The 144,179-nt window shown below is 39.7% G+C and overlaps 8 protein-coding genes, 1 long non-coding RNA gene and 1 pseudogene across 12 annotated transcripts; 5 read left to right on the top strand and 5 right to left on the bottom strand.

The window, feature by feature from the left end:
• Positions 1-13,939: 13,939 nt before the first annotated feature.
• Positions 13,940-15,282, bottom strand: LOC122672613 (annotated as a pseudogene).
• A 12,607-nt stretch (positions 15,283-27,889) lies between these two features.
• LOC122671758 (vacuolar protein sorting-associated protein 52 A-like) lies at positions 27,890-98,448 on the top strand. Of its 2 annotated transcripts, XM_043869170.1 has the most exons (20): positions 27,890-28,043; positions 30,382-30,476; positions 30,962-31,019; positions 39,309-39,404; positions 45,435-45,536; positions 46,685-46,768; positions 63,595-63,675; positions 65,817-65,960; positions 68,927-69,018; positions 76,451-76,532; positions 84,040-84,222; positions 85,510-85,625; positions 85,744-85,802; positions 85,897-85,997; positions 95,986-96,036; positions 96,537-96,716; positions 96,810-96,944; positions 97,511-97,585; positions 97,988-98,045; positions 98,130-98,448. In XM_043869170.1, exons 1-20 carry the CDS (start codon positions 28,017-28,019, stop codon positions 98,432-98,434), a joined length of 2,124 nt encoding a protein of 707 aa, XP_043725105.1. In that variant the 5' UTR covers positions 27,890-28,016; the 3' UTR covers positions 98,435-98,448. The 2 variants fall into 2 exon arrangements, with proteins under 2 accessions (XP_043725105.1, XP_043725106.1); XM_043869171.1 differs by lacking the exon at positions 84,040-84,222.
• A 3,317-nt stretch (positions 98,449-101,765) lies between these two features.
• On the bottom strand, positions 101,766-103,865 carry LOC122670996 (transcription factor MUTE-like). Its single transcript, XM_043868070.1, has 3 exons — positions 103,751-103,865; positions 103,308-103,664; positions 101,766-102,031 (listed from the first exon to the last, which is right to left on the bottom strand). The coding sequence occupies exons 1-3, from the start codon at positions 103,844-103,846 to the stop codon at positions 101,933-101,935; spliced, it is 552 nt and encodes a 183-aa protein (XP_043724005.1). The 5' UTR covers positions 103,847-103,865; the 3' UTR covers positions 101,766-101,932.
• A 4,040-nt stretch (positions 103,866-107,905) lies between these two features.
• Positions 107,906-109,360, bottom strand: LOC122670993 (probable aspartic proteinase GIP1). The gene has a single exon (XM_043868065.1). It carries the CDS (start codon positions 109,343-109,345, stop codon positions 107,987-107,989), a length of 1,359 nt encoding a protein of 452 aa, XP_043724000.1. The 5' UTR covers positions 109,346-109,360; the 3' UTR covers positions 107,906-107,986.
• Positions 109,361-111,159: 1,799 nt separating this feature from the next.
• LOC122672533 (probable aspartic proteinase GIP2) lies at positions 111,160-112,508 on the top strand. The gene has a single exon (XM_043869996.1). The coding sequence runs from the start codon at positions 111,160-111,162 to the stop codon at positions 112,486-112,488; it is 1,329 nt and encodes a 442-aa protein (XP_043725931.1). The 3' UTR covers positions 112,489-112,508.
• Positions 112,509-115,530: 3,022 nt separating this feature from the next.
• Positions 115,531-116,889, top strand: LOC122670994 (probable aspartic proteinase GIP2). The gene has a single exon (XM_043868066.1). It carries the CDS (start codon positions 115,531-115,533, stop codon positions 116,851-116,853), a length of 1,323 nt encoding a protein of 440 aa, XP_043724001.1. The 3' UTR covers positions 116,854-116,889.
• Positions 116,890-117,477: 588 nt separating this feature from the next.
• LOC122670995 (stem-specific protein TSJT1-like) lies at positions 117,478-133,715 on the top strand. 3 transcript variants are annotated; one of them, XM_043868068.1, is made up of 6 exons: positions 117,478-117,483; positions 132,505-132,719; positions 132,820-133,060; positions 133,153-133,273; positions 133,380-133,489; positions 133,586-133,715. In XM_043868068.1, exons 2-6 carry the CDS (start codon positions 132,517-132,519, stop codon positions 133,619-133,621), a joined length of 711 nt encoding a protein of 236 aa, XP_043724003.1. In that variant the 5' UTR covers positions 117,478-117,483; positions 132,505-132,516; the 3' UTR covers positions 133,622-133,715. The 3 variants fall into 3 exon arrangements, with proteins under 3 accessions (XP_043724003.1, XP_043724004.1, XP_043724002.1); XM_043868069.1 differs by lacking the exon at positions 117,478-117,483 and adding an exon at positions 121,744-121,748; XM_043868067.1 differs by lacking the exon at positions 117,478-117,483 and having other exon boundaries at positions 132,463-132,719; positions 133,586-133,714.
• Positions 118,216-123,635, top strand: LOC122670997 (signal peptidase complex subunit 3B-like). Its single transcript, XM_043868071.1, has 6 exons — positions 118,216-118,426; positions 118,573-118,620; positions 121,160-121,222; positions 122,374-122,427; positions 123,103-123,189; positions 123,291-123,635. Exons 1-6 carry the CDS (start codon positions 118,301-118,303, stop codon positions 123,414-123,416), a joined length of 504 nt encoding a protein of 167 aa, XP_043724006.1. The 5' UTR covers positions 118,216-118,300; the 3' UTR covers positions 123,417-123,635.
• Positions 133,716-134,162: 447 nt separating the features above from the next.
• Positions 134,163-135,863, bottom strand: LOC122672532 (putative pectate lyase 2). Its single transcript, XM_043869995.1, has 3 exons — positions 135,537-135,863; positions 134,649-135,442; positions 134,163-134,576 (listed from the first exon to the last, which is right to left on the bottom strand). Exons 1-3 carry the CDS (start codon positions 135,861-135,863, stop codon positions 134,207-134,209), a joined length of 1,491 nt encoding a protein of 496 aa, XP_043725930.1. The 3' UTR covers positions 134,163-134,206.
• Positions 135,864-138,991: 3,128 nt separating this feature from the next.
• Positions 138,992-139,310, bottom strand: LOC122672653. Its single transcript, XR_006334451.1, has 2 exons — positions 139,237-139,310; positions 138,992-139,091 (listed from the first exon to the last, which is right to left on the bottom strand). It is a non-coding gene; the product is annotated as an uncharacterized LOC122672653 (long non-coding RNA).
• Between the last annotated feature and the right edge of the window lie 4,869 nt (positions 139,311-144,179).

Here is a 144,179-nt window from a genome sequence, read left to right as displayed (position 1 = left end):
TCGGATGGATTTTTTCCTGGTTTCATTTACAAATTTTTTTTACCATTTTACCCTTGCTTGGTCCGAGAGTTTCATGGGGCTTGGGCTTTACTAGTCAATGTGGATTGCGGGGTCTTACATGGGCTTGGGTTTGCCTAATCTAATCATGGTGTTCTTCGTTACCCTATAAGGCACACACACACAAAAAAAAAAAAAAAAAAAGTTTCAGCTCAAATGAAGTGGACCCAACTACATGGATTTGGGCCTGGCTGACGTTAGCTAGCATGTAAGTGTTTTAGATTTGTTCATTTCTAGCCCACCCAATTTTGAAATGGATGGAAAAAAGCCATACACAACAAGCCCAAACCAATTATTTAATTTAGAGTGTGGTTTGGTGGCTAATCTTTGTAATAAATAAAAACTTATTTTAAATCTTATCCAAAAATAAGCTTATGAATTTCAGAATTACATGTTATTAACCTGTGCTTTGCCAATTTAAATCACAGGTCAAGAAGAGATGAGAATCTCTAATAAGAGGGGCTCTAAAAGCTCATTGGCTCTTGGGCCCATGCCCAGCCCAAATCCCACAAGTAAGCTAGGGTTATTGGGGGAGGGGTGTTCAGAACTACCATTTCTACACTTTTTAAGTCTCTTATACACTATGAGAGCATGAGACCTCACTTCATTTAACGTAATGTGGCCTTCCCCTTCCTTATTATTGCATTGTTATTTTGGTAATAAAAAGCTTCAAGCACTAATTAAGTGTTCATTGAAGAGTACTCAAATCTTTTGGACAATTTTGTTTTGCATATTATTGGTTAATTGTGTTTCTATATGGTATCAAAATGGTTTATCTTATCTAATCCTTGATCATGATTTTGTTTCTTCGAGGGAAAAAAAATCGCTCCTACTACTTCTTGGGACGACTTAAACCTTGTGTCTTACAAATATTTTCAGTTTTTCTTTTGACGACTTCAATCTTTTATTGAAGGTATTTTCTTATTGGCACTCCTCCTCTAAGGTGTCAAATCATTTGCAAATTTATTTTTTTGCCTTTTTTGTAGAACATTTTTTTTTCTTTCAAAAAGGGTAGTATCTTTCTTCCAAAAACAAAAAAAAAAAAGGGTAGTATCTTGATATTTCACCTTTGTACTTGAAATAACAATTGCATAAACAACAACCAAATCTTGAGAATGACATCAAGGTAGCTCACTTTGTTAAAGAAACCCTAATCCACAAATACACTTTGTACCAATTTTGATTACCTCTTTATGGTATGGAGCCTCAATATAAGAGGTAGAGACTTTTCTTTCTATCATCACAAAAAGCCCCTTAAAGCAAATTTTACACTTTCCTTTCAATTAGGAAGAAAATAAAAAAATGCACTTGGTTGTCACCAAAGTGGTGAAGTGAGATGTTGTAACCTTCTTTTGATTGCCCTTTATCTTATTCTCAAAAGTCATTTAAGTAGGAGTAAAAAAGAATTTTTCAAATAATTTAAAAATGATTTATCATTATGGCATTTCAAAAAACTATCATTATCCATATGAAATAACAACATCACTTTATCCCTTTATTGAAAACGAAGTGTGCAATATTAAAAAGGGAAAGAAAATAAGGTTACAACTTCTTTTTCACCAATTTTATTACAAGAAGATTTTTTTCAAAAGAAAAAAAGAATAAGAGAAGAAATCTGCATTTATTTTTTGGGTGCTTTACCATTCCTTGCACAAGGGCCACACTTTCTTTCTCTATCTTTATTGGATATCTTGGAAGAGTAGAAGAATTGTGTCACCACTTAGTATCTCAAGTATGCACATGAAATAAATTGTTCTAATTTGTATAGCTACAACATTCTCATTAGCAAATATGTTTGATAAATCTTACAAACCACTCTGATTCACACAAATAACATCTTGGCAGAAGCTCTGTTGAACTTCAACAGCTAGATCCTCCAAAGTAAGAGCGCATTCGAGCCCAATCTGCCCATATATAAGAAAACAAGGGGTTAGAGAGGTGAACCAAATTGATATTAGAGTTTAATGGATGCCATTTTATTGATAAAGGGTTACATTATCTAATGTAATTTCAATATATTCCAGGAGGTTTTAGCTAGTGAAGACAATTCTTTAGGGAGCACATGAGCAATTAAAGTTTTTTTTTAAAAAAAAGGATATATTTTTCATACCTGAGGAGTGCTATTTCTCATTTGAGTTTTATATTTGTTTCTATGACATTCAATATATTTGGAGAGAGGTGAATCAGCCAACAAATTATATTGCTTCTCTGTATTATGGAAACTCTGCAGTAGTGGGAGGCTCGTGCATTGGGTTGCTCTTTTTTTTAGTAATTGATTAATTTTTTTAGTGTTTTATTGTCAGATTTGGCTATTCTTGTATAAAATGATTTCAATCATTATATTTATCAAAGATTGTAAATTTTCTTATTTTTTAAAGAAATTTCAACATTACAATAACAACCACCATAACCTTATTCCAACTAAATGGGGTCGGCTACATGGATCCGAAGAGGTCATGACACTACAAGAAATATGATTTTTGCAGACGATAGAAATAGAGTTTCGTAGCCAAATATGATTTTCGATGGCGGTTAGTTTATTATCGTCGCCCTATATAATTTGGGCGGCGGTGTACAATTTTCCGTCGTGAAAAATATAATAGAACGACGGTTTATATTTATTCGTCGGTAAATATAAAATTAAGCGACGGTTTATAATTTTTTGTAGCAAAATATACTATTGGGCGACGGTTTACTTTTAACCGTCGACGAAAATGGAATTGGGGCGACGTTCACGGATTAACCGTCATCAAAAATATAATTGGGGCAACGTTTTATAACTATTCGTCGTTGAAATTGAATTTGGGCGACGCTTTATACCTATCCATCGTTGAAAATACCTTACCCAAAAAAAAAAAATCGTTGAAAATAAATTTTGGACGACGTTTTTTAGTTATCAGTCGTGGAAAATAGAATTTAGACGACGGTTGGATTCTTACCGTCGTCGAGGAGCAGCTTTTAACTTGGCAATTTTCCTCTTCCCGCTTTTCTTTCTCTTAAACCCAAACTACACCCATTATTCCCTCACAAAATCCCGCCATTCTCTCCTATCACTCTCCCCCCAAACTTATGCTCTCTCACTACTCAATCTCTCAAACCCTAATATCTCTATAGCCATAATCAGAAGTTTAGAACCCTATTTTCCCCCTCTATTGAAAATCCCTGCGCTCTATTATTCACTCAATATCTCTCAAATCTTTCTCAATCCCTCTAATCCTCTTTCAATCTCTATTCCATTACTCCACCGCTCCACCAGGATAAGGAGATAACGACGGAACCGACGGGCTTGAGGTTGAATGCATCGGTACCAGGTATTATTTTTAATCCCATTTTCATCGCCCGTGTAAAAGAGGAGAGTAGAAGAGTAGAAGACTTTGAATAGCTAATGTCTTGTTATTCATCATCAGGGGAGGAGACGAGGAACCGACGCTGTGAGAGTTGGAGATTTCAGCCTCACTCTGCGTTTTGCGATTTCATCATCTGAGAGATGGAGTTCTGGGGTAATCTTTTGCGCTATATTTGTTCTTTGATCATCTGAGATACTTTGGTGTCTATGTGTCTCCTTTAATCTTTTTCTCATATTCCAGATTTTAATGCATTTTATAGATTTCATAAAACTCTGTTCACAGAAAATCAAGTCCTATTTGAATGACAATTATGCTTGCCAATTTTCATTACCCTGGAGTGCTTTGAGTGACAAGCTTTGTCAAATTTTCTGTGCAGTTATGTAATATGCTGCTTTTTTCTTCTCTTTTATCCAAAAGAAATACAAGCCAGACATAAGTTGCAGCTCTTATAGGGGCACATTCAACCCTATATTTGTGAGATGGGAAATCAAAAGCTCTATTCAAGTTGTTTGTTGTTTCAAGTTGTATGAAACTATTTTAATTCTAATGTCTTTCAACTATTGCTACTAGAATTTTCAGTGTTTAAATTGATTGGATATTCAACTTGCATTTACACTTTGATTGTATCTGACTTGGCCATAGATGGTGCGTGGTGCTGCAAGTCTGCCACATGGTACTGGAAAGGTGACCTTCAATTTTCCTTTGTTCATTAAAAGGAAATATATTGCTTATTAGATTGTCCGAGTAGCTGTGTTTGTTGAAGGAACAGCTGCAGATGAAGCTAGAGCTGCAAGGGCTCATATAGTTGGAGCAGATGAGCTTATTGAGGGAATCAAAAATAGTAATTTGCATACTCCAATATATGAAATCTAAACCACTGAGAACTGAGAGGGAGAACTTTCCCTTTCAATTTATATATTATGACTGTCATAATACCTTGCCTTAATTTTTTAACACTATTATTTACATCCTTACGATAAACGATATCATACCAGTAGGATCTAGAATGAAAATTGAGACCATGTAGAGAGAAAACAAAATTTGTTGTTTTTTGGCTATCACCAAGTCACTGTTACTTATCATGTTATCTCACTATATAATATTTTCTCTAATTTGAACTATATCTTAACTTATAAAACTTCTCAACTTGGATTCTTGCAGGTGGTGGAAACTCAATTTTGATAAGTGTATTGGGATGCCCCTTTTCATGCCCCGTCTTGGAAAGGTATGGGATTTTTTATACTATTTATATTATGTATAACCGAATCAACTAGTACTTCTCTTCAAATAAAGGTTTTGATCTTCCTGTTACATATAGCAAGAATTCTTGGACCACGTGGTTTGATGCCAAACCCCAAAGTGAGTTATCCACTTGTTGATATTGAATGGATGTAAACATGTGGATCGATCGCAATGCCCTTAATTATTTTCTTCTTGCTGCATAGCTAGTTTCAATGACCAGTGATGTTACTGGGGCAGTGCAAGAGGCGAGACGTGGTCGTATTGATTTTAAAATTGACAAAAATGCCATTGTGCATGTGGGCCTTGGGAAGGTATGATTACTGATATACCATTTTTAATTGCATAGTTAAATTCAATTTTATTATCACAGTGGGTGAATGTACTGTGTGATTAGTAAGCTTGTTAGCCTGCAGTGAGTCACTTCTTTGGTATGGTTGAATGTCAGTTCTGGCAGGTCTTAATTCATTTAATGTGATTTATTATATAATAACATCAGCAAATATATAGAGGAAAAGAAAAATTAAAGTCTTACTATATTCTGTTTCCCAAACCTTGTTTTGTGTTGACCATATGTAGGACAATCACAGGATACCCAAATTTGATAGAAATTTGATCTAATAATAGGACGCCACAATGGTAGTATCTCCAATAGTTGCAACTAATGCAGCCTCCAACCAAACTAGGTAGTCGATTAGGTAAAAATATTCTAAAATTGCTGCTGTTTGCAGTAGGGGAAGACTAGTAGCTTGAGGGTTGTAGGATCAGTTTAGTGCTAGGGTTGGAATTAATGATGGGTGATGGGTAAGTTTGGATGGGAGAACTAGAGCTTTAGGTGAATAACAACAATGGTTTAGGGGACTTGAATAATTTCATGAACTGGGTTTTAGAAAATAAATAGGTGAAAAACACTCCAATTGGTGTCTAAGGTTGAAGTGAGCAGGTTAGGGGTTTTGTTGCATAGTGGTTTGATGGAGACAATATGGGGAATGATGGTTGATTATGTTATTGGGAACCTAGATTAGGCTGCCATAATGGTAAATAGAAACTAGAAGTGCAAGATAAGCAGAAAAGAGATAATGCCTAGGAAATAGGAATCCACCTACAGAGAGACCGACTCGACAACAATTTATTGATACTAATATTCTTGCTTAGGTTACCAACCTTTATATGGTTGCCTGCTGTGACTGAATAGTAAATAGTTGCTAAACTTCTTAACAGGCAGAGATGTTCATGACTCTTTCTGTACAAAGCAAACCATGCATATTTGCAGCTGTCGCTTTGGTTTTTATTTTAATAGTTGGTTATTTTGTTGATTACTTGTTCATCATATTTTTTCCTTTTGCCTACAGAGAGTAGACTTTTGGATGTGCATCAAAGGCGTCTGTCAAGCTATGTTGGACTTTAGCTTGGAGAGCACGTGAAGCAGATGGAGCAACTGATGCCAAACTACTTAAAGAGCTTTACCGCCGAAGTGATCCAGAAGGAGTGATAAGACTATTTGAAAGTCAACCTTCACTACATTCCAATCCCTCCGCACTTGCTGAATATGTTAAGGCATTAGTTAAAGTAGATAAGCTGGACGAAAGTGAATTACTCAAAACATGCAAAGAGGTGGGTTAGGAACTGTTCCATTCTTTTTGTTGTGAGAATTTTGATCTGCACTCTCATGTCTTATTGATGATTGTTGATGGTTTAATATGGTGACCTTTCTATTAACAAAATAGTGACATATGTAGCTTGTAGATATTTTATTTTAGTTTGTGGTTTGTTTATTACATGAGAGGATGGCTGCTTGAGTGCTTGTGTATCTGTACATCGTAGATTGTTGGTAAGTGTTTGTAGAGGATATCTGATGCAGGAACACTTCCTTGGACTGGCCCAAACTCGATGGGGAACCCAGATGGAGATGAATCGGGTCCAAATTTAGTTTTCGTTTAGTAGGATATCAAAGTTTATTTATTTATATAGATCTAGATTTATCATTTGGATTTCTTGTCATCTTTTGTTTTACTTTCGATAGGCTAGGTAGTGGTAGAGTTTGATTTAGTGTTTGTTTCATTTTTAGTCTAGATATGAGTCTTTATTTCCCTATTTAAATACAAGGTTGTAACCAATGAAAGTTGCAGTTTTTTGAAAGATAGAATTTTGGTGTGGTGCATCTATTGGCTGTGTGGCTGCCTTCTCCTTCTTCTCTAGCCATCTTAGCTCTTCTATTCTTCTTCTTTCTTCAACCCTACTCTGTTGTAGTGGGACTAACAGTACCCTTGTTTTAATTTTGATCTTTCTCCTCCTTTACTTTTTCCTTCTCAGATCTTAGGAATATGAAGCCCTTTCATAGGTGGATATGGTTTGCCACTTCTTAGTGTCAAGATGATGACTTGTCAAGATGATCCTTTTTTATTTCTTTTAGTCCTTCAAAGGATTTTAACTTATGTGTAATTTGTTCATCTATGTTTCCTTCAGGTGCAATGAAGTTAGAAGCTAGAAAGTTCCAACTATGAAATTCGGAAGGATGGAGATTGGAAGAAGGACTAGATTATGATGTTCTTGATCTGCAATTTGAAGAGCAACGGTGATGAAGTATTTTATTGGAAGGAGTACTAGATTATGATGTTTCTTTGGCTAGAAACTTTTTCTCTTTGGGTTTTTTTTGTTGGTGCTTTGGTTATAACAACATTGGTGGAGAGTTGATTGAAAGTGAATTTTAAAGGAATCCTTTTGAGTTTGTGTTAATGGAAAGCAATGCATTAATGCAATGTTTATATGGATTTTGTAGTTAATGGTTTTTCTTTTAGGGAATGAATATTATATATGGATGTAGATTACAGGTGAAAATTTCCCTTTCTGAATTACAAGCAATGAATACCCTATAATAAATAAGGAAAAAAAAAAAAAGGCTTTTTGGCGACAGTAAACATATGACCGTCGCTAAAGATTCATTTTTACCGACAGTTATTTAAATGTCCGTCATATAAATTAGATTTTTCCTGACGGTATACCAAAGACCGTCGCCTAATATTTACATTTATAGTGACGATTAAAACCGTCGTAAAACATAAATTTTTAGCGACAGAAACACTAAACGTCGCCAAAAATATATTTTTAGCGACGAAAACGTAAAGCGTCGCCAAAAATAATTTTGCTAGACAGGAGCAGTTTTACCGTCGTTATTTCCCCGACATCACATTAGCCGACGGACTGGCGACGGTTAAAATTACCGTCGCCAATATTTTTAGCGACAGAAAACTATTTTTGGCGACGGTTTATTACCGTCGCAAAAAATCATATTTCTTGTAATGTGACAATAATAGAAATAATAGTAGTAGAAGGAAGTAAAAAGGTAATAAGGGTTAAAAAAAATTTAAATTATATTAAACAAATAGGTAAATAAATAAAATAATATAAAATTACTAAAGGAAAAAGTCTAAGCAATAGTCAAAGCAACATCCCAGGAATATCCCTCAACGAGGGGTTAGTTACACAGGTCCTTGTCCTCCAAACAACTCTATTTACGGTCATACTAGGATCGAGCCCTACCATATGCATATCTTTTCTTACCACTTCTCCAACAGTCTTTTTAGGCCCGCCCCTACCTCTTTTGCTGCTTCAAATTGAATCTGATCACTCTTCCTTACTGGTGCATCCATGGGTCTCCTTTGGACATGACCATACCACCTCAAACGACTCTCACGGAGCTTATCCTGGATTGGTGCAAGTCCCAATTCGGTTCTAATACAAACATTCCTTACTCTATCTCTACTGGTCTTGCCGCACATCCTCCTCAGCATCCTCATCTCTGCTACACTCATCTTATCTATATTACTCTTCTTAACTGCCCAACATTCTGCTCCATATGTCATCGCTAGTCTTATTATTGTCCTGTAGAATTTTTCCTTAAACTTAATAGGCATGCGTTTGTCACATAAAACTCATGATGCTCCTCTCCACTTCATCCATCCTACTTTAATTCTGTGGGAAACATCATCCTCTATATCATCCTCTTTGTTAATGGTTGACCCTAGGTATCTAAAGCATTCACTTTATGGTAGCTCTCGCTCCTCAAGTTTCACCACTTCCTCACCTCTCCTTATTTGACTGAAGTTACATATCATATATTATGTCTTTGTTCTGCTTAGCTTAAAATCTCTTTATTCCAAGTTTGATCTCCATAACTCCAGCTTCGCATTAATCCCTTCCACTGTCTCATCTATCAAAACAATATCATCAACGAATATCATACACCAAGGAACCCCATCTTGAATATACCTAGTTAAATCATCCATGATGAGTGCAAACAAATAGGGGCTTAGAGCTAATCCTTGGTGTAACCCAATTGTAATTGGGAATTCACTGCTTTGTCCCTCAGCAGTTTTGACACTTGTCACCACGCCCTCATACATGTTCTTAGTTATATCCACATAATTACTTGAACTCCTCTTCCCTAGGACATGCCAAATGAGTTCTCTAGGAACTCTATCATAGGCCTTTTCTAGGTCAACAAAGACCACATAGAGATTCCTTTTATAAGCTCTAAAGATTTTCACAAGCCTCCTTAGAAGGTAAAATAGCTTCTATCGTGGATCTCCCTGACATAAAACCAAATTGGTTCTCTGATATATCAGTCTCTTCTTAGGTGAGCTTCAATGATTTTCTCCCAAAGTTTCATGGTATGACTCATTAGTTTAATGTCTCTATAGTTATTACAGTTCTGAATATCACCTTTGTTCTTATAAGTCGAAACTACAGTGCTTCTCCTCCAATCATCTGGCATTTTCCTTATACTCAAAACCTTGTTAAACAGCTTGGTTAGCCGAGATACCCCCTGTACTCCTAAGCTCCCGCACTTCAACTAGGATCTCATCTAATCCTGGTGTTTTGCCTACCTTCATCTTTCATAGAGCCTCTTTAACTTCGGCCTCGTCAGCTCGTTGTAATTGTCCATGACGTATGTTGGCTTCAAGACTATTCCTCTCCACTTCCGAATCTACTCCGTCAGTCAAGATAACTCCATTTGGGTGGTTAAGCTCTCTCGAGTATAACCTTACAAACCTTACATAACAGTCTGTCAGACCTTCTGGTTAGGAAGAAATCTATTTGGCTTGCATGTTGCTCTTGTAGGTAATTAAATGTTCATCTCTCTTTTTAAAAAAGGTATTTGCAATGCACAGGTCAAACGCTATCGCAAAGTCTAGCACTAATATCCCCTCTTCATTCCTCTCACCAACTCCATATCTTCCATGGACCTCTTGATAGCCTTTACGATCTTTGTCCACATGTTCGTTAAGGTCACCTCCAATAATAAACTTCTTTCCTGACCAAAACCTTGCACTAAACCATCCATGTGTTCCCAAAATTGTCATTTAACACTCTTATCCAATCCTGCCTGCGGCGCGTACGCGCTAACTATGTCGATAACCTCATTGTCTAGCACTAGCTTGATAGATAAGATCATATCTCCAAATCTTTTAATGTCCACTACTTCGTTCTTAAGGTCTTTGTCCACAACTATGCCCACTCCACCTCTCCCGCTTTCATCTCCCAAGTACAATAGTTTGAAGTCATCTAACGCCTTGGCTTTGTGACCCTTCCATCTTGTTTCTTGAATACATGCAACATTAATCCTTCTTCTTCGCATAACATCTATCAACTCCAAACTCTTGCCTGTCAAAGATCCGATGTTCCAAGATGCAAATATAATCTTATGCTTACAAACAAGATTAATAATAAAAGACATGATATATAGAAATGTAAGGGATAATCAAAAAACATAAAAATAAAAATAATTAACAAATAATAGGATCCATGTAAAAGGGGTTGGCTTGGTAGAATATAATGTCGGCTGCCTACCTGACGCACCAATAAAGATAGGAATATTCAAAGGGTATTTAATGCATTAATAGACACTCACACTCCCAAAGCTAAAAAAATGTGCATATTCACACAAAGCAAGATATCAGGATGTTACAATAGTACCTAGAACTAAACAAACAATGTTGGAAAGCTAAAAAAAGAGGTTCAAACACAAGAATAAAAATCTTAGAACCTCCCAAACCAAATGACAAGAGAATGCTACCAATACGGTGGTGCAACGTGACTAAGCAAATGACTAAATATTAAATAAGCTTGCAGTACAAATATAGGATTCAACTCAATAAAGAAATGAATAATAAATAAATGACATGAGATTGAGGTGTTATAAGATGAAGCTCATGAATTAACAAACTCAATGGCAAAAGTATAAGGAGCATACTGAGATATAGATAAATTGTCTAAATGAAAAGTGAAAAGTGGTCTAATGAAATTAGGGCAGGCCAGTACAGAGTCAATTTGGGCTTATATTCTCAGCTGCAGCTTCAGCTTCAAATTGTAAAACACAGAACAGAGATATTCGGCTCCGATGCAGAACAACCGTAGTGCTCGGTCTTTGTTTTTATTTATTTATTATTGGGAGAAGGCACTTACCTTGACAAATGGGAATTGGAGATTGTTTTCGTCCGGAAACCTCAATTGAACCTTGAGGAGGGTTCGAGATGGTTTAATCCACTTACGTCACCACCTATTGTATATTTCTTTTTTTTTAAAACCTTGTAACATCTTTCAATGGTGTAGGAAATTGGGAAGGGGAGTAGGAGTGGGGTTAGAGTGAAGTGGGTGAGTGGTACAGCGAGAGTAAGGAATGGATTTTGGAAAGGCTTTGGAAGGGTTTGGGGTTGAGAGAGTCGGGAATGGGTTTGGGAAGGGAGTCAAAGAGCGTAAAACCTTGAGATGCTCGTTGATTTGGGATCCACATCCTCTACTTCCAAAGTTCGTACTTCCATCCTACTTCCAGCAGCTTACAGCAGTACGCCACCTGGCCTGACCAGCATCCAACGGATGATATTGAATAAATTCAAAATATTTTGAAAACCTCATGAGATCCTGTTTGAACCACATTGAACCTCAAACCAAATCCACCCGATCGGTTCGATTCATCAACCCAAACCCATTTCAGTCAAACTAAACCTAAACCTCTCATCTGCCTGGGTTTGGATTCAGATCGTTTAGGAGAAATCCCAAATCCTCTCCATCTGCATCGCCAATGTTCTTCTCTGCTTTCACCAAACTGCCGACTCCCCCTCTTTTTCGGTAGGACTCAAATGAACGAGACTACAACATCACAATTCATTAGACATGTAATATTTATGTACAATTGGCTCTGTTGTCAGGTTCAAAAAATGCTACAATCAAGATCAGTGCCAACTAAAATATTACAAATCTAGGGATTTATAGTTTGTTCATTAAAACAAAAGATCTATACAATCAAAAAGATGCCAGCTTGCGCGGGGCAAAATTCCACAATGCCAAAAAGGTCTGCTGCAAAATCATGACATAACCTTGAGTCCTTTCTTTCGTTGGATCACAATGGCTCCATAGACAATGGCCAAAAAAGCATGTAATTGGGAAATATCACGATGTTGGCGCATTGAATCCTAAAGTAACACAAAACCCACAATGGATCACATATATCTTCCCTTTTCGTAGCTTAAAAAAACAGTTTGTATTGTAAAGGTAGTGATCGAACAGACCTTGATGAAAATCAAGGTTGTGATTGCAACATTAGCTTCTAGAATCTAGACAATGAAAGGCATAAATTAGACAACAGATCTCTAATTAAAATATTGACTCCAGTCTCCATGAATTGTGTTCCTATCGCCACACAACTTGGGGTCTCCATATATTTTGTTTTCACTTCTTGACACCATATAGGAACAAAAATAATGGAAACTAAACTTAAACAAACAACACACAACCCATCTCATACACCAATGAAAATAGGGATGAGAATGATATATAATAGAACATTTTTGGTATTTCCTATTTAGAAATGAACAACTGATATGCAGTTGCTGGTCTTGAGCAATAAGTAAGATAAATTATTTATATGCCAATGGAGATTCCTTTCAAAGGATCAAAGAAGAGAAGTTAGGCAACAGTACCAAATGAGCATCCAAAAGACCAATCCACGACAGTTGAGTGGTTGGTAGATCCCAAAAGCACTTGTGGCTTCATACCAGAGTGTAACAATCTGCAATAAGAAAAGCGTGAATGACATTAGACCAATTTAACCCAAAAAATGTTAAATTTATTGAAAAGAGGAGTTACAGCTAGTAGAATAAATATATTAAACAACATCATGTGTGTACCTCTTGAGAAGGACAACAAAGTACCTTCCCAGCCCAAGATCGACAATCTTCACTATTCCCTTGTCTTTGTACACCAAGAGATTTTACGATTTCGAAACCATGGTAAGTACCAGATAAGGAGAAGTGCTTAAAAGATTAACAAAAGTAAAGAGGGAAGAACACCATGGTTGTGAGAGTGAGCAACCCCTTTGGACATTTGATACAAAAACCTTTGAAATATGGTAAGAAAGAGAAAGTTGCAGGGATCAAATTATTTAGTACAAAGAGAATCAGCATCTGGATCTGAGCATAAACTTCACACGCTGTCCGTTGGGTGCAGGGAGAAAGATTAAGTAAAGGAAAAAGGAACAAAGTTTTTGCAGAAAGAGAGAGCAGGGTCCAAGCGGTTGGGGCGGTGCAGGTGTCTCGGCTACAGGGGAAGATACTTGATGTGCTTCAGAGGATCTCATCTTCAACTCGCTGGGTTGGGATTGCACAAAAGAGGGTTTTCAAGAGGGAGAGGAAGAACGAGAGGAGAGAGGTCAGATTTGCAGAGAATGGGGTTCGAGCGAAGATTCCACAGAGAAGGGAGATGGGGGTTCCACTGAATGGTGCGTTGGGTAGCTCAAAGGGGGGAGGTGGGACTTTCGAGAGGGAGAAGGAGAGCGAGAGAAGAGAGAGGATGGATTTGCAGAGAATGGGAGTTAGGGTTCAGAGAGATTTAGATGAGAGAGAGACAGAGTGACTGGAAAGTGGGGATGCATCGATGCATATGGGAAAAGGAAAGCGGGAAGAAGAAAAATTTATGCGCGAAGCAAAAGATATTTGATGATGATTATTTTTTAACCGTTTCTCAAAATTTGGTCCCGTTGCTGAAAATATTATTACGCGACGTTATATTGAGGGGAGAATATAGGCACACTCCCTTAATTATGGCCTATTTTCATGTACACCCCCTCGTCTGTAAAATTTTTCAAACACACCCCCCTCATTTATTGAAAGTAATTAAATTAGTCCAACAAACTAACTGCTGTTAAGTTTTAAATGTTATTACTCATCCAATTATTTTTTTAGGACCAAATTACCCAAATTAAAAATCTAAAGACGAAAATACCCTTTAGGTAAGATTGCCTATGTGTATGAATCCCTTCCCACAAGCGTCCATTTCCGGTAATCTCCTCTTTCTCCAACCACCGCTCTCGGTTGAACTCCGCCCAATCTTTGCCCCACAATGACTCCATTATCTCCATCGCATAGGGATGATATGACACTTGCATTCCTTTCTTCACTACAGACCCATCTGGCAACACATCGCCGCTTGCTGCCTGCTTACCACCAAAAGGGACTGGTGGATAGAGCCGCATGCCTCATGCTCTCGCAGAGAGCAGCGTGGGTGTATACCATGTCCTTCACCTCACCGAAATGATCAACCCCTTCAGGTTCCTCCTTTATTATCTCCTTCAAAATCTCCTTTTCTATACGAGGATTCCTGGAAGTTAACCAGACGAACCATGTCAATGCTGCCGATGTAGTATCACGACCAGCTAAGATAAAGCTCATCACCATGTCGGTAACGAAATTCTCATCTAAATGGCCGGAATTCAAGATTCTTGAGAGACGATCCTCTGTTTCAATTGAAGATCTCTTCTAACTCTCGTTTCTTTTCTCTTACAATACTTGTTGTGAATTCACGCACTTTTGAAATTGCTATTCGCAATTGCTTCTTCGACCCAATATCAAATGCCCTTTTCACCTTCCATATCCCTCGGAAAATTGAACCAAATCGCTTGCTGCTTAATAGTGTAGCTGCTTCAAATGCGACTGCAAATTCTGATTCTGGTTGTGGGAATGATGGGGAAAGATACATTGGGTCGAACCCAAAAGCAATTTTGCAGATATTATCAAATGCGAATCTTTGAAGGATGTCTTGCAGAACAAGAACGGATTTTTGAATGGTGGTGGTCAAGAGTAGAGGAAGAAAGTGGTCAGAGAGCTCGTCTTCGACCACCGTCTCGACAAATTTCCGGAGGGATTTGGTATTGAATGCACGACTGGAGATCTGTCTCTGAAACTTCCAACTTTCACCATCGATGTTGAAGATGCCAGAACCAAGAAAACTGGAGAGGCAATCTTGAGAGAAACTGCCTTTTGGGTAGAGGTAGAATTGGGTCATAAGGATGTGTTGGCTATTGAGGGGATTGGTAGTTATGAGATGACGATGACCGAGAGAACGTTGAAGGATGATGGTTCCATTCTCACTGTTTTGAGGATGCTGTGACCCATTGATTGAATCGATCTCTGTTGGCAGATATGGTGAGAGTTGAGCCTAGCAAAGGATAGGATCTGGGTAGCATAATTGCAGGAGATGAAGATGATTTCTTGTAATTGGTTGCATAAGTGCAGCAAGTTTTGACAATGAAGAAGAATGGAAGAATGAAGAGGAAGAACGAAGAGGAGAAGTTAAGGTAAAAGCTTAAGCTATAACATGACGGATTGTTAGAGATATGGGTAATGTTTTATCCTCATCAACCACTCTTGAAGAGATCAACGGATCAGATGATAAGAGAATCACAATGGTTATCCCTAAACCAACGCACAAGGCTGCTGCAGTCATAGAGTTGCAATCAAACTCTGCAAACTGTAAAACACTGTTCTTATCCTTATGACAATCATAATCCTTGTAACATCATCATACCCATCTCTAAGCCTTTATATAAAGAGAGGATGGATGAAGGTTAAGAGCGTGGAAAATAACAATATCTATGGACGTAGGTTTCCAGTGAAACCGAACCACATTAAAAACATCTTGCATTCTTCTTCTTCTTCTCTCAAACTCTCTCTGATTTCTGTAAGTTTCAACACAGATTGATGGTGTGTTTGATATGAGAAAAATGTCTTGGCTGTGTTTTCCTCTTAATCTTTTCTTCTGGTGTGTGGTAGTGAATTTATAACAAAGAAATCTTTGAAAAACTGAAGATGGAATGAAGTGGATTGGATTTTGATTGGGTTTGCATTTGACCCATGGAAGGGGAGTATCAAAGTCTTTGAATACTACTTCGGTTTGATTGTTTAACAAGTTTATTATAGAAGCTTCCTTTCAATCCAACTTAGGGTGTCAAGGTAGACGGCGAGAGAACTTACCTGAAGAGTAGCAATGGCGATCGGAGATGCAAGGTAGATGGCAATCGGCGATGAAGATAGGGGGTTGAGGAGATAGCAGTGGTGAGGAGGTTTCGTGAGAGATTTGGGAAATAGGGTTACTAGAAGGGTGGGAGGATTTAGGGTAGTTTCGTCTTTTTCATTTTTAATGTATTAAGGTATAGAGGGTATTTTTGTCTTCAAACTTTTAATTTGGGCAATTTGGTTCTAAAAAAATGGTTGGGTGAGTATTAACGTTTAAAACTAACGGCTGTTAGTTGGATGGACTAATTTACTTCCTTTCAATAGATGAGGGGGTGTACATGAAAACAGGCCATAGTTGAGGGGGTGTTCCTATATTTTCCCATATTAATTCTTGTTGGGGTAATCTATCTAATGCGTCAGCATTTTATATACGTCGTTGTAAATTATATTTGGCAACAATATTATTTTTACCGTTGTAATAATTAATTTATGGCAATGGTAAATATTTTATCGTTGTAATAAATTTATTATTGGCAACGGTAATATATTTAACTATTGCCATAAATCTCTTTTCTTGTAGTGAAAGGAAAGGCAATCTGGGTATTTAAAAAGATGAGGGTAGAAGGAGATGTAAAAGTTTAAAAGCAAGGTAGTATCAGAAAAGAAGTTTAAGATAGAATAGTTTTAATAAATATAGGCTAAATGTAGGATAGTGATAGAAGGGTTGAAAATATTTTAAATAAATTTTAATTTATTGGATGCAACTGTAGATAGATATTTAGGCAAATGGGTGGAACCATCAATACACCATTAATTCACAGATTCAGCGACAACAGACAATATTCCCCGGCCCCACATTTAGAAGAAGAACTATACTATCTATCTATATATAGCAATAGCACCCCTTCAAGTGCTCTACACTTTGTCTTAAAGAAAATTTCTGAATGTGTCTTTGACAGGCAAGCAGGCAAGCAGGCAAGCAGGCATGCAAGCAAGCACCTTTTCAAAAGTATGTTATCCATGAAAGGAAAAAAAATTTCCTGGAAAGGTAAGTGTACGTTGAGGTCTATTAAAGATGATATATATATATATATTTGGATTGGAAAGCTTTAATAGGGGGGATAGGGGATGGAGATAGGCCCCAAGGTAGTTTGAACATTAGAGATGATATTTCTCTCTAATATAAGGTCTAAGAGGAGATAGATGAGCTTGTGATAGAGCATTGTAGTTGTGTATGTTGTATATTTCCTTTCCTATGCTTTTTTCCTTTTGTTGTTATTGTTTGCAATAAATAGCTATCTATAAAAAAAATCACATATTTATCATCATTTTTATTATGGAGCAAACAAAGGGCTAAAGGGAAGAGCTCCATTCCTGTCCCTTCTCTTTTGATTAATCATGTACAAAGCCAGAAGAACTATTCACTGAACCAATTAAGAACCATTTGCATGTCTCAAGAATTATAGTAATGACCCATTAAAGCTTTCTTTTGATGAGATGATTTCTTTTCCTGAAATATTTCAATGGGTGTGAAATATTTTCAGAGTAAGATGTAACCATAACAACTCTAACTCTCCTGTCTTCTTTTTGTGTGGACCAGACTAGAGGGATGAATTGAAGGGGTCTGGTTTGTGGGGTTTCGCCAAGAAGATTGAAGAAAGCATCTTAATTAATTTTGTGTGTGTTTAAACATAGTATCCCAAGATGCATGCTTGTGAGCAGTTTTCCATTTTCATTGTTTTATTTTTTCCCATAACTATCTAGCTCATCTATTTGTTGATCACGCTTGTAAAGCTAAAATTACTATATTTGAGATTTGAAACAATTGATCCCATGACTCTCTCTTCAGCTCTCCAGGGGGAGGCATTAGCTGTCAGAGAAGGCTTGCTTCAAGGAATTTTAAAACCATTGATTGCATCCTGGTGGAATTGGATTGTAAAGATCTTATTTCCCTTCTCCACTTCGACAATCTTCTTCTTCTAGCTAAAGTGGTGAACCTCATCCTGGACATAAAGCATTTATCCACCTATTTAGTTTCCTTTTCTTTCCATCACATTCTTGAGGATATTAACAACTTAATTGACTCCCTCGCCTGGAGGACGATGTCTGTATCGTGTAGGACATCCTCCTCTCCTTGGATTTCTAAGGTTTGTAATCTTGATTCCAAATGCTGGACACGTTCTATTAAAGAGATATTCTTTTGTCCCCCCAAAAAAAAAGATTTGAAAAAGTCACCGAGACGTTTGTGAGGTTATGTATAATCTCTCTATTCAACCGTCAGAATTGCTTTTTGGAATGAAAAGTTTTTTTCGTTTTATGTTTTTTCTTCACATCCAAACAACATAGCCTAAACTTTGGGTCGACAAATCTTTTTCTGACGTGGAGAAGAAAGAATCTCATCATCACCATTCGGAGATATAACCCTGTGACTGAACTCTTGTGTAATCAAACTTTCACCCCCCCATTGTACTGATTAAAAATAAATACCTTTCACCGTGTCATCAAACAGAATTATTAAACGGCCGGTGCCGCCATAGCTGCTGCTCACCCCTCCGGGGAAGAAGAACCCCACCGAATTGTTTTCCCTGCCGTAGAAGAGGAACCCTGTTGCGAAGAACACTGCTGCGATTTGGGAAGGTAAGGGTTCTTCTGATCTGAACTGTGGTTAATTAACTTGAAGCTATTGGGTTCTCTCTCTCTCTCTCAGAATGAAATGTGGATTTCTCTTCAGGTCCATGCTGAGAAGGAACCTTGCTGCGAAGGACACTGTTGCGTAGAAGAGAAACCCTACTACGATTTTTCTCCACCTACCCTCTTTTTAGTTCGTCGGAACATAGGAGGCGTTCATCTTCGATTTCAGGTTAATTTCAAGGTTTCAAAATGACCCTCGTTGACGTACTTTTTAATTTTGAGTTTCTGTCAAGGGTTTCTACCTGAGACGTGGTTGCTTCCCGTTCCTTGATTTAAATTTATTTGTGTTGGAGCTCGATTTGTGGTTTTCTAGAGTCTCTCTTTTCTCTATATTCGTTTTTAGTGTTGAACCCAACAAGGGTCAAAGGGACTCGGTCCCCCCCCCCCCCCCCCCTCTCTCATTCATCCCCTCTTGGTTATAAATATTATTGTTCTCCTCCTCCATTTGATCTCCATTCAAAGCCCACAAACAAAGCGACACAGAGCAAACGGCGATCGATCTTTCTTGTTCGCTTAGTCTCCTTCTCACCCTCCTTTCTCTTTCTTTCTTTCTTTTTAAGAATTGTCTCAACTCTATCCAGTGATCTGACACATATATTGTATTGTATGATTCGTCGTGATGTTTGCGAATTTCTTCATGGGTTGAAGCCGGCGATGGTGATGGTAGTGATTCAGATCGTTTCCACCGGTGTCAATGTATTCTATAAACTGGCAACCAAGGATGGAATGAACCTCCATATTCTTATTGCCTATAGATACATGTTCGCTACCATTTTCTTGGCTCCCATTGCTTTCTTCCTGAAAAGGTTCGCTGCCACCATTTTTCCCATTTCTTTCCTGAAAATCCAAGCAAAGAATGAATTTAAGGCTCTGGTTCTAGTTCATAACCGTCTTTATATGTTGTTTGCTCAACCACTTCTTTAATCCCAACACATTGAGACCTCCACTATAAAAAAAAGAGTAAATTAATAATAAGAAAAAGATCTCAAATGTTTTGTTCTCCTGATCGAGACTCTTATTAAGTTTATAATTTCCTGATACGAATTCCCAGTACAGAACAGAACAGAGATTAAATTTTTAAGTCAACATTATTTCCTCCAAGATTTCTTACTTAATTGCTTATGATAGAATGATTAATCTCTTCTTCTACATGTTCTTGCTCGCAGAAAAAGCAGACCAAAGTTGACATGGATGATCACCTTCCAAGCGTTTCTTTGTGGGTTATTTGGGTAACTCATTCTTCTTAAAACTGGTCTTATAAACTTATATTTGATCTCATCTTCCCATCCTCTTCTGCTTTTTTATTTTTAAACTCTGAAACTAAGACTCTAGGATAATATTTTGCAATCAATCATAGTAGAAACTAGTCAGCAAAGCCAATTCGAAAGTTAGAAACAAGTAATCGCAGGATAAAGCAAAAGTTCAGATCTTACTTGTTTGATGAAGAAAGGAAAACAAGATGGAACAGAAGATATAAATCAGGAATCCACCTGATACTTAGGGTTAGGCCTAGAATCCTCCTGTAACCCATCTTTGAATTCACCAAGGTTGCTATTGAATCCACAACAGCAAAACAATTTTGAATCTACAAGAGTCAACACACCTGAATCCCAGAGATGCAAGCCTGAACCCACAAACCAAAACAAAGCAAAGCTTCTTCTTTATGTCTGAATCTGAAGATTCATGTCGAATGCAATTCCCCATTTTGGATTGTTTCTTCTTGTAATCTCATTTTCTTCTGTTCTTCTGTGTGTGTGGAATTTCTGGACAAATCCCAAATCCATTGACCCTATTCTCTACTCCATTTTCATTTATTTACTCACTGAAACAATCGCCCTTTTTCCCATTTTCTCTTTTTTTATTTTCCTCTGTCCCTCATCTGCCGAAGATTCTCAGCTCGAAAAACCATCGCTAGAATAGGGTTCGATTCCAAAGAAATCTGCAGGGGTCTCTCCCAATTGAAATAGAATTTCAGATAATGGATAGTGAGAGGGTTTTCGGTTAATGGAGGAAAAAATGAAAAGGAGAAGGAGGAGAAAAAAGTGGGTTCAGAAGATAAAAGAGAGGAAGAAGATGGGTTGCAGGTTTATGGGGTTTGGTTTCGGATTTCAGATGGAAGAGAAGTGAAGGGAAAGGAAAAGGGTAGAATTGGTTCGGTCGGAGTATTGGAATGGAGAGAGAATAACCTAACCTAGATGGTGGAAATCAGAGAGAGAGAGAGATGAGTTGCAGGTCTTGAATACATCGTCGGAACTTGCAGGTCTTGAGTATGAGCACGACCTGGTGGAAGAGGAAACATATGTTCAGGATGGTGGGGGAGGATTATAAGTTTAGTTTCATGTTTACAGGTAAAAAAGAAGTATTCGGGTCCAGGTGGAAGAGGAAACATATGTTATTTAGGTTTAGAAGTTTTAAGACCATTGTGGAATAATTACAAGATACTATCCTGCACATACAAATATTTCTGATGTACAATGCATTCTTAATTCTCCATGAATCTAAAAGTTATTGTTGAATGTTGAGGCTCTGCTTGACCAAGGAGTGACGTTTCTAGTTGTATCTCAATCATATTTCCTGAGATTGCCGTTGCTTTAGATTTGCAACACAAGGAAATGTGAAGGGATAAAGAACAGCTAGAGGTTCAGTTACATTCCTAGAAAAGAAACTGCAGTAACAACAAACCCAATTACATCGTTACCTTTTGAATAAATAGACACAAGAACCGTCAATGATGCATATCTATTCTCAAAAAAACCTGTCAATGAGACATGTCATTCAGCTCGGTTAGATCAGAGCTCAATTTCCCTACTGTGCAATCAGATATGATTCGCCAACCACAAAACTCTCCTTAAACAAACTGATACCACCAATCCCTAGCTGCGTAATAGGAATCAAAGAGAACTATCATAGCGAGGGAAGCGTATTGATAGCAGCAACTAAAAGTTTTAACTTAAAACCATTGATAGAAAAGAAGTTGTACCACGTTTGCGTTTATATGTTTCTCTCCTTCAACAACTAAAAGAGGATACCCGAGGCAAACAATAGATGAATCCTTAGAGAAAAGATAATCTCGCAACTATGCAATAGTTCCGCTTCAGGAAATAATGAGCATCGTAAGTAAGAGGTTCAATTCTTAGCTTCGTTGGAAAGAAATCAAGATAGAATCATTCGAAAAGGAGTGTAAAGGGAAATGGAGAGAACAACAGTAGCTGATCTGTAGTTACGAAAAGGAAACCTTTCAAAGGAGATCGATATGTTCGAAATGCAGATTTAGGGTTAACAACAGATCCGTCAGTTCTTTCGTTGCAACGGCCGTCGACGCCTGGCTCTCCGCTCAATTTTAGCTGGATCTGAATCATTGTCCGCCTTCTATAAATTTGGATCGAGTCGAGGACTCAGGGGACTATTGTTTTTGGGTGCGTCTGTTGTTTGGTTACATACAAACAGACTTTGTAACTGATTTTCTTTTGCCCCTCTACATTGATGTGGCATTATAATAGAGGACCTGATCATGTAATTTCACAACAAAGTTTGTGGGATCCAATGAGAAGGAGCCTCTGGGTCAACCCTGGAATTCACAAGGATTCCTACCTTCCCAAGTCATCATCTCCGATTCCAGCTCCACTGGTTCTTCCTTTTCCCAAATCCCCGAGGTTTTCTCCCTTTTCTTTAATTCTGTTTGCAAGGTTTATGGTCGGGATTTGGGGATGCCCCTTTAATGACAAATCTGGAGAATCCATATCCACCTAGACCATCTCTTTTTTGCTGCAATTTTGCGAACTCATCATCATTTTTGGATGTCACTTGTTAGATACTTGACCAATACGCTAAAAGCTCTAGAGCTGATGGAACACGTTAAATCAAGCCCTTTAACCTATCTCATACTAGGCTGGTCCAATCTAGAGCTCATGCACTAGATTGAGCCATAATAGGCACATAACAAACCACCACGCTTCTGCAAATGTCGTCCTTGGCAGCTCTCACTCTAGACAGTTCTTACTCTGATGGTAGGTTGCCCTTTCCAAGCAGTTTCACTCTGCTCCAGGGTTTTTGCCTAGCGGCAGGTAGCCATTTCTTGACGGCTTTCACCCTACTCCAGGTAGCTCTCTCGTAGCCTTTTCGAATCCGTGACGTGGTGGACGTCTCTGAATACCAAATGTTAGGTACTTGACCGATACGCCAAAAGCTCCAGAGATGATGGAACACGTTAAATCAAGCACTTTAACCTATCTCATACTAGGCTGGCCAAATTTAACGCTCATACACTAGATTGAGCCCCATTAGGCACATAACATCACTGCAGTAGAAGAGTTAGGACCCTTTAGAGATATCCTAGTATCTAACTCGGGAATTAATGATAAATGCTGTCAATCGCTCCTTCCTTTTGACCATGCAAGTGCATTTGGAAAATAATCCTCTCCAATTCCCTAAAACTGTGAAGTGCAGCAGTTCAGGGTGGAGATGTCGACACGTGGCAACTCAGACATCCAACGGTGCCGAGCTCAAGAGAAAAAACGGAAGTCAATGAGCTCGGACCGTTGGATGTCCGATCAGCCACATGTCAACATGTCCACCCCGAACTACCGCACTGTACAGTTTAGGGAATTGGAGAGGATTAAAATCCAATGCATTTCCAAGGAGCTATCCGTTAAGGAAACGCTCTTGGATGAGTCCACTGGACCAAACTTACGCATTCGTCTTCAATATCAGTCTTCAGTTTTGAATATGAATCGGGATTGGGCCTCGTTTCTGATCTGATCCGGATCTGTGCAGTGCGGTAGTTCGGGGTAGAGATGTTGACATGTGGCAGATCGGACATCCAACGGTGTCCACTTTCCCAATCTAAGACTAAAACTAAGTGTCCACTTTTTTGCTTGCTAGACTATTGCAAAATAGTGCTTTTACCCTGGCAACCAAGGATGGAACGAGGCCCGATCTCGATTTACTTTTAAGGGTAAAAGCACTTTTTTGTAACTTTCCCCCTCCTCCTCTCCTTCTCCCTTCCCCTCTCCCCTTCTCTGTATCCTGCTCCCCCACCCCCAAACACACAATCGCCCCTTGCCCCCCCCACACAAGGTTTTAAAATGCGGATTCGAACAATGATGATTACGATCGGATCGGAATTGGACAATGACGATTTCAATCGGATCCGAATCGGACAATGACGATTTCGATCTGGATCAGATCGGAATCGGCCTTCAAGAACCCTAGAATCGGTCCACAAAACCAAAAACAGGGAAATTTCTAGGATTTTGAGTGTGAATCGGCCGTGTTGGATTGGTCAAAATTGGGATCAATCATGGTCGATTCAATGGTCCAATTCACGACAGCTCCAACCATCGCCCCTGTAGACCACCTCCTGATGTAGTCCTAGATAGGAGTAATCCCACTAGGAACCAGGGTAATAGGATCACCAAACAAGGCTGCTGGTTTGGCTGGGCAGTTTGGGGCTGTTTAGGGCAAATTTAGGGTTTAGGCTAGGGTTAGGGATGAATGTGATACATGGTAATGATCAGCAGGTCTAGGGGATTATTTTGATATAAAAAAAATAGGATTTGGTTAGGTTTTATAATTCTGTAGATTTAGGGTTAGGGTTTCGAGTTTTAGGTTTTAGATTCTGGGCTGAAACTAGGGTTTTAAGATGGAAGTTTGGACTCAGGTTTCTGGTCGAGTTTTCCAATGAGGGGGGAGAACACTCGATCAGAATATGGAGGGGAATTGATGGGCAGAAGTGACTGATCTGGGAATCCTAGGTTTTGGGGTTTTAGAGGGATGAGGGGATTAGGGTTTAGAGTTGTAAGTTGGGGCTGGGATGGCAGTCGAGTAGAGGGTCTGCTGTGAGGGGGTTGTGGTCAGATTTTGGATGAAAATTAATGAAGGATGAAGGCTGGACTGGTTTAAGAATAATTAGGGTTTATGAGAATTGATTGGGAGAGTCTAGGTCTAGGTTAGAAGGTGAGAAACAGAAAGGTAGTTGCAGGAAAAATAAATAACTTACTTGTTTTGCAGGGGATCTGAAAACAGCAAGTAGAATCGGCTTGTAGAAGAAAAAGGACCTCCCGATCTACAAGATGCAAGGAGTCGCCGGAATCCACCAGCCCTCACCCTTGATATGACTCATAAGGGAACCTTGATATTACTCACAAGGCAATTCTCAGAAAAGAGAAGCAGCAGCAGTCATGGCCAGCAGCAAAATCGATTTTTTTTAAAACATAATTAGGTGGGGGAGCCTCTCCCACGATCTCTTATTAAATAAGAGGCCAAAGGCCTTATTCCTAAATCTATTACAAATCAAATCTCTCACTTAAATCGTGGAGAGGTGGACCAATTTAAAAATAACTTAAAAACTTAAAAGAAAAAGACTTATCTACCCCTAATGACTTGAGACAACTTAAAATAACTTAAATAAAAGAAGATTTCCTACTAGCCAATAGGATATAAGAACCTCTTAGCCAATAGGATCACTTCACTTAAATTAGACCAATTGAACCAATTGGATGTAACCAATTTAAGCCGGTTCAATTAAAAACACAAAATAAAAGCTAAGTATAGAGCTGAAATAAACTAAACTAAGGCTCCTACTAAAACCCTAGGCTTATGGTGGCTTCTTCAATTCGAGGAGGCTAGGATCTGCATCACCTCCCTTGCACCAACGAGTAGCTACAACCCCCTCACTGCCTCCTCCCTTAGCTCAGTGAATGATAACTTTGCCATAAATAGATCTCAATCGGCAGTTCAATCCATGATCGCCAATTGCAACAATCTAAGAAAACCTTAACTTTACCTTCAATCAGAAAATGAGATTTTCAATAGTTCAGTTGAAGAGAAGATGCTTGGTTGGAGTGGGCACAGTGATGCGAAGATGTCAATTCCAACTATTGTTGTTCTTTGTTATCTGATCATAGTTGCTGAAACGAGGCCTGATCTCGATTCATATTCAAAACTGAAGACTGATATTGAAGAAGAATGCGTAAGTTTGGTCCAGTAGACTCAACCAAGAGCGTTTCCTGAACGGATAGCTCCCTGGAAATGCACTGATTTTTAATCCTCTCCAATTGCCTAAACTGTGCAATGCAGTAGTTCGGGGTGGAGATGTTGACATGTGGTAGATCGGACATCCAACGGTCCGAGCTCATTGACTTCCGTTTTTTTTCTTGAGCTCGGCATCGTTGGATGTCTAGAGTGAAATTGCTTGGAAAGGGCTACCTACCGTCAGAGTAAGAATTATCTAGAGTGAGAGCTTCCAAGGATGACAGTTTCGGAAGCATGGTGGTTTGTTATGTGTCTATTGTGGCTCAATCTAGTGCATGAGCTCTAGATTGGGCCAGCCTAGTATGAGATAGGTTAAAGGGCTTGATTTAATGTGTTCCATTAGAGCTTTTGGCGTATCGGTCAAGTATCTAACAAGTGACATCCAAAAATGATGATGAGTTCGCAAAATTGTTGCAAAAAAAAGATGGTCTGGGTGGAGATGGATTCTCCAGATTTATCATTAAAGGGGCATCCCAGAGTCCCGACCATAAACCTTGCAAACAGAATTAAAGAAAAGGGAGAAAACCTCGGGGATTTGGGAAAAGGAAGAACCAGTGGGGCTGGAATCGGAGACGATGACTTGGGAAGATAGGAATCGCTGTGAATTCCGAGGTTGACCCAGAGGCTCCTTCTCATTGGATCCCACAAACTTTGTTGTGAAATTACATGATTAGGCCCTCTATTATAATGCCACATCAATGTAGAGGGGCAAAAGAAAATCAGTTACAAAGTCTGTTTGTATGTAACCAAGCAACAGACGCACCCAAAAACAATAGTCCCCTGAGTCCTCGACTCGATCCAAATTTATAGAAGGTGGACTGTGATTCAGATCCAGCTAAAATCGAGTGGAGAGCCAGACGTCGACGGTCGTTGCATTGGAAGAACTGATGGATCTGTTGTTAACCCTAAATCTGCATTTCAAACGTATTGATCTCCTTTGAAAGGTTTCTTTTTCGTAACTATTGATCAGCTCCTGTTGTTCTCTCCATTTCCCTTTACCCTCTTCTTCGAATGATTCTATCTTGATTTCATTCCAACGAAGCTAAGAATTGAACCTCTTACTTACAATGCTCATTATTACCTGACACGGAACTGTTGCATAGTTGCGAGATTATCTTTTCTCTGAGAATTTATATATTGTTTGCCTCGGGTATCCTCTTTTAGTTGTTGAAGGAGAGAATCATATAAACGCAAACGTTGTACAGTTTTTTTCTATCAATGGTTTTAAGTTAAAACTTTTAGTTGCTGCTATCAATACGCTTCCCTCGCTATGATAGTTCTCTTTGATTCCTATTACGCAACTAGGGATTGGTGGTATCAGTTTGTTTAAGGAGAGTTTTGTGCTTGACGAATCATATCTGAATGTACAATAGGAAAATTGAGCTCTGATCTAACCGAGCTGAATGACATGTATCATTGACAGGCCTTTTTGGGGATAGATATGCATCATTCACGGTTCTTGTGTCTATTTATTCAAAAGGTAACGATGTAATTGGGTTTGTTGTTACTGCAGTTTCTTTTCTAGGAATGTAACTGAACCTCCAACTGTTCTTTATCCCTGTTCTTTATCCCTTAACATTTCCTTGTGTTGCAAATATAAAGCAATGGCAATCTCAGGAAATATGATTGAGATACAACTAGAAACGTCACTTCTTGGTCAAGCAGAGCCTCAACATTCAACATTAACTTTTAGATTCATGGAGAATTAAGAATCCATTGTACATCAGAAATATCTGTATGTGCAGGATAGTATCTTGTAATAATTCCAAAATGGTCCTAAAACTTCTAAACTTAAATAACATATGTTTCCTCTTCCACCTGGACCAGAATACTTCTTCTTTACCTGTAAACATGAAACTAAACTTATAATCCTCCCCCACCATCCTTGAAAGAAAAAAAAAAGGGAAAATAAGAAATATCTTCTGTGGGTCAATTTGCAACATGTAAATTGGTTATAATTCAGATAGGCAATGCTATTTTTAATTTTGGCACTGTTGAGCTTGTTGGACTGTTAGTGTACTAGACTTGAAAATAATATTAAAAGAGAGAATCATTTAGGCTGTCTTGACTGGCAAATCAAAGGGCGCAACTAAAGTAATGATTTAATTACCCCATGTGTCATTTACTGTGATCTCAAACTTCTTGACCTATGTTGCTTCTTGTGTTCATGTATGTTATTGTCTTTATTTTCAAACTATATTCTTTGAAGGCTGCATCCATGTTGTATATTTATGTATGACAAACTTCTTTGCAATTCATGCAGTATTTGCGGTGATCATTCTTAAGCTTTCTTCCTGGCAATTTTCTTTGATTTGGAGAGAAATCATTTTGCAGCTTGTGTTGGCTGAAGGACACGTGATAGATGGATGCTGCTACATTAAACAAAGTGGTAAGACCTGAGTTTGCATGGATTTCTGTTTTTATAATGTTCTCTTCTGATACAGGATGCAGGATTTTATACCTGACTTTCCTCCCCCCTCTTTAATTTTTTTGATTTACTAAGAATTTACAAAATTTGAATTAGCTTATTGCTAGCTTGACCCAGATTTTCTGAAATAACTTGAACTTCTAGTTAGAATAAATGAGAATGATACAAGAGAGAGGTGAATACACTGGACCAAGATACGATCCAAAGATGAGTAGTTGCAGAGTCTACTCTGGTGTTAATGCCCAATTTTGTGATACGAGTGATGTCTTACTTGTTCCCTAGTCTGGCTAGTTCATCTGTTAGAGAATTTGCCATCCAATGGAAGGAGATATTACTGAAGATGCTAGGGAATGCGATACTTCATTGGAATGAGATAGTCATCAAGGGCCCTTCCTATCTGTTGCCAACCAGTTGACACTATGCCTGAATTCATTTCAATTCTGAATTATCAATCTAATGACTGCTCTAATGCGTGCCAATCTAAGACTAAAACTAAGTGTCCACTCACAACCGTCCACTGCAGTAGGGCCATTGTGTGCTTGAATAACTGCCAATGCTATTACAGACAGCACCCAATAGCCTGGAATGCTAGGATTTCATTAAGAGCATCTTGTGAGATGGAAATCCCTGCAGATGAGTCCATGACCAATGAATCCGTAGTAAAGGAAATGAGCTGATCATCTCTGTCCATGTTAAAATGTTGATGCGTTTCACCAACCTGTTAGGACAGATTTGGGAAACTAACCCATAGGACAGCATCGTAGTGACCCAGATTTAGAGAACAATAGGGAAAAAAATAGAGAAAATCAATAACTAATGAACCAGCCAACTGATGAGGCTGAAAAACTGGTCAAAGGCTGGCCTATACCTGCTGTACTTGTGGCTAAAATATCATAGGAAACCAACGGTTAGATGTTGAGTAACGACGGTGGACAGAAAATAGTAAGTTTCTAAAACAAGGATAATTCCCATGTTCCTGTCCTTGTGAACCTACAGGTTTGGACAAATGTATTCCCAAAAATGAGGAACACCTTATCAAAATTGGGCTTGAACATATGGCTGGATTGGCTGGAATCTTTAACGGAAGTCTGAGATCACATAGAAAATACTGTTGCAGGGAGTGAAACTGAGAAATAGAGCTAGCAGAATATGGAATGAGTAGTGACTAAACTAATTCAATAGGACTGGAATTAACAATGGTAGAACCCAACCCACAAAATTAGAGTTTCAGAATACCTTGGTAGTCACCCATGCACTCCTTGTATAGCTTGCTGAAACAGAGAATAAGTGGAAGGAAAGAAAGGGGATATGACCTGGTTTCACCATCAAGGCCTGTTGGATGCTTCACCACCTTAGGTTTGCTGCTGAATCGCCACAGTAGCTTGCATTTCATGAGAGAACACACAATGTTTGCCAAAATCGTGGGGCATGGTTCCCCCTACTTGTATTTATAAATTTTGAAGCATGAATACATATTTAATAACTCTCCATGTGTAGGAGAGACTTGACTAACAAACAAGTCAGAAATTAGTAACTTTTCTAGAAAAGAAATCTGCTAACTACTTCATAAAAAGAGAGAACCGAAAATTAACTCCTAGAAGCTCAATACTCCTAGAAGATTTCCTAGCAAACTAGCCCCACCAAGTAACAACCAAGACTTGTCCAAAGCTGCTCATCAGCCAGTTAGTTCTGGTTTGAACCAGAATCACTTTCATGGGACACTGTGCCCTTATTTCTGCTCTCATACTGCTTAAGACCTGCATCAAATGTTTCTAGCTTGTCTAAGGCGGCACACCATTTGAAGTTTGTTAGTGACTTTGAATCTTGTTCCTGAACCCAAGTTTGGGACCCACATTCACAAAAGCACACATCCATAAAATGCATTGTTTACATTCGAATATACTTGATCATAGTTGTAGATAAGGCAGACCTGTCTTGATCTCTTTTGGTGAATTTTCTTGTTAATTGTTTTCTGCACATAGGGATGTAAATGATATAGATGTCTATATGGCAAAGTGTACAGTACAGAATCTTTTTAGAATTAATAAAATATTTCTTGTTCTCTGTAAGAAATGATCCATAAAATTATAAACTTTATGTGCTCCAAACCCACTATACTGACAAAAAGTGGACATATCGTCTATATTTTTGTAGCTTTCTTTTGGGTTGGAAATTGCTACCCATAATTTGGTTTGCATTTTTTTGGTGGACCATTCACAATCAGCATGTGCATTTCTTATGACATACAAGATGGATATTTTTATTGATTTGACCATATAGTTTTTCATGTTGGCTGCAGGGTGACTCCTACGGTGAGACACATGATATCCAAATAGCTGGATTGGATTTGGGAGTATTTGTTGGGGATTTGGCTTTTGAGGAGGATGCAAGCAGGTATATAAGCTATAAAATTTTGTTTACAATCAAGGTGTGGTGGTCTTGTTGATGTCTATGTGGAGAAAGCCAATCCTTATAACTGCTTTTGTGAAGGAAAGTTCTCTTAGATCATGATGGGAATGAATGCTGCCTGTGCTGCCTTATGAGTTATGGCCCACTTAGAGATGTTTTAGAAAAAGGGATGGAGATTTGCCACAAATAAAGGATGAATGCACAACAGAAAGAACTTTGGAGAGAAACAACCCTGACCCAAAAATCAAATTGCATCCTAAACAGAACCCTAAAATGACTCCCTGAACTTTGCAGAATGTAATTAAGGCTTATAGTGATTTTCTTGTTGGAATATCCATATTAAATAATTTTCACTGGCATGCAGGGGAGGTAAGTCTGCTCTCTTTTATATATATATATATATATTTCATTTTAATTATAACTCTAATTATAACTGCCCGAGATAACCATTGAATTTACTTCTTCTGTAGTGACGATGTGTCATTGGATGGACTACAGGAAGAGCTGGAAGAATGTAAGAAAGATGAAGTAAGTACCTATTGGGTATACTTTCTCTTTTTGTATTGCTGCAATGGCTTTTCATGCTAAACTAATTGTATGGTATAGTTTTCTTTTAGTGTGTTAGTAATGCTTTTTCATAGTAAATCAATAATGTTGTAAAAATCATCCACTAGATGATATTGAGCTAAACGTAAGATATATGATGATATTAGTGAATCCTTTACAACTTAGGTCTTCTTCAAAATAGAAAGCTATTCTAGACTATAACAAAATAACAGCTAACTACTTAATCCCATATAGGGCTTAAATCCCTATTATTTGGGCTTATAGAATCGGCCCATTACAAAAGTAAACCCAAAAATATAAAGCACATGGCCCATACAACCCATTGGACACTCAAATTACACATATTAGTCCATTCTTGGTCCAGTTTGATGGTCTGTTTTGTTGCTGGCTTTCTTGTTCTTCAAAACTACATCACTTATTCTTAACTAACGCAGAGGTGTAATTGGTTCGGTTGATACCAAACGGGCTATAAATGGTGTAATTGGTTCGGTTTGTATTCTGGCCAATAGGGCTATGCTGTTTCAGTCCATAGTCATGCCAATCGACCCTCTTATTCACTTTCTTTACTGGGCTACCTATCTAGGCCCATAAATGCCCATAAATTTCTCAAAGGATTTGTTGACTAATGACCCATAATTGTTGTTATGTCAATAACTAGACTAGATATGAAGAAAGTATGTCTTCATTGGTCTACAGAGTAAGGTGGATATATATGCTCACCCCTCCTGATATTCAAGCCTGAGGTAGGGAATTTAATTTCATCAAAACCAGAATCCTGGAAAGCTGAAGGAAGATCAACTGGTTCAAATATTGTTAGCAAGACAGAAATTAAGAGAATGGCTTGCGTGAGTTGAGTCTCTCTTCAGTCACTCTATATAGATTTCATTAATTTGGACAGAATTACAAGACTACCCTTCATAGCTGACTATGATAGCTAAGAAGAGAAATTAAGAAACAAAAGAACAGAGGAAATGCCCAAAGTACCCTTGCCGGGTTACATAACTTAACACTCCCCCTCAAGTTGGTGCATATATATCATGCATGCCTAACTGGACTAAACTAAGATGAAACAGCTTTCCACTTAGCCCTTTGGTGAAGACATCTGCAAGTTGATCTCCTGACTTCACAAAGGGTATACAAATCTGCCCACTTTCTAACTTTTCCTTGATGAAGTGTCTGTCAATCTCCACATGTTTAGTGCGATCATGTTGCACTGGATTGTGAGCAATGCTGATTGCCGCTTTGTTGTCACAGTACAACATCATTGGATGATGAACAGAACCACCAATATCCTGGAGCAAACTCTGAAGCCATAGTAGTTCACATATGCCTTGGGCCATGGCGTAGAACTCTGCTTTAGCACTGGACCTAGCCATCAAATTTTGCTTTTTTACTTCGCCATGTGACAAGGTTAGCTCCGACAAAAGTACAATAACCTGAAGTGGACTTTCTGTCAGGGTTACCACCCCAGTCAGCATCTGTATAAGCCTCAATGCGGAGATGATCATGTGGAGATAAGAGAATCCCCTTCCCGGGGGCTGACTTTAAGTAGTGGAGAATACGAAGAACAACAGCCATATGGGTAGAGTAGGGATCATGCATGAACTGATTGACCAAACTAACAGCAAATGCAATGTCTGGTCTCGTGTGGGAGAGATAGATCAGTTTTTCCACCAACCTTTGATGGCGCCCCTTATCAACTGCATCACCATACTTCTCTTGTAGTTGAGTAGTAGCCTCCAAAGGGGTATCACATGGGTGACATCCTAACAATCTAGTCTCTGAAAGTAAGTCTAGAACATATTTCCTTTGGGAGAGGAAGATGCCTTTGGGAGAACGGGCAACTTCAATCCCAAGAAAGTACTTGAGCTGTCCTAGGTCCTTGATTTCAAAGTCTCGGCTCAAGAATGTCTTTAGGTGAGAGGTTTCCTCTGCATCATTACCAGTCACCACTATGTCATCGACATAGACTATAAGAAGAGTAACCTTATCTCCATTCCGCTTGATGAACAAGGTGTGATCAACATTGCTCTGTTTGTATCCTACAGAGATCATTGCTTTATGGAACCTGCCAAACCAAGCCTGAGGAGATTGTTTCAGCCCATATAATGCCCTCTTCAGTCTGCAAACCTTCGCTTGAGTCTTGTCACAAGAAAAACCGGGAGGGACCTCCATATAGACTTCCTCCTCAAGTTCTCCATGATGGAATGCATTTTTCACATCCAATTGTTGCAAATCCCAGCCCAGATTGACAGCATATGATAGCAAGAACCGAATGGTGTTCAACTTTGCCACTGGGGCAAATGTCTCCTGATAATCAATGCCATAGGTCTGGGTAAAGCCCTTGGCCACCAGCCTGGCCTTGTATCTGTCCATTGTTCCCTCAGGCTTCTGCTTGACAACAAATATCCATTTGCAACCCATGGTTTTCTTGCTCGAAGGAAGAACCACCAGCTCCCATGTCTCATTTTTTGATAAGGCCGCCATCTCTTCCAACATGGCTATCTTCCACTTTGGATCAACTATTGCCTCCTGCTATTTTTGAGGAATAGAAACAGAGGAAAGAGAGGACACAAATGCATAATAGGAAGGAGACAGCATCATAGGAGACAAAATTGGTGACGGGATGTTGGGTATAAGCTCTAACGCCCTTACGGGTAGTAATAGGTAAGTCAAGAGAGGGATCCTTACCAGGCAACGTAGCAGAATCTGGATTTGGATCAGGTTCTGACGGTTGAAGAAGTGGTACAGTAGTGATGATCTCATCATGTTGTTTGTGTTTCCGGCTGAAGACTTGATCCACAGGGATTTGACTCACAGGTCTTCGTGTCCCCTGAATAGGAGGCACGCTAGAGATAGGAGCTTCCGGAGAGGAAGGAGGCTCCCCCCGAGTAGGAGTGGGTAGAAGATTGGACACATCTTCAAACACTGGATTATGCTCCCCCTGAAGAGGTGGCTAAGAATAGTATGCTAAGGATTCATGATAACAAATGTACGCCGAGAAGGGGGGTGATAACACTTGTATCCTTGTTGGGTGGCGGAGTAGCCCAAAAAAATACACCGGATGCTCCGAGGATTAAGCTTACCATGAAGGTGATGATTGCGAATATAGCAATCACAACCAAAGATTTTTGGGGGGAAACACAAAGGAGGAGGGACTTTGAAGGAGGTCAACAAGACTAATCCCATCAAGGACAAGAGTAGGCATACGGTTAATGAGGTAGGCAGCAGTGATGTATAGCATCACTCCAATATTGAGGAGGAACCTGCCGTGCAAACATAATGGCCCAAGCCACCTCCAAAAGGTGTCAATTTTTCCTTTCAGCGACTCCATTCTGGGCAGGGGTGTCTACACAGCTGGTCTGATGGATGATGCCATTTTCAGCCAAATAGGTTTGGAATTGACCCTCCATGTATTCTTTGCCATTATCACTCAGCAAAATTTTTACTTTGGCATTGAATTATGTCTGGATCATGCAATGGAATAGCTGGAAACATAAAAAAACCTCACTCTTGTGTTGCATCATATATACCCAAGTGGTCTGAGTAAAGCAGTCAATGAAAGAGACAAACCATCTATAGCTAGAAATAGAAACACAACGGGCAGGGCCCCACACATCAGTATGAACTAAAGCAAAAGGAGTAGTACTTCTTTTATTGATTGGAGAGTAAGTAGAACGAGTCTGCTTAGCCAAGACACAGGCTTCACATAAAAACTCATCCTTGTTACAATCTTTAACTAATTGAGGAAACACAAAAGCTAAAGTTCTTAGAGGAGGGTGACCAGGCCGACAATGCCATAGATGGAGATCCGAAGAAGTTGCTGAATGTAACTGATGAGGTGAAGAAGAAACTGATGGTGGACAAGTCTGACCAGTGTCGAGTATGTAGAGACCACCATGTACCTTACTACCCCCAATTGTGTGGCCCTTCTCCAGATCCTGTATGACACAATGAGAAAGAAAGAAGGTTATTTTGCAGTTCAAATCTTTGGTTAGACTACTAATGGAGAGAAGATTAGTAGGAAAGGAAGGAACATGCAAAACAAAATTTAGGGTAATGGTAGGGGAGCAATGAATGGAACCCTTTCCATGAATGGGAGGAGAATAATGATGAAATGCATGAGAGGAGCCAGTCATGTGGTCAGTGGCACCGGAGTCTATGATCCATGGACTGGAAACAGCCGATGCACAATGACCACCGACCGGAATACCTGAGGCAAAGTAAGAACCGGAAGAGCCAGTTGATGTAGGTGTCGTGGAAGGTGCAGCGGAAGATGGCTGGAGCAGGCAACGGAGGGCAAGTAGCTCATCCTGAGTGAAACCAGTCTGAGTAAAAGGGACTGTAGCAATAAGAGCAGTAGGAGCAGTAGCTTCAGTCAGATTGGCCTTTGGTTTGAGCTTCCCCTAGCTTCGTTTTGCCTCGAAATCAGTAGGCTTCCCATGTAATTTCCAATACTGAGCCTTGGTGTGATAGGGCCTGTGGCAATGCTCACACTTGACAGGCTCTTTGGAGGCAACATCACCACTGTCAGTAGTGGCAATAGGAGCAGGGTCTGTAGTAGTCTGTAGGGCAGACCTAGCAACAGTAGGAGCGTGTAACATCGCAGCTCGACGAGTCTCCATTGTATGAATCATGGCAAAGGACTGCTCCAATGTAGGAAAGGGAGTCTGGTTCAGCACTTGCAGTCTAATAGGGTCATACTCCACATTCAGACCAGCCAAGAAGTCGTACACACGAATACTGTTGACGTGTTTACGGTAGGTAGCAACATCAGTAGGTATAGACGGCTGATAAGTAGAGTAATGATCCAATTGCTGCCACAAGCTCCTGAGTGTAGCATAGTATGTAGAGACAGACATCTCCTTCTGAGTGAGCTCATTAGCCTTCTTGCGAATCTCATACACTTGGGCAGCATTTCCAACACGCCCATAAGTCTCCTTGGCAGCACTCCAGATCGCATAAGCTGTCTCCAAAAGCATGAAGTGGTTGGACAGATCCGGTTGTATAGATTGCAGCAGGTATGATGTCACCATGGCATCATTGGACAGCCACTTGTCCTTCGGAGACCCCTCAGATGGCATTGGGTTGTCCCAAGGATATGGCTAGTCAGCCCTCGACTAGTATTGGTCAAATAGGTGGTCCGAGACCACTTGAGATAGTTGGAACCATCAAGCTTGATTGGGGCTGAAAAAGGGAGGTCTGTCCGGGGCTGCCCATCTTGCTGAGAGGTTGCAGAAGAGGAGTCTGAATCTGTCATGAGGATTCAAAGAAATGCTCCAACAAAAGACACCAACACAAGAAGGTAATGGCTGAAAAAGGTGACAGCAGTAACCCAAGAAATCTCCAAAGAAAAAGGCTGAAAACTTGATCGAGTACTCTTCAATGATGATGGAAGAAGTTCTTAAAATTTCACACCAATCGGAGAAGGAGAACTATAAGAGGCAATTCATCAAACACCTGTTGAGCACCCTTGTATGCTGAAATCGATAGCTGAGATGTGAGATGCCTTGAAAGGGTGAACAACCAATGGCTGAAACTGAGGTTGAGGGAAGCTTGTGATGGTAGTAAATAGCTCCAATAAAGGTAGTACAAATAGGCAGCCCAGCAGTCCAAAACCAGAAATCGATTGGAGGTAGTTTTTGAACAAAAAAAAAACTGAAAAAAGGTCGTTAGAGGTTAGGATCTGCAAAGAGGAGATGGGAAAGGTTGATAGTTGCTGGGTAGGGTTGCAAAGGAAGCTCCAATCAACTGAAGATCATCCTACAGCAGGTATTGAGGCTGAATCTTCAAAACCTGGAAAACTTCAAAACCGCAAAGAGAAGGGCAGCAACTATCGTACATAATGTGGTTTATGTCATGAAGAAGATGAGGTGGTTTGAAGGGCAGCAACTAGATCGTAAGATTACCTCATTAGTGCTGCCCTAAGGTGAAGGGAAAGAACCACGAAGAAGAGGGAAAGAAGATTGAAGAAAGGAGGGAAGAAGGGAAAGACAATGGAGGGAAGGAGGTGGGTTTTTTGCCTTAGATCAATAGGGTTTTAGAGTCCTGCTCTGATACCATGTTAGCAAGACAGAAATTAAGAGAATGGCTTGAGTGAGTTGAGTCTCTCCTCAGTCACTCTATATAGATTTCATTAATTAGGACAGAATTACAAGAATACCCTTCATAGCCGACTATGATAGCTAAGAAGAGAAATAAAGAAACAAAAGAACAGAGGAAATGCCCAAAGTACCCTTATCGGGTTACATAACTTAATAAATATATACAAAGCTATTTTCTAACCCTTTTTTTATTTTATGAAATCAGCTCTTAACACAGAAAACAAAACAGAAATCTTCAAAGATTGCAGGCTTAATGGTACAGAGATGAAAGATTTAGGCAATGTTAAAAGCAGAACCGATCTGAATCCAGAGAGCCAAGGCAGCACAGAGCTCAATACTTCGCTTTGCATAAAACAAACAAAAGGAGGGGAGATTTTTTTTTTCTTGAGAGATAGAGCGATTGGAAGTGTAGAAGAAAGGAAGCTTTTTCTTATCTTACCAAGGATAAGCATGGCATCGGGAAGGGCACCAAGGTTGGGAAGGAATAGACCACTGATAATACCAGGGCCAAGGATCTCGAGCAGAAACTCACTTTCATTCGAAAGGGGGGTGACAACCTGGTACATCAAGAATGGAATAGGTTCCCAACAATGGTGGTGCAAGGCAAGAACCCGTATGTCTGCTCACAGGTCTCCTCCGATGAGAAGATCCGCTTGAGTGAAATGATGAATGGTTGCCAAACATTGTCGATCCCATCAGAGACCAGATTGGAAGAAGCAACAGTCCCTGTCATAATGAATCTACTCCAGCCTAAACTAGCAGTTGCAAGGACCGATGGCAACAAACAAAACGGAAAGCACAGCTGCAATTAGGAACACTCTGCAACAGGGACTTGGAATCTTGGAGACAGGAGCACTGTACATTGGCCAATGGAAAAGTTAGGGTTCCTGCTTTATGTGAAAGGGAAGGACGAATGAGAAAACGAAGATGAAAAGGAAAAATCATTGGTAGGTGATGAATGAGAAAACGAAGATGAAAAGGGAAAATCATTGGTAGGTTAAGTGCTTATGTCAGGGAATTTTTTTGGGAAAAGAGTAATTACTAGGGGCCTTTTTGGTGAAGGTTGGTTCGGTTTCGGGTGGTTTACGGTTGTTACTGGTTTAGGTGAGTTTTGATCAGTGCCCTTCAGTCTATTATCAAAAGCCGAGTCCGACCGAATGTTAATCAGGCTGGACCCGAGACTGGATGGTTTACTAGATGGTCAGGCCGGTTTTGGTTTTAGCCGGTCAGGTTAGCTGGTCCAATCCATATCTGGACACCCCTTAGAAGTTAGAACCAGCATTCAAGAAACTTTATTCAATCACCAAAATCATGGGGAAACTGCGGCCTCTTACAGTTATATTTATAATTGTATGTAAAGCTGTCTCAGACTCGAGCAAGGAAAGGCTAGAGTAAGTAAGAAACATTAAAGGAAAGAAAGCTGACTCAAAAACTGATTCTTAACTCCCCAACTGCTGGCTGTATTGGGAGTCCTAAACTGTCTAAGACTCTGAGAAAAGAAAGAAAATAGACTCAAATCAGGACTGGAACATATAGATTCTATCCAGTCTGATTAAAACAACTTTATAATAATAAAATAAAGAAAATAACAGCCTAAATAAACCCCATGATAGATATGTTCCTAGAGGGACCAGAACTGAAACTGTAGGACTAGAACTGAAACTGCAGGACCAGAAAGAGCTTGAAATCTGGGCCAGAATTGGTCCATACTGAACCACAGGCTGGCTATTCTGGCTCTTTCTTATTCCTCCTGCAAGTGTACTGTGGCCTATACTTGGATTCTGCATTGCCTCTTGTAGTCCATGGTTGGGACTCCCTCATCTCTCCCCAAGTTGGTCTAACACTAGTCATAAGCCCATTACAGATATCCTTAATATGTGAACGTATTAACTCAACTTATTTCATTTTCAAAACCCAGCCCAATCATTTAAAATTCAGCACCTTGATGTATTATCTAATCTTATCTAGTTGTTCTTTGTTCTCATAATAGTCCTGATACCCTTATTGGTTGAAGGTGATATTTTTTTCCATAATCCTGATACTCTTAGTGCTTAAAGGTGACATTTTAATATTCTATTATTCTATGGTTTCCCTCAAAAAGCATTGTTCTGATCATTTACATGATTTATTATTTTTTGTTCCATAGGTTGTTACAGATATATTGTCTAAAGGCACAAAACTAAGGGAGTACACTAAGGGTGTTGAGAACAACGTACGGCAAGTTGAACTGAATTCGATTCAGGTTGGTGCTTATGAATTATCTAGGCCCAACATAGTTGTTTGTTAACGTTTTTTGTTTCTTTTCGATTTGATTTAAAGTTTACATGTTTTTTCTTATGCATAAAATATTTCAAATAGAGGGTGGACCTTGGTGCAACGGTAAGGTTGCTCCATTGTGACCAAAGTGGTCGTGGGTTTGATTCTCTGGAAACAGCCTCTCCGCAAAGCAGGGGGTAAGGCTGCGTACATTATGACCCTCCCCAGACCTCGCAATGGCGGGAGCCTCTTGCACTGGGTACGTCCTTTTTATAAAATATTTTAAATACAATTGATGTGATAGACGCACACATATTTTGTCAAGATCATGGAAATAAATGAGAACTTGATGGGAAGTGACCTCTCTTACTCCTCTTTGATCCCCTCCCCTGTTCATGAACTCGCCCTTTTGATCGGTAACACCTTAATAATAAAATTTATGAATGAAGCAGCAAATCAATATACAAGGAAAGCCTCAAAAGGATACTTGCTATACAAATCCAAATCCAAGAGTAGTAAACCACAATCTAAAACCAAACTAAGTAACCTAAACAAACTGATTTAGTATAAGGAGCCTGCAATCTCAAAGAGGGCTTTTGAAACGAAATAAGATAGCAATCTCAAACCCTAGTAAGGAAAGAATGAAGATTAATGTGAAAATGAGGCTTTGGAAGACTGAGAGATCACTGCCCATGGCTGTGTAGGTAGCAAGTGTTAGAGTTTATGTTGTAAAGGGTACTTTTGGGAATAGAAGAAGAAGCAAGAGCAGTGGAAAAGGACTTGGCTATGGGATTAGTACAAGCTCTTTTCCCCTGTCGAAGAGCAATGGGGAGATCTAACTCAGACTCAAAATGTGGATCCAAAGAGGACTCTTGGCAGATCTTCTTTCCCTTTCCTTTCAAGCATTCACCTCTTTTGTACACAACCAACTCTTTTTCTTTGCTAGCTAACTCATTTTCATTGCTAGCATCAATACCTAAATGAGTATCAACATCAACAACGTCCACTTCTTTGTATTTTCCAATTTTAAGTAGAAATGGGGAGGTGGAGGTAGGTAAAGGAGACAGAAAAGGAATGGCATCAGCAGCCTGTTCACTTTCATTTCTCTCCCCCTGAAGAGGATGCTGATGAAGAGAAAAGAAAGGAATAGATTCAAAGAAGGTGACATCTTTGGAGACAAACCGCCTTCGAGAGGAAGGGTGGTAGCATGTATACCCTTTAGTAGAAGCTGAATAGCTAAGGAAAATACATTTGAGTGCTTTGGGATCAAGCTTTGTTCGAGCTTATTTATGGACATGAACATAGCAGACACACCCAAACACTTTTGGAGGAAGAGAAAAAGCAGAAACTTGAGATGAAAGGGTTTCCAGGGCGATTTGGAGTCAAGGAGTTATATTCTTCAAACCAACACACAATGGAGGTGCAGTTAGAGTGGTGAGCCAGTTCATGCATGTTCCCAAGAGTGGGCACTTGGATGCTGTTTATCACATCATCAAGTACTTGAAATCTTCCCCAGGAAAAGGCATTCTATATGCAGGCATAATCATTTGAGGATAGAGGGCTACACTATCGCATAAGATACACCCAAGTGGTACGACTGAAATAATCAATGAACATGACAAACCAGCGATAACCAGATGTAGAAACACAACGGGTAGGGCAACAAACATCAGATGGGATTAAGCCAAAGGGAATTAAACTTCTATTATCCGAAACAGGGTAAACAACTCTAGTTTGCTTTGCGAAAATGCAAGCATCACAATTAAAATTGTTCGGATTACAATGCTTTACTAAACTAGGAAATAAAGTAGATAAAATGCCTAGAGGAGGGTGGCCCAACCGACGATGCCACATATGTAGATCGCCCAAAGCAGATGCTGAAGAGTCAGAAGTAGAGGCCAAAGCAGATGGAGAACTGTCAAGCAAGTAGAGACCACCAACCACTTTACCACTGCCAATCGTATGACCCGTCACCAAGTCCTGGAAAAGACAATGAATAGGAAAGAAAATTACTTTGCAATTTAGATCTCGTGTAAGACTACTAATAGAGGGTAAATTAGTAGAAAATCTGGGAACATGCAATACAGATTAAAGGGATAAGGAAGGAGTGCACTTAATGATGCCCTTCCGAGAAACAGGGGAAAGGGAACCATCAGCCACACAAACTTTACTATTACCTAATAAAGGGGAATATTGACAAAATTGAGTAGGAGAACTGGTTATATGATCAGTAACACTTTAGTCAATTATCTTGGAATTGAATACGACCGAGGTACTATGGCCACAAAAGAAATACCTGGATGAGAGAAGGAAGACAAAGAAGGCAGGTCAGAGGACCCTGGCAGGGAGATGGCCGAAGCTGCAGATGGCGCTGATGAAGAAGATGACTCTAGCCGGGTCAACAGACGATGTAAGTGCTGGAGTTCCTCTTGAGAAAGTGAATGGTTAGAAGCAGTGTCCTCATATGAAGTTTGATTGGCTCTGGCTAAAGAAGAACAACTCTGCCCACGTTCTCGAGTATCATTGGGACACCCATGTAATTTCCAGCACCTGTCTTTTGTACGTCTTTCCTTCCCAGTTCCCACAAAAATTGCACTTTACTGGAATACGATCAGGAGTGGAACGATTAACAGTACCACGAGAAAGCCCCCCACGAGATGAACTATGTGGACTACAGAAAAGAGGTGAAAGTTCCTGGGTAACTGGGTGAACCATAGCATTGCGACGGCTGTGCTTTGATTGCACCATGGCATAAGCCTGCTCAAGTGTATGAAAGGGATCACGATTCAGGACATGAGCCCGAATTTGATCAAACTCAATGTTGAATCCAGCTAGGAAATCGAAGACACGAAGACCATCTTCCCATTTTTAAACGGAGTAGCATCAACATCACAGGTAGCGGTAAAGGGCCCATAAAAATCCAACTGTTGCCACATGCTACGTAGCTTGGAATAATACTGGGAAAGCGATAACTCCTGCTGTTTGGTAACATGTATTTTTTGGCGAAGTTCATAACATTGGTCAGTATTACCGACCTGTGAATAAGTGTCCTTGGCAGTCTTCCAAATTTTGGCAGCAGTATCGGAAAGAAGGTAACCCCAGCGTTTTCTGGATCAATGGAATTGATGAGATATGACATCACAAGAAAGTTGGACGTCACCCATTTATCTTGAGAAGGACCCGCATCAATAGGCTTAACATATGTCCCTGTAATGTAGCCGGAAAGACCACGAGAACCAATGGCAAGGAAGCAAGACCGCGACCACATCAAATAATTTCTCCCATTCAATTTAATGGAGCTGGCAGGGAACAGAAGGAAATCATGTTGATTAGCTCCTTTGTGTCCAGTAGCTTAATAATTTGAATTGAATGCAGTTTTCTCGTTATACGTTCCCCATTTTAGTGTTTATGCATGATACATGTTATATATTGCTTATTCATACTGTTTTTTGCTCCAAAAGTGTATTTCCATGTGTATCTTTACTGTATCTCCGATACGATATAAAATCACCCTGCCGATACGATACACGATACTTTAATCCTTGCTCTCAGGATTAGGAATGTAATCCTTAAGTTTCAGCTGGATTGGATTCATCCTCCGCGAGTTAAGATACTTGAAGGAATTCTGGTTGTGGGTTCTGTTTTATTGTGTTAAGGAAGAAGTAGGTTATTTCCTTTATTTGCACACCAGGACAGTTTCTTCCTGTTATTAGTCAAACTGCCTTTTGCTTTCATAAATTATTTGTTTTAATCTTATCTTTTCTGAAATTCCATATTAGTCCTTCCTGTTTAAATTTGTGTACTATTCTGTCCCTATTTCTGTTAACCTCTCCCATAAGGGTCTCGAGCTTCTCTGAAAATTATGAAATTGCCATTAATCCTTCTATTTGAGATGTTGATCACTTTAGTGGGCCCATAACGACATACACCAGGGTTTTGGAACCCTAGGTTGCATTAGCCATTACTTAGCTTTCAGCTGGTTTTCCTTACTTAAGGAATGATTTTATAAAGGGGAATACATGTTGATATTTGGTTGTTGTTTATTTTTTTGGGGGGATTCTTTTCGTGAAGGGCAGCCCTTCTTGTAAACCTTCACAAATAAGTTTTTTTTTTGAATGAATGAATGGAACTTTGTTGTTGCTCATCATTAAAATATAAAAAATGGTTTTCAAATGAATTTTCAAGGGAGGAACTTTAGGAAATATGTTTAGAAGAGCTAAGATCAAATCGGACCTTGCATAAATGTCTAGAATGGTAATATTTTGCTATAGATAGATTCAATCTTTCTGGGTATCTGGTAAAAAATCTCAAAAGATCATGTTTCTTGATTAAAGAAACTCATCGGTTGGGAGGCACAATTTAGTACTTGGTTAATGCCAAAAATAACGGGGATCCATCTGACATGCTACATGGCACAACTAAGGTCTGCCATCCAAGTATCCAATCAATATTTACCCTAATAAAATTTAAGCATTTCAATAGAAGATTTAAAGAGCAAAGCTTTAAGAGTCTGTTGATGGAATATCTAGCATCAAGAATAGAAGATCATGAAAACCAAGGCATAGAAACGAAACAGATATGACCTGATTATATATCCACAACGACAAACAAAATTAATCCTAGTACTAGCATGAAAAGACGTGAGATGTGGGGGCTAAACTGCACTTGTTTTTTATTGGCTCAAAAAAGAAATAAGAATTTCATTCCTACTGTTGCTGGATTCCTGCTTGTCCACATAGGAAGGGCTTCCTGTACGGCACCAATATCTTCCACATGGCAGATCAAGTGGCGTGCAAATTTTGTGAAGGGATAGGGCCTATGGTCCCTTATTCACATGCCAAGTTTCAGGCTCAACAGCATAGTTCATATGGAAAAATATACTTTGGAAATCCTTTAAAAGGTTTCAACTTTAGAAATGATTGAGTAAAAATGGGTGGCTGAAAATAGTAGGGAGAATGAGAATACATGGGGAGGGTATGTGGTGAATGTGACTCTGATATTTGACACTTGTCGAATCCAGAGTGTGGCCTATCTATGCTACAGTTGGAATTACTCAGCCTTCTACTTGGCATAATTTCGGTGGACCATGTACAGGGAAACCTTCATATGGATTTTTTTGCCCATTACTGAATAAAAACAGTTATCTGCATCTCTCCTTTATGCCAAGTGAAATTTATCTACAACCTTAACAAAAAGCGCAAGAAATTATTCTTTTTGTAAATAAGTCAAGTATTTTATTAGGTAAGGCCTACTATACTTATACTATGTGCAAAAGAGATTTAGAAAAAAGTGGGACCTGGAACCAAGTGGAGGCATTTTCAATTCCCTTTAATCTCCATAGCTGAAAGGCCCTAAACACTTTACAAATAGTGTTGGGGAAGCACTTACTAGCCCTTATATCCCATCTGAGATGCTTCCTTAGCCACAGATGCCTCAGGTTTGACGTCCGGGACCGGACGTGCTAAAAACTGCTGCCAGGCCTGTATTCGGTTGGCCCACCTGCTCATGTTTCACAGACCTGTTGCGTTTAAGTTGTATAATGTGGATGTATTATCAGAGTTGGTGGACTTCACCAAGTGTTGTTCCCTGCTTTCTGTTCTTCGCTTGGACCAAAGAAGAAACATATTGTTGAAGCAAACAAACAGGCCGACATTTCGGATTGCAGATCAATGGTGGGAGTAGAAGATAATAGAGGAAAGAGGAAGACTGCTAGTAACTACTTTCCCCTCTTGGTTTAACCTCTTTTCTGTTTGATAGTTTTTGGAGGTTGTTGGTGGGGGTGGATTGGTTATGGGTTAAGTGCTCTTGATGGTTTGTGTTGTTGTGAGGTGGTTTCTTAATTTTGGTTATGAGATGAACCTGAACTTTAATTTAGATGCTAGTTCTCCTTCATTTATTGAATTAGCTTTTGTTCAAGTAACCTGTATAAATGCTTTTTGAATTTTTATTTAATAAGCATTTTTTCTTGTGAAAAAGCTGTGCACTAACATATGTCTTGTACCATCCAATTATTCAGGAGTACATAAAGGAAAGTGACAATTTAGTTTCCCTTCATGATCAAATTCGTGATTGTGACAGTATTTTATCCCAGATGGAAACCCTTCTCAGTGGATTTCAGGTATAGCCATACCTGTTGGTGTTTTCTTGACATTTTTAACTTCCATTGATTTGCATGCGGAATAAAAGTAAATCGGAGTTTCTAAATGTCATTTTAGGCCTAGTGACATTTAAAATGACCTTATACTTAACAGCCTACCATGTGGAAGTACATGGTTGGGTCCATGTGATAGAGGACCTCGCACCCATCTCACTTGTCACATTTCAGCCCGAAACAAGCATTGGAAGTGCCTTAAAAGTGAGTTTAAAGTTTCATAAATTACAAGAATGCCATTTTAAATGTAATGGAATAAATTACATTTCTTTAATTCTTTTGTAACTTTAAACTTACTTTTAAGGCACTTACGCTACCTGTTTGGGGCTGGAACTTGGCCAATGGGATGGGTTCGAGGTCCTCTATCACATGGACCCTCACACATAATGCCACATGGCATGGCAGATTGTGCAGTATAAAGATGGCTTTAGGGGTCACTGGGCATAGTAATGTTTACATTTACATGTTATTGATTGCATGGTTGAAACAATTATGTTGTTTATACTTGCTCGTGATTTATTTGTTTGAACAGGAGTTGAAACTGAAATTGTTTCTTCCCCATCCCCCCAAACCCCCCTCCCCCCGCACCCCAACATATAATTAATTTAACAATCATTTTGCTTTACAACTATTACAAGTTGTAATATGTTTTCTTGTTAATAAGGACAATGGTTGTCCTATTTCTCTTATTTTTTTCTGATCTTTGTTGTATATTTGATGCTGGGTGCCTTGCCCAGCAGCTTTCATACTATTATTTTAATAAAAATATGATTTTTCGTTATTAAAACCGATGCTGTGTTAAGAATATGTTTGTATGGTTAATCTAATTAAAAATACAGAAAAATATAGATTACTTTCAGGTTTTTGGCTTTCCTATTGCCTGATGCATGGAAATAACTGAATTAGTTGAAAAAGAATTGCTTGTCATTGGTCAACAAATTCGATCCATTTCTGTCAACTTCGTTCATCATTTGTCTCTTCATTTCATTGTTCAGCCTTAATATTTGATATAAAGAAACAAGATTGATCATTATTCCTCTTCAAATTGTACTCTGCCTGAGTAATTGGATCTCTTATTGTTGAAATCATTAGTATTTACAGAAATCTTGTGCTAGGCTGAGATTGGTTCTATAAGTTCAGAAATAAAAAGCCTTCAGGAGAAGTCCATGGATATGGGTCTGAAGCTGAAGAATCGCAAGGTATGCCTACATGATATTTTGTTAAATTGTATCTTTTACATTTATGGTGCTTGTATTATTTCTTATATAAAATACTCATTATTAAGGAGCGAAGGAATGTAAGAGAAACCATCTAGCACATGAAGATAAATCAACGGTGCAAATAGTCTTTATTTCCTATCTTTAGTTGCTTTGTTAAAGCTGTTTGGGATCATAAGAGCAATTGCAAATTTATATGTCTCATTGCTCACGAGGACATAGCTGGTACCTTTTCATCTCAGAGTTCATTCTCCTCATCAGCTCATTCTTAAGTCTTAACTACACTTTGTTAACTTATAATCAGTGGGCCTAATAGAATCCCATAGGATATCCAGCTTTAATTTTTTCTGACTCACACGTCTATTGGCCATAATTTTCCCTACTATAACCACAACAATTTCCATTCTCTTGTCCACTTTTGGAGCTCCTTAGGTGAGTTCCAATGATGGGATTCACTGTAACAGTATCATAGAGATCAGAATCCAATCAGCAGATCGGAGGGCTTACAGATCAGCAGCTTGAACACCTAGATTAACCCAAATTACAAGTCTGATCAGATCCAAATTAACAGCATTAATAAATCTTACAGTCTTCAATATCTCATGAGTTGATTTCAATCCGACGGTAGGATGGAAAGATACCGTACGAAAACCAAATTAGCAACTAGGTTTCAGAATTAGCAACCTAGCAATAACTTCACATCAGCACAGCTATTTATTTCCAACTAATAACAGAACGCCTACTCAACAAGAGCAGAAACATGTATTAGTAGCATCAACATAAACCAATGGGCAGAATTGAAGTTGCAGCACCGTCCAAAAATAGCAACTAATGAAACTCTAACAGCGGCAGTCGATTGGCTTCAGTGGTGGGGTTGAAATTACAGTCGAAGAAGGGGGTACTGTGCTCTTAATCACTTCAGAAAATCAGCCTCAGATGATGGCTGGATTGCCAGTATGGACACTTGTTCAAAATAGAAACTCGATCTCAGATTTAGAAACTTACGGACCATATAACTTTCAGCCAATGGATAGACCCGAAGCCAGTATCGAAGGAAGAACCTAGGAAAGTTGGAATACCCCCAAAATATGGTTTGAACTTAATGTCCAGATCTTGAGTTGCAGAACCTAAGATTACAGCCGTCAGCTGCAGGATTCTCAAAGCCCAGGGTGCCACAGCGTTGGTTGATCAGTCCTCTAACTCCAGTACTCTTTGAATATCGATGGAACAATCTGGTAGGGATAACACTATAGCAGCAGCAGTGGCAAAGGTGGTCTTGATATCTCTTAATAAATCACTGGTTGCAGATTTAATGAATTAGAAACTGAAAAGGGAAATAGAGAAGAAGGGGAAGAAGTGGGGAATATGGTCTGTCTCGCACAGATCTTGGTCTCTCACCAATGGTCTCACACCATAGACTGCCTCTCACAGCACTCAATGGCAAAGCCAAATTTTCAAACATCTGAACCGTAGGGAGCTGTAACAGCCCCCTCTATTTTATTACTAAAGGCTGACTCTTACAAAAATAGAAATTAAAGTCGTAACTCCTCATAATAACAATTAAATTTCTGGTCAAGAGAATAGCAATAGAAACTAAATAAAATCTATCTAATAGCCAATTACAAGAATAGAATTTAATAAAACTAAGATCTTCTATTCGCCCAAAAAAAAAAGGATCTTCTAAAAGACTCCATGCAAGTCCAGAATGGGTCCCACCAAATCTGGAAAAAATATTCCCCAATTCTTCTCCATGCAAATTGGATATGGGTCCCACAACTCTTCATACGACTTCTGGAAATCCTTTGCTATGCAAGGCATATTGGGGCCCACATAATCAGTCAAAAATCCCCACCCTTGTCGCAAGGTTCGAGAACTCGCGAGATCTCGCCGAGATCTCGCCGAGATCTCGGTGATATCTCGAAGGTGAAAATCATGGTTTTTTTAGTACAAAAAAACCAATATCTCGCAGAGATCTCGGCGAGATCTCGGCGAGATCTCGGTTGGGCCCAAAGATGCTAGTTAGTTGTATTTAGCCCAATTTTCACCCAAAAACCATTTCCAACATAAGAGAGAGCAGGAACAGAAGTTCTTAGGCTCTAAACCAAGGGGAAAAAACCTCTCCTTCAAATTTCTTCTTCTTTCTTTCGATTGTTGGATGGAATGCACTGTTTAGAGTTAGATTGAAGTGCCAAAGTGAAGATTCAAGTGCCAATTTGGAGCATCATCACCTATTTGCAAGATTTCAAAGGTGTTTTCGGAAACAGCAAACACTCACATCTGTCATATGCTCAGGAGGAGGACAACAGCAGTATGAACACCATGCTTACAAGTTTCGGAAGCATGAGTATAGATACTACTAGTGAGCATCAGTCATGGCAATCATCTCAGCATCATCATGGCTATGACTATGGCCAGCAGAGCACCGGTTCTGATTATAGTGCCTATGGTCAGTATGGGCAGTCAGCAGCTGAGTATGACAGTCAAAGCTCTAGGTCAGGTGTTGGGCATACATTCCTAGTCCCAAACCAGTCATACATGCCTCAAACTCAATATGACAGTAGCAGTGGATCTTACACCTCATACCAACAGCCTCCCATGTACCCTAAGATAGGGAGATTGGTATATGTTGATCAGAAGACTTATATGGAAGCTGTGTCACACTATTTGCAACACTATAGCAATTCCATGACATGGGAATTATATGTGGATCGATATAGGGATGAATTTCTTGTTCAATCTCATTTTATGTAACAAATTAAGTGAACATTGATGTAATGTACATTTTATTTGAATGTTTTGATTGATGTGTGCTAATTAGAATGTTTTGATTGCTAATTTGCTATGTTTTACTAAATTATATATAGATTATGTTGTTTTAGACTTTTAGTACGACTCGTCGCCTACCAACCTATGGTCCAAAGTGAAACTCATATTTGGACTTGTTTTTTGGCAAATCTGGGCATGCCATTGTGTTTAAATGGCCTGAAATAGGCTGGATACCAAGTTTCAGACCCAAAATATGTGTACAACCCACCGAGTTGGGGGTCCGAGTCCAAAAAAAAAAAATTTGCACCAACTCGCCGAGATCTCGGCGAGATCTCGGCTCGACTCGGTTTCTGGCCTAGCCGAGATGCCACCGAGACCCGAGTTCTCGAACCTTGCCTTGTCGTAAGTCGATGGCCACATTATGGGGGCAGAATATGGGCCTGAACACCCTTGAATGGATGGGCAGAAAAAAAAAATAATAATGCTTGACTGGGCTTGGCTGGTTCTTCCCCCTCGATCTACATCATCCAATCCTCAGCTTCTGTGATTCTGGTTGAAAGACATGTAAGCCTCAAGTGCTGCTGAGTGTCCAAATCATGTCACAAGGTGTTATTGTGAATTCAAATGCAAGGTATCTTTTGGTTCTTGTGGGCCCTAATCCATATATGGATATGCCTGGACCCAGCAGAGGTGGGCTCTTTAGTCTGGGGCTTGTGAACTATGTATGGGCCATTGGGTCAAACTGGGGTGATGATTAATGCAGATCGGTCATCGCTGGATGGATCTGCTTTGGTGGGTCAGATAGATGGAAGAAAAAGAGAAATCGTTGGGGGAAAAGGAGAGACAAAAGAGGCAACAACCTTTAAACTAAAACAGTTATATTTCATTCATCAAATCGTTGGGAGGTCACCAAGACTTTACATTGCTTTATAGTACTGAAAACAGAAATAAGAAGTCATAAAAAGGATTCCTAAACCTCCCCCATCGATTGGCTGAAGTGGCTGTCCTAAAGTGGCTCAATCAATGATGAAAACTAAGGCAAATAGAAAATAAACCTCCTTAGTCGTTGGCCACCTTTGGTAGAATCCTAATTTAACTCAATTATTAAGAAAGACACCCAAAAAATTAAGGAACTTAAAGAAAAACCCAAGTAGGAAACTCCTACAAACTGTAATAGTCCTAGGTGGACCAAACTCTAAGAAATTAAAGAGAAAACTCCAAACAACCAAAATTGGGCCCACAAGTGATTGAAAGCTATCTAATATCATAACTTCCTAACTGATAGCTGATTGGCCCCGCTACTAATACTTATTACCTAATTAAAATACTAATTTTATGTACATCTTTTGGACCTAAAGTTTGAACCTTATAAATGAGCCCATTACATATAAAAATAATTAAAACAAAAAACCATAACCAAATACTATCAGAATTGGCCCAAGATAAAAGATCAAACCACATCCAATGGTGGTGATAATGCTCCTGCATTATTCTCCCCTTGTTTAAAAAAAAAAAAAAACTTATCCTTGAGTTTTGTATAACAGGAGGCTTTTCAACATACAATTAGCATCAACCATCCTTGATCTAATGAAATTGACGATTAAACCATGATCCAACGGCACGAAATCAGCGATACAGAACTCGTTGTTGAAGTTGCAACGTGGGAAGCACAAACTCAACTGGTTCGATCAGAAGATCAAACATTGTATATTCCTCCATGGGTGACTCTTCAGCAGTAACTGAAACCACTTCGTCTTCCATCGCCGGTGGCTTGTTTTCTTGCTCTTCCACTCACTGTTCAACGACTGAGATCAATTTGTCAACTGAAGAGAGAGCTGTGGTAGGTCAAATTGATGGAAGAAAGGAGAAGAGAGGAAATCGATGGGTGAGAGAGACAGAGGAGAGAGAAGGTAAAGAGAAATCATTGGGGGAAGAGGAGAGAGACAAAAGAGGCAACAACCTCTAAAGTAAGCCAACTAAAAAAGAAGGGGCCTCCACCATGTCTGATTTTAGACCCATTGCCTTATGCAACTTGCTCTACAAGTTTATTGCCAAGGTTCTTGCTAACAGGATCAATGTGGCCATTGATTCTTTTGTCAGCTCCAGCCAATCAGCTTTTATTGCTGGTAGAAGCATCTCAGACAACATTCTTCTCTGCAATGAGCTGTTTGCGGTTTTGATGGTAAGAATCACCCCTCTGCTTCCCTTATGAAGATTGACTTGCGTAAAGCCTTCTACTCTCTTAAATGGGATTTTATTGTCAAGGTCATGAATATGATGGGGTTCCCTCCAATATTTGTTAACTGGGTTTACCCTTGCATCTCTACTCCTCATTTCTCGGTGCTGGTCAACGGTAGCCCGGCTGGGTTCTTCTCTTCCACTATTGAAATCAGGCAAGGATGCCCCTTGTCCCCTTTCATTTTAACCCTTGCTTTGGAAGTGCTTTCAAGAGAGATTCAATGCAAAACTGATCAGCGGCTTATCACCCCCTTGTCCAAATGCAAGGATCTCAAGATCACCCACCTTGCCTTTGCCGATGATCTCATGATATTCTCCAAATCTGACTTGGGCTTGATTGAGACTACTCTGGGCTGCCTATCTCTGTTTGAAAGTATGTCAGGCCTCAAGATTAACCCGCAAAAATCACTTCTGTTTGTGGCTGGTATCGCTGAGCAAAATAAGCTCCTTTTACAAGAGAAAACTGGGTTCCCTTTTGGGCAGCTTCCTGTGAAATATTTGGGTCTCCCCCTCATCCCTGCCAGGCTCTCGGCTCACCAGTCACCACTGCACCCCATTCCTTGAGCTCCTTTGCAAAAAGCTCCAGCTTTGGAAAGGAAATCTTCTCTCCTATGTCGACCGCCTTGAGCTGATCCTTTCAGTCATGCACTCATGCAATCCTCCTACATCTATTGGTTCGGCACCTTCGCTCTCCCCCATTCCATCATCAAAGCTATTGAAGCTCCCATGTGTGCCTATCTGTGGAAAGGTACTGAATCATCTAGATTCCTCTGGCCTATTAGCTGGTCCTTTGTTTGCCTGCCCAAGAAAGAAGGGGGGCTTGGGTTAAAAAGAATCAAAGAAGTCAACATGGCTGGGATTCTCAAACTCATCTGGAAAATTGCATCCAAGCACAACAACATATGGGTCGATTGGATTTATTCAGGGCTTCTTCAAAGAGATTCAATTTGGACCGTTTCCAGCTCTCCGGATGCTTCTTGGGTCTGGAAAAACAGCCTCAAATATAGGCACTTTGCCCTTGGGGCTGTTTCTACCAAGATTGCTGATGGATCCTCCACCAGACTCTGGCTTGATCATTGGCATCCCTTGGGCATCCTCCTTCCTCTAGTGAGCTCAAGAGATATCTATATGGTTGGTCTCCACAAGTTTTCCTCAGTTGCAGACATCATCTCATCCGGATCCTGGGCCCCTCCTCCCTCCACTCAGATTGCTTTTATTTGGAATTCTCTCCCTCCTTTGACCAGAAGGGCAACGAGATCTGGAGACTTGATATCTTGGACTCCATCGACTTCTGGTATTTTCAGCTTCAAATCAGCTTGGAATCTCATAAGAGTCAGAGGTCCTTCTACTGCTTGGTTCAAGGCTGTTTGGTATTTTTTGTGTTTGGCGTACTCTTACAAACTGTCTCCCAACTCAGACTTTTCTCATTCATTGGCATTTAAGTGTCTCTCCAGCTTGCTGCCTTTGTTGGAGCGGCTTAGAATCTATTGATCATCTGTTCTTCGAATGCACTTTTTCGGCTACTATTTGATCTGGAATCCTCATCAAATGCTGGGCTAGAAGAAGGATTCTGCCTTTTCACAGAGAGTGGAAGTGGATCCTCCAATCTTTTGGGGGTAACTCGCACTGTGATAGAATTGGCTTGTTGGCTTATGGGGCTACCATTTCGCATATTTGGATGGAGCGCAACCATGGTTGTCAAGGCGCTAAGTGATCCAAGGCATTTGAGGTGCTTCCTAAGCGCTTAAGCGCTTAGGCGGCGCCTAAGCGGTGCCTAGGTGGTCTAAATTGCATTCCATTATTATTTTTTTAATATATTAGTTATATACTTATATTTACAACTAAAATAGTCTAATAGCATAACAAATTGTAATATTTTCATTAAAAAAACAAGTAATAATTAAGATTTAAGAAGTAACTAAAATAAGAACCAAGATGCTAAATTATAAACATATTGCAATATTAATTGAAAAAAAACAAATGAATAAATTAAGACCATCACAACATATAAAACAGAATTATAAATATAAAGAAACAAAGATGAACGGGAAGAAAAATCTATTAATATATGCTAATTTAACAGCCCATTACACTTTACAGCATAGGTACAGTAGAAGAACAAAGGGAAAAAAAGGTGCAGGAGGAGGAGAAGATGAACGGGAAGAAGAACCTACTGCAATCAAGGTGCCGCTGGTCAAGAAACAGCAGGATAGAGAAAAAGGAAAAAAAAAACTCAACAGACGAATCGATGTTGGAGGAGGAAAAGAACAATGAAAAAAAAATGGATAACAATACGAAGAGGAAGAACAGAGAAAAAAATCGCAAAAGAAAGGAAGAGAACTTACTGGAGAAAATCTAAGGTTGCAGTTGTCACCGGAGCCAGGTTTGTGGTCGCTGGAGCTTGAGCAGAAAAACAATTAGAATAAAGAAAAGAAAAAAAAAACAGAGAATAGTCGAGGTTGGAGGAGGGGAAGAAGAAGAACAAAGAAAAAAAAAATACAAACAGAGAAGAAGAAGAAGCAGAGAAAAAAATCGCAAAAGAGAGGAAGAGAACTTATGGGAGAAAATCTGAGGTTGCAGTCAGCATCGGAGCCAGGTTCTCGAGCAGAAAAACAATCAGAATAAAGAAAAGGAAAAAAAAACAGAGAATAGTCAAGGTCGGAGGAGGGGAAGAAGAACTTACAGGATCATCGGAGCCTAGTTCGTGGTCGCTGGAGTCGCTGGGGGCGAGAGCTGGGGCAGGAATAGAGGGTTTCATTTCTTCCCTTGAGCGAAGGCGTGAGACCAGGGGTAGCCAGAGTTGAGGGTTTCATTTGATATATTTTTTCCTTTAGGTGATTCGGTGTAAAACAGTGTACAGTAATAATGTACACAACCCAATAGAAACATAACAGATAGAATAAAACATAAAAAAATAATAGAGCCTTAACAATAAAGCGCGAAGCGCCTTGCCCCCAAGATTTCTGCTTGGATGCCAGGCGACGCCTTGACAACTATGAGCGTAACATTAGGAGATGGAGTACCAACTCTAGGTCTTTCAGACGGATTTGTGATTTCATCTCTCTGGATGTCAGCTCCAAATCCTTCTCCCCTTCCCCCCCTCCCCCTTGTGTGAACTTCCCAAGGAACAGGCTCATTGTTGCTTCCTGGGGTCTCCCCTCTTCTCTCTTCTCCCCTTCCCCCTAGGGTGTCGGTTAGCCCTATGGATTGTAGGATGTTCTCTTCTTTTCTTTTCTCCCCCTGAATTCTGGGGGATTCCTGTATTCTTTCTCTTTGTTAATGAATTTTTATTCACCAAAAAAAAAAAAAAAAATTCATTCACCAAATCGTACGGAGGCCACCAAGCCTTAACATTGCTTTATAGTGCTGAAAACAGAAAACAGAAAACAGAAAACAGATATTAAATAAAAAAATGACTCCTAAAACGCCCCATTGATTGGCTAAGTGGCTGTATTAAAGTGATTTAGAAAGGAAACCTCCCGAGTCTTGGCTACTTTTGGTAGAATCGTAACTTAACTCAATTATTATGACACAAACAATTTAGGAACTTAAAGATAAACCAAAGTAGGAAACTCCTACAAATGGTAAGAGTCATAGGTTGACTAAATTCTAAGAAACTAAAGAGACTCATAACTACCAGAATTGGGCCCCAAAGTGATTGACAGCTATCTAGTAAGATAACTTCCTAACTAATAGCTAATGGGCCCCACTACTGATACTAACTACCTAATTAAAATACTAATTTCGTGACTTCCTATGAACATAAATTTGGACCTTACAATTGAGCCCATTACATATAAAAACACTTAAACAAAAGCACATAACCAAATACTATCAAAACAAGCCCAAAATAAAAGATCAAACCACATCCAATGGTGGTGATCATGCTCCTGCATCATTCTCCCCTTGTTAGAAAAACTCGCCCTCGAGGTTTGTATAACAGGAGGGTCTTCAACATATGATCAGCATCCATCCTCCTTGATTTAGTGAAATTGACGATCATCAGTCCATGATCCGACACGACGAAATCAGTGATACAGAACTCGTTGTTGAAGGTGCAACGTGGAAGCAAAAACTCAACTGGTTCGATCAAAGATCAACCATTGTATATTCCTCCATGGATTGATCTTCAGCAATATCTGTTTCATCTTCCATCGTTGGTGACTTGTCTTCTTGCTCTTCCACCTACTATTCAATGACTGAGATCAAGTTGTCGAAGGAAGCATCTGGTCGTTCGGGCGAGGGCAGCGGCATCCAACTCTGTAATTCCTCTTGCCTTCAACACTGGGCAAGATTCTAACAAACTATTTGCAAGGGTTCCCCATTTCGTTGAAGTTCTTGAAAGAAAATAAACCTGTTGTAGGGATCCATAACACAACCAGGTTTAGCTCTGATACCAAGTTGATGCAGATCGGTGGATGGATCTGCTGTGGTGGGTCAAATTGATGGAAGTAAAGGAGAAAAAGTGTGAGAAGAGAGGAGATCAATGGGTGAGAGAGAAAGGGAAAGAGAAATCGTGGGGGGAAGAGGAAAGATACAAAAGAGGCAACAACATCTAAAACTAAATCAACTAAATTTCATTCATCAAAGGCCACCAAGCCTTTACTTTGCTTCCTTTTTTTTTATTTTTATTTTTTTATATTAAAAAAAACCCGAATATTACCTGGGACCTGGGCCAGCCCCTAAAAGTTTATTGATAATCCGAGAAAATAATAAAGAATACATGGGGGGGACATACCACCTTACCCCAACCCATTGAGCCAACACACTTAAGATCTTACTGCCACTCCTTCCCCCAACAAGGGGAACAAAAACACAAGTGCTATTTCTTGAGAATCGGCAGTCCAGCCTTGTCCTCTCGAAGAATATCCTGGAGCATCCCGGAAGGGAGGAAGTCCTGATGGAAGATGTTAGATGACCCAGAGTCGCAAGCAAGGTTTGCCAAACAATCAGCCGCCCTATTGCTTTCTCAAAACACAAATGTCACAACAGCCTGGGTAGAAGAAACTAGCTCCAGCACCTCTTGGAACCAATACCATCCCTTCCACAAGGAACACCTTTTTTGGTTTACCATTTTGACTATTGACTCGGAGTCCGAGTTAACCACCATGTCGAAAATACCTAAGCCCTGGTAGAGAGCTAGACCATCCCTCAATGCTCTGAGCTCAGCTATCGAGTTAGTACAGGCACCATAGAAGTTTGAAAAGGCCACCAGTACGACACCATTCGAGTCCCTGATGACCCTTCCACCCCCTCCAAAGCCCGGATTGCCCCGACAAGCACCATCCACATTGAGTTTTACCGAAGTGAAGGGAGGACACCAATAAACTGGCAAAGGGCGTGTCAGCTTGGGTGTAGGGGCCAAGAGCCCAAAACACTGTAAAATCAACCTGTCCCTTACCGGCCCCAACCCTGGAGGGTAGCTGAACCTCCTTTACCCAGGCTTTGATGCGCTCCACTATTGAACCAGCAGTGCGGCACCTTTCCCCGTGCCTTCTAGAGTTTCTCTCCTTCCAGAGCTCCCAAATGATCAACGTAGGCAAGATTCCTGTGATATAAGAACTAAGGCTTTTGTCACTCGCTGCGCCCTGCCAAAGAGCGATCCTGCCTCTGACATCCTGTGAGGGAACGGTAGCGATGTCAAAAAGATGAGAGAAGTAACCCCACACCTTGGAAGCTGTACCACCGGACACCAGACAGTGATCAGTAGTCTCCCTCCGGGGACTCCCGCAGCAGCTGCATTTCAAGGCCAGGGGAATTCCCACCAACATTAAAGAATCATTCGTGGGAATCCTTCCATTAAGGAGCTGCCAAGAAAAAAAGGCCATCTTTAAGGGAACAGTTTGGTTCCAAATCCACTTCGCATAAGGGATCACAGGAGAAGCACTCCTCACCTCATTCCATGCCGACCTAGTAGTGAAACAACCATCACTAACTGTGGTCCATGCTAAGACATCACATCTATCTGAGAGAGCAAAATTAGCGAGAGTAATGCTCTCATTGATAGCCGTCGAATCAATGAGAGCTAGAATGTCCGGCCTCCAAGCACCATCCTCCCCAGGGCATCCTTAACTCGCAAATCCAAGTCCACTAGTCAACCTGGTCAATCAGTGGGCCAGCGCCAGACCAATCATCCAGCTAGAAGGAAATATTGCCATCTCCAAGCAACCACCTTGACTTCTCCAGTACGAAGCCCTTAAAAGCCAGCGTGCTACGCCAAGATTTTGAGCCAACACCATGCGACCCTGCTAGGGCAACATGGACATTTCTGAAGAATTTGGCCCTGAAAAAATCACTCCACAGAAAGCGCTTTGAGAGGACCCTCCAAAGGCCCTTAAGCCTGAGCGAGAGGCCGACATCCTCCAGACGCCTAACCCCCAGCCCCCCTTCATCAAGAGGTCTACAGATCTTCCACCAACTCACCTAGTGCCTGCATTTTCCCCACTCCGAGCTGCCCCACAGAAAATTAGCAAAGATCCCATATAATCTTCGACTGACTGCCTTTTGGCGGAACCAGTGTTGCGAGAACGTGGATGGGGATGGATGAGAGGACGTGTTTCAACAAAGTAACGCGTCCTCCTGCCGATAAAAGTCTTCCTTTCCAGCCTGCCACCCTACTCCTAATCTTCTCAATAAGCCCGTCAAAATAGCAAATCTTAAGCCTTCTTGAGTGGAGTGGTGCCCCCAAATAGGTAATTGGGAGTGACTTTCTAGAAAAGCCAGTGACCGCCCCTACCATCTGGGCTCTCGCCAGGGAGACCTTGTCTCCCAACACAAAACAGCTCTTTTGCCTATTTGCCAGCTGACCCGAAAAACACTCATATCTGCCAATAAACCCCATAACTTGCTTGAGAGAACTCTTCAAACCCCTGGTGAAGATAATGGTGTCGTCAGCAAAAAGAGAATGCGAGATCCCAGGGCAGCCCCTTGGGAGCCGGAAGTAGGACGCATGCCCCTCCACGAACAGACTTTTGATACCCCTGCTCAGCACCTCCTCTGCCAGAATAAAGAGTGCAGGTGACAAAGGATCCCCCTGCCTCACCCCTCGGGTAGACTTGAAGAAACCAGACTAGCTACCACCCAACACAATTGAGAACCAACAATTCTCCATGGTCTTCCTGATTAAGGCAATCCAGGCTTCACTGAAGCCAAATCTGGCCAGAACCAGCCATAAGAACTTCCACTCTAACCGGTCATAGGCTTTTGCCATGTCAAGCTTGAGTATCACATTACCCCCTCTAGCCTTCCTGTTCAAGTTTTGAGCAACCTCTTGGACAATAGAGATATTATCATGAATACACCTGCCTTGCACAAAAGCCCCCTGTTCCTCCTCAACTAAGGATGGGAGCAGACCCGCCAACCTGGAAACAAAGATCTTGGCAATAATCTTGTAAGAAAAGTTACAAAGGCTAATAGGGCGGAAGTCCGCCATTACCTCCGGGTTGTCCTTCTTGGAAATAAGCACCAGATTGGCCGAGGTGAAACTTCTAGGAAGCGCCCTACCCTCGAAGAAATCCACCACAACAGCCCAAACATCATGGCCCACCACCTCCAAGGAAGCCGTGAAGAAGTACCTGGAGAAACCATCTGGGCCCGGCGCATTATCACATGACAATGCGAAAACAACCCCCTTCACCTCCTCCAACGAGGGGGTTAGCAAGAGACAAGCATTCTTCGACTCAGTCACCACCCTGGGAATCAACGTTAGCAAACTTTCATCCACCAAACATCCTTGTGAAGCAAAGACTCCTGAGAAGTGACGCATCGCCTCAGTCTGCACCCTATCAGGGTCTGAGATCCACTCACCATCTTCCCCTTTGATTTTAGTCACCCTAGCCTTTCGGCGCCTAACATTAACCATGGAGTAGAAGAACTTCGTATTGCGATCCTCGTCTTGCAGCCAGGTGACTCTGGACTTTTGTTTCCCGAATATTTCCTCCTGAAGCAAAACCCCCTGCAGGACATTCCTTGCCTCTTCCAGCGCCTCCCTAGCCTCCTCACTGGCTCCCTGATCAAAGGTCACCTCAGCCCTGCTTACCGCATCCTCCGCATCCCTAACCTTCTGATGCACATTGCCAAAGACCTCCCTATTCCACTTTCGAAGCGCATCACGAAGCCTCTTGAGCTTCAAGAACAACCCAACGAGGGGGGAACACGTGCGATTAAGGTGGCTCGCCTCACACCGGGGGAAAGCCCCAATCCACGGAGCATTTACTAAGAACCGGTCAAACCTGGCCATAACCCTTCCTGCTCCTGAGCGATTATTCGACCAAGTGAATATATTACCAGTGTACCCTGCATCAATAAGTCCAGCACCACTCACAAAACTCCCAAACTCATCCAGAGAAATCGAGCATGCTGGGCTGCCACTAGCCTTCTCCAACGGAGACACCACGGCATTGAAATCCCCACCCACCAACCATGGGAAGGGGGTAGACCTGGAAAACAGCTCTAGCCTCTCCCACATCTCCCTCCTTTCTGCCACCGAGCAAAGCCCATGGACAAAGGTGACAACAAAGGTTCCTGCATTGGCATCCACACATTCCAGGGTCACAAATTGACGTTGTTCCTCAACCGCAGTAATTTGAAACAAGGCTCTCCAGAAAACCCAAATCCTCTCCGAAGTGTGCACTAAGTCCAAACCCACCCGCCTCTGCACCAAGCGCGCTTTTGAAACCTGCCCCTTGGGCTCCGCAACGGCAACAATGACAATCTTATGCAGATTTATTAAAGTTTTCAGCCGCCTAGTGGTAGGCTTATTCCCTATGCCCCAGGCGTTCTAAAATAAGCAGCTCATTTGGAACCTTTCGGGGTGGAATCCAACGATCTCATCGACCTCGTAACACGTCACAGAGGTCCCTCCTTTACTGGTCGCACCTTCTTAGCCTTCTTAATTTTCTTCCTCTTGTACATGTGGGCAGCACTGAGAAAAAGAGCCCGAGAGGGCTGCCACTTTCCAGCGCGAGGGCCTGACTGCCCTACGACCGTACCTTCCTCACTAAGTCTGTTCAGCGTTTTGCAAATTCGCCCTTCAATGGTAGCATTAAAAACTTTGAAGCTCTCCAGTAAAGCCACGCGGCTTAAGGCAGGCGTGGCACATAGTTATCAAGGCCGGAAGGCGGCCATAGTGTTTTAGATGGCCAAAATTCAAGGCGACACCGCCATGGCGGCAAGGCGCTCGCCATGGCACCCAAGGTGACCAAGGAGCCTGGACGCCATGGTGACGCCGTGATAACTATGGCGTGGCAGCCTGGTTTGCGCGAGCGAGTCGTCCTTAGCTCTCGTGGGCTCATCTGCGACATCAAAATCAGGCAAGGGGGCATCACCCTCCGACATTGCCCCGTGTTCAGCCAAGGTACAACCCGTAGCATCATCCACACTCCCCTTCGCAAATGCTTCCAGCCCCATACCACTAGGTGTACCCAGCACCACTACCCTGTGCTCAACGCTACCATTCAACTTTGCAATTAAGTCATCAGGTCTCGTGAGAGGGAGCTCTCCCTCTTTTAATGGCTGTGCTGCAACCCCGTCAACAGGCCTATCTTCGCAGGCTGCTCCATCCGACTGGTCCCCCGTGAGCAAAGTAGCCTTAGAAACACCGTCGCAGGGGGCCAACACCGCCGCTTGCACATTTCGTTGATCCACGGCCTGATGCCGAGCAGGTATCCAGCGCCCTCCGCGTCTTTCCACAGGCCGTCAATTAGTAGGCTATCTCAGAGCAGGCAAACCCCCAACCGCGCCATGTGAGGGCCCCTCTCCCCTTGGAATAAAGACCCCTTGCTGGTTTTGGCCCCAACGTCATCTCCTGTACTCACTGCACCAGGGCCACCAGGTCGACGATCACCCAACCCCCCGGCAGCTTCTGAGGGCACTACAACACCCTTTCCCCTTTGTAATTTTCTACAAGTATCTTTCGAATGGCCAATCTTCGAGTAGGATTTTATAGTACAATGGGAGTCTCTCAATGACAACCTTCTGATAAAAACCCTCTGAACCACACCCTATCCACACCTTTGATGGCAGCGCCGTTCTCAGGTCCACCTCAACACAGAACCCGCCTCAACCATGCAAGTGCAGTTCGCCGTCGCCCCGTCGACCTTCAGGAACCTTCCTATTGCCCCCGCAATGGACACCAGAAAGTTGACCTGATAAAAATTGATAGGTAGCCCTGGCAAGGAGACCCAGATGGGTGCGAAAGGGGACTCCCAGCCTGAGACAAACTCCGATGTCCAGTTCATAAAATGCAGGAGGAAGCCCGGGACATGAACCTGATCTTTCAACCACACCTTCACATGGTCGGATGGAGCCGAGAATCGAAGAAGTATATGCCTCGGGTTCAAAGACGAAACCACAACTTCCCCTTGAAGGAACAAATGCTTCTGCAGAAACTCCTTGATCACAAACAGAGAGGGTCTACCATAGCTGCACTTGGCAATCAGCGTTGTGGAGAAAGCTTTCTCGGACAGCTCTATTTCCTCCCTTGTGAAGAAGACCGCAGGGTCACCAAACAACGATGCAGGCTTCTTCACTTCAATCGCAGCACATGGGATGGCCATCGACTTGGAAACCACGGCAGCATAGGATGGAGCCAAGACCCTACCAGCGTCAGCCTCGAGTTGAGGCTCAAGGAGGCGCTCCCCCCGAGAGGGAGGAGCCGCCATGATCTAAACCCCACGAGAGAAAAGAAAACCCCTATCGTGCGCCCGCCTAGCAGATGACTTCGCTGAAAATCCCAATTCCAAGCAAATCTTGAAAACAAATAAAATTTCTTTTAATTGCTTCCCTTAAGAATGAAAAAATAGAAATATTCTTCACCTTGCTTTATAGGGCTCAAAACAGAAATAAGAAGTAATAAAAAAGGACTCCTAAACCTCCCAATTGATTGGCTGAGGTGACTGTCCTAAAGTGACTCAATCAATATGAAAACTAATACAAATAGAAAATAAGCCTCTGAAGTCGTTGGCTACCTTTCGTAATCCTAAGTTAACTCAATTATTAAGAAAGGCACCAGAAAAATTATGGGACTTATAGATGAACCAAATTTGAAAACTCCTACAAACCATAAGAAAAGTCCTAGATAGACAAACCCTAAGAAATTAAAAAGATAAAACCCTAACAATCAGAATTAGGCCCAAGTGATTGACATCTATCTAATAAGATAACTTCTTCCTAACTAATAGCTAATGAGCTCCATTATTAATAAGAGCTACCTAATTAATATACTAATTTTGTGTACCCATGTGGGCCTAAAATTTGACCTTATAATTGACTCCATTACTTGTAACAACACTTAAAACAGGTCCAAAATTAAAATGAAACCACATCCAATGGTGGTGATCCTGCTCCTGCATTAATGATTCTAGGGAAATTGCTAAGCCTGTTTGGAGGTCCATATTCTAAACATCGGCCTGTGGTCACCATCATTAGAGGCCTATTCCTTGGGTCTTGAAGGACAAATTGATCCCTTTTAAAAAATTGATCAGAGAAGGAAGCCTTTGGAGTCAAGGATCTAGGTTGCCATGTTGGATTTCAACTTTCCATGAGCATAGTTGTCACGGCATCTAGGCAACCCGAGGCGTTAGAGGGGGCTTGGATGCAAGGCGACATCAACAAGGCGCCTAGGTAATGCCTTGACAACTATGGCAATGAGTGAAACATGTGGCTTGGCAAGTAACTGGAAGAAGAAACTCTTGCTGCGTTTAATAGCTTCAAACTCATGTTTCTTATATATACTTCTCTGTTTTTCCTCTCCTAATTTTATTCTATGTTTGTGATATTTTGGTATCTTTGATGTTTTTTGGCAGGTGGCTGAATCTAAATTAGCTAGATTTGTTGAAGACATCATTGTCCCACCAAGGATGGTTGATATAATTGTTGATGGAGAGGTAACTTCCTTTTTTTCTTTTTTCAAAATACTTCATGTAATTTGCTATCTGAAGTTGAAGTGGGCAATGTATCTGGGATATGGATCACTATTAAGAGGTTGGCTGTGTTTTTATCAATTTCCATGATGGCGTCTTTGTTTCTCACTTGTGGTGTATACCAGATCTGGATGAGTGTACTATGGTACATGGAGCTTTTGAACCTGTCTTTAGTACATTTCGTGCTGTTATTAAAAAAACCACCACCATCCAAAACACAATATCATTCTGGGTGTCTGATTCATTCCTTAAATAAAATAACAAGCATTTCTTGTATATGTCAAATTGTCAATTCCTAGCTTCTGTTTCATAATTAGTCACAAGTTTATTTGAGTTCTTGATTAGCCTCTCATTGCTTTCTGAATTTGATTCATTTCCATTTCCTGTATTAAAAGATTGCTATTCTATAAGTGTTTGGTTTTTAGTTGGGGCCGTTAGATAGTTTCTATTCTCTTCCTGCTATTAAACCCAGCGTGTTAAAGCCAAAGAATTTGACTTAGATGACCATTGATTCGCCTATACTACATGTGTGTGAGTATATTAGTGGCTAAAAATATGGGTACTATTATGATATTGAGAATCTTGGAAATATAATTTTTTTTCGAAGTTCATATGCTTTTTTAAGAAAATTGAATTACTGACTTGGGTAGTCTTGGGTGAATTAACCTTAGTCAAGTTTTTTAGTCCCTTCTGTTGTAGCAGTTTAAGTTTATGATACGAGTTTACTTGGGATCCAGTTCAAATCTAGGGTACTCAGGGAAGTATGTGAAAATGTGAAATCTTCAGTTCAAAATATATGTGGGACAGTGAGAGAGAGGATTCACTTATTATTCTATTGAGATTATTAAATAAACTGCCCAAGTTATCAAATCCTGTAGTTTCTCTTTCTATTTCACATTTGGCACTTGCATCATTAAACCATAGTATCTCTGCTGCGTCTCTTCTGCTGAGAATCAGTAGATCTACCTGTGGGGGCATGAGGGTCTTGCTTGCCTTGTTGAGTGTGAGCATCTCTATGAGACCTGGACCTGTGTAGGCATTCAGCCAATAATTGTAGCTGAATCTCCCTTAATTGTCAAGTGTCTTTGACTCCTGTGCCTGGCCTGTAAATTTGTGGATAACATAAGCCAATTATCAAAGCCTAGAGCTCCTCTGTTATTGGGTCTATAATGCCAGTTGGGCCATTGTTGTCACTGCGGCTAGGCGACCCAAGGTGTTGGAGGGGGCTTGGATGCAAGGCGACACCGAAAAGGAGCCTGGATGCCTAGTGACAACTATGACTCGGGCTTAAGTATGCTAGAATAACAGAATTACAGAATCCCCATGGTCCTTAAAGCACCAAATCTACCTGCCAAACTTGGGTTCCCCGAGCTGCTACCATCAAAGGTCATCTTGATGCTGTTCAAGCTTTATTTGATTGATTTAGTGAAATCAGTTAAAAAGAAGACACTGTTAGAGTCTACGGTTGAAGTAACAGCTGCTGGATTTTTTTCCCCAATCACTTTTTTTTTTTTTGGGGGGGGGGGGGAGGGGGACTTTGTATTTGGTGTTCATTACCAGGTTTTGAGTTCGGCCTGAGAAAACAGCCATATTCTCTGGCCATGGGGTTGGTGGTATCAGTAGTGGTTTTTTTTGGGGGGGTGAATAGTAGTGGTTTCTTTTTTGGGTTTATTCTCTAGATATCTGAGCTAAAGTTGCGTTTGGGCCTGCCATTGGTCGAACACTTATGATCCTGCTTTACTGAACTTGAGACCCTGCAACTATGGAAACTGAAGCTACCTTGTGGCTGTATTATTATGTAGTATGCAGTGTTGAACCTTATGGTGTACTCTTTCCCATGAGGTCCTGACCCTCTGTTTTCATTACGAATTTTTGCTACAAAGTATATCGAAGAAATTAAAACAGGAATTAAAATGATTCTGGTTTATTGAGTCATGTAGCAGAGCTGATGAGTATAATGATAGGCTCTTCAAACATTAAATATTGCTTTCCAATTTAGTCAGGATCCACTCAGGCATATTTTACCTTTTTTAATCACTGAATTAAGAATATTGTTGTGGTTCATTTTCTATTCCATTGTACTTGATATTTGCAGATTTATGCAGGTTAATGATGAATACATGAGGACTCTTGAGGCTTTAAGTAAGAAACTGAAGTTTGTGCAAGTAGATCCCATGGTCAGATCTTCAAAAGCTCTAAAAGATGTTCAGCCTGAGTTGGAAAAACTTCGGCAAAAAGCTATATCAAAGGTTGTCAACTTTGTTAAGCAGATGGATATTGAACTGAAATTGATAATTAGCTACTTGCTGTTGTGTGCTAATTATGATGTCAGAATCATGCTAGTGGTGCATTGTAGGGCACTGATATTATTACTTTGCAATTTGCATTCAGCTATCTTTGTATACTTGTATATGAAGTTTTCTTCCTTTCCTTTTATAGTTTGCCATAATTCAGCTGATGGATCACTACTGCTTTACTTGTATGTTGTATTGCTTGAGAAAAAAATCAGCATACACTAGGCTTCAATTTTCGTGGTTTTCCTCATCGTTCACAGTAAATCTATTAAAGAATGTTAGTCTCTGAATTTTGGATTGAATTCTTTCCTTTTTCCTCATTAACCATGTACTCTTTTAGGCCACACAGAAAATATTGTCAGATTGAGATTTGAAACCTGAAAGTTGCTGCTTTCTCTGAATAACAATGGAGAGATCAAAGTTAAAAGGGCTAGAAACGGTTGAAATATATAAATATCGTGATCTAGGTTCAGTCTTGGATAATGTGTTCCACTGAGGCAGCATCCAAAACCATATTGATTAGAGTAACTTTGCACTCTGCATGGTCTTCAATCTCAGTGTTGAGAAATGCATTGTTCTCTTGGAAGATGGATTCATATCCCAAACTGAAGTAAAGCCTTATTCCAATTGCTTAGCGTTTGCCATGGGATTGTAGTCTAAAACTTTGTGTAAAATGGAAGTTTGCATTCATAAAATTCATATATTGGTTGTGAATATGGGAAACAGAGATAGCATTGTGAAAAGGACAGGGAAATGCTAGTATTGCTGGAATTGATTAAACAAAAAGGTGCGAATGTGAGGTGAAGGGTTAGAACAATTGAGGGGTGGAGGAAAGGGTTATTGAGGATGAGGCCGAGATAAGACAGGAAGTGGTGAGTTTCTATGAGGAGCTCCATGGAGAGAAGGTAGGATTTAGAGCGAGCTTGGATGGGGTGGATTTTAGGAAAATATCAGTGGAACCGAGGAACTTGTTGGAGTGGCCTTTTTGGAGGCATTGGCAGTGGAGAAAAATGAGGGTGAGCTGGCTTTTCCATAACTCCTTGATGGAATGGATATCTTGACGAATTGGGGAGGAGGTCCCCCCCCACACATTTAAGGGGGAGGAAGATTCTGCTGAGAACATATTAATATGAGTTAGGTGGATGGTGTCATCTTGATGTTTTTGTGATAAATTAGTTTGGAGGGCTTAAAGCATTTTGTACATGGGATAGATGGGAGGAGTTTGTACTTGTGCAGTGTATACTTAGGCCTGAATTATGTCAGGGTGTCTTTGTAAAGCTATAAGGGGGGGGGGTTTCTTAAGCCATAGTAGCTTGATTCTTATTGTCAGCATCTCGAGTGTAGAGGTTGCTCTTTTTAGTAATATAATACTTCCTTTCTCTCAAAATAAGGATGCTTCTGCACCAATATGGGAACTTATTCTTGAGGGTTCTAAATCTTGGTTTTGATCGACCGAATTTTATGACATAGAAGGTGTCAAGTATCAGTGTGGAGCAGCGTATCGGAATCTGATTTTAAGAGACTTCTCGGAGACGTATCAGAGAGACGCTAGATATGGTTAAGATACGTTTGATACACATGAATATCCAGGCGGGATTTCAGCGGTGCAATACCGTACCCGGACCCCATTCCCAACCGAGATGATCACCTATTGCATTGGTTGAATTCCTGCTGCAAGCGTGACTCTCATGCCTATGGGTACAGATTCTCAGTGGACAGTGAGTGCTTGAGTTCAGATGGACAGCTGTGCCCCCCGCCTGACTTCTGATCTTGGTGACAGTCTGATGTATATAAACTTCTCACCCTTGATGCTTTGGCCCATGACCTTACTAGCTGGAAGTAGATGATGAGCTATGGTTTCGTATTGGGACAGCATGAATCTGCTTATGGTACAAGCAAAACAAGTGTTTTTAAGCATTGTGCACGTAAATAAGCAATGAAAATTGATATCCAACCGATGTCAAGTTATTTCCGTCTTCTGGGCCTCTGGCATCTATGTATCGAACCTACTAATAAGTAATAATAGGCAATTAAGCAAGAAGATTTGAAAAGGAAAAATCTATTTACGTATTAGGTACTAGCCTAAAGTAACCCCTAAAGATCCAAACCAAGCAAGCAATATGTATGTATAAACATAATACTAAGTATTAATTAACATACATGTAGTATATACACATTATCCATACCACTAATCTATTAGTAACATAGTATATAACTGTTAATAATAAGTGCTTAACAACAAACGTAATTGTACATTATAGTTCACAAATCATTCAAGATGGTCGAATTCTAGGTCAGTTTTCTAGTTTAAATGTGATACTTGGCAAAAACAGGCAAGAAAATACAAAATTCAAGGGAAAAGGTCAATTTTTTTAATATACTTCAACCCATTGCTTTAATGTTTGATCTCCACCTTGATGAGCTTTATGCAAATTTCTTCTTGTTTAATTACTCCTGGGTTGTTTTTGAGTGTAGATGGGATCAACTTAGGTTTTGGCTGAAAAATCAAAGTTGGATTGTAGGAAGAAGTTTTCTTTAAAAGACTGGGATTTTGGGGTTTTGGCAGCCTGTGTATCGAGTACATTGGTCCGTATCGTAGCTGTATTGGTGCGTATTGGTACTGTATCGGTTCTGTATCGTATCAACATGGCCAATCTCGATACGTGTCGGATTGATATGGCAGTTATGTATCGATACTTGATACCATGATGACATATGCATATAAACTGAAGATCTAGACTAAGCATTCTTAGCTCAGTTTTCGAATTTTGACCTTATATCTGAAACTTCTGTTGGATTAGGGAAACAAATGATATCTATTGATTTATTGGTGCTTGTAGATTATTGAATATTCTAACTCGTGTACTCTTGATGCTGTTAAGTTTTGCTATTTATTCTTTATTCCTCTCCATTTGTTGTAGGTATTTGAGTTCATTGTTCTGAAGCTTTATGCCTTAAGGAAGCCCAAAACCAATATTCAGATCCTTCAACAAAATGTTCTTCTAAAATACAAGTGAGCTATCTCTTTTTGAATGTGACTACCTTCTATGGTTGAATTTCCTTATTTGTTTGTTCTTTAAATTGAAATGACAAACAAATAATTATGGTAGTTATGGTAGCATTCTCAGCATCCTGGCTAAGATAAAGTGTGTAATTATGGCAATTGTGCATTTATATGCCCTATTTTTATGTGCATATATCTCTTCATTTTTTCTTTTCCTTTTTTAGGTTTGAAATGGATTGCTTTTGTTTATCTAATCACCCATATGACGTTGCTCAGCAATTTTTTCCTTTCAATATCTGACTTTGATTTAGTTATTAGAGTTGCATCCAAGGGAACTATTATCAAGAAATTAGATCTCTCAGTTTCAGTCTTTTTATTCATGTTGGAGCTCTGCTTAATGGTATGTGAGTTTCTATCAGATTTCTCATATTCTTTGTCAGGCTGATAAGTTGCTCTTGTTTACTTCTAGTCCAAAAAATACTCGTTGGATGAGAATTATGAAGTACAAAGAATATGTAGCTTGGATAATGCCACATGTATACCAACAGGAAAATGCTCTGAGCAGTGATATCAGTTTTTTTCCTCTGATAAGTAACGAGACTTATAAAAACATAGAGAAGATTACAGATAATGATACACCAACCACAACAGAAGGACCAGAAACACAAAGGCCCTAAGAAGCACTATGCAATTGGGGCCCCAAGGTACAACAGATCCCTTTGATTCCTAATGTTGTAGATTTATGATTTATCTCCAAGGGCCCTCCTTCCTAGTTTTTAGCCATCGGATGACAAAAGGAGAATAACATTCAACTGCAATTTCCTGCCAACCATTAGAGGACAAAATTGCCAAGCGTTTTATAGCCACCACTGGTACGGTTCTGACCGCCAGGTGCTTCTTGAGCATCCAAAAGGTGAGAACGAGAGCTACCTATTTAAAGGGAGGCCCAGCACCATAGTTATCATGGCGTCGCCGTATCGGTGCCATGGCGTCATATCGCTGGAGAAGTGGGCATATTGACCACCGATATGGATGATGTAAGAATATCGACCGATATGGCCTCCATGTCATCGCCATGGACGCCATACCACGACATATGGCCATATCGGGCGACATGGTTGTTTCAAATTATAAAACTTAATTTTTTAACCATTTTTTATTTTATTGCTTTTTCCTTAACATAAAAAAAATTAAAACAACATCAAACAGAAAACACTAATACACTATTGACTAATACACAATCACATATTCACATCAGCAATTTTTTTTAAAATTTATATGAGTTGTTTATTAGCTTTATTCACTCAATATAAATTACGTTCTTGTAATTGTTTTTTTGTTTTGTTACTTTTGTAGTCACTTTCATATGAATCATATCTCAACTCATGATTTTTCAACTTTATTATCAGCAAGACTATTGATATCAATTATTTGATAATCCATGATTTCATATACACTAATGGATATTACACTTTCATGAATTAAACCATAGTAGATTAGTAGTACACTTTCATGTTAATTTTTGATGTTATAGGGTATATATTATAGCATACTAAATGACATTAAAAATAGAGAAAATAAAAAATAAAACATGGGGCGCTGGGAAAAAGTCTATCCCCTAATCCACTATGATATGACGCCTCTGGGAGCATGTATGGGTACGGCTGGTGGGTTGGGTAGGAAAAGATGTCATCCACAAAAGATGATCCACTACGTCCCTGTGAGTGGGAGTCATACTCAAAACTGGGAATGGATGGAGAAGATATATGCTCCCCCCCCCCCCCAAGTCAACTGCCCTTGGCCATATGGTCCATATGGATGTGAATGAGATGAACTGTACTCTAACTGTGCTGGAGATGGACTGCTCTCTATTTGAAAAGATGGGGCACGGAAATGCACACTCGATCTGCTGTCCCTATCGCCAATACTTAATCCACCAACAGAGCCAGACAAGGTATCAATGTCCATAAGATCAGCCTACCTACTTGTACCACGAGGACGGGACTGGCCACTACGCTTTCTCGTGTAGGTCGAGGTGGGCCGTGTGGTCGGTGTGGGGGCACATGCACCATGGTCTGTATCTTGTGTGGCATGATCAAACTGTGTTTTTCCGGTGAATCGGACCGGCTCTTGTTGCTCTCCTACCACATACGGGACTCGAGTTCCCTCATATGCTTGACCACTATCACCACCATCATTACCATCATCATCTCCATCATCACCTCCATCATCACCATCTCCACCATCACCTCCATCATCATCTCTACGAGTCTGAGTCCCACCATCACCACCGGAGGACACTGACCAATCTTCTTCCTCCTCATCAACATTGCCACCAGTAGGCTGGAACGGTATGGGTGACGCGTCCCTTGCATGTACCTCACCCTCTTCAGCCATGTACTCATCCACATTAGCTTATATATGTTCGGCTATCATGGGGTCAGGCCTACCTCCAGGCTGATCTAACACTAGCTCACCTCTATCCCTCACCCAATCCACAATAGGATCTTCATCATCTGACTCCACCTGGAAAATGTTGGCGAGATCGATATTTTCCTTGATACCCTTTTGTCCCATGCATATGTGTTGCATCTTCAACCTCAAATTGTAATGCACATACACCAAGTCAGATAGACGTTCTGAACCCAGTCTATTTCTCCTCTTGGAGTGGATGAGAGAAAATGTACTCCAATTCCGTTCATAGCCAGATGCGGAACATGCCTGGAAGGGAACCTTGATTGCTATTTTCCTTAAATTCTCTGTCGAACCCCCATACAACACCCACCATTCAGCTGCATTACAACAAAAGAGACATGTTATATTCATTTCAAAATTATCAATACTTACATAATTTAACGAATAAGATATTGAATTGAGTAATGATTAATGACTAATGAGTACTGGCATCACCGCGCATCCGGCCTTGCTTTGCAGCATCGGTTCCAAAACTTCCCATTGCATCCCTAAAAGTCTTCAACTTTAATCATTTGGAAAATATTTAAAATTAGTAATGACTCATTATTATTTAGTATTTACTGTGGTAATTCCAAAGGAATTATAAGACTCACCTCATTGTTGCATATAGCTTGTACTTTACTATTCGGCTCCAACTTGGTAACTACTTGCTTTACCGCTTCAATAAGACTACTATTCAATCCAAGCTTATGATTGTATTGGTACTTGGGGTTCAAATAGTATGCTGAAATTGACATTGCATATTGTCAATGCTTTAATAGTTAGTAATATATCTTTCAAATTAATTTTAAAAGATGTAATTGCATAAAAAACAAACTATACTCACCAGCCTTATGCAGTGGATGCATAAGTTGATTTTCCCAGCGCTCCTTGATAATTTTAAGAAAGTGTTTGCTACCTCATGGATTCGCATTGTAAACACCTTCATTCATCAAGTCTATGGTAGCATATAGATGTGGAATGGTTGGTCCCTTGAGAGCAGAATCAACTATATGCAAAACCTTGACCACTGGGTCCAAAAGTTGTACTACTTTATGCAACTTTGACCAAAAGTCATCTGATGCAATGGTAACTTGTGCTTCCTACCACCATGGGTATCGGACCCATTCCAGTTAATCTAATCTTCAGAAGCAAACATAGATCTAAGTCCGGACTTCTTGGTCTCAATACTCTTGAGTGCAATGTAGTTGGTGGCGAATCTAGTTATGCCCGGCCTCACTAAATCACCCCCACTTTTCTCCCTCAAGAGGTTTAATGCAAACCCATGGTTATAGACAAAGTTGGTCATTTGTCTTAGCTTTACCACAACATGTTGTACCAATTTGATCTTTCTCATATCCTTCAACACGAGGTCTATACAATGGGCAGCACAAGGAGTCCAAAATAGCCGGTACTTATTGTTTTGCATCAACTTCTCCCCGGCCTTCTTGTAATTGCTTCTGTTGTCCGTTGCAATCTGGACAACGTTCTCCACTCCTACATCATCTACCACGTCCTTCAACAGTTTGTAGATATACTTTACATCTTTTTTTTCCTTGGATGCATCAACAGACTTGAGAAAGACTGTCCTCCCATCACAATATACCATAAAGTTGATGATGGACCTTCATGTAGGACCAGTCCAACCATCACACTTTATGGTCACCCCATAGCTGTCCCACATCCCCCTTATTACATTGATATATTCTTGAAGCTCTCTCTTCTGTTGGGGCAAATACACATTCATGATCTCATGTGGGGTGGGCCCCTTATACCCTAGGCCAGCCTCAGAAATGGAATCTATCATAGTCTAATAAAAGGGGCCTTGTGCAGTGTTTGCTGGGATGGTATTGTATAACATCCACTTAGCTATAGATTCCTTCACCACCCCCTTCAGATTTTTCCATGCTCCCTTGATTTTTGGTTGTTTGTTGCCTTTCTTTCTGTAAACACCAGGTGCTTGGTGGAGTACTGGGTCATCTCATGGTGGTACTACTGGAGGTGGTGGAGGCGGAGCTGCCCTCGTACTCTGTGATCTCCTAAAGGGATTAGGCAACCCAGGCTGCCTACCACCTGCTCTAGATGTATGTGCTCCTCCACTACGACTAGCACTTGCTCTAGAGGTACCAGCTCCTCCTCACCACCTACTCTCTGTCTCTCCTGATCTTCATGATAAGTGGCTCTGCTCCTCATCTGTGCTCGTCTCCAATCCCTAGCCTCTCGCTCACTCTCTATCTCATCAGGAACATAGATAGGATCATCACTATCATCATCATCACCATAATCAACATCATCATAGCCTCCCACTATACTCCTCACTGCATCCTCAAGGTCTACCCTTGCCTTCTCCCTCTGAGCTTTCCTCTTACTCCCTCCCTTCATGTACTCAATGACAGCCCTAGATACCTCAACAGGGACCATATGACATGAGACCACTTCAGGAGAATTCTCAACTAGTGGCACCACCTCCCAAAAACTTATGGTGATAGTAATTGCATTGTGTTTTTTTTTTTATCCCCATCAATTGGAGTGCCATGCAACCATGCAATGCCACCCCTAGTGCGCCTGGGTGGTCTCTCCTCCCCCTGGGCCTGGGCTGCCTGGCTCTGCTCCTCCTGCCTTTGGCTCTGTTGTTTATTATGGTCCGCCATAATCGGACTTGTTTACTGTTGCATGAATAAAAAACAATTCATTAATCATTGAAGCACATCAATTCTTTTAGTTTGAGAGCACTAAAACTAGTACATAGCTATTTAGTATTTTCCCCCTAACTCTCATATTTTTCTCATATTAAAAAACAATTTTTAAAAATATTTTTCAAATAAATATTGGCTTAGCACAACAAAACCGAAATGATATGCAATGGACAGCACTTCAAAAACATGTGGAATTTACTTTTATATTTTTCAGTAATTTTCAAACAAAAATCTCATATTTTCCCTTATTTTTCTGAATTTTTAAATAATTTTCATAATTTTCAAAAAAGAAAATAATTAATTATTGGCAGAAAAATATTTTCGACACCGTGAGGCCGTAAATCGGCCAATGGTGTCTAATATATATTTAATTGATCACCATACAATGTATATAACCCCTATTTTATTTTATTTTATTTTTTTTGTTGTAGGAAAATCAAAATTTTGAAGCAGAAAAATAAAAAAATAATATACATACAGGAAAAAAATTTCGACACTGTGAGGTTGTAGATCGGCCTCCGGTATCTGACATATATTAATTTCATCACAAACAAACAAGTATTGATCATGCATTTTTCAAAATCTATATGGTGCTATGGAGTGGAAATTTTGTAACATGTTTTTTAAATTTCCATCATGTGGTTTGGTTGCTACTATTATTTGTTGGGATTTTCTAATAGAATCTTATTGATTATAATTTTACATCAACACAACCACCAATCCAAGTTTGCCACGTTTATTGATGTCATGTTGCTCGCAGCACTTCAGTATAATTTTTTATTGAGATCTATAAGGGGAATGAAATTGTTACATATCTATCTTCTGGGCAAGGACCAAGAACTCGGGTTTCGACCTGGCTGAAACCGAGATTTGGTCGAAACCTGGTACCTTTTCTCAGCCATCTCGAAACCTTGGTTTTGATGGCCAAAAATGCTTTTTTAAGTCTGATTTTTTTGCATATAGCCTATTTTTGACATTTTAAACACAATCCATGAATTATTTTCAACAAAAAATCACTCAAAATGGTACTTGTGGTTATTGACCCAAGTTTACTAATGTACCTGCTGATACAAACACTAAACTGGTATGAAAAATACTTAGTTCACATAAATTTAAAGTGCAAGAACCCTGAATAATACATATTATCTAAATAAAACATTAAGCTGCTCCTTTCTCAATTTCATGCGGAGTTTCTTGGAGGGTCTAATCCACGAGCTACGTACCATTGAAGATTGCGAAGCCGTTCCTCGGAATGCACCACATATGTATCCCATGACATGTTATGGGAGCAATTGTTCTCATAGTCCATTACTACCCATTGATAACCCCCATCATCAACTTGTCTGCGATATCCCAATCTAGGGAAGGGCTCACCAAGACTGTAAGTTGGTGGAGCCGGCACACACGGCTGGGATGGATACCCGAAGATACTGTCGGCAAGGGATGACCTAGCACCTGACCCATCCTCATATTCATATGTAGTAATAGATGTATCATGATCACTCCCATATCCAAATGAACCAGTGCTGTCAAAGGATGGTCTACCAGCATATCCACCCCCCTACGGTCCATACCCAACATGTGATGCTGATCCGATGCTCTCAAAGCCACTATCATGATGTTGTGCTGGACTAGGGGTAGCTGCTATGAAGGATGGTGCGCGGAAATATCCAGATCCTCTAGTCTCTCTCAAACTCATGGCATCCATAGTACCAGACAAGCTAGATATATCATCCTAGATTCTTCGTCAAAATTACTAATACCTTTGAGAAGATAGGTTCACAAATGTGTAGAGTCAACTTGTAGATACACCAAATGCCGCCAATATGCGAAGAAATCAAGCTTTGGAGGCCAAAAATGTAGAAATCCCCCAAGTTTCCCACTTCTTCTGTCGAAACCTAGAGCTTTCTGTCGAAACTAGGAGCTCTCGGTTGAAACTTCCGAAATATCACAAGTTTCGACCGAGATACTTGATTTGAAGTCACATGTTTGGGTTGGTTCAATTGGTTTTGACCATTTTTGACCGAAACCAGTCGAAACTGGTCGAAACATGGTACTATTTTAAATCCCTCTTGGTTTTGTCCTAGTTTTCCACGAAACCGATATATCTCGGATATCTCGGTTGGTTTCAACCGAGATGTTTTTTTATGCTTCTGGGTAATAAGATTTAAGTATTCGTTCGTAATTTCAGTATTCAAGTTATCAATTATGGCAATGAAGTGGTTCTGGGATCAGTTTCAAGTGTTTGTTATGTTATCATAATGATTCATTATTGAACTTTAAAAATGCAGGTATGTAATTCTCTTTCTGAAGGAACGTGGCAAAGAGGTCTATACTGAAGTTCAGGGAGCATACATTGACACAATGAATAAGGTGAATGCTATTGAATAATTAACATAACTGGATTTAGTGTTACATGACCTGATATTTGATGGTGATGTTTTTCTGTTTGTGCCTTTGGGGATTGTGTACTACTGAAGCGATGCTTTCCTTTAATATTGTTAACTATTGTTCCGTGGGATGCAATTTGTGGTTTAGTGTCCTAATAAGTCTAGGATTAGTCTGGGTTAATTTTAGTTCAAGTTACTTTCTATTACTTCTGATTCCTTCTATTAGGAGTCCTATCTCTGTGTAATTACTTTGATATAAATAAAGTGTTGGGGGACTGCTATCGATTGATTCGGTCTCTTACTAGGAGCTCCCCTTTCTCCCCATCTTCTCTCTTTTCTCAGTTCTCTTCTTCTTCACCAATTCTGGTTCTCAAGATCTTATATTGTCACATGGTATCAGAGCAATGAAGAAGAAGAGGAAGAAGAAAAAAAAAATAGTAATACTAATAATTCGGCTACTGGTGCACTATTTCATAAACTACTGCTGATTAGTTGTACCTATTATTGCTAGTTTCTCTATTCTGCCGGTCTAAGAACGAGATTTGTCATAGGTTTGTCTCTTTTTTTGTTTCTCTGGTTCGTGTTTCGCTGTGCTCTGTTTATTGCTGAAGGTTGGGGACGAAGGTCTGTTTCTACCGCTGGTTGTTCCGCTGGGCTTTGTTTATGTGCTTCAATTGCTTGCTACTGGGGTCGATTGTTGAAGCAGAGTAGTCATTTGTGCTTCTAACAATTTTCTGAACAAGGTCCAATTCATCGATTGCGATTTGCTGCTGTCTCTTCTATACGGTTACTGGCTCCTGCAGAACCGTTACTCGAGCCCTAGGTATCGTTGATTGGTTGGCCGCCACAGCTTTGTTGCTACTTCCATGCTTTCCGCCTCTACTATCTGCGTTCTCGCAATGGAACACTACAGATTTGCTGCATTTATGGTCTCTCGGTTGCGAACTATGTTGATCACCGTCTCTGTTCCAACAAAGGGGTTGTAATGTAGCTCTAAATAGGATAAGGATCCTATTAGAGGCCAAGCAACAGGATCTGATAAGGCTGCTGATTCGAATGGGCGGAATAGGTAAACTAGGGCAGAATTAAGGTTGGGCTTAGGGATTTGAGCTAGGGTTTATTTAGTAATGATGTGCAGGTCAAAAGGAAGCTACTGATATAGGTTTTAAATAGGTTTAAACAGAAAATTAAAATTCTGAAATTCTAGGGTTAGAATTTTGGGTTTTGAGATTTAGAACTTAGGTTGAAATTAGGGTTTTTAATGGGAGTTTAGGGCTAGGGTTGGGATCGAATTTTCCAGGTAGGAAGGGAAGGGTTCGATCCAAGTATGAGAGGGTTTTGATGGTTGGAAGTACTGATTCTGGAATTTTAGGGTTTTTGGGGTTTAATGGAGTTGGGGGATTTTAGGGTTTGAGAGACAAATAAGGCAGCAGCTTGGGGTCGAGTACAGGTAGTGGTATGAAGGGGCTGTAGTCTGAATCTGATTGAATTCTGATAATGGATGAAAGTTTAATGTAACCTAGATGATCTAGGGTTTAAAGGAATCGATGGGATTCAAATAAAATAAAAAAAGAGAATGATTGGGAGGGAGGATGAATGAAAAAAACAGAATTTAAACTTCAAACTCACAGCAGGAATCCACCGGCAGCAGCTTGATAATTGAAGGATCCTCCCGATCGTCTCGATGCAAGGAGTCGCAGGAATCCACCCACCCTATCCACCTTGAAATTCACAAGGATACACTCACAAAGGAGCAGGAACAGAAGCAGCAACAGCCGACAGCAGCAAACAGATTTTTTTTAATTCAAAATTCAATGTGGGGGAGCCCTCCACAATTTAATATATTTATAATATAGCTTTATGCCAAGTCCTAATACAAATTAAAGTCTTCTCCTTCAAAAATCGTGGAAGGGAAGAGGTTTAAATCTAAAACTAATAATTTAAAACAGTAAAAGACCTATTTAACCCTACTAACTTAAGTTAAAAGATATGTAACTTAAAACAACTAATTTAAAAGAAGATTCCATATTAGCCAATAGGATATAAGGACTTACTAACCAATAGGAACACTTCACTTAAATTAGACCAATTGAACCAATTGGGTGCAACCAATTCTAAACCAGTTCAATCTAAAAGCAAGAAAATAAACTAAGTATGGAAAAATAATAATCCTAATCTATGGCTCCCTAATCAAGCCCTAAGTTCAGGGCTTCTTCTTCTTCTTCTTCCTACTTGGAGCTGCATCAGGTTGAGTTTGAATTGCCTTGGGTATTATATCTCGTGGAGAAGAAAGGTATTGTTCAATATAATGACAAGCATGTCCCCTATATCAATCATGTCCCCTATGTCACCCATGTCCCATGTCAATTACGTTCCCCATGTCACATGTCACCCATGTCTCTTGACCCACGATTCTATCATGTGGATGCGTTAATAGTTGCTTTCTTTTATTCCTTAAGATTTTTTTTGAGTTTCATTAATGCCCTTTCCATATTCTTTTATACCCCCTTTGTCCTTGTTTTTCATTCCTTCCAAGTTTATCCCCATCAATAATTGTTAATACAACAATCATGTCCTCTATCTAGTACCTACCAATTTAACTCTTGGAAGATCTGATCTATTACAAGTTTGCCATTGCTTCTTACCTACAAGACTTACCTTAAAATTTCTGGTTATTTACCAGAATGCTATTACTTTCTTAATTGGGGTACGTACTTTGATTTAATTACAAGATTACCACTACCATTATTCATTGACATGTTCAAGCCCTTGGGTGGGTCCACACTGAACTCAATTGGGTCTTTTGATCCGGTTTTCGCATTACTTGGGGATTGCATGAAGAAATTACAGAATTGCCATTGGGGTTATATTTGCCATATTCTTATTTTGGTGGGCTCTTGATCATATCAATTTGGGGTTTCAATTTTTGAAGATTGGCACTTGCGTGACAATTATTTGCTACCATGAAGGAAGATTGGAATTTATTGGGATCTTACTTGCATGAAGATTATTTCTACCATGAAGGGGATTATTTTATTGGGATCTTATTGCAGCTCCTTTTGATTATTGATGGTCATTATTATTTGTCTACGTGTAATGCTACACGTGAGGGGGAGATTGAAGATTATTATTCTCTTATCTGCTCAAGTCATCAACTCAAGACTATTTATATCTTAAGATTACTATTGTTCATTTATTGGTTTATGTCCTCAGCAACAATTTTATATGTGAAGATGGTATTCAACAACAATTCATATTTATGTGGTCTACAATAACCTGAAGTTGTCTGGTCCGTAGTAACCTATACTGCCTATCTGGTTTGCAGTAACCTATATTGCCTATTTGGTCCACAGTAACCTATACTGTTTATCTAGTATACAACAACTTGATGTTGTCTGGTCCGTAGTAACCTATACTGCCTATTTGTCATTGGTTGTTTTTATCTGAGACCTCTGTTTGGGGCTCAATGTCGACTTTTGATTGAGCAGAATACTACTTACTACCTGCCTTCTTTGAGAAGGTCTTTTGATGTAGCCATTGGAAGCTGCACTTTTATCTCTCTTTGAGAATATGACTACCTACTTACTACCTGCCTTCTTTGAGAAGGGCTTTTGATGTAGCCGTTGGAAGCTGCACTTTTATCTCTCTTTGAGAATATGACTACCTACTTTCTATTGGCCTTCTTTGTGAAGTACTTTGGATATTGTTGTTGCGCTAATATGATATTGTGGATTGCGGTTAGTGTTCACTACCGCATATTTTGCTCATTGTTGCTTGGATTGTTCGACACGTAGATTATTATGTACTGAAATTGTCGACGGTTGATGTGCTTGAGTTGATACTGCTACCTGACTGAAGTTCTCCCTGTATTCATTGGCGTCTACAACTGCTATTAAAGACTGATGCGGCTTTTAATATCTATTCTTATTGGTCCAAGTTGGAGCTTTCTTTTGATATATGTACACTCCAGCTTGAGGGGGAGTGTTAACTATTGTACCGTGGGATGCAATTTGTGGTTTAGTGTCCTAATAAGTCTAGGATTAGTTTGGGTTAATTTTAGTTCAAGTTAGTTTCTATTATTTCTGATTCCTTCTATTAGAAGGAGTCCTATCTCTGTATAATTACTTTGATATAAATAAAGTGTTGGGGGGACTGCTATCGATTGATTCGGTCCCTTACTAGCACCTCCCCTTTCTCCCCATCTTCTCTCTTGTCTCAGTTCTCTTCTTCTTCACCGATTCTGGTTCTCAAGATCTTAAATTGTTACAAATATCATTGACAATAAGGTTGCCTTGGATATCACTTCTGATTGAATAGAGTGATTTGTCTGGAAAGCACCTTTTTTATTCTTGCAATGCAGTAAATAAATATTTATTGTAAATGATCCCACAAAGGTAACGAAATGACTCTTGGAGTTGAGAAGCAAACATTTTCTGCATCATGAACACTGCTCCAAAACTAGAAGCTGGAAATAATTAAAGAATTGTTCCAAAAAATAAAATTTGGGCCAATGGTGATTCGGTTCAAAATTGCTCCATAAATTAAAAAAGTTTGTTTTATGAAAAAAAAAAAAGAAAAAGTCGAAGTTGCTCCATGGACTATTAAAACCAATAAAAAAGAACCCTTGGAGTCCCTTGAGAGATGTGATACCAAACTGCAAACACACACTCAGCTCCTTTCTTGTCTTCTTTTTATTTGAGAGAGAGAAAGGGGGAGAGAGGGTGGGAGGGAGGGAGAGAGCGAACCAGAAGATCCAGAACAAATCTTTACTCCTAGATCACTAGCACATGCTGCGGGTAACAAAAAAAAAAATCATAGAATGAGATCACCTCAAAATATGAACCATAGAACACCATAATACAAGCAGAGAGAATAATTTGCTATTATGCTGTTCTTAGTTGATTCACCTTTTTTTTTTTTTTTTTTTTTTGGTAGGACTTAGTTGATTCACTCTGACGATGTACAAGGACATCTTTCATAAAAGTCTCCTTTATAGCTCCATCCGTGTAGTAAGTTTTTTTTGTCCCCAGTTGACTTGGATTCTGGAATGGGAAGCAAGATATTTAAAACAAGTTTTGTCTAACAAACAAATAGGTTTCTTAAGTGTGGAAGGGATCCTGAACCCATCATCAGAGTCAATTGTAAGAGTGCTGTCCTTGGAGCTCCAAGTGAAAGTGTAAAAGAACAGGAATGCTTTCTTTGGAAATTCTCACTGAGATTTTTTATTGGGGCAGAACACATCTTGGTTTTTGACATGGCATTGGTTGGTGTTTGGTTCTTGGGGAGCCTTAAGGGGAAGCCGCTCATCTCTTGTAGCTGCCCCTTTTCTGTTTTCGGCTGGATGCTATATGTTGTAGTCAGTCCTCTATGGATTACATGTATACCAGCCCAGTCTGAGCCTGCAGCCTGGTATAGGTGAGGGTGGTGCTGATTTCAGCTCAGGCAGATGGTACATGTTGTGTCTTGATTTGTGCTACCTTTAACATCTGATTACTCATATGTTACATATGTTTGCTTGTATGTTAGATGTCTTAAACCAGGATCAGGGAAGTATATCTGCTATTCACCCCCCCCCAAAAAAAAATGTTTTTTCTCTGCCTCATCCACTTTTTAGCCAGAAGCTCTATGTGTCAGCCTATATCATAATGGTTTGGGCAAATTACACTACCACCCCCTGAGGTTTGTACTAAATACAGTGCAACCCCCTGCATTTTCAAAATATACACCCCGACCCCCTGAGTTTAGGGTACTTGTTACACTCAGCCCCACTCCGTTAGAGCATTCGCGTTAGTTGCTGACGTGTTGGCCATTGATGCCTTAAAATGACAAATATACCCTTAATGGAGTGTGAGCTTACAATTTTGCCCATGGGGCAGCCCAAACTTCACACCCCCTTCCCCTGCTACTCGAATCTGACACGGGTTTAGGGTTCTGGCGATCTGCAAAGGTTGGCAATCTTTGAGCCCATCACCGACGACCTGCCTCAGGTTCTTGCTGTGGCGATCTGCTGAGGCCATCACCGACGACGGGGTGCACGGCTGGGCGGCGATTGCAGCGGTCGATTATTGCAAAGGTTGGGGATCGCAAAGGGCACGGATGACTGTAGAGGTGGTGGAGACGGATGGGAGTCTCGGTTGAGAATAAGAAGAAGAATGGAGAAACCGAAAACCTGCTATTCCTATCTCATCAGTTTTAAAATTTTTTATTCAAACCTACCCTTGGTTTTGTTTCTTTATTCAATCCTTTTATTATTATTTTTATTTCTTCTTCCTTCTTCTCGCAGACGCATCGATGCCGGGGCTGTTTGCAGTGTCCGCCGGTGAAACCCTCGGTCAGACACACAATAGAACAATTGGTGTGACTGTAGCATGGGCTCTTGAATCGATCGCACTTTGAGTAACACATCCTCCCAGTATCATTCACCACCACCATCTCCGGGGCCCTTGAACCAATCGCTCTTCGAGTAACACATTCTCCCAGTATCATTCACCACCACCATCTCCTCTTCATTAACAAAAACAAAAAGAATTATTCAAAACACATTAACAATTTGCTGCTGTAGAACAGATGCAATTAAATACAAATGAGAGAGAGAAAGGTACCTGCAGATGCAACCAAGACCCACATGAAGAAGAGAAGACACGAGAGAGACCTGCACGCCATGGAGACTAACTTTGAGGGAATAAACCTTGGGAGAACTGAGAAGGGTTAATCAAAGTTGTATTCTTATAGTAAGATTTTGGAGTTTTGGGAGATAGTTAATGAGAAAAAAAATCAATTTTAGTACAGTTCACATGTTACCTCATTGGCCTCTCATACCCAATTGCAGTACAGCAGTGACAAGTGTGGTTGAAAGAAGTGATGGTTTTAGGCTTTTAGCAGTTAACAGAGTAATTGATCAATGCGTACTCCATGCCATCTGAACCGAACCCAGTTCATTCTCTGTGAAAATTCAGAATTAAAGAAAGGGGAAACCATTTGATCTTCTCGAACGCAATGTACGGTCGTCAGAAATGCACTAGAAACTCTAGATCGTAAGGAGTGGGACGAAGGTTGCAGCAGTGGTGGGCGGTGGTTGAAGAAGAAGAAGGAAGAAGAAGAAGGAAGAAGAGGAAGAAATAGTGGTGGGTCCCACTTTTTTATGTTAGAAAAAAAAAATTAGAATAGGATTTTCATTGAAGGGCAAAATCGTCATTTAAATTTTATATTTAACATCGTCCACTTTAAGGTGCTGGGTGTATATTTTGAAAACACAGAGGGTCGCACTATTTAGTACAAACCTCAGGGGGTGGCAGTGTAATTTTCCCTAGTGGTTTTGTTGTACATGAAAGAATTACAGTTATGCAGTATATTGTCATAGGATTATCTTTGAGGTACTGCCTTTGAATAGCGACCACTGTGCAATTTGACACTTGTCAAAAAATTGTATAAAGATTATGTTTGATAAATTTACTTCTCATCTTTATTGAAGTACAGCTATTACATTGCAGGTTCTGAGTGCCCATTTCCGGGTTTATATTCAAGCACTGGAGAAACTACAACTGGATATAGCAACAGCAAGTGATTTGATTGGAGTAGAAACCAGAAGTGCTGGCCTCTTTTCAAGAGGAAGAGAACCTTTAAAAAACCGATCTGCTGTATTTGCCTTGGGGGATAGGATAAACATTTTAAAGGTCTCTTATAACTAGCATATTCTTTTTTTTCTTTTTGGGTGATAATGCACTTTAGAGTTTTGCCTTTAATTTGACAGTCTCAGAATGGAGTTTTATTGCTTCCCCTAGTGCAAATAACTGACATGAATTCTTAAGAATATCTTGCCAAAGTTTTTAATTTCCACACTATATATAATATTCTTAGTTTTATTCCCAAAACCTTAACATCGGAAAAATTAGTTCTACATAGTACCCATTTTTACAAAGAGCAGAAGAGTTTTAGCTTTAAATACTTATGCTCACTGATCTTAACTTTTGAAAATTTTAATGAAAGCATATTCAGAGATGACTTCAAATTCAATACTTTCGGATTGAATTTTTACATTTGGCCTTTCTCTTTTGGGAAAGTTTATAGAAATCTTACCATATGAGTCTGATTTCCATCCAAAGAAACCCTAAGGAATCCTCCTAGGCAGTAGGATTTCACCTTAGTAGTCTGTTAGGGATCCACTTATACATGGAAGAGAATACACTCTTCTAGCTTAAGATAATACACTCTTCAATTGGAGCAATCCAAATGCATCCCATGAATCCACATGGCCAAAGTCAATTCCTGTGTGTCTTATAGGACTCTAAAGTAGAAATAGAAACTCTAATTGACCTAAACTCTCAAACTCCATTTGGGAATATATATAAACAAAACTAAGACTCTCGATTATAACTCATACTCCTATCTACTACCATGGTAGCGACCCATTAAAGAAGCTCATTACAATTAAAAACCAATGGACCATAACCGAACACATCCATAATCCATCTCAAGGCATCTGTGATTTGGCTGCATATTATATCTATCCAGAAAGGGGGAAAAAAGTGGAGGGCTGATGCGGTAATTTGGAGTTTCGGACCATCAATAGGAACCTATGAATCAGCCATATGTCATAAAACAAAGCCAAAATCAATCATATGGCCACCATATATTGAATTTTTTTACCTACCATCCAAATATTGACAATTTACTTATTAGTTGTGCTAAATGGTGTTGTGCTTTTGCGCTGAAACTTACATTATGAGTCAATGGGACATGGAGAACCTGCCCACAAAGTCTGAGCACCAAATAAGCTCCCTCATTACAGATAATGATCCCCCGTAAGGTACCTCTTTAAGTGGGCTCAGCCAGAGAGATTACACTTAAAAAAAAATGAAACTATTAATTAAAAACTTTTTCCCTCTTTTGAGTGGGGGGGTTAGTTTGAGTGCCAAAAACTAAATTTCATTATTTAAGTTGAGTCTTTTTATTGTTTTCAGAAAATCGAACAACCTGCATTGATCCCACATATAGCTGAAGCAAGCTCTCAGAAGTATCCATATGAAGTTCTCTTCAGGAGCTTGCACAAGCTTCTTATGGATACTGTCACCTCAGAGTAGTCAATTCTTCCTCTATTCTTTGATATCTTGTTCTGATGCTTTTCTACCCTTTCCCTTTTTTGCGCCCCATAGGAAAGTGTAACTTGAAATTCTAATGTCTTTGTTGTCCTATAGATATCTCTTCTGTGATGATTTCTTTGGTGAAGAATCTATATTCTATGAGATATTTGCAGGTAATCATGAAACATGTACCTGGTCTTAATTTTGGAATTGATACCATTGAGATAAGAATTTCATAGATGTTCTGTTTTGCTTTGGTTTCCACAGGTCCATTTGCTGTAATCGATGAACACTTCAATGCAATCCTTCTAAATTGTCATGATGCTATTGGCATAATGCTTATGATCCGCATTATACATCAGCACCAAGTAAGGTTGCATGTTTCTTGTTCTTTTCAGTTTAATAATATGTAATACATAGGAAAAAAATATATCCTCCAGGACTACTCTGTGAGACGTCATCTTCTAAATCACCTTCCATACTGATGATTTATGTGTTCCTATATCCAAGTTATTTTTTTCCGTTGGGACAAAATAAATGCTTCTATTCTATAAAAATTATGCTAATTCCTTTGAGTGGATAAGAGAACCCCCATCCAATTTTATTCATATTGTGATACCATGCACTGGCAAAGCCATTAAGCCTGTACAGTAATGTAATTGTGACCATATATGGGTTAGTCAATTAACTGAGAGTGCAAGGAACTTCGAATCACTCAAGGTACCGTCTTTTGAAAGGTGTAATGGATGTAGCATAGCCTAAGTTTCAACTAAGGCTGAACTATGGGAAAGTGTTGGTGGAAAAGTGGGGTTGGAAGGAATTGTGGAAATGAAGAGATGAGAAGCAAGTACCATTATGGGCATTGAACAGCAACTTTGAGAATGGAAGGTGTGTGTGTGTGTGTGTGTGTGTGTGTTTGTGAGAGAGAGAGAGAGAGAGAGAGAGAGAGGAAAGAAAAAAACAAATGAAAAATGTGAAAAATGGGAATAAATAGGAAAATGAAAGATGAAAGATAGAAGAAAAGAGGCACAGCCCGGCACATCAGAAGATACTCAGCTAGATGGGTCTGCAACATGGATCCTTGTCCTCCAATAGTCTCTGTCCGAGGTCATACTTGGAACAAGACCTAGTCTATGCATATCCTTCCTCACCACTTTGCCTATGGTCATTTTAGGTCTGCCCCTAGCTCTTTTAGCTCCTTCAATCGGCATCCGTACTTTATCCTTCCTTGTTTTTCCACACATCCATCTTAACATTCTCATCTCTACTACACAAAGCTTATCAATATGATGCTTTTTAACTGCGCAACATTCTGCCCCATGCATCATGGCTGGTCGAACAACAGTCCTATATAACTTTCCTTTAAGCTTTAAAGGAATACATCGGTCGCACAACACTCTGGACGCATCTCTCCATTTCAACCATCCTACTTTAATTCTTTATGAAATGTCACCTTCTTTATTTATGATTGACCTCAGATATCTAAAATAGTCATTTTGAGGTATCTCTTTTTCCTTAATTCGCACTATATCAGTAGCCATCATAGTGTGACTAAAATTACACATCATATACTCCGTCTTCGTTCTACTAATCTTGAAGCCTCTTGTTTCCAAGGTTGATCTCCAAAGCTCTAATTTAGAGTTAATCCCTTCTTTTGTCTCATCTACTAGAACGATATCATCAGCAAAGAGCATACACCAATGGACCTCGTCTTGAATGCTCTTTATTAGATCGTCCATGATAAGCGCAAAAAGGTAAGGGCTTAAGGCTGATCCCTGATGTAACCCAATCGTAATTGGGAATTCCTTGCCTTAACCTCCCACAAATCTCACACTAGTCACCACGCCCTCATATATATCCTTAATGACATCCACATATTTACTCGCCACCCCTCTTTTCACTAGAACATGTTGGATTAGATCTCTAGGGTCTTAGTCATAGGCTTTCTCCAGGTCGATAAAGACCATATGGAGATCCTTGTTGCAATCTCTATAGCTTTCCATGAGCCTCCTCTATAAATAGATAGCCTTTGTCATGGATTTACCTGGTATAAAGCCAAATTGGTTCATCGAGATATGAGTCTTCTCTTCTCAAACGGGTTTCAATGACTTTCTCCCACAGTTTCATCATGTGGCTCATTAGCTTTATGCTTCTATAGTTATTACAGTTTTGGATATCACCTTTATTTTTGTAGATTGGGACTACAATGCTTCTCCTCCATTCAATTGGCATCTTCCTTGTGTTCAAAATCTTGTTAAACAGATTGGTTAACCAATAAACCCCACAACCTCCTATGGTTTTCCAAACTTCAATTGGGATCTCATTAGGGCCTGGTGTTTTACCTGCTTTCTCCTTTCTTAAGGCATCATTAACTTCCACGATAGTAACCTTTCGTACATATCTATGATATGTGGTGTCTTGTTGAATAATATAGTAATTCAAGTCAGTTCTACTCGGCCTATCTCCATTTAGTAAGTCACAAATATATTCATCCCATCTCTTCACAATGTCCTCATCCCTTACCAAAACTCTTCTGTCATCACCCTTAATACACCTCACCTGATCAAAATCTCTACTCTTCCTGCCTCTCATCTTAGTTGTCTTATATATAGTTTTTTCTCTTTCTTTTGTGTTTAGGTTGATATTGAGATCCTCGTATTTCTTGGCCCTAGCCATCCCACAATCCTCCTCGCTTCATTTCTGATCTCATTATACCTCTTTTTATCCTTTGTATCATTAGTCCTTTGTCAAGTCTTAAAACACACTTTCTTAGTCTTAATAGCTACTTAAACCTCATCGTTCCACCACCACGTCTCCCTAGGGGCCTGGCGACTATCCTTTGCTTCCCCTACCACATCTTTGGCAACCCTCTTAATACAAGTCATCATCTTGTGCCACATCGCATTGGCGTCTCCTTCAAAGTCCCACTTTCTTTGTTTGACCACACTATCAGTAAATATCCTTAGGTACTCCCTTTTAATCTCTACCACCTTATCTTAGGGTGCATAGGTTCTCTCCTCCTACTTCTGGGCACTGAGATACATATCCAGGGTCACCAATCTATGTTGGGTTGTTAGGCTCTCCCCAAGGATAACTTTACAATCCTTACACACCATTTTGTCTACCTTTCTTGTTAGGAAGAAATCAATTTGACTAGTATGAATCCCACTTTGTAGGTAACTAAGTGTTCCTCTTTTTTTTCAAAGAAAGTGTTCACAATGGCTAGATCATAAGTTACCTCAAAGTCTAGGATTGAGGTCCCCTCTTCATTCCTCTCCCCAATCCCAAAGCCTCTATGGACACCTTCATAGCCTCTACAATCGCTCCTAGCGTGGCCGTTCAGGTCACCTCCAATAATAATTGATTCATCCTAGCCAAAACCCTGCACTAAATCATCCATTTGGTCCCAAAATCGGCGTTTACTACTTTCATCCAATCCCATCTGGGTTGCGTAAGCGCTAACAATATTGACAACCTCTTTCGCCAACACTAGTTTGATGGTTATAATCCTGTCACCCACTCTTTTAAGCTCCGCTACATCATTCTTTAACTCCTTATCCACTATTATTCCCTACTCCATTTCTATTACTTTGCTCTCCCGCATACCAAAGTTTGAAGTCGTCCAACACTTTAGCTTTGTTACCCTTCCATCTTGTCTCTTGGATACAAGCTATATTAATCCTTCGTTTCCTCATAACATCTATCAACTGTTAGAGTTAGAATATCTTGTATAAGGGTAGTTCTATCATTGTCCTGTTATAAGACATGACCAAGTTTTATTTTTCCTTTTCTTGTTTTATTTGCCTTTACCTCTTTAGGGAGGTCTGTGTAATTTGGAAGAGTTTATTAATGAAGTAATATGTGTGTTGAGAAAATCTCAACACACATAATCGATTATTCTCCCAACCTTTCTTCTTCTTCTTTCTCTCTCCTCAATCCTCAATTTTCTTCTTGACTCCAAAAGTCTTTGGTTGTGTTTGTTATGTTCATGTCAACAAATTAGCCCACACCAAGCTTGATCCCAAAACCCCTCTTTGGATCCACATCCTCAGTCTCATCCTCCTCAGTCAGGTAATACTTCTCCTTCTGAATTACATCTTCCCATTGCTATGAGAAAGGGGAAGAGAGCCTGTACTAACCCCATAGCCCAGTTTGTTTCTTATGACTCTATTTCTCGTACAGGTATTGTCTTTTCCACAGCCCTTGAGTCTTCTTCCATTCCCAAAAATGTCACAGAGGCCTTATCTGATCCAAAAAGGGATGCAAGCAATGTCTGAGGAAATGGTGGCTCTGGAGAAGAACAATACTTGGACACTAGTTGATCTTCCCAGGGGGAGAACTCCAGTTGGATGCAGATGGGTTTATACAATCAAGTATAGATCCGACGGTACAGTGGAAAGATACAAAGCTAGGCTGGTTGCGAAAGGGTATAGTCAGGTATATGGCATTGACTACCAAGAGACTTTTGCCCCTGTAGCCAAGCATAACTTAATTAGGGTTCTTCTTGCAGTGACAGCCAATAAAGATTGGCCAATGTACTAATTAGATGTGAAGAATGCATTTCTTCATGGAGATTTAGTAGAAGAAGTGTACATGCAGCCTCCACCTAGTTTTAAGTGTCCCTCAGCTGAAGGGAAAGTATGTCTCTTGAAGAAAGCTCTCTATAGCCTCAAGCAGTCTCCTAAGGCCTGGTTCGAGAGATTTAGACAAGCCATCCTGAAGAATGGGTATTATCAGAGTTAAGCTGACCATACCTTGTTTATCAGGAGAGGTAATGGTACAGTTACAGCTCTCATTGTCTATGTTGATGACATTGTGGTAACTGGGAATGATGTTGCTGAGATAAATAGATTGAAGTCTTATCTGGCTAAATAGATTGAGATCAAAGACCTTGGACTCTTGAAATACTTCTTGAGTATTGAAGTATCTAGATCAAGGAAAGGAATCAAAATCTGCCATAGGAAATTTCTCTTGGATCTTCTAAAAGCGACATGTATGATGGGGTGCAAAGCAACAACTTCCCCCATTGATCCGAATCATAAGTTTGGTGATGAATGTGGTTCTTCTCTTATAGATGCAAGCAAGTATCAAAGATTAGTTGGGAAACTAATCTCTCTCTCCTTGACTCGACTAGACATCTCTTATGCAGTTGAAGTGGTGAGTCAGTTCATGCATGCTCCCAGTAGTGGACATCTGGATGCGGTGTATCACATCATTAGATACTTGAAATCCTGTCCAGGAAAAGTTCTTTTATTTGTCAAGCATGACCATTTGCAGATTGAAGGCTACACAGATGTTGATTGGGCTAGTTCAGTCTCTGACAGGAGATCTACTTCTGGGTACTGCACCTTTATGGGTGATAATCTAGTTACGTGGAGGAGCAAGAAACAACCAGTTGTAGCTAGATCCAGTACAAAGGCTGAGTTTAGGCCCATGGCTCATGGAGTATGTGAGCTTATATGGCTAAAGATACTTCTTCAAGACTTGAGGTTTGAAATTGAAGGGCCAATGAGACTTTATTGTGACAACAAAGCTACTATAAGCATTGCCCCTAATCCGGTTCAGCATGATCGAGCCAAGCATATTGAGGTTGATCGTCACTTCATCCAAGAGAATTTGGATTCTGGGTGCATTTGTACTCCCTTTGTGAAGACAGGTGATCAAGTAGCAGATATCTTCACCAAGGGTCTCACTCCTAGTCTATTTAGTACCTTATTGTGTAAGCTGGGAATGTATAACATTTATTCTCCAGCTTGAGGGGGAGTGTTAGAGTTATTAGAATATCTTGTATAAGAGTAGTTCTATCATTGTCCTGTTATAAGACATGACCAAGTTGTATTTTTCCTTTTCTTGTTATATTTCCCTTTACCTCCCTAGGGAGGTCTGTGTAAATTGGAAGAGTTTATTAATGAAGTAATATGTGTGTTGAGAACATCTCAACACACATAATCGATTATTCTCCCAACCTTTCTTCTTCTTCTTCCTCTCTCCTCAATCCTCAATCTTCTCATTTCTTCCAAAAGTCTTTGGTTGTGTTTGTTTTGTTCACGTCAACAATTCTGCCCGCACCAAGCTTGATCCCAAAACCCCTCTTTGGATCCACCTCCTCAGTCAGGTAATACTTCTCCTTCTGAATTAGATCTTCCCATTGCTATGAGAAAGGGGAAGAGAGCCTTACTAACCCCATAGCCCAGTTTGTTTCCTATGACTTTATTTCTCCTACAGGTATTGCCTTTTACACTGCCCTTGAGTCTTCTTCCATTCCCCAAAATGTCACAGAGGCCTTATCCAATCCAAAATGGATGCAAACAATGTCTGAGGAAATGGTGGCTCTGGAGAAGAACAATACTTGGACACTAGTTGATCTTCCCAGGGGGAGAACTCCAATTGGATGCAGATGGGTTTATACAATCAAGTATAGATCCGACGGTACAGTGGAAAGATACAAAGCTATGCTGGTTGCAAAAGGGTATAGTCAAGTATATGGCATTGACTACTTGGAGACTTTTGCCCCTGTAGCCAAGCATAACTCAATTAGGGTTCTTCTTTCAATGGCAGCCAATAAAGATTGGCCAATGTACCAATTAGATGTGAAGAATGCATTGCTTCATGGAGATTTAACAGAAGAAGTGTAGATTTAACAAAAGAAGTGTACATGCAGCCTCCACCTGGTTTTAAGTGTCCCTCAGCTGAAGGGAAGGTGTGTCTCTTGAAGAAAGCTCTCTATGGCCTCAAGCAGTCTCCTAAGGCTTGGTTTGAGAGATTTAGACAAGCCATCCTAAAGAATGGGTATTATCAGAGTCAAGCTGACCACACCTTGTTTATCAGGAGAGGTAATGGTACAGTTACAACTATCATTGTCTATGTTGATGACATTGTGCTAACTGGGAATGATGTTGCTGAGATAAATAGATTGAAGTCTTATCTGGCTAAACAGATTGAGATCAAAGACCTTGGACTCTTGAAATACTGCTTGGGTATTGAAGTATCTAGATTAAGGAAAGGAATCAAAATTTGCCGAAGGAAATTTGTCTTGGATCTTCTGAAAGAGACATGCATGATGGGGTCCAAACCAGCAACTTCCCCCATTGATCCAAACCATAAGTTTGGTGATGAATGCGGTTCTTCTCTTATAGATGCAAGTATCAAAGATTTCCCAACTAATCTATCTCTCCTTGACTTGACCAGACATCTCTTATGCAGCTGGAGTTAGGAATGTAAACGGATCGGATTCGGCTCGGATAGTGCTATATCCGCATCCGCATCCCATTAGCTTTCGGACGGATTCGGATAGTGCTAAACGGATACAGACACGAATACGGATTGGATATTTTATCTGTGTACATGTAAATATAGCTTTTCGGATAGCTATAACCTATCCGTATCCGCTTTCGTTTACCTTTCGAACGGATTCGGATAGTGCTAAACGGATATGGACACAAATACGAAAACGGATTTCGGCTATTCATTTACACCACTAGCTTGAGTGGTGAGTCAGTTCATGCATGCTCCCAGGAGTAGACATCTGGATGCGGTGTATCGCATCATTAGATACTTGAAATCTTGTCCAGGAAAAGGTCTTCTATTTTCCAGGCATGACTATTTGTAGATTGAAGGCTACACAGATGCTGATTGGGTTGGTTCAGTCTCTGACAGGAAATCTACTTCTGGGTACTGTACCTTTATGGGTGGTAATCTAGTTACGTGGAGGAGCAAGAAAAAACCAGTTGTAGCTAGATCTAGTGCAAAGGCTGAGTTTAGGGCCATGGCTCATGGAGTATGTGAGCTTATATGGCTAAAGATACTTCTTCAAGACTTGAGTTTTGAAACTGAAGGGCTAATGAGATTTTATTGTGACAACAAAGCTGCTATAAGCATTGCCCATAATCCAGTTCAGCATGATCGAACCAAGCATATTGAGGTTGATCATCACTTCATCCAAGAGAAGCTGGATTCTGGGTGCATTTGTACTCCCTTTGTGAAGACAGATGATCAAGTAGCAGATATCTTCTCCAAGGGTCTCACTTCTAGTCTATGTAGAACCTTATTGTGCAAGCTGGGAATGTATGACATTTATTCTCCAGCTTGAGGGGCAGTGTTAGAGTTGTTAGAATATCTTGTATAAGGGTAGTTTTGTCATTGTCTTGTTATAAGACGTGACCAAGTTGTATTTTTTCTTTTCTTGTTATATTTCCCTTTACCTCCCTAGGGAGGTCTGTGTAATTTGGAAGAGTTTATTAATAAAGTAATATGTGTGTTGAGAACATCTCAACACACATAATCGATTATTCTCCCAACCTTTCTTCTTCTTCTTCCTCTCTTCTCTTCTCCCCTTCTTCTCCTTCTGGTTTGCTGTAAATCTCTTCTCTCTTACTAGAATCGATCCATCTTCAAGTTCTAACTTCAAGTCCTGACTCTTACCCGTTAAGGATCCAATGTTCCAGCAAGCTAATCTAATCCTACGTTTCTAGGCTGGCATAAAACCTCTCACTTGCCCTTGCCTACTTATCACCACATCTGGGCGTCGACGCGGCGCGTCGCATACGGGGGACGCCCTAGAAAAAAGAGGGCGGAAAGACATGAGATCAAGAAAAAGGTCAAAAAACAAAAGGATCCATGCAAAAGAGGGTAAGTATTATCATGTAACTAAATAGGAGGTAAGTGTTCTATCCCGGTTAGCCAATCAGGTAGGGTAAGGGTAAGAGATTCATAGTTGTCATGGGCCATGGCGTCTAGGCAACTGAAGATGTTGGAGGGGGCGTGGACGCAAGGCGATACCAACGAGGTGACCAAAGCGCCTGCCTATCAGACCAAGGTGACCAGAGTTGCCAAGGCGCCTACACAGCACCTTGACAACTATGAAGAGTTATATTCTGACCCTCCTTACCCATTTACTTGCATTATACTTATATTTCGTTTAACCCAGCCTGCTTATGGAGGCCCAGCCCAAGCCCATTCTACTACCCTAGGCCCACTCCTAATCTTAATCTACCCAAGGCCCATAGTTAAGTTGCTGAACTAAATAGGAAACACAGAGAAAACCTATAGGGTAATGGCATTACTTAACCTTAATTCTGGTTTTTTATTAGGTTTTGTGAAGAAATAATGTAATCTTGTGCATATATTTGGTAAATAGTGTTAGGAATTAGGTGAATCAGAATTTAAAATAGCTTTACCCGCCGTAAACATTCTCCCTATATGGTAATGGTATTTCTTACCCTTACTCTCTTGAGTTTCTTACCTGTGCCCTAGAGGATAAGGGTAAAAGGTTTCTACCACCTAGGAGGGTGAAGGGTAGGCCCATTATCTGAACCTACCCTACCCTACCCTACCCATGAATCCGGATCAGCTACCCACATGGGGACGGGTGGGGACAGATCTGACCCCTCCATGGGGCATGGGTCCCACACCCTAGAGGCGGGTCCCACACCCCCATGGAGGGTTCAGATCTGTCCCCACCCGTCCCCATGTGGGTAGCAGAACTGAACTCCCTACCCATCTGCAGTGCTAGAAATAGCCCAGAGAGCGCTCCTACAACAAAAAAAAAAAAAAAAAAACCTGAAACTAGAAGACGAAGTTGAGCGCGTTGAATGACATCATGTAGTAATCAGTGAACGCATGTCGTCTCCTGGAGATGTGTAAAGGCTTATTCGCAATGGTAGCTGCCGCGCATCCACAAGAAGGCACTGAATAGCTTAGCGTTTTGCATTTTCCTCGGGTATTCCCCGGCGATGCTTTGATCCTCGTACAAAGAAGCATCATATCTCTCGGCATGTTACATTCATGGAGGATGAGTCTCTGTATTCTGATGATCCTCCTCATGCACTGCCTAATCTCAGTACAAAAGATATATGCCCAAACCAAAAGAATCCTCTGCTGGACTGGTTCCACATCATGATTTCTTATCTTGCAAAGAGTGGGTTGGAAAAGACTGAGTGGTTTTTTTCAAGAGGCTTGATAGATATGTATCCAGAGTGGAAGTTCGTTATAGTGGCATCTTGAATCCTTATTAATACCTAGGCTGCTAAATGATTGCTTTGAGGCTTCCTAGGCAGGGATCAGATGCTGCACCATCAAAAGCAAAAAGACAGTCATAGTTTTTGATCATGTAGAAAATTTATGGTTTCATGTTTCCATTTTAACTTTTATGTTGAATTTTTGGGTGTGGAAATGTGCAGTTGTAGTTTACTGGGGATGGGCATTGGGACATTGGTATAGATCCAGGGTGGGAGGCTTATTTTGTTACTAATAGTGGAAGCTTTTTGCTCTTTATCTTTGCTGATGGATTTATTAGATCTTTATGCTTTTAGGTTGTTTACTCTAATAAAAATTGTAAATAGCATGTTTCTTTTTCAGCTAATTATGTCCCGCCGGCGTATTCCATGCTTGGATTCATATCTAGACAAGGTACTTATCTTGTTTTCTAGATCAGCTTTGGTAAGTAGGATATATTACTAGCTTCATGTTATGTTCTCTGTCAGATAGTGTCTCAAACTTTTTTTTTTCTCTCTTAATTGATTACTCTTCAACTTCCCTATTTCTAAGGCCGCACCACTATCTAAGTTGAGACAATAGACCAAGCAACATGTATACTTGAAGACCATGTTGGAATATGTTCATAAATAGCAATGCAAATTTCTGAACATATGGAACTAGTTTCTGGGGTAAAAGTTACGAAAGGGAAAAAAAGAGAGAATGTGGACTTGCATTCTCAACCTAAGCATGATTAGAACACCCAAAAGATTTGGCCTCGAATATTGTTGGATGTTTCTGAATAACACTACAAGATTGGCTGTTAGTTGAATTAACCTTCTTATTCCTTTTGTTCTCCTCTTTTCTTGAACAAGTTTTTTATGGGCATTCTTCTTCTATGTAAAACTGCACTAATCTTTAATTGAATTGAACAGGTCAATATTGCACTATGGCCTCGTTTTAAGATGGTATTTGATATGCATCTCAGCAGCTTGCGTTGTGCAAATGTGAAGACATTATGGGAGGATGATATTCATCCTCACTATGTAATGAGACGCTATGCTGAGTTCACAGCCTCACTTGTTCACCTCAATGTTGAATATGGAGATGGGCAGGTTAGCAAATTATAAAGGTTGAAAGTTCAAGATGTTTGTGAATTAGTCCGATCGCATTAATCAGTTAAAGTTTTCTTTACTTGATCCATGCAGCTTGAATTGAACTTGGAACGACTGCGGATGGCTGTTGATGACTTGCTCATTAAGCTTGCCAAAATGTTCCCTAAACCAAAGCTGCAAACCATCTTTCTTATAAACAACTATGATATGACAATTGCTGTGTTGAAGGTAGGGATGAAGGTTGACCTTTTCCTTCTCATTTTGCCTGGACTTCCTGGAGAAACTGTAAGATCCACATGAGGCAGATCATGTGGTCCATTCTCCTGAACAGGGAGAATACATCATTGGGATTGAAGAACTGTGCCATCCAAAATCAGCGTGGCCCCTGAAAAAATCAGTGGTGAAAAAAGAAAGGACATCAAAGTATGGATCTTAAGATCCGTAGATGGATTCAAGTGGACAAAGCTTAAGCCTCATCTGAGGAATCCTATCAGTTCCTTTATTTATTTACTTTTTCTTCTGACTTGATCAATTGATCATGCCCCCTCTAGCTTTTCTATATTTTCCTTTCTGACACAAACATTCTAGCAGTAGGGGGTGTGCTGTGCCTTTGTGGATCACTACATTACCACCCTGTGACATCCAGTTAGAGATCCAAACCTGAGTACTCTGAGTCAAGGTCACATGGGTGCTTCTTTTTTTTTTTTTTTGGGGGGGGGGGGGGGAAAGGGAGGGGGTTTCTGCCATTCTGGAGTTTTTATTTTCTATGCTCTTATGTTGAAATTGGTTTCCAGGAAGCAGGTCTAGAAGGTGGAAAGACACAGCTGCATTTTGAAGAACTGCTAAAAAGCAACACAGCAATTTTTGTGGTGAATATTCTACTCGTACATAACCTTTTTTTGATAAATCTACCCAGGAACTGAACTAGCTAAGTGGTTTATTGAGTCACAATAACCTACATGTTGGCTGTTTCCCTATCATCCTAAGGCAACAGATCTGAAACAAAAAAATTGAAGGAAGAAATTGTTTAAAATTGACTCCTTGGAACGTAAAAGGGTGGACAGAATTGCTCATAATTTGATTAGGGAAAAAGAAGGCCTTAATTTGTATATACGGCCAGTTTAGTCTGTGAGCTACATTTTGCCCCCACCCCCCTTTCTCTCTGGCTTTCAGTTGTTATTAGTGTTTTATTTGCTTGGTAAAAAACATAGGATATATCATGGAAATTTAGATATGTTTAGACCTTGAGTTTTCCCCCATTTTCTCTACAGGAAGAACTACTGCTGGAGCATTTTGGTGATTTAATCAAGTTTGTGAAGACAAGAGCATGTGAGTATTAAAATAGAATCCTTATTATGAATCCCTATTATTGGATATTGATGGTAGGAACTTATTAAATGTTACCTTTATCAGCTGAGGACCTAAGTTCTACATCAGAGAAGCCCATCACTGTTCCCGATGTTGAGCCCCTTGTTAAGGACTTTGCAAGTAGATGGAAGGCCGCAATAGAGCTGATGCACAAGGATGTCATCACTTCTTTCAGTAACTTTTTGTGTGGTATGGAGATATTGAGAGCTGCATTAACCCAATTGCTGCTCTATTACACTAGGCTTACAGATTGCATCAAGCACATAGTTGGTGGATCAACGCTAAACAAGGATCTGGTTTCCATATCTTCAATAATGTATGAAATCAGGAAATACTCAAGGACCTTCTAGTTTATCATTGTGTCCCTCCTCTATTGTATGCGAAGGCATTCTTTCCTAACCCCATATTGCCATATGTGACAATAACATTTTATTTTTAATCTAAGATGGGTTTTCCATATAGCTACATGTAGCAGCAAAAAAACCTCAGATTTTTTCCCAGGTAGGAGGGTTATTCATTTGTTTGTAATTATATAGTTCATAGAAAGAGGGAAAATATTATCCCAGTAAACAGTGGCCTCATCTATTTGTTTAATAGTCTCTGGCTGTAGATTTTGACTACTTAATCAATGTAATCTTCTTGCGATGGTAAGAATTTAATGGCATTTTGGTAATGAGTATTCTGCATTATTGATGTTACATTTAGATGAAACATAAGTAAAAAAATGGATGCATTGATCGGATGATGTAACCTTTTTTATGAAGGGTGACATTTGGTTAGTTGCTTGACATCAAAGAGTCCAAAAAAGGTATTGTCACCTAGTTTTCCTAATAGCTGCTTTATTTCCATCAAGGACTCAGTACTGTCATGGTCATATATATGTCTAGGTTATCTTACTAAGTAGATTACTTTCTTCTTCCCATCAGACTATATAATCAGCTTGTTGAAATCAATTGCTGCTGCAAATCTCGGTGCTTGGTTGATTGTTGCTGCACATTTGCATCTTTCAATCATGCCGAGTCCATACAGCAAGTGACGGCTGCGAAAAATGATGATAACTAGTATTGACTGTATTTGAGTGTTATTTACTATGGACTCAAAGAATTGATTCTACAAACTGAAATACAGAATTAGAGGTTTGAATCCCTATCCTTTTTTTGTCAAGGATTTTCTTGTTGACATGTCTTAAGGTGTCAAATAATTTGTGACCTTATTTTTTATGCCCTTTTAACATAACACATTTTATGAAGAGGCAATGCTTTGATTTTCCAGTTTGATTTCTGAATAAAGTTTGTTTTGCTGCATGTTATTATTGTTAAATCAGAGATGTTATCCCCATTGACCATCTTGATGCGGAATATGGAACATGGATTTACAAGTTGTGTTAGCATTAGAGGGGCATTTAGAAGTAAATAAGCCAACCTATCAATGAGTTAAGACCTTGATTAGAGTCTTTACGATGTTCTTTGTGGGATGTAAGCACAATATTCAGCCCAGCATGTCAGCATAAATATGCGGGTTCAAGTCTATAAGTCACTATTTTGTCAAATGTTGGAGGAGACAGTTTTAATGCATGGCTGTGTAAGCCGTGCATGTGAGAGGGCGGGAGTTCAGGGCTCCCTAGTGCAATGGAAGACATTCTGGTTGGGGAGGCTTATGCGGTCAGATCAGGCACCTTAGTGCAGTGGAAGAAGGCTTCTCTCATCTTTTGGTAGAATCTGATAATGCTTCTCTTATGGGATTCTTGTCAAATCCAGATCTTCTCCCCCTCCCAAATTCCATTGGTGGCATTGAATATGACATTCAACACTTGGTGACTAAGTTTAGAGAATGTAGATTCTTTTTTATTTGTAGGGTGGAAAATGGTGTTGTCGATTCCCTAACTCGGAAGGCCTTGTCTTTGGCATGTAAGACAACTTGGCCGTGTTCCATTCCCTAGCTTTAGGATCTTTGTAATCAAGAAGCCTTGTGCTCTTCATGTCCCGTTATTGAATAGTATTTCTTTTTACCAAAAAAAAAGAGGACGGGAGTTTAGAGGCTTTAATAGGGGTAGGGGGTTTATGTCTTTTCCAACTCCATGTAAGAGGAGACACAATCATGCACGCTTGCATGGCCGTGTATGAAATCTTTGGCCAATGTTGTATAAGGTAAAATACCATATAGATGCTTTCTTGCCTTTCATGATTGATGTTCCAATTGAAATCCTCATGTGCTTGTCTAAGGAATTGCTCTGCCGTTATTTATGCACATGAGTTGCTAGCTACAAGCATATTGAATTGCAGCTGCATTGAACCTTTGCAGAAAATGACAGTTGGAAAATCAGGTTTTTCAACTTGTTATAATTTTATTTTCTCTTCTTTTCTTTCATTCATAGTTACAAAATCAGGTTTTCTGACTCGACTCATCTCTCAAAAAAACCTGGTGACTCATCCTTGTCAAACCCGATCAAGGTGAGTCACATTTTTTTAATGCAATAAATATGATAAATTAAAAAAAAAATCAGAAAAGATATTAGAAAACCAGAAAAATAAAATCAAGGAATCACGTAGCAATGCATTTTGAGTTCATACCATTGAACAAAAGAAGGGAGACGAGTAGTTGAGGCTTTATTACTGTTTTAGAATACGGATTTATTATTTTGCTCAACTCGGTTTCTAAAGTTGTGGTTGGTATGCATTCTTCGAATGCATTCCAGGTTGATTTTGCATTCTCAGATGATAACTCATAACCCAATATGAACAAGTTATGGGAATAAAAAAAATTTTAAAAATAAATTCTTCATTGGTGCTTGATTGCGAGATCACATAACCTTTGGTGTTAAGCATTTCTTATTTCACCAAAGGAGATATAACTGCAAATGGTAATAACTTTCTATATGCTGATTATGAGTAAGAAGAATCAAACTTTTAACCCATTCTCAACTACTAGTTGTTTCAATTTTTGAATAGAAATTGCCCAGGCTTTGCTTATGCTTTTTCGAAGCCAATAAAGCACATAATCGGAGGTCACTTAGTAGTTGTTTCAACTTTTAATGTAGTTGAAACAGTAATTGTTTTGTTTCAACTATATTTTTTTTTCCCTTTCAAAAAGGGTAAAATCCTATCATTTCACATGTGTACTTGAAATAACAATTGCATAAACAACAACTAAATCTGACGAATGACAAGAAGGTAGGTCACTTTGTCAAAGAAACCTAATCGACAAATACACTTTGCTACCAATTTTGATTACCTCTCTATGGTATGGAACCTCAATATAAGTGGTACAGACTTTTCTTTCAGTCATCCCAAAAAGCCTCTTAAAGCAAATTTTACACTTCCCTGTCAATAAGGAAGAAAAGAAAAAGGTGCATTGGTTGTCACCAAAGTGGTGAAGTGAGAAGTTGTAACTTTTTTAATTTTCAAAATAATTTGAAAGTGATTTAACATTATGGCATTTCAAAAAACTATCATTGTCCATAAGAAATAACAAGATTTATCACCTCACATTGAAAACAAAGTGTGCAGTACTAAAAGGGGAAAGAAAATAAGATTACAACTTTTTTTTCACCAATTTTATTACAACAAGATTTTTTCAAAAGCAAAAAAAAAAATAATATATATATATATATATATATATATATATATATATATATATATATATAGGAGAAGAGACAAGTCTGCATTGATTTTTTGGTGCTTTATCATTCCTTGCACAAGGGTCACACTTTCCTTCTCTATCTCTATTGGATATCTTTGAAGAGTAGAAAGAGTTGTGTCACCACTGAGTATCTCAAGTATGCACAAGAAATAAATTGTTCTAGTTTGTATAGCTGCAACATTCTCATTAGCACATATGTTTGATCAATCTTACAAACCACTCTGATTCACACAAATAACATCTTGGCAGAAGCTCTGTTGAACTTCAACAACTAGATCCTCCAAACTAAGCTGGCATTCGAGCCCAATCTGCCCATATATAAGAAAACAAGGGGATATAGAGAGGTGAACCAAATTGATATTAGAGTTAAATGGAGATCATTTTATTGATAAAGGGCTATATTATCTAATGTAATTTCAATATATTCTAAGAGGTTTTAGTGAAGACAATTCTTTAGGGATCACATGAGCATTGAATGAAAGTTTTTTTGTTTTTTAAAAAAAGAAGGATATTTTCTTCATACCTGGGGAGTGCTATTTCTCTTTTGAGTTTTATGTTTGTTTCTATGACATTCAATATATTTGGAGAGAGATGAATCAGCCAGCAGATTATATTGCTTCTCTCTATTATGGAGACCCTGCACTAGTAGAAGCCTCGTGCACTGGGTTGCTCTTTTTTTTAGTAATTGGTTATTTTTTCTAGTGCTTTCTTGTCAGATTTGGCTATTCTTGTTCAAAATGATGCCAATCATTATATTTATCAAAGATTGTAAAATTGTCTTATTTTTAATGAAATTTCAATTATCTATCAAAAAAAAAAAAAATGAAGGGAAAGAATGAGCTTGTGAGGGAGAAGAAAGTGAAAACCCATCTAAATCATTGTGCCATATTTGTAGCTCAGTCCTTAAGGTTGAAAAATTAATGGACATATTCTCCTAATTAAACAGTAAAATATAGAAACACAAGTCCATCATATGGTCAAATTGCACTTCCCTTGAATAATAGACCCAAGGATTAACCAGTGTGGAACCATGCATTAGAAAAACAATGGTTGCAGCAAGTAATTAGCCTAATAATTGGTCAGAGCTGTAACTTTTACTTCCAGTTTTAGGGTTCCTCGACAATCAAAATTCAAACTCAATTTGAACATAAAGAAAGAGAAGTGCAAGGAAGCATATATATAGCTTCCGATCTTTGTCTCAATTGAGGTAGCTTAGTATGTTTAATTGGTTTCTATATATATTTGAGAGTCTTAATTTGTTTTAAGGTAATAAAAGTTAATGATTACTTGTCTTGAATTAATGTATTTGTTCCTCCACAGACAAGTTTGCTCCTGTATTCATCCGTTCACTAATCTTAGAGGAAGAAGAAGAGCTGTTAGTTCTTTCAATGGGGTAATTAAGATAAGGGGAATAGCAAGCTACCATGCCTAGAAACATAACCGCCTTGAGGTGCCTTGGGGCTGCCATTTCCACATGCCCCAAGGAGGTTATGTGTCTAGGCATGCGCACGACCAGGTAGCGTTCTTTCTCCCCTTAAGATAAAAAATAAAGTTATAATTAAGAGTAGTATAGTTTTAACATACCTTAATAAGGAATGAGTATAAAACAGTGTCTTCCTTGGTGCTGATGTTGATTTGAAGGATTTCGAAAGCAAGTTTGTCTAATAGGGTTATAATTTTGAGAAATTGACCAGGAATTCGCTTAGATATAGTTCTAAGAACTACGTTGGAGCCAGAGATCTTAGCTTCAACTTCTGCAACCTGAGAACTGCAGCACGCCCCCATCTCTTTAACATTTTCAAGCCCAAAGGAACTGTCAGGAGTAGGGCTAGGGGTAGGGCTTATGCTATTCCTTCGTTTCTTGGACTCCAAAGATAGAAGAACCTGGTCCAACTCTTTGATGAATTCTATTACTCCTTCTACGATGGATGCTTGGTCACCCTTGTTTCACACAATCACAAGGTTTAGGGTTTTTATATACAAAGAAGAAAGAGAGAGCAAGAGAGAGAGAGAGAAGAGGGGGTTACCCTTTTAATATAGAAGCATGGAGTCAAAGAGCGTAAAACCTTGAGATGCTCGTTGATTTGCCTTCTCCTTTTCCTCTCCACAGCTATATGAGACATCTTTTTAGGTATTCAAATTAAAATTCGGATCTATTTCGTATTCTTGTGCGGCGGCCTTTTGCTTCCTGCTACTCATGCTGGTTGCATCTTTCTCTCTCTCTCTCTCTCTCTCTCTCTCTCTCTCTCTCTCTCTCTCTCTCTCTCTCTCTATTTATATACCAATTACAGGATAAGAGAACAGAGACTCATCTCGGTGCAATGCTACTCATTCTTGCATCTCTCTACTTCTCATTAAATGCTTATGTTGCAGTCTCGTGAGTCTCTCTCTCTCTCTCTCTCTCTCTCTCTCTCTCTCTCTCTCTCTTACTTTCTCTAGTTTCTCGTTCTATCACGTATATATGATTACATCTCACGTTTACTATTATGAGATCATTACGTGGGCCACCTGAGATCTTAAAAATGCACAACAAGCTGCTGGAGGAACCAATTTTCTCATCTTTCTCATGCACTCGCGCATCTACTCTTCTTCCTTGTCTCCACCATGCACTCTCTCTCTCTCTCTCTCTCTCTTCCAGTGAATTATTTTCTCTGAACCTCTGTGTGGGAAAGTTGAGAGAGAACCGGCCGGTTTCAGGGGCGCTTTTGGTGGCCCCATGGATGTAGTGAGGAGTGAGAAGTGAGAGAAAAGTTTTACATTATGGGCTGATGATGAGAAACTAAATAACTGTTAGCTATTGCGGATTACATATTAACTACTAGTTTTTTTAGACTTAGTATTTTTTCATTCACTCTCGAGGTGAAGACAAAATCTCTTCAACCACATGATCTGACCTTTATGATTTGACCAATGAAGGATATTTCGTACCTTCATCACTATAATGGGTCAAAGTTTTTATATGAGAATTGTTCCACTCATAGCATCAAATCAGCATAGATGAAGAGATTCTCTCTTCACCTGGGCAATGAAAAACTCTTACCCGTATTTTCTTTCTCCCCTATTCATCATTTATATATATGATCTCTATCTTTCTAATAATTTCTTTTCATCCCATGCAAATCTACGTATTTACTACGTATTTACTACGTTGAGAACACGAGTCCAAATCCTTTCCAATGACATTTAACCACCATAGTCAATCGCACACCATCCATCCCGACTCTAATGGTTAAATGTCATTGGAGAGGATCTTTTTTTCTTCTGAAAACACATGCATATCTGAATGCCTAAAATTATTAATACTCGTTATTGGGGCTCCTAGATTATAGCTAAAACCCATTTAAAATGGAAACAAAAAAAAAATAAAATTTGCAGCTACACTTGTACAAGGCTGGCAGCTAAAGAAATAGAATAATTCACTTCCCCTTTGGGTTCATAAATACTTTCTTAGGTTTTAGTATTTTCTAAAATACTTTTAAAATCCCATTTCAGTGGCGGCCAGTCTTACAGAGGAACATTCCTGCCAGCCTTTGGGTCATATATATGCAGCATTACCCCAACTTCGTGAAGAGATTATTTAATTCCCGATTTAAATCCTCAACCACTAAGTCCCAATGGAGCAACTTTATCACTGCACCGAAGCCTGCCCTTTGAAAGATCTCCTATATGGGAATCACTAATCGGTGATTGATTAATGCATCCCAAGATGATGATGATGATGATGGAGTAGGGATGATACACCCAATTCAATCTCCAAAATGGCAAGTACGGAATATACAATTGAAGCCATAGGGGTTTCTTTGCCGAGGTAGTTGGGGGGTTCTTGTTGGGCACATAGACTTTATTTATATATTTATTATGGGGAAATGAACACACAGAGACAAGGTGACTGAAACCATTTAGTATAGAATAGTAAGCCAAACGAGGTAATGCCCGTGAGGGAATGAATAATGCTACGGGGTTAAGGGGGAGGGAAGGTTAGAAGGACAAGCCCCCTCACACCAACTCACAGCTAAAAGCTGGAGCCTTATTGTTCTGTGTGAAATGAAATATTATACACAAGTACAAGTGCTTGCCTCTTGTCACTGAATTACTCTTGAAGAGAAGAATCAGAAACCCTTTGAAGACTGGCCGGTACTCTGCAATTAATAAGGCTGTTCATGCCATGTGCTGTAAATTATCTCAAGTTAAGGCTATGGAAGGAGGAGTTGGATCTTGTGCAGCTCGAAAAACCACCCCAAATACGGGGGGAGGTGTTCATTTCACATGTGGGGCCCAGGTGGGACCCACCTATGAAACGACTACCTTACTCCTGTTTTTGCTGTCGTTTAGCGGTGCTGCACATGTGCAGCTCCCGCCACGGCTGCATAAGATCCTTTTCCATGGAAGGATGGCTCTGTCAAAATTTCAAATATTTATTTATTTATTTTTTTTTTTTTGGGGGGTCAGTCCTAATATAATCTAAGTTAGAAGGGAAGGCTAAGACAAGCCAACAGAATACTACAACTACCAAGGGGGGACGAGGCGAGAGAAGTGTCTTTATGGCACAAAAGCAATCCAGGAGTATCAATCTCTTGACCTTGTGTGGTGCATACACTTTAAAAAAGAAGAAGATATTTTTCCCTCCTATGTCCAGCCCTATGATTGGTGTATGTCGCTTGTTTCTGGTAGCATACCTAATCCTCTCCCTAGATGTGTATAAACACCTTTAGAAGTTACAAGATCCACTTGATTATAGAGTTGCAGAATCAAATCAGGAGTGGTGATCGATATAGTTTATGGTGATTGACTTAGATTGGTTGATCTATTGCGAACTAGCACACAAAAGATATATTTGCTCTGAAAAAGATAGTATTGTTCTCATCTCCACTCTTTAGTGATAGCAAAGCTGAAAAGTCTAAACAACTACCTAGCATAGTTGGTAGCCCACTTTACTATGAAGTCTTGGGTTCCAGCCTCATGGGGGTAAGGGTGTCAAAACTAAACCGAAACCATTTACCGAAATCGAAACGAACCGTTTAAACCAAAACCGGCAGATCGTTTAATTAAATGGTCCGATTATTATTTTAGAAATAACACTATTTATTTAATCGGTTCGATTTGGTTTTGACTGATTAGTCCAACGGTTTTAAATCGTGTAATCCAATTAAAACCGATTATAACCAAACTGTCTACCTGTTTAAAAACTTAACTTTTTTTTTGATAAATTAAAAGTCAAAACCTAGCAAGTAGCAACTACTAAGCAGTCACGTTTCTTCATTAATGATATCTTTTTCCACAAAAAAAAAAAAAAAAAACTAATAACTTAATAAATGATAAGTAATAACTATTAACTCATAACTAGTATCAGTAAATAGAGTAGTAAATGTATATAGAACCGTCTAATTGAACCCGTGTAAAACTGTAAAGAATTATTTAACTGAAACCATTTTAAAACCGTTTACCAAACAGTCCAAGTTTTGATAATGAGAAGGTTTAGTTAAACGGTTTGGTTACGATTTCTAACATCAACTAGTCAAACCGAACCGAACCGAACCATTTAACTGAAACCGAACAATTTAACACCCTTACTCATGGTTCTCATCTTCCCTCCCTCTCCCATAGAATAGGTACCTATCACACCCCCTAGGAAAAAAAATGGATTCATCAGCATACAAGGACAACACGGCAACACCCGAGGAGGGTATTTGATGTCTATCATGTGTATAACAGATTGGCTGTTTACCATTCTGTGGCTTCATAACCTTTGTTTAAGTGAAGCCACCGACTCTACACATTCTCATCATCACTAAATTCTCTGTTTACTCTTAAAAAAAAAAAAAAAAAAGAGTCTAGAAATTTGACATGTTGTTAATCTAACCCGGCCCTTGAACTATATTTATCAAATGATCAAGATTGCCACACCGTCCCACACGTGACTAAAAATTGATAAGCCATCTTGATAAACTTTTAGGATGACATGTCCAAATGAACTTTTGCCATCTAAAAATCTACACTCCCGTGGGCCTGTAGAAAAGTCAAGCTTCTAAGAACAAGACCAGCCCACCGAAATACCGAATTTTATGCTGAAGATTGAGCCCAGCTTGGCCCTTATTTTGGGCCAAGCCCATGATATATATTATTAGATTGTCAGAGAAGTTATCAAGAAGAATCAAGTTCGCAAGTTCACTCCCCCCTAATAAAGTCATGTTTGTTTTATGGGAAAATGGTTGTAAACAAAACAAATCGAACGACTAGCAAACAAAGTGAATACTGCAGGTGATCTAACGGTTGTTGGAGGAGGAGGAGGAGGATGTGAAGTTGAAGTTAGAGCAGGTGGTTTGCTTGAGTAGAAGCGAAGAGCTAAACCCAAGCCTCTTGGACCCTACATCAAACTGCAACAGGTTATCCTCCATCTGATGAGCACCTATCAGGATCGATGTCCTTGGATTTCTCCCACTATCCACGAAAGCCAAACACCACATCTCCTCTCCCTCTTCCCCTAACTTCACCATCGAATTCGCCCCAAATATCCTCCAAAACACATTCTCCTTCTGCTCCATCACCAGATCCACGGTCGGCACCGCTGGTCCCACCCTTGTGCTCCCCACCTCATCCACCGGAAAACACACATTGAACGGCTTCACGGGTTTGATCACAGTGAGGTTCAGTGCTGCGGCTTCACTGATGAAAGCCTCCGTGAAAACCTCGTAGATGGAACTCTCCATGGTGGTGTAAGGTACTACGGTGCTCATCTTGGTCCCACCGAACCCCGTTTCATCATCGATGGCTAAGAGTGTTTCGTTCAACTGCACTGCCTTTCCGTTTACTTTAACAGCTGTGACTCCTATGAAATACTCATCGGACGGCTGGCCGTAATAGGTGATGACGGTGTCACTGACGGGGTTAAGGATGAGCGATGTGTAGATCAGTGATTTGGAGAGGTCCACCTGTTGTGGAAGGAACACGTAGGGCCCAGCAGTGCCTAAGAAAGCGACACCCGTGGACGAGGATGAACCGGACAGGCAAAGCGCAAACAAGTACTGGGAAGAGAAGGTGGTGCTAATCTGCGCCGGGAGGGAGAAATTTGATCGACCCAACGCGGCAACCCCGGCGACACCCTTGGCCAGGCCTTTGAGGAGGAAAGTTCGAGAACAGGAGAAAACGAAATCGGAAATGAGAACGAGTCGACCCGGGTTGTATCCATCGGTGGTGGGCAAGGCGATGGCGTCGATGAGGGCGTCGCCTATGGTGGAGTCCCGAGTCACGGAGTTCTCTGGGAAGAGTGCGCAGGAGTCGTTGGCGCAGCCTGGACGAGGGGGTTCGTAGCAGTTGGAGCAAGCCAAGGATTTGAGGGAAGCGCAGAGGGAGGAATTGCAGAAAATGGGTTTGTAAGTAGAGGATTGATAGTTCTTCTGGCAGTTGACCCAGTTGAAAGAAGCACCCAAGTCCAGGACTAGCTTTGTGGGTTTCAGAGGCGTTCTCTGCTTGATTATGGTTGTGTATTGGAGGGTGGAGAGGCCTTTCGTAATGGGAATGAGAAGTGCTGTTGGTAGAGAGACTGCAAAGTATGAGGAGTAGGGAGGGAAGAAGAATATTAAGGAGAAGAAGAAGAAGAAATTGGAGGTAGAGAGGAGGGCCATGGCGTCGATGATTGAGAATGACTTCACTAAAGCTTTCTGAATTAATTCTGATAATAATGGTGCCTGCTTGGAGGTCGGTGAAGCTGGTTATTTTGTAATAAATTGAATAAAGCCAATCAACTAAAGGACCTAGTGTCTTGAATCTTGATCCAAAGCAAATCAAAAAGAAAGAAATAAAGAACAAAGCAGGCCGGTGTAGTGTTTGAAATGTGAATAGAGGGGGATAATGTGTATTTCATTTGGGGCCTGAAACGTTAGCAGTTTCTGAAATGTTGTGGGTACTTACTTCAAACGTATTTTCCCAGAAGATTTGCCATTTCTGAAACTGGTTAGCGATTATGTCTCCGGATAGAAAAGGAGCAGAGGGTAGTAATTTTAATTTTCATGGTTGCCCTAGATTTGGGAAATTTATTCCTGAATATAATTCACCTTGATAGGCCGGAATTTTTTTTTAAAAAAAATCTTGAAATTATTGCTCTTTTTTTTAAAGGGACAATGTTCTCTCTCCGGGAGCACACTAGGGCGTACCCACACATGGAGTGGGATGTGGATGTCATTTGGGTCATTCAGGGGCAGACCCATCATTTTGATCACGTCCCATGTGTTTGGGTGCATCTGCCCTCAGTGCAGGGAACACTTTCTCTGTTTTTTTTTCCTGTGCCCACCGAACCGCATGGACTGGGGTTTTCAGCCCATAAATTGGGTTTAGGTTGGAATTTCTAGGCCCAAGGTCAGGCTTGGTTGGGCTTGGGCTTAGGCCTTTGTTTGAGCCAGGCTTGGTCCAATATATTTAAAGGGAAAGGGATCGCTGCCTAGGCCTCTAGAGTCTATACACACGCATTGACCAATGGGAGATGCACACAAGCGTCATCATAGGTGGAATTTCTGCCTTTCATGGGGGCAGCATGGTAAATGTCTAGGTGCAAGAGTCACACAGGCCATGCTACCTAGTCACGTTCTTTTCCCCATATTTAAAATAATAGTATATATTTCTAATAATTTTTTGGGGGTAAATTATATATCTAATAATTTAGTAGAATACAATAGTACAATGCATAGTTACATATAAATGATATAGATCTAATACACCTTTTGGTCAATTCTTTAGAACAATACTTAGAGGCAGCTAGGGTCAATCAGGCCAACCCGGCCTTGCCCATCCAAGTTGATCCAGACAAAGCTGGGTATAGGCTGAATTAAGGGAACTTTGGGTTGGACTGGGGTTTTAAAAGAATCTAGTACAACCCGACCAATTGCACTGTTAGAGGGAAATTTAGGGAATGCCTAAAAGTACATGTACAATTAGGCTGTGTTTGTGTTTGGAATGCAATCCAGATAATTTTGTTCCTGTTCAAATAAAAGACAAAAAAGGGTTTGAGGGCGATTGTTGAACCAGATACTTTTGTTCCTGTTCCCATCGCTATACTATACCTGTTTCGATTTCGACCAACCAGCTGAACCGGATAAGTTCCAACGATGATCTTGACTCGGGACTTTGGTAAGATTTAGGAAAGATTAGGTAGGTATTAGCTACATATCATATAAAAAAAAAAATTTTAAAAGTCCAAACCAAAGTGATAAACACGTGATAAGAATCTCCCAGTTGGATATACGGCATACGAGTAAACCATTCAACATTTTTTAAGTGGACCGCTGGGAATGGAGAAAGCGTCAAAGTCCTTATCTATTTATTGTTCTGCTGAGGTGGAAAGGTTCTCTTCCTTCTTCCTTAATCTTTCCTACTTATCATCTCATTCTTCTCTTCTTCGATTCTTCACTTCACATCATTCTTTCGTCTTCGATTACTCCATTCCATGGCTACTACTGCTACCACCACCCCTACTCTTCAAACCCTTTTCTTCTTTTTCCTCTTATCCCTCTTCACTCTCTCCGAAGCCCGACGAGAATCTGCCGCTCCAGACTCTCTACCCCTTCCTATCTGGAAAGATGAAAGCACTCTCCAGTATATAACCCACCACATTGCTCAAGGTACTCCACCTATCTCCCTCAAGCTGGTTCTAGATGTTGGAGGTCCTTTCTTATGGCTTGACTGCCACTCCACCTTCGTCTCCCAATCCTACTTCCCTGTCCGGTGCCGTTCCATCCAATGCTCTGCCGCCAGAACTACCGGAGGTGGGTTCTGCAACTGCAACAACAGCAACAACAACAACAAAGACGATGAAATCTGTCATTTATATCCACAAAACCCCATATCCCACAAGGCATCAGCTGGGGAGCTTGTGGAAGATATCCTTCACTTCACATACCCATCCAACGCTAGCGCCCACACAAGATTCCTCTTCTCTTGTGCCCCAAATTTGTTATTGAGTAGCCTGGCCAGCGGCGCCCAAGGAATGTTAGGCCTTGGAAGTAACCGAATCTCACTTCCATCGCAAATTGCTGCAGTCTTTGACTTCCACCGGAAATTCGCCATCTGCTTGCCGCCTTCCTCTTCACAAGGTGTTATTTTTTTCGGTGATGGGCCGTACATGTTGCAATCTGACATGGATGCCTCAAAGTATCTGATGTACACTCCACTGATCACGGCAAATTCTAATGAACGGAGAGTTGCAGGTCCAGATCCCTCCGCCGATTACTTCATCGGAGTGAAATCGATCACGATCAATGGAAAATCTGTACAGTTGAATTCATCTTTGCTATCGATAGATGGAGAAGGCAGAGGAGGAACAAAGATAAGCACAGCTGTCCCATACACCACAATTGAAACATCTATCTTTGTTGCTGTCACAAAATCTTTCAGTGAAGCAGCGATCAACAACTTTAATATGACTCGAGTAGCACCTGTACCACCTTTTCAGGAGTGCTTCAGCTCAAAAAACATTGTTAGTGCCAGAACAGGGCCGGTAGTGCCGACCATTGATCTGGTGTTGCAGAGTGAGATGGTGTATTGGAGAATTTGGGGCTCAAATTCAATGGTGAGGGTAAAGGAGGATGTGTTTTGCTTGGCTATGCTGGACGGGGGATGGAGACCCATTAACTCGATCGTAGTTGGGGGATATCAGTTGGAGAATAATCTTTTACAGTTTGATCTTGCCAGTTCTAGATTAGGCTTCTCTTCCTCACTATTGACCAGACAAACAACTTGCTCTCCCTCTCCTGGAGGATCCTCATATCAAAGATAATTTTCTTCTTCTTCTTCTTGGTTTTTTCAATCCAAAAAGGATTTGTAATCTGTATCAATAGAATGAACTATCTTGTATCGTATGTTCTAGCAAGCCTCCTCTGGAATGGCAACGGTTAATTTTTTGGGCCAATCTGATCAGACCCAATATTCTACCTGATGGTGTTTTCTTATAATATTAAACAGGGAAAAAGATGGTGCACTCAAATACTTGGATTGCTTAAAGGTTCAAACCAATACAAGAGATGGGTAATATATATGACCACCTTCAGTCGTTTAACCAAAAAACTAAAAAATTCTAAAATTGATTTTGGGGAAGTGTTTCTCGTGGGGGAGAATGGCCCTTGCGCGAGCCAATGGGAGCACTGTGGAAGCATCAATAGGGGCATCATTTCACATTTCATGGGAGTGCAAGTCGATCATTTCACTCTCCATGTGTCTAATCGCGAGGGTGGTCATTTCATCCCGCCATGTGTTTCAATGTGAGGCAGTCATTTCGTTTGTGTTTTTCTTTGATTGCATAAATAGATCTCAACTGCCCAGTTCCAAGGTTCTCACCATTTATAACCTTCTATTCATCGTTGTCAAAAAACAATATAAAACCATCTTTATTGTTGTATTTAGAATTTGACATATTTTTTGATTATCTTTTATCTTATTCTCAAAAATTTAACAGGTTGTAAAATTAATTACAAAATGACTTATCATTGTCTTGCATATTATTCGAGTACACATGTGGATTGGCATGATTTGTTTCATTGAAAATTAAAGGAAAAAAAAACATGTTATATTAGAAGGGCAAAAGAGTAAGATTACAAATAATTTGACACTTTAAAAAAATCTCAAACTTAAATACTAGAAGGTTAAGCCTTAATCCCTAAACTTTAAAATATTAACTCACTCTTAAATCATGAACCTTGAATATAAGCATTATCCATGAAACCTTAACCTTAAACAATGAAATCGATCTGAACCCCAAATTTAGGAGTGATTGGACTCCAGAGTGAACTAATCTATGTCTTCAAAAATGAACCTCTTTATGAAGAAAGCAAAGTATTTCGAAAATAGGCACCAAAGTTGCATGAGAAATGGCAACTCAAGAAACTATAGAAGAAATCTACATAATCATTTTGAATCTCATTCACCAATCACCACTAATATTGTAATAGTTGGTGTCATTATTAGTTGTTCTTGTTGCTACCATAGTTACATAATGAAAAGTTATTTTCAAATTATTTTGAGAATAAGACAAGTTACAATAAAAAAAAAGAAGAAGGGGATTTTAAGTTCTTAATAAACTTATAGGCATATCATTTAGACAGTCCCTTTGTTAAGCTAAAACATAAGAAGTATGGGCCTTACAGGATTCTGCAGAAAAGTAATGACAATGCTTATGTATTGGATCTTCCTTCCAACATTTGAAGGCCTTCAATGTTGTGGATCTGCATGAGTACTTCTCTCCTACGACACCATTTTATTCAAATCATAACTCGAGGACGAGTTTTTCACAAGTGGGAGGTACTGATGTGGAGAAGATTTTTTTAAGAGATCCTAAATCAATTGGACTGGCAGAAATCCATCCAATCAGACCAAAGATATTAATTTTCTAGCTTAACTTCCGAGGGTCATAACTTTTTGCTAAGGCGGAGTTACGAGAGCCATAATACATTTTCAGAAACATTAGTCAGTTCTCTACAATCTATTCAATGGATTTATTCATTGGACGGAGATTTCGAAGCCAAATTTGCACGTTCAAGGGGTGAATGCAACCTCCAAAGTTTTGTGCATGATTTAGGAATATTAGTTTCCTATTTTATTTTCTTATATTATTTCGTTTCCTTTTTTGTTTTTTAAGATCTTCTTTTGCTTTGTAATCTGACCCTTATTATATTAAGATCATTTGGAACAAAATAAGATCATCTTAAAGTTTATGAATCAAATTTCATTGTTTGCTCTTCTTCTTTGTTGTAATTGGGGTTTTCATTACCTTGAAGATTCGAAGATCGTGAGCGCTAGAATGAGATCTATCCCCCATACTTCCTACTCTATCACAAACACTACATCATCCTGTGCTCAACAAGTACCTATTGAGTGTTATCTCATCTTCTCAATTTCTCATATGCCATATTCTTTTCTACCCCAAAGGCTATGGGTTTTGGTTTCATAACATTCGATGACAAAAGTCTCCTATTCTCAAATCTCAACTGTAAATAGTTAAACTAATTAATTAAGATATTAGCACCTGGATCTTGACTAATTATGCATCCCGTTCTCTTCATTCAACTCAATACAACCATTCAAATTTAAATGTCCCCCAGCCCCATATAATAATATCTTAAGATTCACATACTTCCTTTGCCCACATCCCTCAATAGATAACATCTTCAAAATTCAAAAGTAACGCCAAATGCAGAGGTCATGATCACTAGGCTTGGCTTTTGTGTTTCTTGTTTTTTGTTCTTAATTAAGGCGGGCTTGGGCCTTGGGGTTGATAGCTAGTGCCTAGTGGTGATCACGTTATATGTTCTTACCGAAAAAAATAAAAAATCATCATGTTACGTGAGTGCACGTGAACGATTTATAGCTGTTCAGATGAAATATTCTTACAGAATAGATTTTATCACTCCGAGAGGCCCACATGTCCACCGAAACCCACCACGTGCTAAGTCTATCTAATCTGAGGTTTTACAAAGTTTGCATTGTGATTCAGATGAGACAAGACTTTCTTTTTCCCGTTACAGCTGCTTTACCATAATATATAATATAGTATTAGATTATTAGATAATGGTTCCGACGTCCCTTCCATTCGCCAGCTCAATCTTTAGACTAGACAAACAATCACACACGTGTAAAGTCAATAATCTTCATCCACTCATAGTGTATCTGGTAGTCAAAGTCAAACTTTATCTCTCAACACCCCCCCTCCTCATCTTCCTTGTTCGTAAACAGAGTCGCCTTCCTTGACGTACTCCCGCGTCGGTGTAGAATGCAAATTATAAAAAGAAAGAAAAGCCTTACACACTAAAGTAGGAAACAAAAAACCATGGCTCCTCCTTCTCTCCAATTCCTGCTCTCATCTTCTCTACTTGTGCTGCTCCTCGCTTCTCTGTCCAACGCAAAACACTCCTTCCGCCCCAAGGCACTGGTCCTTCCTATCTCCAAAGATGCTTCCACACTCCAATACCTCACCCGTATCAACCAGAGGACACCACTCGTGTCCGTCACTGTCGTCGTCGATTTGGGAGGGCAGTCCTTATGGGTTGATTGCGATCAAGGTTACAACTCATCCACTTACTACCCGGCTCGTTGCCACTCCTCCCAATGCTCCCTCGCTAATTCCCTCGGGTGCAGCGAATGCTATTCTGCTCCTAAGCCCGGCTGCAACAACAACACCTGCGGTGTCATCATAGACAACACCGTCACTCGCACCGCCACCACCGGACAACTCGGTTCTGACGTGATTTCAATCCAATCCACCGATGGATCCACCCCTGGTCGGGTGGTGACCGTATCTAAATTCCTCTTCGCTTGCGCCCCTACCTCCCTCTTGGAAGGCCTCGCCAGCGGCGCAAAAGGAATGTCTGGATTGGGTCGAACCCGCATCTCCTTACCCTCTCAGTTCGCTTCCGCTTTTAGCTTCAACAAGACATTCGCTATCTGTCTCTCGTCTTCCACCTCATCCAACGGTGTCTTATTCTTCGGTAGTGGACCCTATAAATTCCTCCAGAACGTTGATGCCTCCACGAATCTCATCTACACCAAACTATACATCAACCCCGTCAGCACCGCATCGGCTTACTCATCAGGTGATGCTTCCGCGGAGTACTTCATCGGAGTCAACTCCATCAATGTCAGCGGCAATGCTGTACCACTCAACAAATCCTTGTTGTCCATCAACAGCAGTGATGGCTACGGTGGGACCAAGATCAGCACCGTCAATCCATACACCGTGATGGAGACATCAATTTATAAAGCCGTTACAAAGGCTTTCATTAAGGCGGCGGTGGCCAGGAACATCACCAGAGTTGGGGCTGTGTCACCATTTGGGGTGTGCTTTAGCTCGCAGAACGTCGGTAGCACACGAGTTGGACCGGCGGTGCCGACGATCGATTTGGTGTTGGAGAGCGAGAATGTGTACTGGAGGATCTTTGGGGCAAACTCGATGGTTCAGGTGGGCAATAATGTGCTCTGTCTTGGGTTCATGGATGGAGGGTCGAATCCCAGGACATCTATAGTGATTGGTGGGTATCAGTTGGAAGACAACCTGTTGCAGTTCAATCTAGCCAATTCAAAGCTTGGGTTCAGTTCATCTCTGCTCTTTAGGCAAACCACATGCGCCAACTTTAACTTCACCTCCTCTGCTTAGTGCTTAGAACAAGCAATTATATTCATAAACCCAAAAGAATAACTAATTCACCATATATATTATCTAGTGGTGGTGGATTGAAAATATAATCTTTCGTCTTTCATTTCTCTTTTATTTTTCTATCTTCCATTTGTCGTTTTCCTTTCTTTTGTTTTTCTGTTGTTTAGATCACAGTTTTTTCCTACTTTCTTTGTTTGGATTCATGTAATCCACTCCATTAAGTTGAGAGAAGGCTGACTTTATTATGGTTGTATATAAATTTCATCATTTCGATCAATAAAAGATCAATAATCACTAGTGTTGGTCCTCAAGTGTGTATTAGTGTTGATGCTTATATAAAGGCCTTCAATATTTTTTCTCAAGGGGTACTATAACTTAATTCTTAATATTCTGGCACTTAATTAATGCTTATGTGCTTAAAATATTAAATGTCGACATTATCTCCTAATAGGATATGCTTGAAATCTATACCAAGAGAACAAAACTTGGCTGCTGCCCGGGTTGTAGCCATGTTCTTGTTGCCCCAGTCATAGGCCATAGGCGTGGACATAGAATCCTGGAAGATATTTAAAAAAATATTAAAACCCAAAGGGATAAGTATGAATCCAAAGGGGAAAGGAATTATTTCAAGTTGGTGCCTATTATTGGGGGCAATAGGAACATGGTTGAAGCCAAATTTTTTCCATACCAACAGATCCGGCTGAGAGTCTCATTTGGTCAAGCCTAAAATTCTATAATAACTCCCTTCCAAATCCAATAGTTCCTTCAAAGAGTGCTTATTTGGTATCGGAACCAGAAAAACCCTCTCGGATCTAACCCGCTCTGCCTACAATCGACCAGTCTCATTATTAAATGAGACAATTCTTATAGCTGATTGATATGGATGGTTGGATGCAGCAACTATCAGATGTTGATATCTCCACCTAGCACTGTTGTACTGCCACGTTTTAAAGAATTGGAGAAGATTGCATTTCGGTCAAAACGTAGTCAACTTATATACTTTTGACGGTGGTCAGCGCCTGGCTGGACGGCTTACTCATCAGTTTAACAACCCCTCTGTTTGTCATTGGTATTACTTGACGAAAGCCCATTGGGTTAAATTCTCCCACATCAGCAGAGGATGATGCTAAAAACGTGTAAATCTTTGGCCCTGCCACGTCATTACATCATATCTATGAGTATCCCAAAGACCACTCAAGCCTCAAGGTTTGTCCTGAAGATGCTCTTTCCTTTCACTTGATTGGTCTTGCAGTCCCATTCTTATCCTCTCGTTCCCCGACGGTAAATTGTGCTTTTGTGTAACCGCAGGGGCCTTCTGTGGAACAAAAACGAAAAAGGGGAACCTTTAAAACATTTTATCAATTTCCTCCTCCCTTCCGAAGAAAGGTCGACTTCTGTAACGTTTCTGTCTTCCGGCGAGAGAGAAGGCGAGAGAGGAGGAGACAGAATGCATTCATTCGGTTATCGAGCGAACGCCTTGCTGACTTTTGCAGTGACGATCCTGGCAGTGATTTGCACAATGGCCTCTCTCTCTGACAATCTCAACTTCCCCTCTCCCACAGCCGATGTCCAGGTTAAGACTGAATTACACTTCTCCTCCTACCCCCACCCCACCCCCCCTCCTCTCCACTGCAAATCTCGATCCTTCTCTCTCAATCTTGTCTCCTGTGATCTGATTTGAATTCAACGGTCTAATTAAAAACCTCTTGATGTTTACAGGTACTGAACATAAACTGGTTTCAGAAACAACCAAACGGTAACGACGAGGTAATACTTCCCTTTCTTTTGCTTCCTCTAGTTTCATTTTTCCTATTCCTTTTTCTTCTTTCTTTCTTTTCATCAACAGATTATTTTTTGGCGTAAGGAATTAGGGTTTGCCTGGGGATATCTAAAATACTTTAAATCCGCACTAGGTCACGCTTTAGAACGGTAAATGCCTTGAAGAATTTTTCAGGTTTTCAGAGGATCAGGCAATTCTTCGGTATAGTTTTTAGCTAATTGGGATCTGTAAATTCGTGGCTTGCTGGATTTTTATATGAATATGGAAGCTGATTCACATGGAAGACTGAAGATGTTGAATTTAGACTCTAGTGGGTTCTTGGTGATTTTTATTTTTAGTAATAACTCGTTCAATTCTCTGGTTTAATCAGAAAGTTAAAATTGACATTTTTTTCTTCTTTTCTCCGTTTCGGATAAGAAGCTGCGAGAAAGAAAAAAATTCATTGGTAAGGTTGCCAATGAAGCAACCAAACCAATCACAGCTGCGGTCCATCAAAACCTAGTAACCTACCTCCTCTTAAAGATACCCCCACATTACAAAGCAAACCCGACAAATCCCAACAATTTACCTTCCCTCCATTAAAACAAACCCGGCAAATCCCAACAATTAACCTCTTCCCCATCCCCACCCCAGTTTCAGACTTTCAGAGAGAATAGACTGAACCTCTCATTTACTACAGCTGAAATATCATGTACATGCAGTAAGCTTACCTATTCAAACCTACCCCAACAAATTGCAAAAGGATGCCATCTTCAACAAAATCAAACATTTCTCCAGAAAATGATGATTCAGCAAGGATAGAAAAATAGCGTTTAAATCTTTTGGTTTTGGCAAAAAACCTGCACATTTTGAGAAAATGAAATCATACCTGAGGGGCAACACTGTGCTCGACAAAGAGATGTAGACCAGTCTCCACATTGCATTTGCATATTATGCATCTGCTACTGAGATTAATTCCCTTAGATTGTAGAAACACGTGTCAATACTAGATCTTGGACCACTATCCACACAATGCTTCAACCCAAGGAGTAATTGGCTTTCCTCACACTATTTTTCAAATCCGAGACAGCAGTACCTTCCACAATAAAATGTCCATGTTTAGAGCTAAAGGAAAAAGTCCATACTTAGTTAGAGACCATTTACAATCACCATTCCTAGCCCCACCACCTGCGCTTCTTCAAACAAGCCGGGCATCCATTCAAACTCCTTTATTACAGTATGTTAACCTTCTTCTATTAAAATCCACACTCCATATCACCTTATCCTCCTCCTTAAAAATACTCATTGGCGACCTCTTTCCTCAAGAACTTGGTATAAAATAATACACATAACACAAAAGCAACCCCTACCAGTACAATCAGCTTTCCCTATTCTAACCCTCTCCGCACCTCCTACTACCCACTTAGCATTAAAAACATACTTATCAAATGGTTCACTTCCACACATGCACCCCATAATCGGAAGTCGCCACCCTTGGCTCCTGCCCAAAGCCCTCACATTATATTTTTCCCTGAACAACAGCCTTTCATAAAATCTAAGCCTATTCTGTATATGTAGAGATTGATGGACCAATGCTTTTGTTTTCCCACAAATCATTTTTCTAATTTAAATGCAAGGTGACAACTAACAAGTTCTACATAATGGTGGCCTCATGGAAACAGCAATAACTGAAACAATATTGTACTTGTATTGGTAGCGCATAGCCTCTGCTTCTTTGGCCATCTGAAAAGATTTCTCACCTTACCTTCTTGGTGTCTGAAGGTAGGAATTCTGAAGGACATACTGATTGCCCTTTATGAGGACTTGGGACCATCAATTGCATGATTATCTTTTCACAGTCACATCTTTAATGTAGGGTTTCTAATGGGCTTCTTTAGCTGTATAGTTGATATTGATACCAACCATATTCATTTGACATAATTGAGTGATTTACTGTGCATTATATTCTGATCAGCTATACTATTGACACAAGGCCTTGGATTTTCTCAAAGATCAAACACCAAGAGAGGGAGAGGGAGAAAACGATTCTAGGAGAGGGAGGGAGAGCTCCACGGTTTTGGGTTCCTTGTGTGTCTCTTGAGTTTTTGGCAATCTCTTGTATTTTATAAGATTTGCCCATCTCTCATTCCCAAAATGGTTGTTTACATGGGCAAGGTATATTAAGTTTCCTATTGGGATTCAATTGTAGGTACATGAAGCTAGCTAGGGTTACATCATATGATCACTTATGGAATTATTTTGCCAACATTTGAATTACCAAATCTGGATTTAATAAACAAAAAGAGCATGATCGTAATCACGTAATGGTACCTGACTATGGAGTCTGCCTGATGATTATGGGCTTTAAAAAGGTCCCTCAAGATACTGTTTGTTGTTTGGTTTCCTTTCTATATTGATCCTTGTTATTTATTTCCCATGTTTTGGGTTCATCGTGATCATTTGAACTGGTTCATCCTTGAATTTTTTTATGGGTGCAATGGCTTCAAATCCAATTCAAAGTTACATGTTTAATTTTCTTTTATACAGGTCAGCTTGACATTGAATATATCTGCCAATTTACAATCGATGTTTACATGGAACACAAAACAGGTTAGCCAGTCTAAATAGCATAGTTATGTGACTTTATTGTTTGTTGATTTGTCTCTATTTTTTTTTGCTATAACATATATACTTAAAGATGCTGTACCATCTCACATGCCTGCACATTCGGCCTATGTTACAGAGCGTTGTGAACCACTTTTCAATTGGCAATACCTAGGAGATCTCCTTGCCTCCTTATAACTTATCCTGCTGAATGATCATAATCATCGGAAACTATGTGAAACTTGTAGTAATCTTTTCCAAGAGCTCTCAAAGAGAATATAGTCGATTGAACATATGGAGTAACTAAATAATTGGTTTTGCTTAGTTAACTTCCAAGGTAGGAGTATGTCTTACTTCCATGCAAATTTGAGTCACATGCAAACCTGTATGGATGCTAGACATTTTGGATTTACTGAAGAAATTTTAGACCCCCACCCCTACTTATTATCATTCCTATGCAATCCAGTAGGCCTTATTACCAACAGGCAAACAAGATACAGATCGACTAATCATGGTCCTTCTAGATTCTGTAGTTACTGAAAAATAGTACTTTGGTTGTTATGTTATCCAGAAGTTTAGCCTTTTTTCTGATGTTGTTTAGTTTCTAAGTTGGTCAGGAAGTCCTTCGTTTCAACGAGTTTTACCCTATAGATTGATTTTGGGACCTAGACGTGAGTTTAGGACTATAGAATTCTGAGAGCATGCTGCCTACTGTTGGCCGGTCACTGCCCTTCCCCCCACCCCTCATCTGTTGGTAGTTCTTCACCTGAGTGAGAACCTCCATGTAGTCCTTGCCTAACATCAATTCCTTGTTCATTCTCCAATTACTACGATCAAGCCTTGTCTGACATATCTTTGGAAAATTCACAAAGTCAGACAGTAGCAAGTGAAAATGTTCTCTGCTAATTTCCATTTTCTGTCATCCCAAGTACTCCGTGTAAATTGTTTTGGTGTAAATTGTGTGTGTTCCTTTAATATTTGAAATTACTTCATTTAGTGATTAATTATTTTCTCTTTTACATTTTATTGAATTGATGCCAAAAACATTTTGTTTTGCTGGTCAGATGTTGATTCATGTATTTCAAACACTGTGGGGTGAGAAGTTGATTAAACATTTAACCTACAATCTGATTGGTTACTTGTCTCTATAAATGCAGGTTTTTGTGTTTTTAGCTGCTGAGTATAAAACCCCACAGAATTCCCTGAATCAAGTAAGTTTTGCTTCATCTTACTGGATATATATCTAGAGTTTGCAGTTTGTACTGTAGCAAAATCAGAGCTGCTTTGACCTTTCTTTGACAACTATGGAAGTTTCTTGAATCAGCCTTTCATTGACATACTTTGTGCTGGACATAAAGGTTAAAATATGTGCATGTTGTGCTATTGACATCTCTCCTAACTCCATAGACCCCTGGTCTCTGCTATTGACAGCTGGACACCTTACCAACAAGCCAAGATTGGCATCTCGTCTTCGTCTGTGGTTGATATTACTTATTTAGTGAAGATACTGATGGACATAATAGCATACCATTAGGGTGTATTGATCTGGCATTTGGAAAGTCATGATAACCACCTTAATCATGTGCTGCTGGGTCATCATGTATATACACTCTTTAGTTGGTATTCTTTGAAGATTGCATACTTTATGATTGATTCCTCTTCAGTGTCAACAAAGTAGTCTAGTACGAGGAGCTTAAAATACAGAGTTTTTCAAGAACAGGAAAGTTGCAGGCATTTTAAGTCATCAACTGCAGTAAAAAGTGTTACAAGGGTAGATATTTTACTGAACAACATGCGAATAGAGTCACTCCTTTCCCGTTAAGTTTTCTGGTGCAGAAAAACGCGGTGCAATGCTTTAATTGGATCTTGACATTTTCATTGAACAGGTTTCACTGTGGGATGGTATTATACCATCTAAAGAGCATGCAAAGTTCTGGATTCACACAACAAACAAATATCGTTTTGCGGATCAGGTTACATGTCATCATCATAAGTTGGTCATTTTCCTTTTCACTGAGCACAACCTGATATTTTCCTCTCTCTCTCTTTCTCTCTCTCTCTCATAATTATGTAGGGAAGCAACCTCCGGGGGAAAGAATTCAACTTAACACTGCACTGGCATGTCATGCCAAAGACCGGGAAGATGTTTGCTGACAAAATAGTTATGACTGGATACTGCCTTCCAGAGGAATACAGATAATGAGGATATTTATGCGGTTTTGCAGGGACTTCATCTTTTTGTTTTTTCTTATATGCAGGATATAGAATGGTTAGCTTTAAATATATTTATAAGCAAGGGAAAAGGAAAATGTAGATTAGGAAATTTTCAGGTCAGGGGAAGGTAAAGAAAATGAAAATGCTACTGTACCGAGTGTAGAATCCTATACTAATTACATGGATTAGCTGATTTTGGTTCTTATAGACCTTGTCCTTTGTATGTGGGAAGGAGGCAACTTATGGATTTAAGTGACATTAGGGTCAGTTGAGGGCATTGCACAATTTGCACTGATACTCAATTATTAACATAGCAAAGCAAATATGGATATGTGTTCCTTCTTTTTTTCCCCTTGCTTTATAAATCATCACCCCTTAGAAAAGCTGACTTGAAAAATTGGAGCAACCTTTTATTTCTCCAGTGTCATGTCATAGGACACCCATGAGAGGATGTCTATGAAACATAAGTTGGCATTAAATATCTGCCATGTGGCAATCAGATGGGGCTCAATTTTTTGCAAACAGGTTGCAAGGGATGAAAATGAGGAGAAAACCTAATATTGGATGGGCAAACAGCCACCAATTCGGAAGTCCATGATGTCTCCTCCTTGGCCAGCCAAGGGCTGTTGTGATATAATCAGAGTTCTATTATTATTGTTGTCAAGAATAGCAATGTAGTCATTACAGTCAAGAAGCTGGTTCAATGTCAAGCATCAAAGGTTTGTCACTCGAATGGTATTGGATCAAATTCTTCTCAAACAAAAATGGGGCAAGTCCAAATTGAGCCTGATCTAATCTGGACCTTTATCGCCTATGGTTCCCTGTCCGGTACAATTCGTACTATTCTCTAACAAGGGGGGCAAAATGACCATTCCACCCCTTGACTGAACATTCTGCCTGGGTGGGGTCCACCCCCCTCTTGTTAGAGGACTAGGAACGGTACCGGGCAGGGAGTCAGACGATAAAAATTCATCTAATCCTGCTCAATTTGGAGTTGGACTGTGCTGCGGTATGCAGAAGATCAATCCCATAGTATGATGATGATCTGGACTTTTTCACCATACCACGACTTTCGGAGCAAGACATTGCAATATTAGTAATGCTGCTCTGCTCCAAGATGATCAAAACCAGGCTAGGCTAAGGAAGGTGTCTCGTTAGATGACATAAAGAACAGCTTAGCTTGGATACAGTCTGAAGTGCTAAGTCTGCCAAATTTTGTTATCATAGCTTCAAAACAACATCAAACCCATGCTCATTAAACAAAGACGAGGCTGTGTAACATACAGTAGCAAGTAGCACCTCCCTGTGTCTCTATCTCCTTTCACAATAGAGGGCAGATATGTCATTTTTTAGGAGAAGAGAGAGAGAGAGAGAGAGAGAGAGAGAGAGAGAGAGAACACCTCCCTAATCAAATTAGGTTACCTTATTAGTTAAGGATTGGGATAGGCGGCAGAGGCCATATGTACTGTGTGTTGTTGTTCCTTACGCAGATATACGGAGTGTGGGAATTTCCTGTCTCGATTCTTCTTAAACTCGCAATCCCACAGACAGGGACAGTACCTTCAGAGTGGAGTTGATTCTACATTTCAGTAAACATTTCTCTATGCCCCTTAACCATCTTATATACGTGCAGTCCATTCATCCCACTGAACCACAAAATTGGCTCTCATTCCAAACACCCATAAGGATATGGAAAGAAGAGAGACAGAGAGAACAGGGAAATGGGGGAATAGATCTTTCAAACTAGTCAGAATGGGTTACCCGACGTATAGGCAAAAATTCAGTTGCATGGGTGTTAAGGAAAGGCTTTGTTTTGGGTTCAGCATCATTTTGCCACGTGGATCAATGATATGACAATTCCGACTGATGGGCAGAGAGAACAAGTCATGGTCTCATGTATTATTTAAATGTAAAATTTCAAAATCTAATTCAATCAAATGCCTCCTATGTATATTAGCATATATCCCTATTTATGTTCATACACACCTAGTGTATTTCGACCACTTTTATACTCTCCGATGGCTCTATTTTACAAAGCCACTAAGCAAGGCTGCGTAAGAAACATTAGCCCCTAACATATTAAGAAGGAAATTCAATAGTAGGGGCCATCTATACTAGATCACCTATCCGTACGTGTATGCTTCATGTATGATTAGGTGATGCCATCTGTCCCTTTTGTTTCTATTAATACCTCGACATGCACTCTTAATGGCACTGAGTGAAATAAATGTCATCGCCTAAGTTTTAAAGGAAACAAAAGGTTTAAAGCTTCCCTTCCCCTTAATTCTAATTTTAATGTTAATAATGTTTGGACCACACATATGATATGATGAGTGTGATAGATAGATAGATATATTGTTCACTGTTAGCAATCCTTTCACTTCCACTTCCAAGTTTCAAAAATCAAAATAACCCAGAAAAATTTTTGACCAGTTGGGCTTGAGCGTAGGAAGTAGGTGGGTTGGATCAGACAGTGACATTGGTCGGCCATGATTTATTCCTAAGGGTCCTTCCCTTACAACATACAATTTCCGGCTCATTCAATGAACCAAACCCATATAGGAGGATGTCATACGCCTACACGGTACTTCCGTGCGTCCAACACACAAGGCAGGTGGAAAGTATCATTTTACCTTCGTTCGGGCAAGGCGCTCGAGTAGGGGTAAGGCGGTACATTTTGCCAGCCTTGTGTGTGGGGCACGCGAAAGTACTGCCCGAGGCAAAAGTAAAGGAATCTGATTCGAATGTCATATCACATCGTGTCTGTCATTTTCACCCCCAAAGTAATTTTAGGATTAAATTTTGGTCAATTAGACATTTAGAATTGGCCAATTAGGACTATATATTATTGGGTGGGTTGGGTTGACGTAAAGTGAAGTGAAACTCATCCTCCTTTGTGGGCCCTAGACCCATTTTCCATCTTATCTGGGCATTTATCTGATTGGTGGGCTGCTTCTTTTGTATGGATTGTCAACACTCAACAGCCCCAAGAAGATAGGCTTTGATTCCAAGGGCTTCTGGGCGCAGAGGCGGCGTGTCTGGTGTGACGAATTGGCATTCTTTTTCATTATTATTTTATCTCCCACTCCCATGCCTATCATGTCTACAGTCTCGCAAGAAAGGCAACAATCTTCCACCCTCTATTTATCCTCATTGGGTCTTGTTTGTTTTAACCCAAAATTTTTTGTGTTAATAATATTTTATATATTCTATCAAAAATAATAATAATATTTTACATAAAATAATCAGTATTTTTTTCACTTAATTTTCATTAATTAAATGAACAATAATTTTAAGTGCTGAAATATAAATTTGGAAGTTTAAACCTAAATAGCAACATATCATAACCAAAAAGAATCATAAGAATAGGGCTGTGTTTCTCAACACCCATGGTGAAGAAGGAATCTCCGCATCTAAAGACAATCTAATCCTTTCGATTAAGATGTTGAAAGATATTTTTGATCTTGTAATAAAAGAATCCAATCATATGATCACATCATCAATGGAAAAGAGATATTTCTCCGTGTCTCCACGATTGAAGGAAAACTTTAGCCTCGTGAGAATAATAATGCAGAATTAAAATAATGAAACTCTTAGGTCATCTCACCTATGAATATCTTTGATCCATCATTTCGTCTCAAAGAGTATGACAAGAGATTGAATCTCAATTGATTTAAGCTTATGTCTTAATTATCAGGATCAGCTTAATGAAACCTATTTCGTCGTTCTTACTAGATTGTATGCATCTACTTGTCTAAATTTTTTTAGCAGATTAACCAACCTTTCAAGCCGCGGAATGCAAATAAACACAATCTCAAAGGGTTTTCAATGTCTATTAATTGGCATCAGTTTATAAAATCTGCAGGACCTTCGTTTTATCCGGCTTGTTATCCTCTAACCCCTTGTTGCTGATGAAGTCTTCGTCTTACACTATAATATAAGATTGAAACATTTCGATTGATCCTGATTTTTTTCCCCAAGTCTTGGTCTTACACTATAATATAAGAGCGACACATTTCGATTGATCCTGATTTTTTTTCCCCAAGTCTTGGTCTTACACTATAATATAAGATCGAAACATTTCGATTGATCCTGATTTTTTAATGTGTCATCTGGTCAAATATCTCTGTCAGCAATATTCTTTAATCTCTTCAATGAAGCATGTTGGCTCAAATTAGTTAGAAACTTCCTTATAAATTCTTTCTTTTAATTTTAACAGATTACATAATACTGAAAATCGAAAACAAAGGTTGTGTTTAGTATGCACTCTCATAATAGATTCTACATCTAGAACACATTCTCAAGGGAAAATAAAGTAGAATTGAGTTTCAGAATGTGATTCAAACTTAGAATCTATTACGAGAATAAATACCAAACACAGCCAAAGACTTCTTTTCCTTCTCACCAAGTATGGATTTCTCTGGTTGAGATGCCCCACTCCAGCACCTTAGCACCGAAAGGAGAGGGGGAGGGGGTGTAGTTATCAATCATCCATCGAGGGTCAGTCTACTTTTGGCTGATTCGAATCTTAAGAGTTGTTAAGACAAATGTCAGGGTTTGAGTCTTGAGGGTGATCACTTTGGGTGAAAAATATTAAAAGTTAGGATCGATACCAAACTCACCCCTCCTAGGATCTTGCATAGGTGGGACAAATATTGAGTAATGACCTCTTATCTTCTTTCGGTCAATTTTCAATTGGAATTCAGTTTGCCAAACCGAATCGGCTGGAATTGAATTTAATTTTGGTCAATTGGAATCAGCCGATTCATTTTGGATCTCTAGGGTTCATTTCGATTACTGTGTGTAAAAATATCAAAAAGTAAAATCGATTCTAAACTCATCACTCTTAGGACCTTTGCTTAGGGGGAATCGTTATTCCCTCCAATTCGCTGCCTTTTCCAATTCCTCCAATTCCTCACATGGTGCCCAAGGTGGAGTTCACTCCCCCCTATTAGAGGAATTGGAGGTGTCTACGAATTAGAGGTGATAATTACTCACTTAGGGGGACCAATACAAGATAATTACCAATTATTATTTGATTCTGATCTGTTTCGAAATCAAAATCGATGGAAGCCAATCCCATTGTCGATTGCACTTACTTGAACCTTGTTAGTTCATCCAAACCAAACAAAATTATTACAAAAAAATTAAAATGGTTGTGGCCTTAATATGAGATTTTCCATTAAAATCTCTTGGTTGAGGGGGAAAGGTAGGATATCTATATTAGACCTTTCAACTTTCCACAACCACAAGTTATATTTTCAAACACGTAACGTTTGGGACTCATTTCTATTTGAGATACTTTGAACTTTATACCTCCACTTGATAAAAATTATTGGCCTAGTTGATATATAGGAATTGTTTTTTTAAATTGATTTTCCTAGATAGGATTGGCTCACCAAGCATTGACAAAAGCCACCAACTAAGGCAACTACCATTCCCTCCTCTTTCTTCATCTCTAAAATCATTTTCGATTGGATTTCCTCATAAAAAGTTCTGGATTTAGGATTCTTTATTCAATATTTCAAAAATCTAATCATGGAATCAAAGATTCACAAGAACCAAGATCAACAAAGACTACTACAATGTCTCATCAACTCTTCCTAAGATCATTAAACTCAACTTTTAATCAAATGGGGTGAGCCATACTTTTATTTATTTGATTTTAGTATAATTATATGCCTTAACCATGGGCCACTTCCTATACCATGGGCGTCTCCGTCATGGGCACTCTTTGATTGATTATTTGATTGAGAGAGACAAAGAGTTATCATTTGTTCATGAAAGAGTCTAGGGAAGCCGTCAGGGTACCCATCATGTGTCATCCTGGTTTTTTTTTTTTAAATTTGGAAAAGATTGATGAAGGAAAATTACGGCACCCACCGTTGCTTTCTGCTAGCCATGTGGAATCAACCCCACACCTTCCTTGTCATTAACAAACTTGACTCACCACCTTAATTGGTCTTGACCCTCCAACATGTGGACCCACACCCAAGGATGAGAAGAATATATCAACCAAAATCATCATGATTATCGTTTTCCTATGTCATTTGAATGATCAAGTGAGATTCAAAATTTGTGGGCTAAGTAGGATTTTTTTTTTAATACAAATATTAAGTTTCAATTAAACAGAATTGTTAGAAAACATTGATATAAAAAAGGAGAGGACAAAGAGATAGTCTGAGTCGAACGAGAACGCTATGTCCTTAAGACAGTATTTGCATCTAAGGCTGAACTGATTACTGATTTGCAAAGGCAGTAATCACTTGAAACTATCAAAGAATTGAGAATTTGTTAATGCCTGACTGACTGAAATCGTACCACAAAAATTGAATGATTTGGGTTGTCCATTTCACCTCTATTTATAGTAGTGGATGTATCCTTTCAAGACACCTCATGGAATGGATGTGTCTCTTGACATAAGTGGCTAGGATTAAAGGATTCTAATCCAAGCACTTATATGTAAGTGTCTCTTGAAGATATCCCATGGTGTAGGTGTGTCTCTTGGATTAATGGATTAGATTAAAAGATTCCAATCCAAGTGCTATGAATGCACCTATACAAATGGATATGTCTCTTTGAAGATATATGTCCCTTAGCCAAAAAACCAGACCAACATTGAACCAAAAAATGATCCAAAACTGTCCACACAATTATTGAAAAAATTCCAACAAAAATTAATCTGATGGCTAAATAAAGCTATTACAAATTATTCAAACATAGTTAAAAATATGAAATGGCAAATGTGTTTTTGGTTTTCAGAATGAGCAAGGTTAGTTAAAATTTCTTTTAATGGCTTAACTTTCTATGTATATCCACACATTTTTTTGGGGTTCTTAATTTATTTTAGTGTTTTATTTTGTCACTTGCCAAAACTCCATTTCAATCCTATGTGACATTTGCATGTGTCAAAACATATTTGCTAAATTTTTTTTGAAAATAGTTAAAAGGTGTTGCATCTTGTTGTCATCAAGTAGGTGAACTAAGAATTCCAACCTTACTTTTTTTGTTACCTATCGATTTATTCCTATAAGTTATTTAATATTGAAATAATCCTTTCATTTCACATCAAAATTAAATAAAATGCTATATAATTAAATGACTTTCAACATTTTAAAAACCTTTTTCTACATCTTCGTTTAATAAGACAAGTGCAAAAAAGGTGAGGTTACATGATTGGACACCAAGATTTTCCAATGGTTAAAAGAAGAATGGAAAACAACAATAGGAAGAGGATTCTCTGCTTGACAATGTGACTCCTACACCAGCACGAGGCTCAATCATAGCACACATGGGATCATCAACAAGGAAGGGATTTTCACTTTTCATGATGGGTGGGACAATTATTTCACTTCCTTTTGTGCTTGGGCATAAAGGCCACACTACCAAACAGATATTATTTTATTTTTTTTTTAACATACTAATACATGGAAAGTTTATGATTGAATTTTGATGAGAATTGGCAAATCCATTATCTTTTTCAATCTTTCTTTCTTTGGTTTTGAGGGGGAATAAATTTTTTTGGAGGCAGCGGAGAGAGAAGTGTCAAAAATGAAAAGAGTCCAGCTTTAATTGAGTTGGGTTATGGAAGGAAGGAACAGAACACTTGGTCTGTCACTCTGTCATACCATGATGAACAAAGCGGCAAAGCCCAACTTGTACAACTTTGAAGATTCTTTTATTGAATTCTTTACTCCTATTTTTATCAAAAAAAAATTTCTTACCCTTAGTGTCCATTTGTCTCCCTAAGCTTGGGTTTAAGTTATTATCAGTACACAGGAATCTATGGTCTCCATCCATGGTTTTGAAAATGACGAAATTGCCATTTTCATTTTTATTTTTCTTGACGGCTGGGTGGGGATGGGTATCCATTTATTTCCAAGTAATTCTCCCACCATGTGAACATGCCTACGGTTTTAAAATGTACCACCCTCTGGTGCACTTTGGATTCTACATTTGGTCCTGATGGGTCAAAGTTGAAGAGGTTTCCTACTTTCCTGCCCCACGTTTGCGGTAGTAGGAAGTAATACGATACTTTATCATATGTCCAAAGTTTGCCATAAAAAGTTACTCTTCCTGGGATCATGGCCCCTGAACTAGAATGAATGAGAATCTCATCCAGAGACACGTAAGACAGAGAGAGTGAGAGAGAGAAAGAGAGATATTCAATCTTATCCTGAGTGCAAACTTTTTAGGCACAAACGGTGGGCCATCATTTTGGAAAATGAAGGGTCTAGATTGTGACTTTGCCGTTGATATTGTCCTCTTCTTTTTCTCTGTCTTTCCAATTGGATTTGAATGCATCGATGGATGGGATGGTCTCATGGGCCAGATCCAATCAGTGCCCGTTAATACTTAGCATCTATCATACAATTGTTCCTGACCATCTTGACCTTATCATCAAGAAATCTAGAAAGGCAAAACCACACTTTAGTATCACTATATTATAATAGGAGTTGAAGTATGGTATTATATCTTTTGCTCTTTGAACGTTACATGCGTTACTGAATTTTCCTTTTCACTGGGGGGTAATGATTCAATGTGACCAGTCATATCTGACAGTCCAGCACTGAAAACAAGTCAGCTGGCTCTGTTATGGGTAAATGGTGGAGTCCACATCAATGATCTGTCCCCACCCGGAATCCACGTTTCCAACTTCATGAAGGTGTGTCATCTTGCATGTGACTATGTCTCAACATATTGCTTCCCCGCGGCTGAAGTCTGAGAAGAAGATCGGACAACACACGGCCTTGATGGCCTCGAAAGTCGAGCGGCGAAGCCCATTGGGGTGGTGGGCCCACCAATGTCGCCATGCACCACACGAAAATCATCGCCTTTTGGTGGGTTCCATTCTCAGCCACATTTCGGGATTTCACCATCTAGCGTACTTTTAACTCTTTTGAAATGACGATAATACCCCTTTCTTTCTTCCTATAAGTTGAAAGGTTCACCTCCTTAGGTCCAATCCCTATGTCCGAGCACTTGACACTGCTAGAAAGAGAGAGAGAGAGAGAGAGAGAGTTGGAGAAGTGAGGAAGGTGGGTGGGAACTGGGAAGGATATATCCTATAGTAGAAAATATCAAACATGTTGGGTATCTTCAGCAACTCAATTATGACACCACCGGACGAGCTGGTGGCAGCCGGCTGCCGGACACCCTCGCCGAAGATAACGTCGACGGCATTACTGAACCGGTTTACTGAGAGTAACGCCTGTGCCGTATCGGTACAGGTCGGAGACCATGCCAATTTGGCCTACACACACCACTGCGAGTCGGTTCTGCAACCCAGGTAAATCACTGAAAGGGTAAACGGATAAGAAATTAAGAACAGTAGCATATAGCAGGAAACCCAGATTTCTAATCTTTCAATTTCTGGGTGATGGGTGCAGATCGTTTGCGGTGAAGGAAGACATTTTTTGTCTGTTCGAGGGAGCTCTGGACAATCTGGGGAGCTTGAGGCAACAATATGGTCTGGCCAAATCAGCCAACGAAGTGATGTTGGTGATCGAGGCTTACAAGGCTTTGCGCGATCGGGCCCCTTACCCTCCCAACCATGTCGTGGGTCACCTTGAGGGCAACTTCGCCTTCATTCTCTTCGACAATTCAACCTCCACCTTGTTCGTCGCTTCTGTAAGTGGATTAACACCTTTCCTCTCTTCTCTTCTCTTCTCTCTCTTTAATGATGAAGGATAATAATTCGAGGCTTTTTTGTGAATAAACAGGATCAATACGGGAAGGTTCCTCTGTATTGGGGAATCACCGCCGATGGGTACGTTGCCTTTGCCGACGATGCCAACTTGCTCAAAGGTGCTTGCGGCAAGTCTCTTGCATCTTTCCCTCAGGGTATTTAAAATCTCGCCCAATCCTTCTTTCATCATAGTTTCGTTTTAGAGTTATAGCCCTTACCTCTCCTTAATCTCTTATCTTATTCTTGTCGTTTCAATTACAGGGTGTTTCTTCTCCACCGCAGCCGGTGGGCTGAGAAGCTACGAGCATCCTAAGAACAAAATCACTGCCGTTCCCGCCGCCGACGAGGAGATATGGGGAGCCAAATACATGGTACTGTAACATTTAACTTGGTAGATTTAGGATGATTTTTTATTTTTTTGGCCCTGTTTTCATCCCCTGCTTTGTGTATCATCGTGTATAACTCAGGTGGAAGGCCCAACAGTTATTGCAGCCATGAAGTAGAGAGTCTTCTCTTCTCAATTGCTCCTCACAACCTGCTTCTTTATCCATTGGAAAGTGACTTTCTCGCAAGGTTGTGATTGCAAACTGCTGAGAGGGCTCTGGTTGCTGTTTAGGATTGTAAATATGGAGGAGTGACAACTCTTTTTCTCTGCAATGAAATGGGTATATAATGTGTGTTGATCACTTGATCTGTGTTCTTATCTTAGGGTTCTTGCTTGTTGCTTTTATTCATGTAAATTTCATGCTCTGCATTAGCTTTTTTAAGTAGCGTTTGTAATAAAGAAGGTCCTTACCTGCTCCTGATGGAACCTACAAAGTGCCCCGTCTTAGTTGCTAATCTCAGTTATTTTAAGGTTCGAATACCCAACAAGTATTTGAGAATACTCTTTAACAATTAATTAAAGAAGCTTTAGCTTCACATTACCCATTACTAAGCCAAGAGATTGGGATAATCTTCTCTACAAACAACAAAGACGAGATAACAGCGTACTTAAATAAGAAAGTCTAATTTGTGAACTAAGTTTCAAATTAATTAAATCTACAAACTAAGTGTTAAGTTAATAAAAACTGCGCAAACTAAGTAGTTCATGGAGTTGCCAAGCAATCTTTAAGTTTAGATCCAAATAAAGCCCCCGAATAGTTCATCACCAGGTCTTCTAGCGGATCCGTAGGTCGAGTTGGAACCACGTAGTTAGGAAATAGATCCCGAGGACTGCTAAATGTCTGATGATGCAAGAATTGATGAAACGTAGCTCCCTTTAGCAAAAGGTCTTTGGATGAGACGATGGTTGGTGAGAGATCGGAATTGAAGTTCTGGAACCATGGAGTCACCTCTTTCTTCGACCCTGGATTGAACACATTTAGCTCTGAGTAAACCCTGGCAGAAACCCTTGCTCCAGTTGCATAATAATTCCAGTTTTTGTAATAGTTGTTTGATACATGGCAATAACCCCACCTGTTTTCAACAATTAGATCAGAAAGGAGAAACACAATAATGGTGGAAATGGAAGATGCAGATGAACTGTACCTGCAATGTGGCATTCTTTGCGTAGAGGACTCGAACCAATTCCGATGCACTGTAACCCTTAATGTGTGATCAATAGTATCTTTGTCAGATGCCCCTAAAAGTAGATTGAAATCGTAATTTGAAAGAAAACAATTAGAGATTGTAACATCAGTTGAGCCTTGCAAGACTCTAATCAATCCTAATTGTGCTTCGCTTGAAGTTAAATGATCAATCCAAACATTATGAGATCCTTCATACACATGAATGGTATCACTATCCCCAGTAAAGCTTACAATAAAGTTATGCAAAATCACATTCTCTACATGTTGAAGGGCTAGTACTTGTCCTATAATGGAAACAACTACTCCTCTTCCATCAATGGTTGTATTTGACTTAATCCATAACTTGTCTTTAAGTCTAATAACCATGCTTTTCTTGAATATAATCCAAGCTCCACCTTCATGTCCACCTGCAAAATTTACAGCAAAACGGAGAGTACCAGGCGCTGGATTTTTTGGGTCATCATCTGAGTTGTAGACAGTGTAATAAGGGCCGAATGCACCGCCGGTAACACATCTCGCGAAGCCATATGCACAGATTTGGAGTTTTTTGCCTCGCACATATTGTGAGTATTGACATTTAGTACCATCCACAACACAATCTGTTTCATTGTGTCTTGATGGTTCAAATGCTTGCTTTGGAGTTGCAATTGAGTTGTTCATGCATTGGATGATTCGATGAATCAAGATATGAGATTTTTTAGCTTGGATTATTGCTTGCTTGGAAAAACTAACAACCGCTTCCAAGTTATTAGTCTGCAACCCATAATTAAAATGGATGAAACCAGTGTTACTAATGAGAACAAAATAACAAAAAAAAACTATCAATCAAAGAATAAAATGAACTTACAGAGCCAGTGAAGTTTGTGACTGATGAACGATGATGAATCAGCCGGCTAAAATCCTTCTCAGCTTGTTTAAAATTGTTCCCCAGAAAGTTCCGCAAAATGCTAGTAACGAGATTAAATTTCTTGCTCTTTTCTACTAATACTTGTTCTTCTTTCGTCAATAACTTCAAACCCACTTCGATGCCATATAGATTTTTTACTACATTGTTCTTCAATTCATCTACATTAATCAAACCACAACCTCCTCCTCCTCCTCCTCTGGCTACTACAGAAGCAACCATATAGAGATTAAATATAACAATAACAATGAAGACATAATACCTCTCCATCTCACTCTTTAGTCTCTATAGAGTAGGTTATAGCAGCTCACTCATGAGCTCCTAAATAAAAATACACAGTTCCATATATAATAAGTCCATGATAGGTCTCGTCGAAACAGATTTTGCTGGCAATTCGGATATATGCTACTACAAGGTCATTCGCAATTTAGTCATCATAGATATGTGCCTATTGATTAGGACACATGAGTGAAACGAACTTGTTTCTAACCAAAAAAAAATATATATGAATATGACCAAGTAAATTTTTTTTTTTTCCAGTTTATTTAGGGATCCCAATAAGCGGCGCAGCTGTCCGTCTTACCTGTGCTGCGCAGACACAGGGCCACACGCAAAGATCGCTTTACCCCTGCCCGAGTGGGGGGTAAGGCGGGTTTTACGCATGGCCCTATGTCTGCACAGCACAGGCAGGACGGACAGCTGTGCCTTAGAAGATCTGGATCCTAGTTAACTACGCTTGTTTTAAGTTTATTAGATGTATCCAGATCTTCTATGGCGCATTGCCCATAGCTGCCTGAACGGTCCACAAATAGGGCACGGCGGCCAAGGGTAAGGTGATCATTGCACCTCGTCTTACTTGTGTGCTGCCGCTACGGGCAGCGCACTGTAAAAGATCACGATGCCTATTGGATGCGATATGTGCTTCAAGAAACTGATTCCCTATTTATTTATTTATTTATTTATTTCGATAAATTTATTCAATATGTAGGTCCCACATCCACTTCATCTTCTTTAATCAACCTATGGGTCCCACCATCTTCCTCCTCCTCAGAAAGAAGGCGACGAAAGAACACCATTTCACCATTACCCCTCTCTCTCTCTCTCTTTAAGCATCGATGATTTTGAGGTGGACTAAGATATTGACTCTCTCTTGCGGGGGTGGGTTGGGATGAAGAACACCTGCGAAGAAGGAGGAGGATGTGCCACCCACAGGTTGTATATAGAAAAAAACAAGAAAATAAACAAATGAAAAAAAAAAAAAAGAGAGAGAAAGAGAAGAGGTAGTCGAAGGACACATGGCATCGAACAAAATGTACAAGTAAAGTTGTTAACCTCCTGATTCGGTGGCTCCAAAAATACTTGGCCATATTACCACTTCGTTTTTTTTGTAACCTCTTGTACAAGTAAAGTTGCGTAAATTATAACCCTGTCTAGATCCTGCAATGGCGGAAGGCTGCGCCCTTTTTTGTTTTGCAGTAAATTATGCAGGGGAAGACAAAGATAGAGTTTAGATTAATTTGAAAAAGAAGGTGGGGTTTGGATTACATCGAAGAAGAGTTTGGTTTTTAGACTTAAAAAGAACATGTGCAAAAGAACTGTTTGTTATTTTTCATTTATTAGAAAAAAAATTTAAAACAAGTCCTGAGCTCTCCTATTATCCCAATACCCCTATTTGTAATGGTCATGACTCATGAATGACTTTTTCTATGTTCAATTGTTGAAAACAAAAAATTCTTCTGTCCTACACAATAGCATTTGAACATTAAGGCAGTATTTGGTATGTATTCTTGGAATGCATTTTAAGACAATTTCGCATTCTCGGATGATAAAAATAGTTGTTTTTATCGCCGGAATGTAAAATCAACTTAGAATACACCCAATGTCACAAACCTGCCTTCTCCCTTCACTACACAATCCTCTGACAACCAGCCTATACCCCTTTCATCTTCCTTTGTGTCAAGTGAATTGAACCATCACAATACATTGATATCCAATGCCCCTTTGCAACAATCATCATAAAAGCTCATACTCCATACATTCATGATCTTTTTTTCTTTTTACCATTTTTTTTTTAACTTGTAACCTTGGGTTGGTGTTTGTGTTCCCAAACCATAAGTGTCAAGGCGGCCAGACGACCCAAGGCTTTGGAGGGTGCCTCACTGCTCAACACCAAGTGGCAGGCCAGTGACAGTATAGTAAGAAGTGGTTGATGGAGGAATGTTCTGCATTGCAAAAGTGCAGCAATTGGGGCCTTCAAGGTAAGCTTATCTATAGGTACTTCCAAATGCTTAGCTTGTGATGCTGTTGGAGATTCATAAATTGCTTTCCAAGTGGAATTGGCATTGTTGGGGCATTTTTAGTTTAAACTACATGTGTTGGGAAAGCATCTTGCCAGTAAGAGTCTTGCCCATGGAAATGAGTCATTTGTGATCACCCTCCATTTGCCTTTGGCTGGCAAAATTGCTCATTTCTTGGTCCCATCTTCTTGGTTTTCCCCTCTCCAGGAGACTTGTAGGGAGTCAAGGCTTTTATGGTACCGATGGAAGAAATATATATACAGTTATGATTCCTCCACAATAGCAGCCATGAAAACTTCAATTCCAGAAAATATTTGATCATTCCCATCATTCAGGTTTTTAACCAAAGAGTTTTCAAGTCATGCACTCATGTCCACTGAAACTGCTAAGTGGTCATGCGGGGATAACTGTTCTTCCCTCATAGATAATAGATCTCATCTCAGTGGATCCCTCATAGATGGTAGATCAAATCTCAGTGAAAACTCTTGCTGATTACATGAAAGGACAGAATCCTAATGCCCAACCCATCCCAACGTTTGTACCATCACCCACCATTGCAACTGTGCTTCCATCTTTTTAGAGGCTATCTTAGTCCCAATAAGCCAATGAGAGTATCATTATATGCCACAAGTTTCCCTGTTTTTCCAACTTTCCTCCAATTCCACCAAAAAAATTTCAGCTTCATCTGGTATGGTAACCCCATTTTCAATCAGTAGTTTCTGGTTGCCAACAACAACAACAACAACTCAGTCTTATCCCAACTAAATGGGTTCAGCTATATGGATCCTAGTAGAAACAAAAAAATTAGTAATAAGAGGTAGAAGAAGGAGATCACAGCAAAGACAAAAACTCTAGGGCATTGACCCAACTTAGCTACGAACGGCATCATAGTTTCTGGTCACCAACCTATTCATTAAACAATATCCACAAAGCAAAATTCTTTTCTCCATGATATCTATACGAGCATATGAATATACATAGATGAAATATAAAGTCAAGTTTACTAAAACTTTTTCCCTTGTATAAAGCACTGAATACCTCTCCCTAACAAAGTAGACAAGTCCAAGAGATCAAAAGCCATCCAGAGATATTAGTCTCTGCGTTCATTATGGAAATCCTTAGCAGCAGATGGCTCATTGAGGAAATGGAAATGGTGGGCATAATTCACCAATGCTCTTGCCAATGGGTGTTCGCTGCTAGCCTACATCATTTGGGAGGGGGGGGGGGGGGAGGGAATAAGAAGCAACAATGGTTTGTAGGATGATTGATTTGATTGTTTATAGAAATATTATACTAAATGAAACCAAAATAACATTCTTGAAACCAATAAGGATATCTGGACTAACCTCTGAAGAAGCAACCAAAGTAAGGAAGTCTCCACGATTCATTTCTGTATAAGTTTTCACTGTTGTGACTGTGAAAACCATGATTGAATCATCTTGAAATCTGATTTCCTGGATCCTGGCCCCAAAAAATGATTAGGATATATAACCAAGAAGATTGAGGAAGACATCTAATGAAGTTTTTGGAAGGAACATGGATAAATGGGCATTCATGGGTACTGATTGAACACATATCTTTACATTTGTTACAATATCTCATTGCAAGCCCTTTGTATTATGGATAATCTTCAATTTATTAATCAATTTTCTCCTCTCAGTTTCTGAATAAAAAATAACAGTATAGCAAGCTAGAGAATAAATGACTCAAGCAAGCTCTAGCAATGTTGGAATTGGACATTAGAGAGATCTTCTTTTGACATTTTCCCTTGCTTTGGAGCCTCCACTATCAAAAGTCTCAAGATTTGTGGTCCTGGCTCCGAACTTCTAGATCCCATTAAACCTTGCACACATGTATGCTAGGAATCCCAATCTCCATTGCAAAATTGAAAAATATTATTCACCAGAGGAATTCATATGATACACATGTGAAATAAAATTACATGAACAACAGCAATGCATTCAAGTATGACCAGAAGAAACTTCCAGAAATAACAGAAGATTAAACAATGAAAAGTCGGGGGGAAAAGAAAACTCATGAATAAGGACGAAAACAAACCAAAAGAAAAGTTAGAATTAGATGAATAAAGTTGAAATGCCTAAAATCCCCATCAAATTTGTTAAAATTCTGAAAAAGCACAGAAACAGAGAAAACTTAAAAAGAAACTTTTCAGCCACCCATCATTCCAATCTAACCACCAAGAACATGTTTTCTCATGATTCGTGAGCCTTATAAAAAAGAAAATCAATCAACATTTAGTTTAAGATCGTACAATTTTGATTCTCTCTTCAGTCACCCATCATTCCAATCTTTGGCATACTGCATCCAAGTCCACTGGCCAAATAACCAGGAATCATGGATTTGTGTATGGATCATGCCTAAAGATTGTTTTAACTTCTAAATGATGGAGTTTGTATGTGACTTCACCTGTACTTTGTAGCGTAGTCTATCAGACCTAGTGTAGGTTCAAGTCCGAAAGACACCTGCAACGATGCGTCCTACTATATCTAATTCACTCAATTGGATTTATCGATTGTTTTGGATATTTTGAATTTGTGGGGGATTGTTGGAATTTTAAATTCATTTAAAATATTTGATTCAAAATATTTTTATTCTTTATTAAAAGGTTTATTAGAGGGTTTTGTCGCTTCCTAATAGACACCTAAATGACCAATGGGTGTACCTATTGAAAGACTTGTTTGAATGATCAACAAACAAGTCTTATGGGAAAAGGCATGTTTTATGGGCATATCCTTTGGAGATACCCTTTGGGGGTGCCTTTTCTTTTCTCATATAAAGAGAAGAGTATTGCCCAATTCTCTAATAATTTTTGAGAAAACTTCTTTTATTTTCCTCACGGCTTTGTTTCTCTGTTGTTTATATCCAATTGAGTGCAACTCTCCGTGCCCTTAGTAGCCTAGTATTTGAAGTGCATCATTACTAGATAGCTTTAACCAGAGCGCTGTTTTATCTTGGAGGCTGATTCGCAAGACCCAGCTACATCATAGGGGGCGTCTACAATCTTAAGGAGAGTGACTTTTGTCACGACTCAGCCGCACCATTTCTTTTATTTTCTTCATGTGTTTCAGGCTTATGACGCGTTATGTGGTGCTTGAGATTGTCGTCATTGATCTCGGTTTGTCTACATTAAGATAAGTAATCTAACTCCTTTGTTACACATATATATATTGATATGTATGTTTTGGAAGATTGTTTCCAACATATTGCTTTTCTAGATCTGTAATCTGTCGATACCCAATAAAGAAATACCAGAGAACGAGATAGTTTGCAGGGCCCTTTTACAGAGTGTTAAGGAGAGGAACTCATCACCATCATCTTCACATACACTAACCCATTATACCTCATCATGCCATCAGGTGCAAAGAAGTGAAAGCGATTCAAGATAAGAAAAAGAAAGAAAAGGCCGTCAACAACCATTCCTCTTTATACGGTTTCTCCTATTTAGTTTTTTGGGTTTCTTTCTGTTAATGTTTTATTGGATTGATTTCACTTTGTTCGTTAATTCAATTAGTGTTAGGAATTGATGATCTGAAACCCATGAAGCGAAAGAGAGTGACAGTGGTGAAATCAGTTCCCCTAAATCACAGCCAGAACGAAGAACAGGGGGAGGTGGACAGGCACGGTTGGGATTCTCGTACTTTTGCATCGGTTGTTGTCGCCAATTCTAAATCCATGGAAGTTTCCCAAAATGGTGCCGGCAACGGCGAAGCGGAAAATAAGCAAAGAGGCGACTGTTATTACCTTTCTTCTGCTCCGACAGAGAGAGAGAGAGAAAGAGAGAAAGAGAGGGGAGAAGAGAGGAGTGTGAGAGGAGAGAGAAGAGGCTTGGGTTTGAACCATGGTTAAGTTTCGAAATCAATTTTGTCCGTAGGATTAGAACAAGACAGCTGTCGACATTCTAAGGGGATATTTACAAGAACTTACAGATGGAGGAACCTAAGAGGAGAAAAATCCGGTAAAAAGGGAATCATTTCACCCACTACTTAAACTATATATGGGTTTTGGGCACATGTCTTCGTTAAAGACTAACTTTAATGCTAACTTTCCATAGTTTGAGTCCATTCCTTCAAAAATGTTATAAAAATTAATGGTAAAGGACGTTGCCTAGTCGCGTGGCTCCTACACCCAGACACATGAGCGTATGAAAAAGCCCATCCATGTTGATGCTCCTACATGCACTCTCATTGGTCCCCTTGCTGATGTAGGGGTTACATGATCAAGCAACGATCTCTTGCCCAAAAATTATTTACACTTAAGTAGTTACCAAACGGTTTCCATTCCATACTCGATTATTTCTATTATTTACCCAAGTTTTTCATTTTTTTTTTTAACAAAAACAATTTTCATTAATGATATTTTTAAATAGAGCATAAACAAAAACATAAATAATGATACATAGTTACCTATCCGAAAGCAAACCAACGAGTGTTGAGATTTTTTTTTTTATGAAAAAGAAATATATTACTTAAAAGATAGGAAAATTTGCATGTTTGTCCTTAGGATAAATTACAGCTTTTCGGTAACCACCTTATAAGCTAGAGATTGTAACATAGAAAGGAGTTTGTCATCAACTAAACATATAAATAAAGTTATGGAAAAGTTAGTAGTAAGATCGGCTAATTCTAAGCAAAGGGGAAGCAAGTTCCAAGGAAACCTAGTATTTTTAGAAGGATTAAGGAGATTGTTTAAGGCCTTGTTGCTACTCCAGACTTCTTTGATTCTGATATTTGAGTTGATGGCATGTTTCCATCCATGTACGATTCCATTGAGCTCTGCCTCCAAAATGTCCAAGGTGGAAAGCTAACCAACAGAAGTCAGACTATCCTACCCAACTTTCAAAATGCAAAAAGCCCACCTTGTTAATTTTAGTTGAGGTTCGAAAATGCCTGTGCAAATTAAAACTGGGCATTATGTATCATAGTTAAAGAGATGAGTCATAGTAGAATAACTAGAAATCATCAAAGAACTATTTGAGATAGGAGATGGGGTAGGGGGTGAAAGTTCAAGTCATAGAGCCATTTATGTACAGATTGCATCACATACTTTGGATCAGCTGTGGCTGACCCATGGATTACTTTGTTCCTTACATCTGAAATATATAACATGTAATTATAAAAACTAAAAAGAACCAAATAGAAGATTGTTTATCCAAAGTTGTGGAGAGGAAATGGGTACTACATATTTGTGCCAAAGATGGGCTGGAGAGAAGCTCTGTTATCAATCTAAGGGGACCAGATGCCCAAATACACTTAGTTCAATCACAAGATAGAAAGAGATGCCACATGGACTCATCAAAAGAACACCCATTTTGATAGAGCTGCTTTGATGGGCAGTCCTGCATGTAAAACACGCCAAAAGAACATTTTAAACTATGGAACAATGTTAGATTTTCAAAAAAATCGCCACCATTTAGAGTGAGAATTGGAAATTAACTTTGCAGCTTGTTGAGTGGGGAAAATTCCAAATTTAGAGAGATTGCATCTCCGATGCTCATCAATATGAATTATGGATTCCTGAAATTCTATCAATAATATCTGGAGGAAACAAACGAGAAATCAACTCTAAATTCGAGGAGTTGTTATTAGTTAGAGCTTTAACCAAGGTGAAATTTTGGTTATGATTAAGGAAAGGGGGTAAGGACTTCCCAGGAATAGAAAGAATCCATGGGTCAAACCAACAATTGGTGTTATTGCCTGATCCAATTATCCTCCAAACCAATTTAGGGAGGGCAGTAAAGAGGCAATACTGTTTGAGATCCATGACCCGTTGTTTTTTCATAACTTAGGGTAAAAAAATGGAAGAATAAGGAAAGAATTTGGCTTTCAGGGTTTGCACCAAGATGGATTCGGTCTCTACTAACAGCCTCCATCTTAGTTTAAGGATTAAGGCTTTGTTATGGGTCAATGCATTTCGAAGACCTAGCCCTTCAGAAGAGATTGGATAGCATATTTTATGCCATCCAATCAAATGGAGTTTTTCATTTGACCAAAAATCACCATTCCAGAAACGAAGGCTAATAGAGTCAAGATTATTCCATATTTTCTTAGGAAATAAAAAACAAGACATAAGGTAAGAAGGAATAGAAGCAAGAACTGATATAATTAATACTTTCCTTCCAACATAAGATAAGAAATGAGATTTCCAGGTAGAGAGCTTAGATTGTACCTTTTTCACCATGTAATCCAAATCCTTGACTTTGGAACAAGAGTGACAAAGTTTTGTTCCAAAATAAGTCGAAGAAGAAGACATTTCAGGTATTTTAAAAAAA

This window comes from Telopea speciosissima, chromosome 8 (genome assembly GCF_018873765.1).
Source record: "Telopea speciosissima isolate NSW1024214 ecotype Mountain lineage chromosome 8, Tspe_v1, whole genome shotgun sequence".
Lineage (NCBI taxonomy): Eukaryota > Viridiplantae > Streptophyta > Magnoliopsida > Proteales > Proteaceae > Telopea > Telopea speciosissima.
Note: the sequence above shows the minus strand (reverse complement) of the source record. Positions and strands in the feature narration are given on the sequence as shown.

Bases quoted from the DNA above. Each gene is read 5' to 3' on its own strand.
- LOC122671758 (XM_043869170.1), top strand. From the start codon at position 28,017: ATGGATGCTGCTACATTAAACAAAGTG. The intron at 46,769-63,594 runs GTATGCCTACAT...GTTTTTTGGCAG, and splicing joins TGAAGCTGAAGAATCGCAAG to GTGGCTGAATCTAAATTAGC. The intron at 65,961-68,926 runs GTTGTCAACTTT...CATTTGTTGTAG, and splicing joins GGCAAAAAGCTATATCAAAG to GTATTTGAGTTCATTGTTCT.
- LOC122670996 (XM_043868070.1), bottom strand. From the start codon at position 103,846: ATGTCTCATATAGCTGTGGAGAGGAAAAGGAGAAGGCAAATCAACGAG. The intron at 103,665-103,750 runs GTAACCCCCTCT...GTGTGAAACAAG, and splicing joins CATGCTTCTATATTAAAAGG to GGTGACCAAGCATCCATCGT. The intron at 102,032-103,307 runs GTATGTTAAAAC...ATATATGGGCAG, and splicing joins TATACTCATTCCTTATTAAG to ATTGGGCTCGAATGCCAGCT.
- LOC122670993 (XM_043868065.1), bottom strand. From the start codon at position 109,345: ATGGCCCTCCTCTCTACCTCCAATTTCTTCTTCTTCTTCTCCTTAATA.
- LOC122672533 (XM_043869996.1), top strand. From the start codon at position 111,160: ATGGCTACTACTGCTACCACCACCCCTACTCTTCAAACCCTTTTCTTC.
- LOC122670994 (XM_043868066.1), top strand. From the start codon at position 115,531: ATGGCTCCTCCTTCTCTCCAATTCCTGCTCTCATCTTCTCTACTTGTG.
- LOC122670997 (XM_043868071.1), top strand. From the start codon at position 118,301: ATGCATTCATTCGGTTATCGAGCGAACGCCTTGCTGACTTTTGCAGTG. The intron at 118,427-118,572 runs GTTAAGACTGAA...TGATGTTTACAG, and splicing joins CTCCCACAGCCGATGTCCAG to GTACTGAACATAAACTGGTT. The intron at 122,428-123,102 runs GTAAGTTTTGCT...TTCATTGAACAG, and splicing joins CACAGAATTCCCTGAATCAA to GTTTCACTGTGGGATGGTAT.
- LOC122670995 (XM_043868068.1), top strand. From the start codon at position 132,517: ATGTTGGGTATCTTCAGCAACTCAATTATGACACCACCGGACGAGCTG. The intron at 133,061-133,152 runs GTAAGTGGATTA...GTGAATAAACAG, and splicing joins CCACCTTGTTCGTCGCTTCT to GATCAATACGGGAAGGTTCC. The intron at 133,274-133,379 runs GTATTTAAAATC...TTTCAATTACAG, and splicing joins TCTTGCATCTTTCCCTCAGG to GGTGTTTCTTCTCCACCGCA.
- LOC122672532 (XM_043869995.1), bottom strand. From the start codon at position 135,863: ATGGAGAGGTATTATGTCTTCATTGTTATTGTTATATTTAATCTCTAT. The intron at 135,443-135,536 runs GTAAGTTCATTT...TATGGGTTGCAG, and splicing joins TCACAAACTTCACTGGCTCT to ACTAATAACTTGGAAGCGGT. The intron at 134,577-134,648 runs GTACAGTTCATC...TGTTGAAAACAG, and splicing joins CAAAGAATGCCACATTGCAG to GTGGGGTTATTGCCATGTAT.